The sequence below is a fragment of the Euleptes europaea genome, chromosome 17, assembly GCF_029931775.1.
Source record: "Euleptes europaea isolate rEulEur1 chromosome 17, rEulEur1.hap1, whole genome shotgun sequence".
Lineage (NCBI taxonomy): Eukaryota > Metazoa > Chordata > Lepidosauria > Squamata > Sphaerodactylidae > Euleptes > Euleptes europaea.
In genome coordinates, this window is record NC_079328.1 from 12,787,589 (window position 1) to 12,916,269 (window position 128,681).

Genomic DNA, 128,681 nt, shown 5'->3' on the forward strand with positions numbered 1-128,681 from the left:
GTGTAAAACTAATTGTCTCCACTCACAGCCTCTTTCTAGGCAAGTGATTTTCAAACATAGCGAAGCTCCTTAATGATGTGTCCTTCCCATTTTTAATTGGAGGTTTCTAAAGCTGAGGTACATGCATGTGGTATAAAAAGCAATTTCAAGAAACAGACATACGCTCCGAGTGCTTTCTTTAGCATGTTTGCTTGATTAAAAAAAGAATTGTACCAGCAAAGGAAAGAGAATGAATACAACACATTGTCTGGGTGGAAAATGAGGTTGAGGAATGGGTGTGGATGGATGGATGGAGTGCCCTTAGGGGTATCTTTGAGGGGTTTTCTTTCTCCACAGGGAGAGGATTATCCTGGAGGTGGGGGATCAATGGGGGGGGGGAGAGACCTAAGTTAGGAGAGACATAAATAGGGGAAGGTTCAGAGCTGGCTCCCTGGAGTATTCAGCACTGTTGCTATTTGGGAAGAGGGGATGGGTAACGCGAGAACCCAGGGGAGGAGTGGGGGGCATTTTCAATTGTTTTGGGGTTTGCAGTCTGGGATTTTGTAATATGCTGTGGTTTGGTCAGCCAGCAGCCTATAAGAAGAAGAGTTGATTTTATATGCTGACTTTCTCTACCTTTTTAGGAGAATCAAACCGGCTTACAATCTCCTTGCCTTCCTCTGACTGAGAGAGTTCAGAGAAAACTATGACTAGCCCGAGTTCACCCAGCTAGCTTCATGTGGAGGAGTGGGGAAACCAACCCGGTTCACCAGATTAGAGTCCTTGTTCATGTGGAGGAGTGGGGAATCAAACCCGCTTCTCCAGATTTGAGTCTGCCGCTCCTAACCACTATACCACACTGGCTCTCTAGGTTTCTAAATATTGTGTCATGTTTATGTGTTTGGTTGGGAGACTTTGTTTTTGGCGACTTGCTCTGAGGTTTCAGGAGGGGGTTAGATGGATAAACAGAAAACTAACTCCAAGGTTGAGGAGGGTTCATGGCTCAATGGCAGAGCATATGCCTTGCATGCAGAAGGGCCCAGGTTCAATTTTTGGCATCTCCAGCTAGAAGGATCAGGTGGGCCCTTGACTTCTGGTTCCAGCTCGATGGCCATTTCCACCTGGAGCTCCAATAAGGAGTCCTAATTTTATATTCTTTTTTCATCTTCCAACACTATCTCATCCTGTTTGGACAACTTTATCTGTTTGTTATAATTAAATAAGTGGCCAGCTGACATGGGAACAATAGAAGAATCAGGTGGTAGGTGATGTGAAAGACCTCTGCCTGAGACCCTCGAGACTCATTTCCTGTCTGGGTAGACAATTCTGACCTTGGTGCAAGGCAGCTGCATGTATTCATGAGTGTATGTGTTCAAGGTAGGGTTGCCAGCTCCGGGTTGGGAAAAATCTGGAGATTTTTTGGGGGGTGGAGCCTGAGGACGGCAAGGTTTGGAGAGGGGAAGGACTTCAATGCCATAGAGTCCAATTGCTGAAGTGGCCATTTTCTCCAGGGGAACTGATCTCTATCGCCTGGAGATCAGTTGCAATAGCAGGAGATCTCCAGCCACCACCTGGAGCAGTGATGGCGAACCTTTTAGAGACCGAGTGCCCAAACTGCAACCCAAAACCCACTTATTTATCGCTGAGTGCCAATGCGCCAATTTAACCTGAATACTGAGGTTTTAGTTTAGAAAAAACAACTCATACGTTAACATCTTTTGCCTTAAAAGAAAAACACAATAACAGAGCTTTCAATGATACAAACAACTTTTTATTGAAAGGTAAAAGTTTGCATTTGGCATGCTTTTGAACAATTAATGTGATTTTTGCTGTTGTGTGCATGCTGATAATTTGTCCACCCTTGGCTCATACTTTGTAAGTTTGAGAGCAACACATGCAGCACTCAGGTCATCTGTTAGTCTGTTTCTGGTGTCAGATTTGATATAATTCAAAGCTGAAAACAGCTGCTCACAAGCATAAGATGATCCAAACAAAGTAAGGAAAGCAATCCCAAGTGCTTTCATTGACTTAAAATTATTTGGCAGAGAATTCCACACTTTAAGGATTTCATTTTCATAACTAACTGTGCTATCCTTTGTCATCCCTTCTATCTTCTCAAGTGTTTCACGCAGGTCATAGAATTTATTTTTCCAGATAGAGCTTTCTTGAAATTCTATTAGCTCCATTTCCAGATTTTCTAAATCTAACCAGTGTAGGCAAGAAAGATCAAGTTCTTCAAATGGCTTTATCTGGAGAAGTAAGAAAAAACAGGGTTTTCTCCATCTTACGGAACTGTAAAAATCTGTTGCTAAAATTAACCTGTGCAGCTGCTACAATACTAGAAAATTCCTTGTAGATTTCCTGATGGCTTGTAGGATTGTCTGCAAATGCTGTAGAATTTTCTAAATGCATTTTTAGTTTTGGAAAATATTTCAGCTGCCCACTTTCAAGGTCTCTTTCAAAAACCTGCAGTTTTCTCTCAAATGTTTTGATATCACAAAACATCCTTTCTGCTGTTTTCCCTACGCCTTGTAGTTGTTTGTTCAGTACATTGAAGTGTTGTGTAAAATCAGTAAAAAACATGAGGTTGGTAAGCCAGGCCATATCAGTGAGCTGTGGATATTCCTGCCCTTTTTCATTCATAAACAGCCTAATTTCATCCAAGCAGGCTACAAATCTCTCCAGGACTCGTCCTCTGCTCAGCCACCGGACATTATTGTACATAAGTAGACAATTATACTGTGCCTGAACCTCCTCAAGAAGTGCTTGAAACTGTCGACAATTCAGAGCACGAGCCATGATGTAATTCACCATTTTTGTGACATCTTTGAGGACATCATCAAATTTTTTGCTGCTCTCCCTGGCACAAAGAGCTTCTTGATGTATAATGCAATGGAACTGAATGACTTGATGTTTTGTTTCTTTAACAAAGAATTGTATGAAACCAGATGTTGCCCCCACCATAGAAGGTGCCCCATCACTAGTAATTGAAACCCCTTTTTCTGGTCTTATGTCTTGTGACAAAAAAGCCTCCACCACAGCATTGTGGGATATCTATCCCTTGTGTTCTTTTAGGCAAAGACACCAGTTTCACCAGCTCTTCTCTCATGATGTCACCAACAGCATAACACAAAATTACTGCTAGCCTTGCATGATTATTTATATCTGTGCTTTCATCCAAGCACATGGAGTAACAGGCTGCATTTTGAAGATGGGGGCCCCAAACTGAAGACGGGCGGGGCCCCCAAACTGAAGACAGGCGGCCCCCAAACTGAAGTTGGGCGGGGCCCCGACAAACAGCTGAGCTGCAGCTCAGCTGAGAGGAGGGGGCGTGGCAAGGTGCTCGGCCACAGCCTCCCCATCCAAACTGAAGACAGGTGGGGCCCCAACAAACAGCTGAGCTGCGGCCGACAAACAGCTGAGCTGTGGCCTGCAGCTCAGCTGAGAGAGAGGGAGGGGCTTGCCCCGGTGCAAGGAGAGGGAGGGCGCCAGCGCAGGCTTGGGGAGAAGGAGCACTGCACCACGGCAACACAGCTGGCAGACTCGACGGCTCCGCGCATGCCCACAGAGAGGGCTCGTTCGCCAACACGGACCTGGAGGCTGGCAACCCTAGTTTAAGGTACAATTTTCTCCTTATAAGAAAGCAGCATAATCTTCTTCTTTCTCTGTGTAGCTCAAGGCATTTGCATTTCTTCCCTTGAGATCATCTGCCACAACTAAAGATCAGGGAGCTTTGACTAATGATGGAAAGATAACCTTTATAGGATCATTGGATCAATTTACTTTGACCTTGTTTTGTCTTTTTTTTATTTTAACAAAGAAATATCTGGTACAGAGAACATGTTTCTTTTAGGATAAAGACTACATCGCTGTGAAATCAAATTTGAATTACAGCAAACTCATATGACAACATTTACAACAGAACAATTATTCTTTTTTGAGGGCTATCCAGATCCCCAATTTAGATGTCTTGGTAAACCCAGATTATTCAGCTTTTCGAAAGACCAACAAAGGTTGGCATGTATGTCTAAAATATCTCTGTGTTTGAAGACCTCCCAGCGGGGAAGAGTATGATTAAAAATGTAACATCTTAGCCCTACAATCCATTTATTTTTATATCCCTACCCAAAGCAAGTGCTGAAATGCATTCCATCCGCACTTGCTCTTAGTAGTTGGGATATACAAAACTCATGAGGTTTCTCTGAAACATTGTCAAGACTAATGAAAATTAAATACAGAGTGATTTTGCAGTGCACATTTACTGGATAGCCTGCTTGAGAACACCAGATAGGACTACAGCCGACTGATACCCTCCTCCACACACAGCTCCAAAGGAGCACAAGCAGGCATGCCCCAATGTATCTCTGATGCCACTGCGACCTTCACATGTGGCACATGTCCCTCTTGCTGCACTGCATGTCACTTGAATCCTGTGATAAAAATGAACGTTCAGATGATGGTTATAAAGAGTTGCACTGGCGGCATCATTGGTTCAAAGTGCTTTGAGGATGCTACACAGGTGAGTCATTCCTGTCCTGTTTCTTCACATACCTATGTGGTATACTGGTTAGGAGTGGTGGACTCTAATCTGGAGAACTGGGTTTGATTCCCCACTCCTCCACATGCAGCCTGCTGGGTGACCTTGGGCCAGTCACAGTTCTCATAGTTCTAAGTCACAGTTCTCTCAGCCCCACCTACCTCACAAGATGTCTGTTGTGGGGAAGGGAAGGTGACTGTAAGTGGCTTTGAAACTCCTTTCAATAGAGAAAAGCAGGGTATCTTCTTCTTCTTCTTCGCCAGCATGATGCATGGTGTAGGGGTTAAGAGTGGTGTTTAGGAGCTGTGGACTCTAATCTGGAGAACCAGTTTTGATTCCCCCACTCCTCCACATGAGCGACGGACTCTAATCTGGAGAACTGGGATAGTTTCCCCACTCTTACACATGACGCCAGCTGGGTGACCTTGGGCTAGTCACAGTTAAATTCGAATTCTCTTAGGCCCACCTACCTCACAAGGTGTCTGTTGTGGGGAGAGGAAGGGAAGGAGATTGTAAGCCAGTTTGATTCTCCTTAAAAGGTAGAGAAAGTCAGCATATAAAAACCAACTCTTCTTCTTCTACTCCTCAAACATAACACCTGATTCTACCCTGGCTACGATACAGGAATAAAAGAGACCCATGTATGGAGCTGGAGAAGATCTTTGGTTGGATCATGACACCACGGCGCCTTGACCTTCAGTGAGAAATGTGGGTTATATAAAATATGCAAATAAATAAAAATAATGCAGGTTGTGCTGTTTTGTGAAAACTATTTATTTAAATCATATTTTTAGGCTGCCTTCCCACCCAATTTAGGTTCACCCAAGGTGATGATCAATCAAAAACATCAAAACAAATAAAAACACATATAAATATATACAAAACAATTAAAACAAACATAGACATATGAACAGAAAGGAGGGTCAATGAGAATCAGAAAAACAGAGAAGTCTGGCAGAAGACAATGATAGAAGGGGACAGTGAACTCTCCCTGGGGAGAGAATCACATAATTTCAATGCCAGTCACCCGTCTAGCCTCAGATGGTGGGGCACCCAAAGAAAAACCTGAGAAGATGACCACTGTAGTCAGATAGGGGGTCTTCAAGGTATGTTGGTGCCAAGCCATATAGGGCTTTAAAGGCCAATAACACCACCTTGAATGGAGCCTGAAAGCAAATTGTGAGCCAGTGTGGGTGGAACAAGACTGGAGTGATACGGTCCACATGACCTCTCCAGCCAGAATTCTGCACCAATTGTAGCTTCCAAACAGTCTTCAGGGGCAATCCCGCATGTATCACATTTCAGTGATCTAATCTCAATGTTACCAGGGCATGCACCACCATGGCTGGGAAGGCTACAACGGGCTCACCAGCTGAAGCAGGTGAATGGTGTTCCTGGCCACTTCTGCCTTCTATAGCCATTTGTCCCCCAGCCCAATATGCAGATATGCAGGTGAGTAGGCGTGTAGCAATGGCCTTTAAAGACTTTTTAATGGAGCCATTTCTCTTGATATGAGAGAAAATAACCCCCATGTACCTTGTTTCTGGAGCCATTTCTTGCTACATTGCTATACATTGTGCATTCGATGCTATAACATGAGAGGTGTGTTAGGATGGTGTATTCCTGTAGAGCTGTAGGCCAGTGCTTACTTTTACCCATCTGAGTACTCTCAGCTAAGACCATAAACAGGTCTAGAAGGCCAGATGCCAAAAAACTAACATCAAAGAGCTTCCCTCAAACATCGATATTCTAATGTCACAAAATATTATCTGTTCTCCTCTTCAAGAATACTGATCCTATCAGTCAGGCAAAGTATGAATAAAGATGTGAAGCTGAAATCAATACAAGATTTCCCCAGTTTCCAGCAGACTTTGCATGAAGTCAACCACCTGAAGACCACAACCGTGTCTGTCTTTAGTGCCCAGAGGCAGAAAGAACAGTCTCTTCCAATAATCTGCCTTTTTTTTAAAAAAAAAAACAGAGACCAAAAATCAGTTCCAAGTCATGTTTTTCTGTAGCTCGTGATTATTAGGCACCACAGTTTCCCCATCAAATAGGGATGCCAGCCTCCACGTAGGACCTGGGGATCCCCTGGAATTACAGCTCACCTCCAGAGATCAGTTCCCCTCGAGAACATGGATGCTCTGGAGGGTGGACTCTATGGCACTGTACCCCACTAAGGTCCCTGTCCTCCCCAGCCCCCCAGCCCCAAAATCTCCAGGAGTTTCCCAACCTGGATCTGGCAACCCTTCCCCCTCCCATCCCCTGTCGGTGGCCAGGGGCGACCTGGCAAACCTACCATTAAAACAGGATAAGGATTTAGGTGCATCCCCATAAATTAGGGTTGCCAATTTCCAGGTAGTAGCTGGAGATCTCCTGCTATTACAACTGATCTCCAGCCGATAGAGATCAGTTCCCCTGGAGAAAATGGCCGCTTTGGCAATTGGACTCTATGACATTGAAGTCCCTTTCCTCTCCAAACCCCACCTTCCTCAGGCTCTGCCCCAAAAACCTCCCACTGGTGTTGAAGAGGGACCTGGCAAGCCTACCATAAATCATTCTAAGAAACAGCCAGAAAATTGGATGCCTGCTCTGTCCCCCACTTTCTCCATATGATTCCAATCCAGTTTTTAGGCTGGTGCCAATAATTGTTTTTTTCCTGATAAGTTAGCCTTGGCCTTACATTTAATAACTGGGGGAGTGCAAGGGACAAGCGCCTCGCATTGCTCTCCCCCGCCTTCTCTTTTATTTTATGCTTGGCTGCAAATATCACATCCCACACTCTCTCAGAAGATAAAATGTGGAATGCAGCCTTTGTTGAGCAGATCTTATAACTCCCAGTTTGCCTATAATGTATTTTCAGTCTAAAGTGGTGGAAATGTCACAGGTTCCGTTTGCAGTGTTCACTCTGCTGGAATGAATGTTTCTTGTTAGTGATAATGTGAATTAATCAGCTTAATTATTGTGAGATGAAAGTAGACACCTTTGTGTATTGAATAACTTATGACATTTTTGTTCAAAGAGCACAAATGAAGCCCCAGAAAATAAATTAAACATGACCCTCCAGTGCAAGCTTCATTTTGCCTAATGACTCTTCTCCCATGAAATTCAATGATGTACAAATCTTACAGTTAAATAAATGATAGATTTTAAACATGCTTTAAACAATAGCTGCATCTTTATTGCAGCCTTCGGAATTCAAAGTGCTGCCCCCGTCTCAAGAAGCAGGGCAAATAAGTTCATGCTAAATGAATTGAAAAATAAAATATTTGTGCAGTCAGCCAGCAGAAATACATTCAAAGGGTCCGGAGGCATTGGTGATAAGGTACCCCCCCCTTTTTTAGTTCACTGCATAGAATGTCTCCAGCGGGTGAAAAAAACCCCCTACCCAAACGAAGAATGTGGAAAGGTCACCCAGGAAGTCTTCCGATCGTATCAGGTCTGCTCATTTTAATAACATCTACCGTGGGGAATATTCTGGAATGGTTGCAGCAGTTCTTTTATCATACATTTTACTTATTCATAAAATAAATGTTATATATATAGGAAAGATAAGGACAGAAAATCAAGAGAAGCAATTTTCAGCCGAGGGAAACATTCTAAGTGTTAGGAGCGGTTCTGTCAGGCTGCGCTGCCAAGGATGGATGAATGGTCGTCACATCTGAAAACACAAGAATTGGGGTTAAATTGGAGTTTGAACCTGAAGGAAATGATAGGCTGTCTGTATTTGCTGTGGCCCTCTACATTCTAGAAGAGTATTCAGAGTTCAAATATTTCACAGTCACCAAAACAATCGTTATTTACAGGAGGATTTTCTTCAGCCTTCTGAAGTCTGCATGAAATTCAGTTGCTGGCCTATGTCTTAAGAGTGCTACTAAATCTGTCTGCCTGAGTGCTCGTGATCTGAGATGCCTCCTGAAGATCTCACAGTAAGAGACAGCCATTCAATGGGATTGCAGACTCATTCCACTCTCCTGATGGAGTAATCAAGGAAGTGCATATAATTGCAACCTTTTTGTTGTCTCCTGGCTTTCCTTAGGCAAACAACTGATTGCCCAAATGCAAAAGCAAATTTGCCTTCACGGATCTGATTGCAAGGAGAAGACAGAAGGAATTGCTGTGTCCCACCCAGGCTGGTGGCTTTGATTGCCATTCGACTTAAGAATTCTGCGCTGAAGCTTTACCAGTGCTATCCAGCTCAGTTTAAGCTAATTGAATATCCATGCAATCCTATGCAAAGTTCCCTGTCTCAGGCCTCTGGTTTCAACAGGCTTAGAATGGAGCAACTGTGCATAGGATTGTGTTATCAGTCTTTTTTGGGTGTGTGTGTGTATTTTCTGTAAGTGTTTTGGTATTGTTTCCTAACAAACAACTTTCGGATTATTTCTTTAATTTATTTAATGTAAAGCATGTAAACCTAATTTTCTACCGTGAAAACCTCCAGGACTGGTCTTAGGAGAAACATAAAATCCATCTGTTTGTGTGTGTAAAGTGCCATCAAGTCACAGCCAACTTATGGAGACCCCAGCAACGGGCTTTCAAGGCAAGTGGGAAGCAGAGGTGGTTGCCATTGCCTTCCAATGCAGAGTCTTCCTTGGTGGTCTCCTGTCCAAGAACTGACCCTGCGTAGCTTCTGAGATCTGATGAGATCAGGCTATACCATGCCGCCTTCCCTTGGAAACCATCTTTACCTAGGCCAAAAAGGTACTCAAACTGGCATCATACATAGGTTTGCCAGCTCTCTCTCTCTCTCTCTCTCTCTCTCTCTCTCTCTCTTGTGTGTTCAGTGTCATCAAGTTGTTTCCAACTCATGATGACCCTATGAATCAATGTCCTCCAAAGTGTCCTATCCTTAACATCCTTGCTAGGATCTTGCAAACTGAGGGCTGTAGCTTCTTTTATAGAGTCAATCCATCTCTTGTTGGGTCTTCCTCTTTTCCTGCTGCCTTCAACTTTTCCTAGCATGATTGTCTTTTCCAGTGACTCTTGTCTTCTCATAATGTGACCAAAGCACGATAGCCTCAATTTAATCATTTTAGCTTCTAGGGTCAGTTCAGGGCCTTAGGAATGTAGGGTTTGGGGAGGAGAGGGACCTCCTCAGAGTACAATGACAGAGCCTCCCCTCCAAAGCAGCCATTTTCTCCAAGGGAACTGATCTTTGTAGTTTGGGGATCAGATACAATTCTGGGAGATCTCCAGGCCCACCTAATCTCTGGGGAGGGTATCCCATATATGTGACCTAGTAACAGAAAAGGGCCTGTCTCCAGTTACCGCTCACCTTAGGAGGCAAGGCACCCAAATAGGACTTCTGAAATAGATCTTAGAGAATTGTTTGGTTTTGTGGTGGAGTCTTACAGTACTTTTGTTCCTGGCTGGCATTCAAGGATTTTGGCCCTGTTTGTACTTGGAAACCCAGCTGAACACTTTATTTACAAGTACAAAGGCGAATCAGAGTGTAGAATTGAGTGGAAGAAAGGAAGCAAGAACCTATTTTAATAGGGTTGCCAACCTCCAGGTACTAGCTGGAGATCTCCTGCTATTACAACTGATCTCCAGCTGATAGAGATCAATTCACCTAGAGTAAATGGCTGCTTTGGCAATTGGACTCTATGGCATTGAAGTCCCTCCCCTCCCCAAACCCTGTCCTCCTCAGGCTCCGCCCCACAAACCTCCCGCCACTGGTGAAGGGGGACCTGGCAACCCTAATTCTAAACCAAAGGAAAGGGGCCAAATTTTCTCAGACTTTGTTGCCAGGCCATCGGGGCATTGCCTGTGTATTTGGATCTCTTATAAGTTAGTATACTTTTTGGATTTGTTAAATGGTAGGCAGGCAAATATCTCTGAACTGGATACATTTGCTCCATCACAGTTAGAATGGAACAATGCAATGCTATTGTTCGGATCAGGTCTTCATCTGGAACACAAACACACAGACTTCCTTGAGTCCACTCCCAATTCCAAACAAGAACCCGTCCATAAGGGGAGGGGAGGGTTATCAGATCCAGGTTGGGAAACTCCTGGAGATTTGGGGATGGAGCCTGGGGAGGACAGGGACCTCAGTGGTGAAGGAATCATTAGGTTAGCAGAGTGCTCAAGGCACATAGCACCACAGAGTCTATCTGGTTTGTGTGTGCTGCTAAGGAACAAAGTTACACACAGAGCCTCTTATCTTTGCAAAACTAATATGAGTATTTTACAGCTCATTCCTGAGCTTTACAGCAGCCAGGGACAGCATAGCCGAGGCGGCACTGCGGCACCTCAAAAAAATTCCCTGGCCGCCAAAGGCTAAAAAAAGTCTTGTTAAATTTAAAAAATAAAAAATGGGGAATTTCCCCCCATAGAGAATAGTGAGGCTGCGCCAGGAAAAACCTGGCGTGAGCACTTGTGCCAGCAGGATGCCGGTGGGAGACCGAGCCGACGTCTATGGGCCGCGCTGTCGCCCCAGTCCTGGGATGCCGCCACAAGTGGCACTACACTGGCATCCATGCCACTTTGCACGGTGTAAGGAGCATGGATGCCGGCATAGGGGGCTGGTCGCCTCCTAAGCCCGTTCGGCCCCCAGGCTCAGGAAGGAGCGGTTTGTGTAAAGAACTCCATTCTCAACAGCACAGAGATACAATTCTGATCTAGTCTAACTAGCTAAGATGGATAGAGATGCAGGATGCATGTCCTGCCCTCATGGTGCCAAGATGGAGAAGTGTGGGGAGAGAGAGTGTCAGCTGGAAGGAAGGAAGATGCCCTGAGAGTAGCAACCCACACATCAAAGGGATAGCATCTGAGCAGTAGAGAGGAAGGATGTTCAGAGTCCTGACCCATCTATCTCTCCAACTCTCTATAGACCCTCTCTGAAGACTGAAGCTAAGACATAGCACAAAGTCCTTCACTTCCAACAAGTGGGGTACAATGCAGTAGAGTCAACCCTCCAAAGCATCTGTTTTCTCCAGGAGAACTGATCTCTGTAGTCTGGAGATGAGCTGTAATTCTGGAGGATCCCCAGGTCCCACCTGGAGGCTGGGGTCCCTAGAGGAGGGGTGCCTTATTTGTAAAATGAACTTGAGGTCTTCTTGTTTTGTTAGGAGGCTCTTCCACCGCACTGCTTGATGTTGCAGCTTTGCCTTTCCAGCGCTTCTCTTTCTTCAGCGCATTAAATCTGTCACACTGCTGAACCCCAGCTATATCCATCTGTTTCACCTGGAACTACGCCTTTCTCTGGCCCTGCCTCATGATAGTAGTAAAATGTAAAGAGTAATGTCCATGTAAAACGTAAAGCTCTGCCCCCAAATCTGCAGGAATTTCCCAGTTCACAGTTGGCAACTCCAGTTTGAAGGAAGAAATAAGTCTCCTAGTCTTTGGGAGGTTGGCTATGCAGCAGGTCTAGGGTTACCAAAATTAGAAAACCATGCAAAAAAGAAGGCTCTGACATGATATGTCACAAACAATGCTGTTTATGATTAATAGGGTTGCCAAATCCAGGTAGTAGCTGGAGATCTCCTGCTATTACAACTGATCTCCAGCCAAGAGCAGTTCCCCTGGAGAAACTGGCCACTTTGGCAATTGGATTCTATGGCATTGAAGTCTCTCCTTTCCCCAAACCCCACCCTCCTCAGGCTCTGCCCCCAAAATCTCCAGGTATTTCCCAACCCAGAGCTGGCAACCCTAATATGTATGTATAATATGTGACTTTATTGTTATTAAATAATAAATCAAATAAACCTCTCTATCTGGAGATCAGCTGTAATTTTGGGAGTATGCCAGGCTCCTCCTGGAGGTTGGCAACCCTAAACCAAACCCTCACTGTAGGGATTTCACCCAGAAAAGAGTACATTCCTGTATAGTTTCAGCAAGCAGGGTTAAATTTACCACTGAACTTGGGTCAGTAAGTAAACACTTATACATAAATTGTACATTTATTCCATTGTTAAAGAACCATAATTTATGTGTGTTGTGTTTTAGTTAACCATTTATTTAACGTGTGATAAAACCATATGAATCAGTTCAGGCATCAGAGATAAAGTAATCCTGCTTTCCCCGAGGCCTTTATAATTCCTGTGAAGGAACAGAATGGTTTCTACTATTCTGAATTTGGTTTTTTTTCTTGTTTAAAGTTTAAAATGGTTGCCTTCAAGGAAGAAAACAACAATGTTGTTTTGATCAGTTTCAGGCAGAAGGTTCATAAGGTCAGACTAGGAAATTTCATAAAGTCAGGCCAGGAAATAGAAAATGAAAAAGAGGATCCCTTGAGGATAGAGAAACCAAACTCAAAAGGATAAAATTTTGAGAGCTGGAATTTAAGTAAGGTTGCCAACCTCCAGGCAGTAGCTGGCATTAGGGTTGCCAACCTCCAGGCACTGGCTGGAGATCTCTCGCTATTACAACTGATCTCTAGCCGATAGAGATCAGTTCACCTGGAGAAAATGGCCGCTTTGCCAATTGGACTCTATGGCATTGAAGTCCCTCCCCTCCCCAAACTCTGCCCTCTTCAGGTTCCACACCAAAAACCTCCCGCCAGTTTCAAAAAGGGACCTGGTAACGCTAAATTTAAGCACCCTTCCCATGACTGCTCCATGGGCTCTAAGCCTTGGTGGCTGGAGGGGCTGGGGCTTGTACACTTGTGTGGCGTAATGGTCAGAGTGTTGGAATGAGTCAAGGAGACTTGGGTTCGAATCCCCACACTGTTGTGGAAGCTTACTTTGTGACCTTGGGCCAGTCACAGACTCTCAGCCTAACCTACCTCACAGGGTTGTTGTGGGGATAAAAGGGAGGAGAGGAGAACCAGGTAAGCTGCACTGGGTCCCCCTTGGGGAGAAAGGCAGGGTATAAAGGAAGCAAGCAAGCAAATATATAAATAATGCGTCCTCCTGTGCTACTGACATTGAAGAAGAAGAGTCAGTTTTTATATGCCAACTTTCTCTGCCTTTTAAGGAGCATCAAACTGGTTTACAGTCTCCTTCCCTTCCTCTCCCCACAACAGATTTGTGAGGTAGGTGAGGCTGAGAGAGTTTGGAGAGAACTGTGACTAGCCTAAGGTCACCCGGCTGGCTTCATGTGGAGAGTGGGGAATCGAACCCGGTTCTCCAGATTAGAGTCTGCCATTCATGTGGAGGAGAGAGGAATCGAACTCGGCTCTCCAGATCAGAGTCTGCTGCTCATGTGGAGGAGAGAGGAATCGAACTCAGCTCTCCAGATCAGAGTCTGCCGCTCATGTGGAGGAGAGAGGAATCGAACTCAGCTCTCCAGATCAGAGCCTGCCGCTCATGTGGAGGAGAGAGGAATCGAACTCAGCTCTCCAGATCAGAGCCTGCCGCTCATGTGGAGGAGAGAGGAATCGAACTCAGCTCTCCAGATCAGAGTCTGCCGCTCATGTGGAGGAGAGAGGAATCGAACTCAGCTCTCCAGATCAGAGTCTGCCGCTCATGTGGAGGAGAGAGGAATCGAACTCAGCTCTCCAGATCAGAGCCTGCCGCTCATGTGGAGGAGAGAGGAATCGAACTCAGCTCTCCAGATCAGAGCCTGCCGCTCATGTGGAGGAGAGAGGAATCGAACTCAGCTCTCCAGATCAGAGCCTGCCGCTCATGTGGAGGAGTGGGGAAGCAAATCTGGTTCTCCGGATTAGAGCTCTACAGCATGCTGGCTCTGGGGCTCAGCTGCAGCTAAAGCCTATCTGGGAACCTGGCTGTGGCACATGCTGGGGGGGGGGGCACCATGCCCCTCTTGCTGGCTCCCAAGCCACCTGCAGCACCTCTGCGGTCCAGTTGGGGACCCAGGCAGCAGCAGCCCGAGGCAAGACGGTCGCTTCCTGCCTCACCATGCCAGCCCCCTGCCCGTCTGGTGCCCTGCTAAGCATCTGGGTGCTGGAACAATCTTGGTAGTGAGGAGAAAAGAGGTGAAAGGAGGCTGTCCGGGCAGCAAAGGAGAGAACAGAGGGGAAATCTTCACTGAAGAATTTGGCTGGGGCAACACGGGGAAGGAGCTGACCGGGCTGAGTTTAAAGGAACAAGTTCGGATGCCAGGAAGGAGAACAGCTCCGGCCATTGAATTTGCACTTGTTATTGTCTTGCCCTGAATGCCTGTAGGGTTTTTGTGTATGCTGCTTAGCAACCTTAAAAAAAAAAGAACTCCTCACTAAAAATATAGAAAGCTTTGTTTCCGGGCCATGGCTAAAGCCACCCTGCTCTGTCTGGTAGCTGTGAGCTGGGTGGGCCCTCTAAGAAACCGAAAAGACGGTCAAGAGCAGGCCGAGATGGAGGCGGCTGAGAGGAAAATAGACTTTTGCTGGTGGTGGAAGTAAAGGCTGAGGCAGAAGAGGAGCCCAAGTAGGCCTGCTGATGCTGTTTCAGCTCACCCTCCCTCCTTCTCAAGCCCCAGACAGTAAGTCCTGAATACACATCTGTTTTGTTTATTCATAGTTCAGAAACTTCTTATATTTCCCCTCCCATTTCTGTATGGATTCCTGTTAAGATAAGATCAGGAACTTCTTCTAGCTGTTCAGTAAATATTGTTGGAAGGCTTTCACGGTCAGAGTTCATTGGTTCTCGTAGGTGATCCGGGCTGTGTGACCGTGGTCTTGGTATTTTCTTTCCTGACGTTTCGCCCGCAGCTGTGGCAGGCAACTTCCGAGGAGTAACACTGAAGGACAGTGTCTCTCAGTGTCAAGTATGTAGGAAGAGTAATATGTAGTCAGAAGGGGGTTGGGTTTGAGCTGAGTCATTGTCCTGCAAAAAGTATCAAAATTAGCACATTACCGGGCTGTGTAACCGTGGTCTTGGTACACAGCTCGGATAACCTACAGGAACCAATGAACTCTGACCGTGAAAGCCTTCGACGATATTTAGCACATTACCTTTGATACTTTTTGCAGGACAATGATTCAGCTCAAACCCAATTCCTTTCTGACTATCTATTACTCTTCCTACACACTTGACACTGAGAGACACTGTCCTTCAGTGTTACTCCTCTGAAGATGCCTGCCACAGCTGCGGGTGAAATGTCAGGAAAGAAAATACCAAGACCACGGTCACACAGCCCGGATAACCTACAAGAACCAAAGGTAAAGTAAATTCTGTTGGGCCTAGCAAGGAGAGGCAGGTTATACACATCTAAATAAATCAGAGCTGACCGAAGACACTTTGGCTGGACCTCTCTGCATGGCCCGCAGGCTGCCCTTGTGCTCTCCACCCAGCATGCAGAGGAAGCATGTTTTCTCCCTGCTTTTTTGTGCCTGCATCCTCTCTCAGTCTGCGTTGGGAAGTTAGGGAGAACCGCTCTTCTCCAAATCAAAATATCACTAGAAAGAAGCAGCAGGGCAGTTACCCAATTTGATTGGCAGAACCTGCCCCCAATGCCATTCTGAATCCACCTGCACCAAAACAGCTCAACTGAGCCCCAGCAGCTGTGAAGCACGGGGAGGTTAGAGGATTCGCTCACTCTACCAAACTAAAACTGCATGCAGAAAACAATACAGTTGCACCGAGACGGTCCTTCATCTTGTTGGAGATAAAAGGGATAGAGTAGGATGGGGACCTGTGTGTCCAACAGAAACCAGCAGACCCCACAGGAGCACCATAAATAATGAAGCAAACCTGCAGGTGTGTACCATTCTTCTTTGCAGGGGTGGGAGGTGGGAAAAGGAGAGCCAGTGATGAAGGGCAGCTGCAGCACCTAAGGCTCCTCCTCTGAGGCAGTGGTGGTGTGTGCCCTACTGCCCTCGTACCAATCTATGGTGAGACCACACTTGGAATACTGCATACAGTTCTGGTCACCACACCTAAAAAAGAATATTGCAGAGCTTGAGAAGGCGCAGAAAAGAGCAACCAAAATGATCAGGGGACTACAGCAACCTCCCTATGAGGAGCAGTTAAAACTCTTAGGGCTGTTTAGCTTGAAAAGAAGGCAATTAAGGGGAGACATGATCGAGGTCTATAAAATTAGGCATGGTATGGAGAGAGTGGACAGGGAGAAGCTTTTCTCCCTCTCTCATAATACAAGAATGCAGGGTCATCTGCTGAAACTGGAGGGTGAGAGATTCAAAACAGATAAAAGGAAGTGTTTCTTCACACAACACCTAGTTAAATTGTGGAACTCCCTGCCCCAGGATGTGGTGATGACTACCAACATGGAAGGCTTTAAGAGGGGAGTGGACATGTTCATGGAGGAGAGGGCTATTCATGGCTACTAGTCAAAATGGATGCTAGTCATGATTCATAGCGATTCTCTCCAGGATCAGAGGAGCATGCCTATTATATGAGGTGCTGTGGAACACAGGCAGGATGCTGCTGCAGTCTTGTTTGTAGGCTTCCTAGTGGCACCTGGTTGGCCACTGTGTGAACAGACTGCTGGACTTGATGGACTTTGGTCTGATCCAGCAGGGCCTTTCTTATCTTCTTATGTGTGCAGACTGCTGAGAGAGGAAGATCAGGATGCACATGGAACCCCCTCCCTCTCACTTTCTGAGGCCTTCTTTGGGGAAATGATGGTATGTATGTTTGTCAGTGGACTGCCCTTGGTTCTTCTGGGATTGCAAAAGGGGCCTCTTGTGCCTAAGATTGTTCTCCTGGGCTTCTGTATATTACTGTAGGTTCTGCTGGGCTTGAAAAGCCCCCCCCCTACACTTAAGCTGGGTCTGCTAGGCTTCTGTGGATTGCCCTTGGTTCTAACCCCCCCCCCCCCCACAAATACCTAACCAGCATGGTGTAGGGGTTAAGAGTGGTGGTTAAGAGCAGTGGTTGAGCAGTGGTCTGGAGTGGTGGAGTCTGATCTGGAGAACCGGGTTTGATTCCCCACTCCTCCACATGAGTGACGGAGGCTAATCTGGTGAACGGGATTTGTTTCTCCACTCCTACACATGAAGCTAGCTGAGTGAACCTTGGGCAAGTTACAGCTCTGTTAGAGCTCTCTCAGCCCCACCTACCTCACAGGGTGTCTGTTCTGGGGAGGGGAAGGGAAGGTGATTGTAAGCCGGTTTGAGTCTCCCTTAAGTGGTAGAGAAAGTCGGCATGTAAAAAACCAACCTTCTTCTGCTGCCGCTGCTGGGATTCTGTAGTTGGATATTGGTTCTCTTGGACTTGCACTGCCACAGTGGCCCTGAGTTCTTTTGGGCTTCTCTGTTACACTCTGATTCTGTTAAGGTAAAGGTAGTTCCCTGTGCAAACACCGGGTCATTCCTGACCCATGGGGTGACGTCACATCCCGAAGTTTCCTAGGTAGACTCTGTTTACGGGGTGGTTTGCCAGTGCCTTCCCCAGTCATCTTCCCTTTATCCCCAGCAAGCTGGGTACTCATTTTACCGACCTTGGAAGGATGGAAGTCTGAGTCAACCTTGAGCCGGATACCTGAAACCGACTTCTGTCGGGATTGAACTCAGGTCGTGAGCAGAGCTTGGACTGCAGTACTGCAGCATACCACTCTGCACCACGGGACTCCCTGATTCTGTTGGCCTTGCAAAAATGACCCCCCCTCTAACTTGATTTTGTTCTGCTGAGATTTTCTGGTTTGATATTGGTTCTGTTGGGCTTGTCACTTGGGCTTGTGGTTCTGCTAGGATCTCTGGGCTCTGCTTTGGTTCTGTTGTGTTTGCTTCTTGGCATGGGAGGCATTGGCCAGTGGTTGCAGCAGGCATGCCTCTTTGCTTTCGCCCTGGAGAACAAAAGGCTGTTTTCCCCATTGGAAACAAGGGAGGATGGATGGGGGCACCTTCTCTGTGGGCCCAAAGAACTGGACCCCTTGACCCAATATTCTTGAAATGTGGGTGTTTTTTCCCCTGTGGACAGGCACCAGCAGCAATGCTACAAATATGGTGCTTCTGGCTTAAAAAACAGCCTCCCGACCCCTGGATAACTTCCCTATAGGATATAACGGAGCCAAAAAAATTCAGATTCCCAAATAAAACCTGAATCTAGATACCACACCGGTACTGGATATCGGGAATATCAATAATTTTTGGCTCCAATATACCCAAATAAAAAACAATTTTTTTGATGCACACCCCTCGTCAAGATTCCTATCAGTATAATTCATGGATACAACTAATCAACAGATAAATCTTCTGCAGTCCAAACCAACAGAAGAAAAGATTATCCAGGCAAGCCACACTTTTGCTGATGTTCATTTCAATGGCATTTGAGTGCCTTCTAGTGGCAAATAATTCTGCATACGGTTGACAGTTCCGGTGAATGCAACGACCACCATCAGACAATTGCTATTTTCTGCAAAACATGAACCGGTCGCCATTTTCACCGGCAGCAAAGATTGGCTTAGCCCCCATTCTCGGCTGTTTTGGGAGTGCTTCTGTTTTCTGTGCTGAGGAACGTGGGATGCCAGGACTGCAGGCGAGAAATTTGGACTGACTATAGCAATGAAAATAGGGTGAACTTTGGAAAGTGTGTGCTGTTGAGAGCTGATAAACTAGAGTATTAAATGACATTCAAAAGCCCAGGCAGGTCTCTTTAGTGCATGAAACAAGATTATGGAGGGGGGACTGTCCTTGCCATGAGGGGTAATGAACAACGGGTGACACTTCATTGTCCAGCTCAAAGACATTCCTGACTCAGACAAAATAACCTCCCCTCACAGTAACCCGCCCCTTCTTCCCTTCAGGCTTCCCAGAAGGGGCTCAGCACAGAGAAGGCATCTGATAAATGCCATCAATTACATTTTAGAAATATAACAAAGGAGGTAGAGTTGGGCAGCAGCTCAGGGCTCCTGACAATCTGGAGCTGGCCATTTCAGCTTTTGTTTTTTTGCTATTAATCTTTGCTTATACTCTGGATGATGACACACCTCACCTTTTAAGAGTCACCACAGCTGGAAGAGTCTTCACCAACAGTAGGATTGCCAGCTCCAGGTTGGGAAATACCTGGAGATTTTGGGGGTGGAGCCTGAGGAGGCTGGCATTTGGGAGGGGGAGGGAATTCAGTGGGGTATAATACCACAGAGTCTACCTTCCAAAGTGGCCTTTTTCTCCAGGTGAACTGATCTCTGTCACCCGGAGATCTCCAGCCACCACCTGGAGGCTGGCAACCCTAGCCAGCAGTGTCCTCCCGCTCTACAGCTTGCCTTAAATCCATACGTACCAGCAAGTTGAATAGGGCTGTTGATTCGGTTCGGCCCGAACGGAAAATCAGCCGAATTTCCCTTGATTCGGCGGTTTTTAGTTCGGGACGAACCGAACTCAAAACTGGCGGGCAACCGGGGAGCCGAATTCAGCGAGTTCGGGAGTTCACAAATAAATCCGGCAAATTCGGGGCGTCAGTAAGCAGCATAACCATCAGTAAGCAGCATTCTCCTCCCCCAGCCAATCGGTGGCCAAGCTGGGTCTCCTTCTGGCCAATCAGTCAGGATTGAATACTGGAGGAATCAGCTGATGTGCGGCCCAGCCGGGGAGAGAGAGAGGGAAATCCTCCTGTGTGTGTGTGTGTGTGGGTGCTTGTGCACATTCGCTCCTTTCCATGGCTGCAGGGGGTGCATTTTTGAGGGTGCAGACCCCAAACTTTCAGCGGAGATTCAGACAAGCCTTCTTAAGAGACCACCCAAGTTTTGTAAACATTGGGTCAGGGGGTCCCGAGATATGGGCTCCCCCCTTTTTTCTTTCCATGGCTGAAGGGGGCGCATTTTTGATGGTACAGACCCTAAACTTTCAACGGAGCTTCAGATGAGCCTTCTTAATAGACCCCCCAAGTTTTGTAAACATTGGGTCAGGGCCCCCCGAGATATGGGCTCCACCCCTTTTTCCTCTCCCCCTTTTCCATTTCTGTGGCTGCAGGGGGCGCTTTTTGGGGGGTGCAGCCCCAAAACTTTCAGCGGAGATTCAGACAAGCCTTCTTAAGAGACCACCCAAGTTTTGTAAAGATGGGTTCAGTAGGGGCAGAAATATCGGCTCCCCCCTTTTCTCTTTCCGTGGCTGCAGGGGGCGCATTTTTGGGTGTGACAACCCCAAACTTTCAGCGGAGCTTCAGACAAGGCTTCTTAAGAGACCACCCAAGTTTTGTAAACATTGGGTCAGGGCCCCCCGAGATATGGGCTTTCCCCTTTTCCCTATTGGGATGAATGAATCACCCTCGAGAGATGCATACATATGGATCTCATATTGGATACAAATGGAATCATATTGGATTACCCAGCCTCCCAGCCCCTCCTGATGGAACAGAAGACAGCCACAGTAAGACCCCTTTGGGGGCTTTAATCTATAATTTTTCCTTTCTCTGTGTGTGTGTGTGTGGGGGGGAAGCAGAGTCTGTGTGTGTGTGGGGAGGGAGCAGTTTCTTTGGGTGGGGGGGGAGCCAAAGGGGGCTTTTGCCGGTTCTGCCTGGGGTGTGTGTTCCCCCTCCAGACTCTCTCTCCCTGGTTTGAGGGGGGGCTTCAGTTTTGTGTCTTCAGGTTTTCCCTCATTCATAAGATCAGTTAGGTTATTTTGATGCTTGCTCAAAACTGGTTTTCAAATGGTGACTTAAAGAATGCATCTGCCTGGTCCCAAGCCCAATGCAAAAGGAGAAATTCCACCCCTTCCTGCTCATTATGCATAGCTAGCTGCCTCTGTCCCTTTCCATGGTTTGCAAACTCCCAGGTGTCAGGTGTTGCTTTGAACTGTTGCAAAGGTGTTGCATTGCGTGCTTGTGTTGCTTTGCAGTTGTATTGCTTTGCAAATTTTTTCACACCTGCCCCGCCCTTGCTCTCAGCTGTTTGTCGGGGCTGGGAGCTTTGTGCGTGGGCGGCAAACTCTACTCGGAGATACACATTAAGGGTGGGGGGACCCCTTTGGGGCCCATATCTCAGCCCCCCGACCCAATCTTTACAAAACTTGGGGAGGGGGTCTTTCAAGAAGCGTCCTTTGAAGCTCCTCTGAAAGTTTGGGACCTTTACCCCCAAAAATGCCCCCCCCCAGAGCCGTGGAAAGGCGCGGTTGTGTTTTTAATGGCTTTATTCGGCCGAAGTTTTTCCCCGAACTTTGAATTCCCGCTGAATTGCACGGACCCGAAGCAGGGGAGTTCGGACTTCGGCATATCCCGAATCTAAACGGGCCGAATTCAGCCAAATCCGAACTATACCGAATTTTTAAAAATTCAATAGCCCTAAAGTTGACCCCTGATGAAGCTGTCACTTCAGCAGAAGCTGAACTTCAGCAGAAGGGGCTGTGGCTCAGCGGTAGAGCATCCGCTTGGCATGCAGAAGGTCCCAGGTTCATCTCCAGTTAAAGGGACTAGGCAGGTGACTGATGTGAAAGACCCCTGCCTGAGAACCTGGAGAGCCACTGCCGGTCTGAGTAGACAGTACTGACCTTGATGGACCAAGGGTCTGATTCAGTATAAGGCAGCTTCGTGTGTTCATGGGTGGAATGACAGTTGTTATCCCGATCAAAGGCCCTCCTCCTGAATCGGACCATTCATTTCTCTGGCCCTGTACTTTTGGTTCTGACTGGTGGCAGCTTTCCTGAGTCTCAGTCAGAGGTCCCTTTCCCAGTCTTCCTTCCTGAGGTCCTTCCGCTTTAGAAGTGTGTGTGTGGGTTACCCATATTACGACCTCCTATCAGAAGCTCACGCCCATCGCCTGTGCCCTCTCTCTCTTTGGGGGGAAAAGTCTTCGGGCTCTCAGCAGTCCAAGCTAGGGGGTGGTCTGTTGAGCTGGCCCTCCTAGATGCCCCCCCCCGACTGGTTTTTAAAAAAATACCTGGAGATGAATGAAGTGAACATTGACACTTAGGCCTCTTTTGAGTTGACACTGTGTCAGTGTGTCCGACTTTGAGAGACTGCTAATGGGGAGGGGTTGCTCTTAACAGGGGGGAGCAGCAGGCTCTTCCCCTTCCAGGACCAGCATGTAGAGCCTTCCCCCATCCCCCCCTGACACACTTGGCCCCAGGGTAAGCCATGATTCACTAAGCTATTGAGGTCTTTTTTTTTTTTTTTTTAAAAGAGTGATTAGATTACCTCATGGAAGTCACTATCTGAGGCATATGGATTTTTTGCTTGGGTGTGGTTCCCTCATCTCTGGCGCCGTGCACTCCTCCTTCCAGTGAGCCAGCGTGGTGAAGTGCAGGGGTGTCCAAACTTTTTTCAAACAGAACCAGATTTGATGAAGTGAACATGCGTGAGGGCCGACCATTTTGCCTGACATTCTTAATTAAATTAATTAAATGCAAATTAACTATTTTATGCAAAGTTTATTGCAAATGGCATACTTATTATGCCCATAACCACAGACTGCACCACAAAAACCATGGCTACATTCCTTCCTTTCCCCAAAGCCCCTTTCAGTTCACCGGATGCCCCCCAGCTTCTAAATCTCCAACCTTCCTTCTGTAGGGAGGGAACAGGAACTCTTCCTCCCCCCCCCCACTCATGTGCCTCTCTGGGACTCTCTCCCTTCAACCATGCGGGGGGTATTCTGTCCTCCCCTCATCTGAGCCAGGAAATAAACTGGTTTTCATTCTCATGGAGTCCAAGATTCAAACACTCTGACATCTATCGTGCAGGGAGGAATGTGGAGTTTTTCTCCCCATGAGAGCCAGCATGGTATAATGGTTAAGAGTGGTGGAGTCTGATCTGGAGAACCGGGTCTGATTCCCCACTCCTCCACATGAGTGGAGGAAGCTAATCTGGTGAGCTGGATTTGTTTCTCCCGCTCCTACACACGAAGCCAGCTGGGTGACCTTGGGCTAGTCACAGCTCTCTCAGCCTTACCTACCTCACAGGGTATCTGTTGCGGGGAGGGGAAGGCGATTGTAAGCCACCCTTAAGTGGTAGAGAAAGTGGGCATATAAAAACCAACTCTTCTCTTCTTCTTTCCTTCTGACCTCTTTGCTCTCTGCTCGGGGCTTTGACCTCAGGAATGAACACGGGTGTCCTCTGCAGACTCGGCCCCGTCTGAACACACCTCGTTTCCAAACACGATACATGCCAGGAGTCATTTATTTCCCCCACCCCATCCCTTCTTTCGAAGCAGCCACTTGCCTTGGAGAGAACCTGCTGGGGGGTCTGACTCCAAACACTCCCTGCCCCCAAATCCAGCCCCCTCTCCCCCTGCCTTTCCTTGACTCACAATCCCCCCACCCAATACCCATCCAGTCTCTCCCCTCCTCCCTCCCACCCACCCTGCAAATCTGGATCCCTCGCGAGACCTCTGCAATGCAGGGAAGGGGCTGCATCTCCCCCACCCCACCCCACCCCAGCCTTCTGCAGAGAGGAAGGAGGAAAGAGGAGAGCCAGACGGAGCAGCCCCCCCACCCCCAGGCTTTTCGGTGTTTGTGTGTGTGTCTTTTCTCTCCCAGATTGGGGCCAGCCTCTGACCTCCTTTGCATTTCCCTTTCCCCCCCCGCCACCTTTCCCACCCTCGAGTCCCCCCCAACCCATCCTCAGGATCCCTCTTGACCCACTCGGGAGGAGCTGCTGCTGCTTTTCCACGCGTCAGAACAACAAGGCCGTGTCCCCACGCGCGGGCTCTGGGTAAGAAGGAAGTGGCCTCTCTAGGGTTGCAGACTCGCTGGCCTTCATTCCGGGAGGTGGGGCTGAGACAGCCAATCGAGGCGACCCTCCGCCCAAGTGTCGCCCCCTTGATCGGGGATGCAAAGCACAGGCGCAGCCCCAACGCGCCCCCTTTTCTCTCTCTGCAAAACGGGCTGGGGGGCCGTATTAAACCGCCCCAGGGGCCACAATTGGCCCCCGGGCCGGACTTTGGACATGACTGGTGTAGTGGATATGGACTCTAATCTGGAGGACCGGGTTTGATTCACCCCTCCTCCACATGAGCAGCTGACTCTAATTTGGTGAACTGAGTCCCTCCCCTCCCCAAACCCTGCCCTCGTCAGGCTCCACCCCAAAAACCTCCCGCTGGTGGTGAAGAGGGACCTGGCAGTCCTAGCCCACATCCTTGCTGGCTGGGCTAAAAGATAAGCCCCTGCAGCAATGAACAGAAAATCAGGCTTTTAATTTGAGCTGACTCACTGTGTTCTGTAATGCTGGTGTGTCAATAGGGTTGCCAGGAAATACCTGGCGAATTGGGGGATGGAGCCTGAGGAGGGCGGGGTTTGGGGAGGGGAGGGACTTCAATGGGGTATAATACCACAGAGTCCACCTTCCAAAGCAGGCATTTTCTCCAGGTGAACTGATCTCTGGCGCCTGGAGATCAGTTGTAATAGCAGGAGATCTCCAGTTACCAGCTGGAGGTTTGCAACCCTACATGTCAAACTCAAGCTGATTCCTATCAAACCCCCTGAAGCAAACTGGTCGAATGTTGTATCCAGTCTTTAGGAATCTCTCTTTCTGCCCTAAAAGAGCATGGGTCATCAGCAGCTTTCTTCCATCTTGAGCTGCTTGCAAAAACTGGATTCCGGAAGTACTACAATAAGAGCATATAGGGTGTGCTCACCTCTATACCTAGGCCTAAAATTGCCGCAATCCCTCCCAGTGTATTTTGATTTTCTGATAATCCCATGATACAGACGATTATTTATGTTGGCTAGACTGAATGCCACCCCATCAGGGGAGTTAATAGATCGTTTAAATAGGGAACTGTACTTTCAGAGAGTATGTCAATGTGGTTCTGGCCAAATACATACTCTTCAGCATTCCTTGTTTAGCTGTGACTAGCTCAATGAGGCTAGAGACAGATGGATAAAGTCTTTTATTTGGGAATCTGTCTCTAAACTGGATAATCTGAGGGTTCTTTTTAGCAAGAGTAGATTTTAATATTACATCGGCAGTCGCCAAATTTCTTTCCCAGTCAATTAAGATTAAAAAATATTAATTTCCTCATGGGCTATTTAGATAGTTCCTTTTTTCTTCCTTTTCATTTTGATCTCAGTGTGATATTGTTCAGGGCCGAATTGGCCATGTGAACAATATCATTAAAGTAAAGAGTTTTATGGCCTATCTCTTGCCCCTTCTAGAAGATGCCATACCTATAACTTTTGAAGGACTACCTATTCCCATATAAGCCTCTTTGTCACGTAAGACCTTCTACAAACGCCTTGCTATGTCTGTCTCCATCTTTAGTGGTAAAGGTTGTTGCCTACCAGAAATAGGAGGAGTGGCCCAAATCTAATGTTACTTTCCTCCAGAGGTTAGTCCAGCACCAGGTGAATTAAAAAATTTTTTCCAGGTGTTTGGTCATTTTTTTAAAAAGAACTTGATTTTAATTTTCTATTTTGCTTCTATGAGTTGAGAAGCTGTTTTTGTCTGCTGCCATTTTAATATGAAATCCAGTTATCGACTGCTATTAATAGATTTTTATGCTGATTTTTGTCTAACTTGTTGGGTTATGTTGTCAGTATCGTTTAACAAGACTGTTATGAGTTGCTTCAGACGTTTTTTGGGATGGAGAATGCAAATGATATACATTTTAAATAAATTATTAATCAAAACAAACATCTTCACTACATACTGACTCTGAAACCTGAATTTCATACCAAATGATCAGTTCTGCTTCAAGTCCACCATCTTGGTTCTCACCCAACAAATATCAGGCATCCAAATGGAAAAGTGAACATGCCCCTCACAAGATACCACCGATAATTATATGGACAAAAAGAACCCCAGGGTTGCAAGGTCCCTCTTCACCACCAGTGGGTGGTTTTGGGGGTGGAGCCTAAGGGTGGGGTTTGGGGAGGGGCTTCAATGAGTATAGTCCAATTGCCAAAGCGGCCACTTTCTCCAGGTGAACTGTTCTCTATTAGCTGGAGATCAGTTGTAATAGCAGGAGATCTCCAGCTAGTACCTGGAGGCTAGAAAATCTGCAACGGAGTCTCCAGTCCAAAAGTAGCAAAAAATTCTTATTGGTGCTTACACATATAACATCAACAATACAAGAGTGAAAGATACATATAAGAGCAATCAAAGTTATGTACAGTATGTACAATCTAAGTAAGGTGCAGTCTCTGTGCACCAGTTGCCATGTTCTTTCAAGTAAATGTTGTATTTTCTTCAAAATGTCCAAAAGTAGGTACTGTCCCAAAAGCACACTTTTTGGAAAAAGGTGGGGGACGGCCGTTTCAAATCTTTTCTTCAGCCCCAAACAGTAAACATATCCAAATCGTACCCAATAGTAAAATCTTTCACTCTGTTCTCAGTTCCCAGAGAACAGATTGTAAGCCGGTTAGGAAAAGTCAGCATATAAAAACCAAGTCGTCTTCGTCGTCGTCTTCTTCTTCTTCTTCTTCTTCTTCTTCTTCTTCTTCTTCTTCTTCTTCTTCTCCTCCTCCTCCACCTCCACCTCCACCTCCACCTCCACCTCCACCTCAGCCTGAGGTCCTGGAGAGCCACGTCCAGTCCAAATAGGCAGTAGCGACTCTGACTTGTACTGGGAAGATATTAACAAACCGTGTGCATGAACATACCACCAAATAGTGAGCGATTGGTTCATATTACATTCTTCTCTCATCTCAGTGGAATCCAATTGGCATGGCGTCTGGCTGCCAATTTGGCTGAGAAGTTCTTTTTAGCCTTGTTGTGATTGTGATGTTGCTATTCTGCTAGATTAGATGAATTCCAGGGTCCTCCCAACAGCAGTTTTATGACTGAGGGGCTGTTATCTGAGGAAACCCCTTTGTGTCTATCACTCATTTATTAGGCAGGAAGTACTCTCCTTAGGATCAATTCTAGTACATCTCGTCAAAGAAAGTTATTCAAATACAAATCTCATACCTTTACACATGGAGCATATATATGGGCAGCTGGGCCCAGGAGGACTATAACATCAACAGTATGCTTTAGGTGACAGTTTTGTTCTCTTATTACCAGCACAGGCAAACAGCTATTGCTGTAGCTATTTCTGCTATGCACACAAAACTGAAGCTTTGTATGCACAGAAAAATCCCTACCAGCAGACAGCACCATGCACAGTGGTAGGTGCAAATGCATGCAGCCTCTTGGTTGCTGAAGCTGTTTTGTGTTATAAATGAAGGAGCATTTATAATCATTGATGTAAGCAAGAGCCGCCCAATTATATAGCCTCGGAATTTGCAAAACTCCCTCTCGCTCTAGACGCTTTCACACATGCTGAATAATGGACTTTCAATCCCCTTTCATTCCACCTTGCAGCTGGATTGTACTGTGTGAAAAAGCAAGATCCACAAACAATCGCTAAAGTGTGTTAAAAGTGGATTGAAAGTGCATTATTCAGCATGTGTGAAAGCGCCCTCTTCTCTCTCTCTCTCTCTCTCTCTCTCTCTCTCTCTTGCTGATAAAAGCTTGCAACATAAATCTACACAGACACTAGATGTCATCCTTGTCTCACAAATCAAGACAAATCTACTTCTGGGCAAAGTGTCATGGCAGGAAGGAAAGCTTTGTGTTTATGCTTCTATAATCCTAAATCAGGGGTGGGGAACCTTTTTTCCGTCACGGGCCATTTGGATATTTATAACATCATTCGTGGGCCATACAAAATTATCAATTTAAAAATTAGCCGACCAAGCCCCAAGCAGGCAGCTGCCCCAGACCCCCACCTGCGCGGGTAAGCAGGCAGGCATCCAACCAGTTGCACACTTGCCCACTTGGTGGCACAGGATGGTCTGTTGCACCAGATGGGCATAGCCGTCCAGCCGCATGCCGGAGTTACTCCTGCTCTGTATGGTCAGGGTCGAATTCTACAGCCCGCTCCTGCTAAGAACCCGCCCCTGCCCATTCTGGCCCTGCCCCCTTTAACCCCTCCATTGTTGCCACTTCTGCCCCCAGCCCTCTTGTAGTACACAGGGAATACGTTTCTCCATGGCCCGGGTGGGAAAGGGTTAACACAGTTTCTTGGGCAGTCCTAGCAGCTCCATTGCTAACAACTCTTCTGCAAGGGGAAAAACGGGTTCCTTTTCTCAGCAAAACAAACTCACATCTGCCTTGAATAAAGGCTATTCCTGTCTGGGGGGTGGGGGGTGGATCGCCAGTCTTAGATCCTTCTGAGCTAGAGATCTGCCAAGACCCACGAAGGGCCAGACCAAATGATTTTGCGGGCCTTAAACGGCATCTGGGCCTGACGTTCCCCACCCCTGTTTTAAATGTACAGTCTATGGGAATAGGTTTCACTGAAGCCATTGTGGCTGACACATAAGCCTGTTTGGTCCTGGGGTGCTGGAGATCCCACAGAGGTTCTAGTGATGTTGATTAGACTACTCTAGTTGGAATAAGTCAAGCATTGCATTCAGATTGGATCTGCTAAATACAGGGAAGCTTTATTCTGGTCTACTGGAATGACAAATCTCCCCCCTTCCAAATAGCAGGTTCTTGAAGGTTCCTTACACTCTTCATCTGTCAAAAAGAATACAAGAGGAAAATGTCCTAGAAGCCACTTGATGGAGACCAACATTATATAGTCCTTACAATCTTTTTCAAATCAGAGTGAGAAACGACCGAGCATGAGAGGCAGTCATCATTTTAGCACTGCCTGGAGCGAGCATTTAATATTTTCTGGAAAAAGATGTTCATTTTTTCAGAACTTGAAAATGTCACAAACAAAAAGCACATGCAATCTCTGGACGGCAGAACTGGCTCTGGATTGCTCTGCCCATTTATTCCTGAACGTCAGCATTCCTGTAACACAGGCAGAGTTATTTGTTTAATTTTGTTCTAAATTACCACAGGTTGCAGAGAGAATCAAAATGTTAGTGGGAGAGAGTAAACCATGCCAGTTTTTCATTTTAAATGTTGTAAACAAAGCCATTCATTCAGATTGGTGTAAACGGGAAGAGCTTTTTCTTTTGGCGCTCCTCACTGGTACGGAGTACAAGCACCTTTTGGGGTGGCTCTTCCAAGTTCTTAGGGGGGAATTGGTGGAAATCAGTGTAACCTTATAAATGGTCCCAGCACTTTTGTTTTTTAATAAAAAACGACAGAGCGCTGGGAAAGGCATTCCTAGGATTCCTAAGTGAACTGAGACTGGGTGAGCTGCGATGGGTTAAAATGGAAACAAGAAATACGCTATTGGTTGTCTGGCTGAACTGCTTCTACTTAATTTTGATTCTGTCAGGTTTCTCTCACACTGGAAATGTGTGACTTACAGGTAGCACATTAGGATGTGAGAGACTTTGAACACTGCACATTGCAGAATGCATAGGTGGTGATAAGAAGCACCTAGCATCAAAAATGCAAACTCTCAATGGGCATCTGGCTGCAGGGTGCCACGAAGAAGCACAGCAAACAGCCAGCAAAATCATCTAAACTTCCTGGCTCCTCTATCCATCCCAAGACCATGGGCAGGGACCTAGCGGTGTGTGTGTGTGTGTGTGTGGGGGAAGAGAATATACTGCACTGTGCCCTGGGGTTACAGAACCAAGCAGTGAGTAGGGTTGCCAACTCTGGGTTGGGAAATTCCTGGAGATTTGGAGGTGGAGCCTGGGGAGGGCAGGGTTTGGGAAGGGTCTGTCTGCCTGCCTGTCTGCCTGTCTGCCTGTCTGTCTGTCTGTCTGTCTGTCTGTCCATCCATCCATCCATCCATCTATCCATCTATCCATCCATCTATCCATCTATCTATAAGTGTAGAGATACAGAGGGAGAGGGGAGTTGGGAATGTCTTTTGTGGCCCAAGTCTGGCCTGTTGTCTGCAGTCTGTCCTCTCTTTGGCTCAGTATCTTCACTCGTAGAAATATCTGGTGGTTCACGATTTTCAGCCACACTTCCATTTATGCCAATCACCTGCCTTGACTGGGGCAGTCTGGGACCAATCCCTCAAACTGTACGTCAAGTGAAGTTTTTCATTCTTTTTTTTTTAACTCAAAGAAGAGTGGGCAGGAAATGCCTGCTTCTGTCTACTTCTGCCCCCCCAGCCTGTAAGAGTAATAACTATGAGAAAGGTATGGGATCCCCCCCAACCCCATGAATGAAAAGGAGCTTTTGTTGTTGCTCCAGCAGCCTATTTGGCCTTGCTGGAGATAACAACTTTAGAAGAGTATTTACCCTTGCCGGTGTGCAGCACTTCCCTCCGCGGTGCTTGAAAGCAAATTCAAGGAGGTTCCGTACCTAAAAAGGTTGTGTTCATGCCCGTTACGTGAGGTAGAAACAATAGAACATATGCTGTTGAGATGTTCTTACTATAAGGCAGCTAGACTAAAAATTATTAATCCGCTATTAGTTAGGATTTCTGGTAAAACGGATAACATTAAAATTGCACTATTTGTTATCAGATAAAAACTCTCAGACATTATGCCAAGTTGCCAGATTTTGGGTTTTGGTAAGTAGGATCCAGAAAACTATAGTTGCAGCAGATTTTAAATAGTCTTAAATGGGTTTTAAAAGGTCACATTTTAAATTTATTCCCATCAGCTACGTTTTGTGCAATTTGGACTGATTTTTATTATTGTTTGTAATGCTGGTCAATGACCATAATAAAGATGATTGATTGATTGGAGCTTGGGGAGAGAGAGAAAGTTTGCGCTGAAGAGGACCGGAGGGGAAAGGGTTAAGTAGCCTTTCTCCATCCACTCTACTCAGATGAAGCCCGCTCCAGGCTGTTTTGGTGCAGATGCTGGTGAAATAGTGATGGAACTCCACGTTAGGTGAGGTGTCAACCTGCGCCAGACTGTCTCTTTCTTCTCCTGGCCTTTAGTTTGGGTCTAGCAGCATATCTCATGCCGTCTGCAAACTCCCTGGTGTGCTGGCTGCCTGGCATGGCTGGCCTGATAGGGGGGTCTCCCCACTTCATCCACTATACAGCCTCTTCCACCCCTTTATACAAAAGCACTTGTAGCGACTCAGGTCTACGATCTATCATTGGTTCTCCATTGCTACAAACCCACTAATATATTCGAGGAAGAATTTTTAAAACAAACCTTTGCAAGTTAAGTCTTTCATGCAAAACCAAAACTAAACTCTTCTTTTAAATGCATCGGCAACAACAGTAAACATGAATTTTGCAACGCTCCTTGTAGATGTAAAACATTAAGAAGACGCCAAGCCTTTCCCCAAAGCCAATTCCCCATGTGGGATTATTTTCCTGAGATAAAATAATTTACATAGCATCCCTCCGTGAAACATATTTGGTTTATTCAGTAGTAGAAATAAAAGCCTCGCAGGTACTCTGCTTCATTCTGCAGCGTGTGCACTAGATGGAAAAGCTCGCTCAGTTCGTTAATATTTAATATAATGGCAGTGAAAGCGGAGGCTTCTGCGAGCTACCTTGTGGTCTCCAGTTTCATTGTCCAGCTCAAAGACACCCCCAACGTGGAGGAATTAACCTTCCCTCATGCTAAACAGCCCCCTCTTCCCTCTGGGCCTCCCAGAAGTGGCTCGACAAAGTCTCTTTACTCATCCCCTCTCTGACCTCACCTTTGGAGTTTGCAAAGGAAGGTCTAATTATCAAGAAAGATGACAGTTTTCGTGACTAACTACTTTAATTTCCCTTTGTTTCTCTCCCCAGTAGGCAGCAGGGCTTTGGAAAAGTGTGCTGAAAAATGTCCTCACTGTCATTATTTTGCAACCCAATTAGATCAGCCTGGGTAATAATAACAAGCCACAGACAAATAAATTCAAAACTTTGTGAAGTTTGGGTTTTAAATGGCTGGAGGAGCGGAGCGGGTCTCCACCGTAAGACTGGTGTTTTTCTAGGATAGTGTTCCACTTCTGGTATAGCATGGTCTCTGGGCCACGCTGCCCTCTCCCTGTGTGTTTCCCAGTCATCCTAAAATGTTAATTGGCTAGCAGTGATGTCCTGATCCCCAGTTAAAAGGCTCCAGGGAAGGGCTAGAGCAGTGGTTTTTAACCTGGGGTACACTTATCCCCAGGGGTATGCACCAGGACATTTAGGGGTACATGAAAAAAATTGAATAATGGCAGGGGTAAGGCATTTGAAATATCAGGAACTATATTAATGACAAATATTTTGGTAATACGAGGGGTACAATTTATGGAAATGGGCTGCCAGTAGGGTAGCCAGGTGCCTCTTTGCAACCAGCGGGAGGTTTTTGGGGCGGAGCCTGAGAAGGGCAGGGTTTGGGGAAGGGAGGGACTCCAATGCCATAGAGTCTCTGCAGTGCTGTTCCTCTCTCTCCCCCCCCCTTCCCCGTTTTGCAGAGAATCGAAGAAAGGGTCAGATCTTCACCATCTGATAATGCAAGACGGGGAAAATGTGCTTTGCCTTTCGTTGAGAGAGCTGCAGGAGGAAGGTGCTAGCCTAGGCCTGAAGGTCATTCAGTCTTGCTTGCTAGGCATGCAGGAGGTCCCAGGTTCAATCCCCAGCAGCTCCAGTTAAAGGAACCAGGCGAGTAGGTGATGTGAAGGACCTCTGCCAGACACCCTGGAGAGCTGCTGCCGGTCTGAGTAGACAATACTGACTTGGATGGACCAAGGGTCTGATTCAGTATAAGGCAGCTTCATGTGTGTTCATGTGTTCACTTGGCAAAGCGGCCATTTTCTCCAGGTGGACATAAGAACATAAGAAAGGCCCTGCTGGATCAGACCAAGGCCCATCAAGTCCAGCAGTCTGTTCACACAGTGGCCAACCAGGTGCCTCTAGAAAGCCACAAACAAGTCGACTGCAGCAGCACTATCCTGCCTGTGTACCACCGCACCCAATATAATAGGCATGCTCCTCTGATACTAGAGAGAATAGGTATGCGGCATGATTAGTATCCATTCTAACTAATAGCCATGAATACCCCTCTCCTCCATGAATATGTCCACTCCCCTCTTAAAGCCCTCCAAGCTGGCAGCCATCACCACATCCTCGGGCAGGGAGTTCCACAATTTAACTATGCGTTGTGTGAAAAAAAAACTTCCTTTTATCTGTTTTGAATCTCTCACCATCCAGCTTCAGCAGATGACCCACATTCTAGTATCATGGTAGAGGGAGAAAAACTTCTCTCTGTCCTCTCTCTCCAAACCATGCATAATTTTAGAGGCCTCTATCATGTCTCCCCTTAGCTGCCTTCTTTCCAAGCTAAACAGTTCTAAGCGTCTTAACCGCTCCCCATAGGACAGTTGCTCTAGCCCCCTGATCATTTTGGTTGCTCTTTTCTGCACCTTCTCAAGCTCTGTAATATCCTTTTTTAGGTGTGGTGACCAGAACTGTACACAGTATTCCAAGTGTGGTCTCGTCTCACCATAGATTTGTACAAGGGCAGTATGATATCAGCAGTTTTATTCTCTATTCCCCGTCTAATTATGGCCAGCATGGAATTTGCCTTTTTTTACAGCAGCCACACACTGGGTTGAAATCTTCATGGAGCTATCCACTACAATCCCAAAATCCCTTTCTTGGTATGTCGCTGCCAGCACAGATCCCATCAGTGTCTATGTGAAGTTGGGATTTTTTGCCCCAATATGCATCACATATTGGACACATCTCTATCAGCTGGAGATCAGTTGAAATAGTAGAAGATCTCCAGCTTTATCTGGTGGTTGGCAACCCTAGCTGCCAAGGGGTACGCAAGTGAAAAATGGTTGGCAACTACTGTGCTAGAGCAAAACAGGGCATGGGGAAAGAAAGGCTAGATGCAGCAGTGGAAGGATGTAGATGAAGGAATGTGCAGAGTTGAAGGCTGCAAGGGAGGATGGAAGGCAGGCAATGTGCCCGCTGGGAAGGGACATTGTAGTCACAGCCTCATTTTCACTTGGTGGGTAAATCACAACTGCTGCTACACAAAGACCCAAGGGAAGAGAGAATGAATGTTCTGGATATAAGCAGCAGGGGATGTAAGTACGTTCATGGCCACTCATCTGGGAGATGGATAATTCAGTGGATGCTCCATCATGCAAGAGAGGTCTCTCCACACCTCTCTTGGCTTGTTTATGCCAGAAGCAGACTTGGTGGCTTTTGACTACGAGTACAGATGTGGGCTATAAACTGCATTCATATATTGTTTTCCTACAAAATCTTGCTCTGTATTTCCCAGCTCCCAATTCCAACATCTATTTTGCACATGGTTTATATATGATGGGAGACCACCAAGGAAGGCTGGGGTTGCTACGTAGAGGAATGGAGCAATGGCAAACCATCTCTGTTGTTTGCCTGGAATGCTCCATGGATGGAGTCGCCATGACTTGGTTGCAACTCAACAGCATGTTCTTCTTTTTCTTATATACGATCATGTGCATTATGTGTGAAACCATCATGCTTGGACTGGCATAAGAAGAAGAGCTGGTTTTTATATGTCGACTTTCTCTGCCACTTAAGGAAGTTACATTCACCTTCCCTTCCCCTCCCCACAACAGACACCCTGTGAGGTAGGTGGGGCTGAGAGAGCTCTAAGAGAGCTGTGACTAGCCTAAGGTCACCAGCAGGTTTCATGTGGAGGAGTGGGGAAAGCAACCCGGTTCACCAGATTAGTGACCGCCGCTCATGTGGAGGAGTGGGGAAATCAAACCCGGTTCTCCAGATTAGAGTCCACCACTCCAAACCACCGCTCTTAACCACTACACCACGCTGGTGCACTGTTCCTCTCTGCATCATTCCCTGATGCTCCATTGGTATGAGGGTAGTGGGAGACACCCCTGGTAAATGCTGTGCTCATTCTCTCCCCCCTCCTTTAACATTACACCGTCCAAATTATCCTTACTGCAGGTCAGCAATGTAGCACAGTGGTTCAATCCCTGCCACGGGCACCAAATGTCTGCCTGTAAAGAGTCTTGGGGGAGTTTTTGACTCGTCTTTCAGGGCTGTTGCCAAACATAGTTTGGCTGTGCTTTCTTTAACATAAGGCACAAAGCCCCACCTGAACACGAAGTGCCCTTTCTTCTAGCATGAAACTGTCCCCAGCTCCCGGCCAGCTCGGGAGGCCAGTTACACCCCTAATGACACCTGACCCAAATTCATAATTTCTTTCTCTTGTGCAACATGGTAATTGAGCTTCTGCCCTTCCACCCAGGAGCTCAGGGCAGAGTAGATGGATCTCCCTTCCTCCCAGCAACCCTGTGAGGTAGGTTATACTGAGAGGGAGTGTCAGGCCTAAAGTATTACATGGCGTTGTTTTTGGATTTTCCCTTGGACAAACAGGGCTTCCTGGCATTTCTGTCTACCTTGAAAATACACAAATTTAGTTGCTAAAAGAAAGGATTCTTCATCTGGAAATATGGCTTGGGAAAGGGCTGTCTTCAGTATTGGTACTATAAGGGAAGGTGGTAGGGTTGCCAGCTCTAGGTTGGGAAATACCTGCAGATTTTGGGGGTGGAGCCTGAGGAGGGTGGGAATTGAGGAGGGGAGGGACTTCAATGAGGTATATTGCCAAAGAGTCCACTATCCAAAGTGGCCATTTTCTCCAGGTGAATTGATCTCTGTTGCCTGGAGATCAGTTGTAATAGCAGGAGATCTCCAGCCACCCCCTGGAGGCTGTCAACCCTAGAAGGCGGCATGGTATAGCCTGATCTCGTCAGATCTTGGAAGCTAAGCAGGATCGGTACTTGGCAGGGAGACCTCCAGCGAAGGCCCTGCAGAGGAAAACAATGACAAACCTTCTCTGGTTCTTGTAGGTTATCCGGGCTGTGTAACCGGGGTCTTGGTATTTTCTTTCCTGACGTTTCGCCAGCAGCTGTGGCAGGCATCTTCAGAGCAAACCTTCCCTGCTTACCTTGAAAGCCCCTAGCTGGGGGTTGCCAGAAGTCAGCTGTGACTTGACGGCACTGTACACACATATCATTACTGTAAAGACTACTATGCATTTCTCTGCTGTCATCCTTTTAAGATCTTGTGCATTCCATTTATGGATAGAGATTTTATATCCTACTGGTTTATGTATTCACAATGGAGGCTATCATTTTTCTCACTGTCTTCTTCCCCCAAGGCCAAGGGTGCTTGAAACAAACGCTGCTTATCATTCTGACTCTCCAAAGAGAAGCTGAAAAAAAAAAAAGACCCCAAGAAGCTGAGCCTGAAATATCTCCTCCACTGTTTTAACATCCAGCCTAAAGAGAAGTGCCGGGGAACACTGCTTGAAGTCTCCTTGGTCCTAAGCCCAGCGTTCTAACCACTATGCCACACTGCCTCTCTCACTTCAGCAGCAGCTGTAGTGTAGTGCTGAGAGTGCAAATTGTGAGAACCAGGAAGCCCTAGTCTTAACCTTGCCTCCTCCATGAACTCAAGCATACAGTCTTTGCCAGGGGTTCCCAGCATGGTTCCCATGGGCACCATGGCACCCGTTGACATCTTTCCTGGTGCCCACCAAGTGTATTTAGAAAATGGGTGGAGCCAGGTTGAGCACTTGCCCAGCAAGGCTTCTGATTGGCCACTGGAGAGCCCATTAGCTGGGTAGATTAAAATAACGTTGTTTTAGTGGCTGCTGCCACCACAGTGTTGGTTTTATTCTCTCTCCCTCCTCTCTCCCTGCATATTCTTTAAATCACTCCCCTTTCCCTTGCACCTCAGCTGCCTCTGTTTTTTGTGGCTCCATCTCCCGTGGCAGCCATGCTGTGGTTGTGCCCACCACCACGTCAGAATTGCAAAGGTGCCCAAAGTAGGCTCAAAAAGGTTGGGGACCCCTGGTCTACACATACAACAGAATGAAACGTTTGAATCCTGAAGTTGCCAAGTGGATCAGCCTGCTGGTACAGACCGCCATTTTGAACAGCGATAAAAACTAGGACGGAATTCAACCTGTTATTTTAAACTGTTGAGTATGTGGAAACACTTGCCACCACACACTAGAGCACTTCTTCAGAAAGTGCATACTGCACTAACTTGGAAGGAACAAAAAGCATTACAAACAGTTATTCATCTAGGGTTGCCAACCTCCAGGTGGTAAGAAGATTGTACTATTTATAGACTGTACTATTCATAGACTGCATCAAACACGTTTTGTATATTTTGTATATATTGTTTATTGTCACTTGTTGTAGTCCATTGTACTTGTTGAAATGTTTTGAAACACAATACACATATTTTGTATCATTGTACTGATTTCTTCCCGTGCCAGTTTCCAAACCTAACGGTATTAGCACGGAGGTGCTCTCTTTTTTCTTGTTTTGCTAACCTCCAGGTGGTTGCTGGAGATCTCCTGCTATTACAACTGACCTCCAGCCGATAGAGATCAGTTCACTTGGAGGAAATGGCCGCTTTGGCAATTGGACTCTGTGGCATTGAAGTCCCTCCCCTCCCCAAACCCCACCCTCCTCAGGCTCCGGCCCCCAAAACCTCCCACTATACAAAACATAGACTGGAGTTGGGGGAGGATGTATGCGAGAAACAGAGAGGGCGAGATTGAGAGGGCTGATGGGAGGCATGAGGCAGAGGTAGGGTTGCCAGGTCCCTCTTCGCCACCGGCGGGAGGTTTTGGGGGCGGAGCTCCATTGGGTTTGGGGAGGGACTTCAGTGCCATAGAGTTCAATTGCCAAAGCGGCCATTTTTCTCCAGGTGATCTGATCTCTATTGGCTTGAGATCAGTTGAATTAGCAGGAGATCTCCTGCTACTACCTGGCAGTCACTACCTGCTACACTTTTTGTATCCCTTTGTGGAACTGGTTGACGTTGATCAAAAAATATTGCTGGCAGTCAAATTTGAAGTAAGAATAAGCTGTTTTTGGGGACTGAAGAAGAGATTAATATAAGAAATCGAAACGGCCGTATCCCCATCGGTCTGTGTCTTCACTTCATGGAAACCTTCGTGGGACCACTGTTGTTGTTTTTTAAACAAAATTTTTATTATTTTCTCATATATTACAACTAAATCATTTTCCATCATATAAATCTTATAAGGATAAACAAAGTAAAAACAAAAAAATTATCTATTACAAAGAAAAAGACTTCCCCTTTATTCTGTCTAGCATTTAATTTGTATATACTTTTGCCAATTTGTAATCCTCATTTGTAAATTTACATTACATTTATCTTATTTTATCAAATCCAGTTCATATAATATTCTAAAATATCTATAATAAGAAATTCAAATCTAGGATTATATCAAGGAATATCCTTTAAATTGACCTATTAAAAAACAATCTTCACAGTAAATTCTCCACGCCTCCCACTCCCCCAGGACCACTGTTGACTATATACATACACCTTTCAAGGGATTGCTGAACACTTACCTTTTGAAGGACTGTATACCTTTTGACTATATATGTTGGTCTTGGACTGCCTTTTGATGTTGCACATGTTTATGCTGTTTGTGGTATATCTGTTTGTATTACCTGTTGTGGTTTGTGTCATTGTGTAGCATTATAAAATTTTGCACTTTGTTTAATCTTTTCGCATCTATGCTGATTTCCAAACCCAGGTACTAGCATAGAGGTGCCCTTTTCCTACATACTACCTGGCAGTTGGCAACCCTAGGCAGAGGGCCAGAGACAAAGAGATATATTAAGATTAAGAGTACAACAGACAGAAGGAATGCTGGAGCAACTCCTCACTTAATTCTTTTGGTTTTTTTTTTTTTTTTAATAAAAACAGTTTTTAACATGTGGGGGAGGAAACACTTTTTAACACTTGAGAGGGTGAAGGAAAATAATGGAGGTGGGAAAGGACTCCCGCGCCGTGGAAACTATGAATTTACTGAAATACTTCATTCGATGTAAGGAAACTAGGGAGTTTCAACACCCCCACCGCTCACCAGGGAACCTAAAAAATGATCTTCTTCGCCGCCGAGTCAACAACTTCTTGTATTAAATGTTTTTTTTCTTTTTTTTCTTTCATGTTTTCTTTGTATGTTTTTCATTATGAAAAATGCAATAAAAATTTATATATATATATATATATATATATATATATATATATATATATATATATATATATATAAAAAACAACTTCTTTCATAGGATCCCAGCCAGTTTCGAGGGCAACAGTCCAGCTCCTAGGCCTCGGATCCCTGTTCTAGAGGACACGGGGTGGGGTGGCGGGCTCTCTGTGTGCAGGATATTGCTTTTTTGTTCTTGCGTAGTTTGTGCTTGGCTCCAGTCGGCCTCAGGATCTGGACGGCCCACAGAGACAGAAAAATAAGTTTGCATCAAGAGCTGCCTAGCAGGATCTTCTACCTGGGGGGAGTTTCATTTCCTCCTGACAAGGGGCTTGCAGCAGCTCAGCTCATTGCTCTCTCAGATCCCAGGCCCTGGCCAAGTGCTCCAGCCCCCCCCCACTTTAGGCTGCTCTGGCTCCCCCACCCCTCCAAGGATTGCAGAGAGAAAGAGTGAGTGAGCACAGCCCTGCATTGGAGAGCACAGCACAGACAACAGGTAAGGCCTGGGACTGCGAGTGTCCGAATGTGTGGGGTGAATGGGTCAAGCTGATGGGTAGAGTTGCCAGGTCCTTCTTCACCACTCGTGGGAGGTTTTTGGGGCAGAGCCTGAGGAGGGTGGGATTTGGGGAGGGGAGGGACTTCAATGCCATAGAGTCCAATGGCCATTTCCTCCAGGCGAACTGCTCTCTTTCGACTGGAGATCAGTTGTTAATAGCGGGAGGGCTCCAGCTATTACCTGGAGGTTGGCAACCCTAGTGGAGCTCGACAAGCCAGCCAGAGAAGGGTAGGGAAGGAAGGATGGAGTTGCTGTTCAAGTCAGGAGGTGGAGTAACTAACTGGCCGGCCTGCATGATGGTTCTGGCAATGGAAAAATCTGCTTTGGATAAAGTTAGAGACAAGGAGATGACTGAGCATTTTCACCCAACGTATTTTACAAGTTTATTTTGAAGAAATAAATGAATCATTTATGCTGGGTAATGTTTGGGTAAGGGCTCCTTGCTAAAAAAAAAAAAATTCTGAAAAGGTCAATAAAATCTAAGTAACAAAAAGAAATGGTGCTTTGTGATGGCAGTAAACCTTGTTTAATGTATTTCATGCAGCACAAAGAGTACTTCCCCTTTTCATTGCTCTCTCTCTCTCTCTCTCTCTCTCTCTCTCTCTCTCTCTCTCTCTCTCCAGGTTACCCATCAAAATATTTTAAATAAATGGAAACCATATTTCCTTCAAATTCCTTCCCAATGAAAAACTAAGTCATCAGAATTAAAGATATGCATTATTAGGTTTGGTAGCAGTGGGAAGGCAGTTCAGTAAAATGAGGGAGAGTCCTCAAATAAACTTGCCTGAGGAATAGAGACAGATTTAAAGAGGGGTGTGTGGGAAAGTTGGCTGGCTTCATTAATTGATTGGATTGATTTGATATATGGCTTAGAACGCTTCCTTGAACGTTCTGTTTTGGTTGGGTTTGAGTTGCCATGCATTCCCTAACTATCCTTTGGACTAGAAAGTCTCAGCCTCAGTATTACAACTCAGCTGTAAATGTTTTTTTCCAGAAGGTGTTCTAAATGTTTTTATACCTTAATCATCTGTTGTACCTAAGGGAAATATACATTTTTAAATGTGTAAATTGTGATGCACTGTTGAATGCATTATGCAGTTTTAGTTCTTGCTTTGTACATGTGACATGCATGGAATCTGTGTTTTGCCAAGCTGGTCTAGGTCAGCCTGGGATTGACTACTGGCAAGGGATGTAAGTAGGATTGCCAACCTCCAGGTACTAGCTGGAGATCTCCTGCTATTACAACTGATCTCCAGCTGATAGAGATCAGTTTCCCTGGAGAAAATGGCCGCTTTGGCCATTGGACTCTATGGCATTGAAGTCCCTCCCCTCCCCAAACCCCGCCCTCCTCAGGCTCTGCCCCAAAAACCTCCAGGTATTTCCCAACCCAGAGCTGGCAACCTTAGATGTAAGCTCCTGGAATAGATGTGAATCTTAGAGGAGCTGAGTATTTGCTATGGGTCTTTCACTTCTCGGCTTCACCCTTTTGCCTCTTGCCCTTTTACTGTTAGCACAGGTTCCATCTTGACTGCCACGCTGACTCTTCTGGGATCATCCCTATATAGTCTACCTAGATAACAAGATTCTGTCATTCAGAAGTTGGCAGCCCTATACAAGGTGTTAACTGCCTGAAGAAAAAGTCTCCTGCACCTTTAACAGAGATTTAATGGGATTTATTTACCAGGTCGCCTTGACCTGGATGGCCCAGGCTAGCCTGATCTTGTCAGATCTCAGAAGCTAAGTAGAGTTGGTCCTGGCTAGTACTTGGGTGGGAGACCACCAAGGAATACTAGGGTTATTATGCAGGGGAATCATGGTATCACAGAGCTGGAAGAGATCACCAGGGTCATCTAGTCCAACCCCCTGCAGAACGCAGGAATTTCACAATTACTTCCCCCACACACACCTCCAACGGTCCCTACTCCATGCCCAGAAGAGTCAACGGAAGGCAATGGCAAACCACCTCTGTTAGTCTCTTGTCTTGAAAACCCTACTGGGTTGCCATAAGTCAGCTGCAACTTGATGGCACTTTACACGCACGCATTTACCAGGTGATGTTATGGCAGGAAAAGTGTTGTTTGCCCATTTCTAAACATTAAGCCTCTATGAAATGGACATGACATTTTCTTCCAGGTCTGTTGGCCACTGTACAATTCTATAATTTTCTAATTTAGATTCTTTCTTCTGTTTGGAACACAGTAATTATACTATTTTACCTTGCAAGAATGTTATAAGGATTACAACAAGCTAATGTATTTGAAATACTTTAAAAATATTACCTACGTTGTTATTCTTTACATCCTTATCACTTTGATGTCCTAGTTGCCAGCATTCCCACACAATTTCAGTCTTATTTCATCGGCAGAATATTTTTCCTCAGCCTGACTTGGCCAAAACCATGCCCTTAGTTTAGTTCACCTCCATCAGTGGTCTAGATGGAGCCTGCACTTTTACAGATTCCTCGTTGGTCTTTCATTGCTGCTGTTTGCTAATTGTACTCATCTTTCGGAGTCATTACAATATGTTATGTTGGCTAAGATTAATGTTGTTTTTTTTTCCAAATCAACCTGACCTCGTTATTCATCATTATGAGCTAGAATAGCTGCTGTTCAGATTAAGATAATGGAATAAAATAATAAATTAGTGATTCTCTCTGCTATACAAATTTGAACAATCATTAACTATAATCCGTTTGCTGGAAAATGCCCGAGCAGCTGGCTGGTTATTAATAAAGTGCATGTAATCTGTAAAGGAGGGGAATCCTAGTGGGTGAAACTAAACCATCTGCTTCATCACAGTAATCCTAATGGTGCCTGGAATCTTTTGGCAGGGAGCATAAAATGATTAGGATTTAGGGTCCAGAGAGAACTGAGCTGCCAGGCAGCAAAGAGATCAAATTTATACGTAGGCCTAAAAAAAGAATTGTTCTATCTAGACTGTGCAATACTGGTTGACTGAGCATATAACAAGAGTTGATGTAAGCAGTGTAAGTATGTATAACTCAAGGGAACAGAACCCAAGATAACGTCTGCTCCTGAAGGGATCCATTAGCTTCTACTACTGAGTTACTTACTGTTTTATTTTAGCAGGCTGGCAAGTTTCCATGCTGCAAAATTTGGATGTTTGTAATGGGTTTAAGGAGCCATCTGGTGGCCATTCCCCCTCTGTACAGCTCACATCTAGAAAACAGAGCCGCCTCTATATGCGGTTTGCCAATCATAGCTTCCATCAATTTGGATTGGGTCTAGATTTAAGCAAACCTTATAGAATGAAAAATGATGTCACTCCCTTTTTAGATGCTTCTTAGGTGCCTTGAAGAGTTTGGGTAGAGGCAGAGGAGTAATTGAGTTAGTCTGCCGTAACTAAATAAAACGGAAGTGCTGTGGCAACTTAAAAGCTCTCACTCATGAAAGCTCATGCTGGAATAAATCTTGTTAGTCTTTAAGTTGATTTTGGAATTCTGGTGGAGGAAGGCATGGCTGTTGCCTCCCAGGGAAAAAAACTATTGTGCAAGGAATAGGATTGCCAACTAGGGTCGCCAACATCCAGGTACTAGCTGGAGGTCTCCCGCTATTACAACTGATCTCCAGCCAATAGCGATCAGTTCACCTGGAGAAAATGGCCACTTTGGACTCTACGGCATTGAAGGCTCTCCCCTCCCCAAACCCTGCCCTCCTCAGGCTCCCAAAAACCTCCTGCAGGTGGTGAAGAGGGACCTGGCAACCCTATTGCAAACCTCCAGGTGGGATAGGGTTGCCAACCTCCAGGTGGTGGCAGGAGATCCCCTGCTATTACAACTGATCTCCAGCCGATACAGATCAGTTCACCTGGAGAAAATGGCCTCTTTGGCAATTAGACTCTATACTAAGATCCCTCCTTTCTCCAAACCCCACATTCCCCAGACTCTACCCCCAAATCTCCAGGTATTTCCTAGCCCAGAGCTGGCAACTCTAGATTAAAGAATTTAGGAACTACATCCTATCTATCTATCTGCAGTGCTAGCAATAAGTAATTGTTTTATACTGGTGAAACAGCTGATACTAATGCCACTGGTAGCATTTTCTTTCTTTACAAATTCCATGCAGCCCACCAATAAAGACATGATGTTGCGGATAAACAGAAAAGGCTCACCTGGCATATAGTGGCAACGTTCTTATTTTAGACTGATGTTTCCAAACACAGTAGGGTTGCCAACTCCAGGTTGGGAAACTCTTGGAGATTTGGGGGTGCAGCCTGGGGAGGGCAGTGTTTGAGGAGGGGAGGGACCTTGGCAAGGTATAATGCCATCGAGTCAACCCTCCAAAGCAGCCATTTTCTCCAGGGGGACAGATCTCTGTAGTCTGGAGATCAGTTGCAAATCCAGGAGCTCTCCAGGCCCAACCTGGAGGTTGGCAACCCTAGGCTTTGTTGGCCTATCAGTAGTATCAGTTTGTACCAAGCTAAAAAGTTTAACAGTAGAACTGTAGAACAAAGTTGGACTAAATTTGAAAATGGTGCCAGCCATGTAAGCAAAACTCACCAGGTGCAGTAATTCTAGAGTGGAAGCCATGTTGTGGCAAAACCAAACAGGAATTTTATGTCATCTTAAAGTCAGGAGCTACAAGAGTCCTGTTTGTTTCTGCCATTTGTACCCTGTGTTCCTAGCACCTTGATATGATTAGGTCTCTTTCTCTTTTTCTGTGTATACAGCGCCAGCATGCCAGAGGACTGTGACGTGAATGCGGGGGGCATGCTACAGGTCTAGTGGCTGAAGCAAGGCACATGGAACAGCACATGGGTAAGTACATCTTGCACACTCATTGTCATTTTTAAATCAAGCCCAAATTCTTTGCACAACTCATCATTTCAACTTAGTGTAGAGAGCTGCTTGTGTAGGCAATTAAAAAGGGCATTAGTCCAGGCTAGAAATCTTTTAATTTTTCCTTTGCTCTAAAATATAGAGCAGAGACATTACCTCTCTTATTTAGAAGGTAATAGTAGACCTATCACTCTTTCAGTTGCAAATATTTATGCCCTTGTGATTGATTTTCGCAGCCATTCGGATGTAGACAGTCCTTCAGGTGGCTTGGTTGTGACTGGGCTCACTGTGACTGGGCTCACTCCGGGGCAGCAGCCGCTGCATGCTTGGCAGTGGCTGGTGCGGCCGTGTCAAAATCTTTCATATAGCTAGTTAATTTGAATGGAGTGCTCTGTTGGTATCTAACGTTTCTGTCTTTGGGTGGGAAATTTCAGTTCTATGGGTCTCCTTATACTATCGTCAATGCACTGGTCGTAGACCCACTGATGCCCAGAGCACCTTTCATAGCCACTAAAAATCCATAATCTGTTTAATTTAGCTTCTTTTAGAATGTCAGTGAATTTTACAAAGCTATTCCTTGTCAGTTGTTGATACTGTAACCAAATTGCAGAAGCTCTAGTCTTTTTAAAAATCATGTTTACATATACCTAAGGCACATTGTTGCCCTGACCTGGATGGCCCAGGCTAGCCTGATCTTGTCAGATCTCAGAAGCTAAGCAAGGTCAGCCCTGTTTAGTATTTGGATGGGAGACCACCAAGGAATACCAGGGTTGCTGTGCAGAGGAAGGCACTGGCAAACCACCTCATTCTCTTGCCATGAAAACCCCCAAAAGGGGTCGCCATAAGTTGGCTGCGACTTGACGGCACTTTACATGCACAAGGCACATTGTTGCATTGCCTGTTCTGGTAATACTTTAATTTGTAGATTAGGTATCCTACAGCCTCCAACTGTATCAATATATTTCTGTTTTTGTCACTTCTCTGTTTGGGATTTCATTTTGTATATTTTTTTGATAATTATGTGTAAAAATGCAATTTTCTTTGGGAGTTGTATACCTAAATATCTTATCAGTTTTTAAATTAGGCATACCTTATTCTTATTAACTGTCTTTTATTTTAATTTTGAAGATGCATACTTACAGCGCATTCCTGAAATTCGGCAGGGGGGAATGGCAGGGAAGAGGTGCCGCCGCACCCCCTCCTAAAGCCGTTCCCCACATGCCGAAAAACAAAACAAAGCCTTTGAATAGCTTTTTTTGGGTAAAACGGGGCCTTCTTGCCCCATAAAGAAAAGAGAGGCTGCGCCTGCTTAAAAGCAGGTGCAGCCTCGCTCTTCTCCGTGCCAGCGTTCACAGGGCAAAAGGAGACAGAAAGCTGCCTAACGGCAGCTCCTCCCCCTGCCCGCCTCGGGAACACCTTCCGGGACGCCGGAACACCTTCCGGGATGCCGGCGTGGCCTTCTACGCTGGTGGGATGCCGGCAGACGGCCCCTCTGACATTCTGTGTTGGTGCTGCCATGGCAGTGCCCAGTGACTGGCGTCCAGGCCTCCATGCCAGCGTTGGGCCCACTAACGCCGATGTAAGTAGCCTGGGCACTGGAGGGGGGAGTCTAATGCCAGCGCAGTGCCTTCCTAGCCTCCTAAGGGCTTTTGCCCTCGAGGCTCAGGAATGCACTGTAATTATCTCCACTTTTTCTTTCCTTTAAATCTGCTATTTGTCTACATTTTATTAATTTTAGTTCTAAACCTTTAATTGTCATTAAAGGTTGGTTAAAGTGAAGGCACTATCATCCATTATAGACAGTTTATATTGTTTACTCCTTTAATTATGTTTGTATCAAACAGGCTTTATAAGGAACTTCATTATGGGCATACTTGATTTCTTATTAAAGTTGTAATGGTTTAAAATGTTGCCATTTAAAGATGCCCTAGCTTTGGGCTCTTGATAAATACAATGAAGCTATGATCTCCTAAATTATTATAAATCATCCATGCTCTACTAGTTATTTCCTAAAATTAAAAATCTTTAAAACTTCATAAATGACCATTCAACATTGTTAAAAGCCTTTTCAGCATCCATGAATGTTATCACTGAGTTTAAACAATTATTTCCTTTGTGTTATTTACACTGATAATATGCCTTGAATGTTGTTTCTATTGCCTCAGCTCAAAATCTGGACTAATCTTTCTCAATATATTTTAAAGATTTTTGATCAAGTCATATCACTGATACATGAAATATATTCTAACCAGTGTATTCTAATCAATATGTTATAAGTAGGACATACTTCTCTCAATTTTTAACTGCACTCTGAACAAGAAAGGCATAAATTGGTAGCAGAAGTGATGATGTGATTGAGATGGAAATATCTTTTACTTAAAGTTCAGAATGCTAAGTTTTGTGATGACATATTCCAGTTTCTAAAAATGTTCAAATACTGTAGTTGTGAGAGGAAACATTGAGGAAGACTGGAGAGATATATCTGAATGGCAGTGGTTAGGAGTGCCTATCCATTTAAGCTTTTTTTTTTAGCTGCAGCTCTTGGAGACATTTGGCATGACCAGAGTGACATAAGCATTGACAAGATCTAGGCTAGACTATTGTAATGTGCTCTGTGTGGTGTCGTTTTGAAAAATTCTTGGAAACTTCAATTACATTTTTGATTTCTTAGTTTCATATGCCTGACATAATTCTCTTAAGCTCTGGTTTTCTATAAATTAATTTTTTAATGTGTATTTTCTGTAAAAAGATTTTGGGTATTTCTTTAATTAGTTTCCATTTGATTAAGCATGGTAAGTTATTTTTACATTAACTGAAATTATCTTTATATTTTATTCATTTTGTTCTTTAAACAACAAATACCAATGGGTGTGAAACTTAATTGTGTGTCGAAAGTACCGCCAAGTTGCAGCGGATTTATGGCGACCCCAGCAAGGGGTTATCAAGGCAAGTGAGAAGCAAAGGTGGTTTGCCATTGCCTTCCTCTGAAGAGTCTCTCTTGGTGGTCTCCCTTCTATGTACCGATGCTGCTTAGCTTCTGAGATCTGATGAGATTGGGCTATACCATGCTGCCTTTTCTTCCTGAAACTGTATTACAAAACCAATAAAACGCCCTGAAGGACATGGAATGAAGTGATCCACCCTATGTATTGGGTTAATAAAATGCCACAGCTTTATTAAGCTTACAACAAGGATCTGGAAGGGGGAAATCAAACTAGTTAATATCCTATTCTCTCATAAAAATGCAGGGAATGAAGTTCTTGGGGCTGAGTTGGAAGCAGGCCTTCTCTCCTCTGCCACAACTGCTCTTTGAGAAACTCCATACTGGCTTCTCAGCAGTAACAGATACTATTCAGGCGCCTCCTAGACAAACCTTCCTTTTGAGGGAGTCCTGCCCATATTCCCTTTTCCCTAGTCTCTAACAAAGGTCAGAGAACTGTAACTACCCGAATGGGGTTCTTGACCCAGTTCCCAGGCCCAGGTAGCTCTGAGTTGTTGATCTGAGAATGCTCCCATTGCCATCCAGTTGATGGATCTCCAGATTTCTCTAATCTATTTTGTATGACTTTACCCACACTTTTCTCGGCAACTATGAACAATCAAGAGACTATGGCCTGTCAGGGACATTCTCTCCACCAACACACAATGTAAAATGTGGTCAATTTAATCAGTTAATTTACTTACTTCTTATTTACTTCATTTAACCAGAATTGCTCCCCAGTGAGGATCTAGAGTGGTTTATAACATTCTCCCCTTCTCAAGTTTATCCTCACAACAACCCAGTTAAGTAGGCTAGGCTAAGAGTATGTGGTCCACCCAGCAATCTTCCATGGCAGAGTGGGGATTCAAACCTGGGAGATCTTAGCCTGACATTCTAACCTCTACACCATACTGGCTGTGTATTTGGATTAAAAGGGAGAAAACACAGGGAAGGGAAGCTGGAAGCTTTGGTGAGGTAGTGGTAGCGGTTGAACTGAAAGAGAGAAAGAAAAGCACCTCCAAGGGTTAAGAAAGCCGAGTGGGTGGCACATGTGCCAGGCAGGAGACCTTGGAGAGCAGCTGGTGCCCAGGTCTTCGTAGAGGGCAAGAGGAAGCAGGGTCTGCAGGTCAGAGAGGGCTATTCCACTGCAGGGCCCAACATGGCTCTCTTTTCTGAGTAAAGGTCCCCTTCTCCTCTATCTCCTTTCCACCGTCACCCTTTTCTAGAAGTTTGTTACATTTCTTTTCCTTCATTTGCCAATTAAGTTCTCATCTCTTAGAGTTCAGAATGTTCATTTTCTTTGAGATATTCATTTCCAATATTTTCTAAGGCATATCTTTAATTTTATTATTTCCTGTACTCATCTTTTAAAAAAATATTTTATTTGTCTGTTTATCTTTTCCATGTTCATTCATCTTAAAGTCTTTATAAACTTTTGAATTAAAATCCCTCATTAATTTCACAAATCGTTGTTCTTAAAATTTATGCCCATACTTCCTTAACTTCTGTCACACTTCTGTCTTTCTTTTTCTCTAAAGAGCTCAGAGCAGGAAACATGTTTCTTGCCCTCTTCGCAAGAACCCTGCAAAGTAGGTTAGGCAGAGAGAAAATGACTGCCCAAAGTCACCCCATGAGTTTCATGGCTGAATGGGTTGTTTAACTTGGGGCTTCTAGTCCTAATCCAAAGCTATAACCACTCTGCCCCACAGAGTCTTGCTGCCCTTTGTCTTGCTGCCTTTTGTTCGAAATGGCTTGCAAGTTTAAACTCATTAAAATGCAATAGTTTACTAAAATCTGAGTTTAAAAAGACAAATCCACAGACAAAATTCCTATTGCCCAATAATATGCTTAGTGAAAACTGAACTGTATGCATCCAAAAACCTGGAGAAATAGAGGGGTAGCATGTACAAAACAAAAATTAGTAACAGTAAAATTACCATATTATAGCAACATTCCTAGCTGCACCAGTTGCAAAACAAATAATTATGTATCACTGAAAATCTAATTTTTTGCCTTAGATACTCTTGGGAAGCAGACTCTCGAGAGTTAAGTATAGTTATAAAAGATGATGGTTGTAAACTGGTTATTAATAAAACCATGATAGAGATGTGTAAAAGTAATTTAAAATTATGGTGCTGGAATACGGGTATTTCTCATTTGCAGCAGCCTATACCCTGTAACATGTAAGCTATAGAAATAACAGCTGTGTATCGCCGTCTGCCAAATACGGAGCATAGTTGTGATCTAGACACTAGGTGCTGCTGTTGTCCATGACTGGAAAGGCATAACTACTGGTGCTAACAAAGCGAATTTTCCAAATGGCTCGGAATTCAGGAAGAAGAGTGTAGAAATTGTATTTCTGTAGCAAATTCAGCATTCCGACAATTTCTTTTTTCCCTGGGCAGTTGTGCTATTGAACCATGGATCCAACAGGAGGGAATTATTTTACTGTAAAATCTTTATTTTGTGGCTGCCATGAAGAAAACAAGCAACCGAAAATGGCGAGCTCAGGGCTGGCGAGTTCTGTTTTCATTTACCCAGAAAAACTGCTTGAGGAGCCAGAAGAGTTGGAACCTGGGGTGGTTGTTGCAGAGAATCTGAGGCCGAATGTCAGAAACCGTTCAGTTCACAGCCTTCCTATTGTTAAATTCAATCAAACATTTGGATTTGCAGCGTGGGGCATGCTTGTGAATGGAGGAGCTGCTTGGGCAGACAGTAAGTGACATATTTGAGCATCTGACAGAAAATCTTTTTGTGATGTGTTAGTGAGACCTAGATGTTCCCAGTGTTAATAACCATCTGCCAAGTTTACCAGTAGAGATGATTCTGCTTCTAGGATTTGAATTGCTGTTAGTGGATTGTGTGTTTCCAGATGTTCATATAAACCTTTTTGGCCCACATCGTGGAGATCCATGAATGACAATAAGATTGTTTAGCTTTTGAAAATCAAAAGACAGAATGAAACATTCCATTCCCAGTTTAAGACAAAAAGAAAATGATCTAGAGATACAAAGTACCAGAGGTTTACAAATAATTGTAGACGCTTAAAAAAATAGCCAAAAAGTGTATATGTATAATTCAAAAAATTACAAAATGTAATGGCAAATACAAAGGATTATCACTACAATGACAAAAGTACCAAGTAGCACCACAATATGTACACAATTCAAAATGGTAACAAATAGGACCACAGTCAAAGGTTTACAAGCCAAAGGTAGTTAATGATAATTTCAATAAAAATATCATATACAAGGTCAATACGACAGTTCCACAAAAAAGTTTACAAGCTGGAGAAGAGCACACAACAATGACAAAAGTACCAAGTAGCACCACAATATGTACACGATTCAAAATGGTAACAAATAGGACCACAGTCAAAGGTTTACAAGCCAAAGGTAGTTAATGACAATTTCAATAAAAATATCATATACAACGTCAATATGACAGTTCCACAAAAAAGTTTACAAGCTGGAGAAGAGCACACAACAAGACAAGATACCGGCTAAATTCCTGTTTTGATGTATGAATCCTCATCAGTCAGGAACGACCTTGCACTGGTTAATTTGGAAGCCAGAAAATCAAAAGCAAGTTCATAGTATGTAGTGCGGTATAACTTCAAAAGACAATCATCATGGCTCCTACCCAAAGGTCGATCTGTGTGTGTATTGTATATGAAGAAATCCTGCTGGTCTCTCTAGAGACCTGGAATGTTCAATTATTAGTATCATTGTACTGGATTCTTGTGATTGGAATATTTATATCATCATCTTGGGCCAAGGCACAAATATTAGTTATATGCAACATGAGAGATAGAAATGATTGGAATAGCAACAGTGCAAAAAGTGAACAGAAATTATTTGCCACAGACAAGAATGCTGGAGATGTAAAGCTTGAAGATGACCTGGATTTTGAAGAGTATAATTATTTCAGATGGAACCAGAAGCACATAGTGCAGGTCAGCTTCCATTAACATCCTTTGCACTGTGTGGTGAAACATGGTTGACATGGATGAGAAGGCTATGGGCATGTTAGTAAATCTGCTTTCTAACAAAATCTGAGGACTGTCACTCTGTTGGGATAATCAGACTGAAAGACTGGGAAGAGTGGCAAGATGAGATTCCACAGTTCTGAAGACACAGAGTTTTTAATGATGACACTGGATGAAAAATCTCCATGGAAGCATCCCTTCCTCACTACTGTACTACCTTCACATCTCTGAAAAAAACTATGGTTGATCCCAGCCTCAGATTCAAGCCCCTGCTGGGCCATGGAGCTTCAGTATTCCCACCTGTTGATTTATATAGTTGTTGGTGTTGCTGGTCAAGCATTTCTAATGAAGTCCCAAAGTGAATTAATGAAAGCGGAACACCGGTCTTGTGTAACACCCATGAAGGAAAAGCAAGTTAGGAAAGAGCTTGGATTAACTGTGAGCCTAGATGGGACTGGCCTTTTGCTGTTTTATTTTCTGTTGGGTTTTTTTTATCTGCTCTACATTGGAAGGTTTTCAGTGCAAGGTTTCATTCATTGCTAGGGAATTTGTGACAGAAGCACTTCGGGCTGCCACAGAAGAAGTTGGCCTCTACTGCCTTCCAGTTCTTCCTGCATACAAAAGGGAAGTCATGTCTGCAACAGTGGCTGTCCAGCATTGACCAAGAACTCAAAGAAAGTGAAGGCCATGCGGAAGAAGAAGAAAAGTTAGTTTTTATACCCCACTTTTACTCTACCTTTAAGGAGTCTCAAAGCGGCTTAAAATAGCCTTCCCCCCCTCCCCACAGCAGGCACCTTGTGAGGTGAGTGGGGCTGAGAGAGTTCTGAGAGAACTGTGACTGGCCCAAGGTCACCCAGCAGTAAGCATGTGGAGGAGTGGGGACTCAAACCCAGTTCTCCAGATTAGAGTCCACCTCTCTTAACCACTACACCACACTGGCTCACCAGGTTCAGAGTCACATTGAAGATGTCCTTAAGCAGGCTCTGCAAGTATATGGCACTGGGTCTCGTGGCTGGTGCCTTCCCTTTCTATGTGTGCACCAAGCTCAGGTTCACTGATGTCAAGTGCTAAAAAGTGATGAGTCACCTTGATTCTTTCCCATAGCACAGCAGGATATGCCTTGACTCTCACAGCATGTAAACATCTTATGTGCATCACTCTATATAGAACAAGCTGAATTGTGTGGGATGTGACCAGCTGGAAGGAGAGTGACTGTTGATAGCAGTTGTTGCAGTGGAAATATTGTATATGGCCACCCATGTGCCCATCTGTAACTGAACATAAGATGATCTTCTCCTGCAATGGATGAGCTCTTGAGTGTGGTCATTTTGATCAATGATTAAGAAGTGCAAGGAGGACATTCTTCTCAGTGAGCAAATCCCACATCCTGCTCCAACTTGGAAACCAAAAATGCCCAACGTCCACTGTAGTAATCATTGAAAAATTGTGCTGAGATTGGCATCCTTCAACTCTCTTCTGCCATTTCAGGACAGAGATGGATTTTCATCTATTCCTCACATGCAGATCCAAAGCAGCCCAGGGTTGGGGTGAGCCTGGTCGACAAAGACACGTATCCTACTTAATTTGTTATTATGATGATTTCTTGGTATTGGACGACAATTGAATACATGAATTAGCACTGTCGAGAAACATTGTGGCTGAAGTAATGTGAAATGATTGGCTCATCCTGTTCTTGATACTTGATCTGTCATGGTTCATTCATATGTGCTGGTGCTACAATGAGCAACCAACTCAGTGTGTGCAAAACAAATCTATCAAAGTCTGTCCACTTCTGTCACACAATGCGAGGCACATTAAAAATAATTTGTCAGAACGATTCTCAGATTGTGAAATGTTATTTGTGTTATCTTTTCAGTTGATATTCTCTTTTTTGGCTTGGATGAGAGTCCCTTTTCTTATTGGAAAGGAAAACAAACAAAGCAGCAGGATGATGACACCAAAGAGTTTGTCTAAGAATAGGCTTCCTTATTGTGTAGTATAGTGTCTTCAGATGAAATCAGATAGTGGTAACACTTCAGAAGAGGAATTTATAGGGAAACAATAAAGCAAAGTTCTTTTCTAGGATCATCAGTTAAGGATGCTTATGTTCAAAGAAGCCAATTGTACAGTCCCAAAGCATATCAAGGAAATAATACTACATTTGCTTAAGTCATCTCTGTGTTCTGATTCTGGCATCCCGATGGCTATATGGGACAAACAGACCTCTGACACATGTGACCATCTTGGACTAGAGAGGTTTCATGTTCCATGATCCCTTCAATTATGAATAACTTTATAAGTTATGAAGTCAAATATTAGTTTTCTGTTGGAGCAACCACCAAGGATTTCATTTATTTTACAAGCCACGAAAACCTCCCCAGTCATTTGGTTGAGTTGAGACAATTCTTGGGGGGCAAAACACCGGGCGACAAAGAGAACAGACTTAAAGTAGCACAAAAATATATTGTGTATACTTCAACCACACAGTGTTGCTCTTCATTCAAGTATGAACATTTATGAGATGGGAGAGAATTCCTCCAAAGGCAAGACCTTGAAAGACAGAAGCATATAGTGATCCTGGATAAAATATTAGACTACAGGTGTTAGAGGCATTTTTTACCTTGTTCTTTTTAAAATTTGCTTTGCTATAAGAGATCTGCATTAATTATGACAGTTCAGCATTAAGATTCTGCATCGAGACTGCCGTAGCTGGTTTTGTTCCACACAACTTGGGAAATGGGCCAGCTCCATTATTCTGTTCAGGAGGAATCCCAGAATAGCACTTTTGTGGGCCACATTGCCCAGGATCTGGGACTGGAGGTGAGTGAGCTGGTGCCTCAGATATTTCATCTGGCATACCAAGGTGGTGGTGGAAAGTGCCATCAAGTCACAGCAGATTTATGGCGACCCCATAGGGTTTTTAAGGCAAGAGGTGTTCAGAGGTGGTTTGCCATTGCCTGCCTCTGCATAGGCTGAGAGAGTTCTGAGAGAATTGTGACTGGTCCAAGGTCACCAAGCTTCATGTGGAGGACTAGGGAATCGAACCTGGTTCTTCAGATTAGAGTCCGCCGCTCTTAACCACTACATCATGCTGGCATACCAAGGTGATGGGGACTATTTTGATGTGTGTAGAATAGAATTATGTTTGTTAATTCCCAGATAGACAGGGAGGAGGTTTGTGCCAAGAACCCTGTTTGTGCTATTCATCTAGAGGTGATCATGGATAAACTTCTGAAGATTTTCCATGTGGAAGTAGAGATTGCAGACATAAACGACAATGTTCCCGTATTCCCTGGAAATTAATTAAAAATATAAGTTGCAGAATCCATATTGCCTGGCTTTCACTTACCTTTGGCACGAGCTTCAGATCAAGACATAGGTACCAATGCTGTAATATTTTACCAGCTTAATTCAAATGGCTATTTCATGCTAGATGTGCAGAGGAAAAACAACCAGCTCCCTTCAGTGGATATTGTTTTAAAGAATCTATTAGACAGAGAGGAGTCACCCACTCACCATTTGTTACTCTTGGCCACTGATGGGGGTAAAATCCAGAGCTCACTGGCACAGTTGAACTGCTTATCACTGTGCTGGATGCAAATGAAAATTGTCTTTAAACAATCTTTGTAGGAAGTAGGGCTCCTAGAAAATGCAGCATATGAGACCCTGGTCTTGAAATTAAATGCTACAGACTTGGATGAAAGAATCAAGAAAGCAATTTTGTATTCTGTTGTTCAAGTTCCATCCAGTGGGAAAGATGTGTTTACAGTAGATTCAGTGTTATGAACAAGCACACAAATAGACTAACATATTGCTAATCCGGTCAATTAAACCAAAGGCCTCACTTTGATCACCAGTAATGCTCATGGATCTTAGAGGGTTTAGATCCTTTACATATGCTGATTGACTGGGAGAAATGAACAAATTGTGTGAGCAAATAGTGGGCTGCTTATTCATTGTGAGATAATTCTCAGATTCACAGAGAAATTTGAGGAGCAGAGGAGCACTGTGGGACCTTGGTGTGAGAAGAGCAGGGATTTCATAATAAGAGGAAAACAAGGGAATTGCAGATTAGTTAATACATTTGGAGAGGTGAATGCTTAACAGACAATACAAACACATTCTACCTAGTACTTACAGTTACATCCTTAGCTTTGGTTTTATCAAAATAGTTCAGAGGAGGTTAGCAAAATGATCATAGGACATAGAGGAGATTAGCTGGTCGGTATTTGCTGATGAATCATGTACTTCATCAGAAATATGCTTTTGCATTCTGTAAGAGCTAACTGAAGAAATCTTAGCAGGACTAGGAGTAATCTTTCAGAAGTGCAGGCATTGATATGAGTTTCTGTGAGGAGGGTGCAGTTTTTAGGCACCAAAGATTTACATAATTAAATGTGGGGAGCTGAATGCAACTGGACACCCAACTGGGTGCATGATTACTTCAAAATAAGTTTCAGTAGGTTCCTTAGGGCTTACTCCCAAATAAGTGCACATAGAATTGCAACCTGAATATTCATGTACTTATTCACCCTGTTTAGAAATAATTTTCAATAAAGTTAGAAATGAGAGTTTTAATAAGTAAATAGGAGGAAAAAGCCTGAGCAGGTAAGTTCTCTTCCCAGTATTTATGCAGCACTCATCTTTTCTCATTTGCCAAGAATGGGAATTTCATTTGTGAAAAAATATCCTAAAAGCCCTTAAGTACATGGTCATGGCATTGTGGGCTAGAGACAAACTGCTGTTCCAAATGATACCAGTGTCCATGTTCTCTAAAAATACATGTATCTGCATACGATATTCATTCTAGATATTATGGCACCTTTTAGAGTTTATATGAAAAGTGCTATCATGGTATTCTCTTGAATAGTCAGGATAGCCCCATGCTCAGAAAGAAGAGCAGCATGAAATCAGCCATAGCAAATATAACAAGGAGGATAGGAATAAAGTGAATTCCCTGGAGCTTCTCCCCACATCTCAGTCATTACTGAATTAAACATTTCTCAACTTTTTTTGAACCATGCTAGATTTTCCCCTTTTGCTTTGATATAATGTTTCTTTTCATGATCAATAGGAATGTGTATATATTGAAGAATGAATTGCAGATTTCTACATAAAATAAATATACTTTTTTGGTCTGAGTTTGTTTGGTGAATTCAATGATTTCCCACTGAACAAAAGAAGTTATGAGAACATCCCTCATTCAGAATCTCAAAATTGAAATTTGGAGAGGAAGCATGTCTGGAATGCAAGGCAATTCATGTGATGTCCCTTTCAATGCCAGCTATAGGCGATATTCGAAATATTGTAAATATTGTGCCATAATTCTTGGTAAATATCGTACAAAAGGTTGTTGTTTAAAAAGCTGCTTTATAACTAGGATGTTGCTGAACAACAATTTAAATTCCTAACGGAGTGAAGCTTGAAAAAATGATGTATTAATAACAACATTAATAATAATGGAATAAACATCAAAGGAACAAATATTCTTTCATATGTCATACCAACCTTATAGGTGGAAATGTCAGTGGTGAATATACTTTATTGATCATGATGGGAAAATGGAGACAATGCACATTAAATGCACATTAGAAAATATTCCTGAAGGAAAAAATTATGCTGGCTATTCTGTCTGTAAAAAGTCATAATCTCAAGCAGAATGTGAAACCTTACAGAGTATGTAATTTATCCATTTAGTCGCATGATGTCGCTCTCTGCTCAGATATCTTGTTGAGAATAACGGGCACAAAGGGCTTCTCCTCTGCTTTGTCATTAGAGATCATTTGGTTGTTCTAACTAGAGGAGCAAGAGGAATGTTACCAGGGTGGATTGACTTTTAAAATTTACTTTACAAAGATATAATACAAAAACGGAGGAATGGAAAGGAATATTTTTGAGATGGGTATACCAAGAAGAGGCTTCTTGGTGAGGAGGCAGCTGCTGCAGCTGGTTCTGTTTCATGCTGTTTCATGGGAAATGGGGAGCGGCCTGCTCCATTATTCCGTGCTGGAAGAATCCCAGCACGGCACCTTTGTGGGTCGTATTGCCCAGGATCTGGGATTGGAGGTGGATGAGCTGATGCATCGGATGTTCCGGATGGAATCCCAAGGCCGTGGGAACTATTTTGAGGTAAATCTCCAGAATGGAATCTTGTTTGTTAATTCCCGGATAGACAGGGAGGAGTTATGTGTCAAGAATGCTGACTGTGCCGTTCACCTGGAGGTGATTATGGACAAACCCTTGAGGATCTTCCATGCAGAGGTGGAAATTAAGGATATAAATGACAATCCTCCTATATTTTCAGCAGGAAAACAAACTCTAACCGTTGCAGAATCAATGCTTCCTGGGGCACATTTCCCTCTGCAGGCAGCCACTGATGCAGACATTGGTTCTAACTCCCAGCGGAAATACAAGCTTAATTCCACAGAATTTTTTGCTGTTGAAGAAAAGGTTAATGACCAGCACAGTATATCGTTGGTACTTGTTTTAAACAAACCTCTGGACAGAGAAAAAATAGCTGTGCATCATTTATTACTTACAGCCACTGATGGGGGTCAGCCAGAACTCACAGGCAGGGTCCATCTTGAGATCACCGTGATAGATGCAAATGATAATGCGCCAGTGTTTAATCAGCCTGTTTACAAGGTGAAATTATTTGAAAATGTACCAGATGGGACACTGGTTATTCATCCCAATTCAACAGACTTAGATGAGGGAATTAATCAGGAAATCTCTTACTCCTTCACTAATAATGATCCTTCTAATATATTTACTATTGATTCTGATACTGGTGAGATAAAAGTGAAAGGAAAAGTAGATTTTGAGGAGAATAGTGTTTATAGTATTGAAATCGAGGCAAAAGATAAGGGAAGTCCTCCTTTATCTGGACATTGCACTATCCTTATTGAAATTTTAGATGTAAATGACAATGCCCCTGAGATGTTGTTGAAGTCCATGATGGTGCCACTTCCAGAGGACTCCCCACCTGGGACGGTGGTGGCCTTGATCAGCATCTCGGACAAGGATTCTGGGGCCAATGGGCAAGTGAGCTGTTCTTTGTGGCCCCCTGGACTACCATTCAAACTTGTGTCCACTTTCAGGAATTACCACTCGCTGGTGCTGGCTGAGCCTCTGGATCGAGAACAAGTAGCAGAGTTTGGACTTGTGGTGATAGCCCAAGACCAAGGGGATCCATCACTGTCAGCAAGTAGCAGCTTGGTTCTTCCCATCAGTGATATAAATGACAATGCACCTATTTTCTCCCAGCCATCGTACACAGTCTTTGTAAAGGAGAACAACCCACCTGGTGCTCATATCTTCACAGTGTCTGCCTCAGACCCAGATGTGGCTGAGAATGCCTTGGTCTCCTACTGGCTGGATGAGAAGCTCTGGCCGTTATCAAGCTACATCTCAATACACTCAGAAAGTGGGCGGGTCTATGCTTTGCAGCCTTTGGACTATGAAGAATTGAAGATGCTGGAGTTCTATGTGAGGGCTAAGGATGCTGGACTGCCCTCCTTGTGCAGCAATGTCACAGTGCAGGTCTTTGTGGTGGATGAGAATGACAATGCCCCATCAGTGTTAGGGCCAAAGGGGGGGCCCATCCCACTGATGGTTCCCATAATGGCGGGGCAAATAGTGGGCAAGATCCATGCCCTTGATGCTGACTCAGCCTACAATGCATGGCTGCACTATGAGCTGCATGAATTGTCCAGTGGGCCTTGGCAGGTAGGGCGCTACAGTGGTGAGATCAGCACCACACGTGCCCTGGATAAGGCAGAGGGCAGCAGCACCTATGACCTGCTGGTGCTGGTGAAGGATCATGGCAAACAGCCACAGTCAGCAACAGCCACTTTAAGTGTCTCACTGATGTTCACCTTACAGATGATCCATGTTGATGCCCATCTTCCTGGGATGGGAGGTAATCCTGGAGCACTGGTCGACAATGGCAATGTGTATCTAATCATATCCATATGTGCAGTGTCTAGCTTATTCCTGCTGGCAGTCATAATATATGTGGCACTGCGATGCCAGAGCCAGGCCAAGGAAGCAATGGTGTATGGCCCTGGTACAGCCACGCTGGTGTGTGCCAGTGAAGTGGGCAGCTGGTCGTATTCCAATCGCCACAGCCACATCCTGGCGGGGGTGAGTGGGGAGGCTTGTGCCAAAAATGACCTCATGGTCTTCAGCCCCAACATACCCATTTTTGCAGAGAATGGAGAACTGAGGAATGGAAAGCAACTACTTCCAGATCCATCTGGAGAGGTGAGTTCCAAGGGCTTTCCTTAGACTTATTTCTCTATGGTATTTTAGTTTGTCATGTGGCATGTCCGTCTTCAGAGTACTGGAAATGTTTTGAACACTCACTGTGGGAAAATCGCTCATAATTTCAAATTTAAAAAAAATGTTTCAGCTTGAGATTTTTTGGTTTTGCTTTCCAGTAGTAGTGCCTTTTTCCAGACATGTCAGTTCTAACCATGTGCTGTTCTGCTGGCTCTCCCAGTGTGCCCCTGTCTCGTGCTTCCCACTTGGGATACTTCAAATCCTCATTCCATTTCTGATTCATCCCCATATTTTCTTTCTTTTTTTGTTTTTTAGTTTGTTTTTTTAATTTTTATTAAAAAATACAAAAGTAATATTACATTCAGCATTGCTGCAAGTATAATTGACATATATAAATTCAGTTAGGAGGAAATTAAAAAAAAATAAAACCTGGGTAGTAGCCAGTCCTAGTATACTGCTAATGCCCCAACAAGTCTTCCAGAAGCAGGGTTGGGTATATCATTTCTTTGATGGGAGGTAGAATCATAGAATCATAGAGTTGGAAGGGACCACCAGGGCCATCAAGTCCAACCCCCTGCACAATGCAGGAAATTCACAACTACCTCCCCCTCCACACCCCTAGTGACCAGAAGATGGCCAGGATGCCCTCCCTCTCATCATCTGCCTAAGGTCACAAAATCAGCATTGCTGACAGATGGCCATCTAACCTCTTCTTAAAAACCTCCAGGGAAGGAGAGCTTACCACCTCCCGAGGAAGCCTGTTCCACCGAGGAACCGCTCTAACTGATAGAAAATTCTTCCTAATGTATAGACGGAAAATCTTTTGATTTAATTTCAACCCGTTGGTTCTGGTCTGACCTTCTTGAGCAACAGAAAACAACTCGGCACCCTCCTCTATATGACAGCCCTTCAAGTACTTGAACATGGTTATCATATCCCCTCTCAGTCTTCTCTCAGGTGTCCATTCTCAGAAGTGTTCATGAACTCCTTGGTTGCCATATTTTCTTGAACCCCGGGAATTCAAAATACAGAAGTAAAACATATAATGTATTCAGCCATGTCTTGGAGAAACAGAATGCAGGTAGCACCTCTCCTTGTGCTGAAGAATCCTCCAGACAGCACAGGACTTTGCACTGCATATCAGCCGCGTTCCATTTCGTAGGCTCTGGGGAGATGTGGAAAAGATACTCCTGTGGCAAAACACCTAAATTTTGTATGGAAAGTTATCAAATGTACATGAATAGTGTGAATAATAATATCTTTTAAAATAATATGCTCTTTTAGGAGCCCCGTGGCGCAGAGTGGTAAGCTGCAGTACTGCAGTCAAAAGCTCTGCTCATGACTGCAGTCAAAAACTCTGCTCACGACCTGAGTTCGATCCCAACGGAAGTTGGTTTCAGGTAGCCGGCTCAAGGTTGACTCAGCCTTCCATCCTTCCGAGGTCGGTCAAATGAGTACCCAGCTTGCTGGGGGTAAAGGGAAGATGACTGGGGAAGGCACTGGCAAACCACCCCGTAAACAAAGTCTGCCTAGGAAACGTCGGGATGTGTCGTCACCCCATGGGTCAGGTATGACCCGGTGCTTGCACAGGGGACCTTTACTTTTACCTTTTTAAAAGATCATGTTTAATATTAAGAGATTTAAAAATTATGAAGCAAATGTGAGGTGATTTTGCTTCTGTGAGGGAAGTACAACTAGGCCTAGGGGCAGTCTGCTAAGTTGAGGAGATGATACCTAGTTACGGTTTTCTCTCTGAGGTATTCAGTGAGTCTCATATTAATATAAGATACAAGGATTCAAAATGCTTCACTTCTGACTGGTCAAGCTTTTTATCACTAAGATATTTTATCGTTTTTCTACATAAGATAGTAAGTATGGCAACAAACTCCCTGTAACCCTATCACCCACCCTCCCTCCACCCTCTTCCCCAACATAGCCCATCCCTCTTCCCCAACAACACCAACACCAACAACACATACCTACCTACCCGTCTTTGCAGAGAACGGAGAACTGAGGAATGGAAAGGAGCTACTTCCAGATCCATCTGGAAGTCAACATACATACATCATCTACAAAAAAAGAGCATACACTCTGGCAGCTAAGAGCAGAGATTAAGAAAAGAAAAAAGAGAGGAAAGAGAGGGGAGCATGAGAATGGGGTGGAGGGGAGGTAAGAGGCGGTAATATGGATCCAGCTAAACAAAGAGTAGAGACGTTTAGGCATCACTGCTCTAAGGGATACAGGAAATCTTGCCGGACAGAAGTCAAGGCTTCAGAGGCTTCTTTTCTATTGTATGCGATTTTCTCCCTTGTACATAAATCTAATATATAATTCACCCCGACTGGTCAAGCTTGTCTCTCGTCAATTAGTGGATATTTTAACCGCTTTAATTGACCTTTGGTTTAGAACCAATGAGATGAGAGCCTGAGACATAGGGAGCTTTAATTGGGTGAAGAGTCTGGTGGGAGAGAATAAAAGGCTGGCTGCAGCCTGGTCAGGGACAATTTGAGAAGAACGGATCAGAGCGTGAATCACTAAAGGTGTGTGAAGAGTCAGAGGATGCTGGGGGAGGCAACCAAAAGAGCTGAAGAAGGTAGCAGAGGAATTGCTTTCTGAAGAAAGAAGCCCGTGGTCTGGCAGGGGGAGCTGAGAAGATGGCAGAGGGTGGAGGGAAGAGGAGCTACAGAGGGTAAGTGGCAGAAAAGGTGGAGTTTTCTAGGTACAGTATTCTTATTCCAGCCTCTTCAGTGATCTGCCCTTACCAGTGGGAAATCACTAGCATCATGTATGTGCCAATAGTGTTTTCAAGATGAAGAACAAGTGGCGGAAGAGCCTGATCAGGAAGAAGACTTCAGAGCAACAAAAGCAAAGCGCTGTGAATACTGGCATGGAGTGAAGGCTAAAGAAAGGGGAACAGGCTATTGAACTTACTGGGAGGAGAAAGAGCGAAGAAATTGCCACCTTTCTTAGTTACAGTAATGCTGAAGAAAACAGTACAAATGGGCAGAAGTGGGTGAAAGAGGATTTGCTCAAGAGTCAGATCATCTAAGGGTCAGTGTGTCCTGAGGTTCATCTCTATCTTAAATGCTCCCAAGAACCAGCTGCAGTCTGGTAGGTCTGCCAATTCATAAATACTGCTTTCAGCAGATGTCCATCCTTTGCTGAGCAATTCACACATGTGCATAACTAATTACATAAAATGAGCAGCATTTAAATACTTAAAAGATATAATTAGTTTCATAAGACGAGTGAATCATAAGGCGAAAGTGGTATATTAACAAGGCTTATAGTATCAGCAGACCTTCTGGAGAATTGGGTTCCAAAAATACATACAGAGATAATTGTGAGCATTCTGAAGGCCACTACGATGTCGCTTGAAATTTTTTAGAAGAATAAACATTTGCAACATTTCTAGATCTAGCAGGAAATGTCAAAATAGGAGAAACATTGACACTTTGGGAAGTGAGAAAAACCAGGTAACACTAGAGAATACAAGAGGTCTCCTTTTGCTCCACCATTCATTAGAACACCCTGGATCATTGCAGACAGCAATATTGTGCAGCCTCATGGGTTTTGAGTTAATGCATTTTGTTTATTTGATCAAATAAGGGATTGGATTCACCAAGTACTGAAAAGCTATAATGTGAATTTCTGTGATTTCATTTGTGTCTTTTCTTTTTCCCTTTAATTATCTTTGTGTCTGTAGCATGACCCTACTACAGGTTTTGCACCAGAGAATGAACTGTTCAGTGGAGTTTGTCCTGCTCACCATAGCCAAGCAAATATATCAGATTTCATCCAATTCAAGGAGCTCAAAGTGACATTCATGGAAAGGGTTATATCAGCATTTTTTTGCACGACAACCTTATGAGTAGGTTAGGATAGGAGAGTGATTGACCAAGATCATCCAGTGAATTTAGTGACCCAGGCCAGAATTCCAATCCAGGTTTCCTTGGTCCATGCCCAGCACTACAACATACTAGCACTCACATATGTATGGATGAATGGTAGGGAAATAACATAAGTAAATCTATGGTTTGGATCAGTATTGTCTGTCCAGGACATTCAATCCACTCATGAGTTCCCTCGTGAAAGCATCACTGGAGTACTGGAGAATTGTGTCTTTAATGAACAGGAGTCTTGTGACACCATAATGAGCAACACATATTATTCCAGAATAAACCTTTGTGAACTACATGCAATGAATGGGTCCTCACTCATTTACTTCTAAGCTCAGTACTTTGCAGGGTATTTAGTACACTTGTAAATCCATAACAAAAATGCATCAGTCACAGTATTATCTGAAACATGAATTTACTTTCTGTGACAGCTACTGTGCATCTGCCTTTGTCTTCCTCATTCACCTTTTTTACTGTTATTTTTGTTCTCCCTCTTTGCTTCTTCTGAAATTGAGTTGTTTTTAATTGATAAGCATGAAAAATGTTCATGCTTGTATTATAAGGGTGGAAGTTTTCAAAGTTAGGGCAGAAATGAGGAATAACTGATACCACATAGAAGTTATTGCACATTTTAATATATTTAAACATTTTCATTTGTGTTGAGGAATTACAAAGGCAAACAAGAATATTTCTGTATACACCTGAGGAAACATGGCATAAGGCGGAATATAGGCCTCGCAAGATATTGAGAGAATTGCACTTACAAATCTCTTCGCTTGGTGTCGCTCTTTACTTTTAAATATCTTGTACTGACGCGAAAAAACAGTCCCTCCTTTTCATTGTCTTCAGAAAAACCCAGACAGTGCCTGAATCTGAAGGAGCACAAAGGACACCAGCAAGACAGATCAACATCTTTTCCCAAGGATATAGCACCATACAGGGGGATTAAATGGAATGTTTCTGAGATGGTTGTTCCTCGGAGAGGCATCTCAGTTCGGAGGCGGCTGCTGCAGCTGGTTCTGCTCCACACAGCCTGGGAAGTGGGAAGCAGCCAGCTCCATTATTCAGTGTTGGAGGAATCCCAGCACGGCACCTTTGTGGGCCGCATCGCCCAGGATCTGGGACTGCAGGTGAGCGAGCTGGTGCCTCGGATGTTCCGGGTAGTTTCCAAAGGCCATGGAGATTACTTTGAGGTAAACTTACAGAATGGGGTCTTGTTTGTGAATTCACAGATAGACAGGGAAGAGCTATGTGCCAAGAGCCCTGTTTGTGCCATTCACCTGGAGGTGATTGTGGATAAACCCTTGAGGGTCTTCCATGTGGAAGTGGAGATTGCAGACATAAATGACAATGCTCCATTTTTCACAGCAAAGGAGGAAAGCCTGTTCATTCTAGAATCAAGAACTGTAGGGTCCTTTTTCCCTCTGGAGGGAGCCTTAGATGCTGATGTTGGTATAAATGCTCAGTTAAATTATCAGCTCAGCCCTAATGAACATTTCATGTTAGATTTCCAAAAGAGTGGAGATAATTCTTTAGGTTTTATAATAAAAAAGTCTTTGGACAGAGAAGATATTCCTGTGCATCGCTTACTGCTCACAGCCTTTGATGGTGGTCAGCCAGTGCAAACAGGAACCGTTCATCTGGTGATTACAGTCCTTGATGTGAATGACAACCCTCCCGTCTTTAGCCAGCCAGTATACAAGATCCAGATGTTAGAAAATGCCTCCAATGGAACATTAGTGGCAAAGATCAATGCCACTGATTTGGATGAAGGTATTAATAAAGAGATTTCATATTCCATTCGTAGTGTAACTCCACCTAAATTAAGTACCATTTTTAAGATAGATCCAAGTACTGGGCAGATCAGGCTGAATGGAGAATTAGACTATGAAGACACTAATTCATACGAAATTCGAGCAGAAGCCACAGATAAAGGTGGTTACCCCTTGTCTGGACATTGCAAAGTTTTAATTGATATTCTGGACATGAATGATAATGTTCCAGAGATGTTGGTGACTTTTCTTTTGGTGCCGGTGCCAGAGGACTCTTCACTGGGAATGGAGGTGGCCTTAATCAGTATCTCAGACAAGGACTCTGGAGCGAATGGGCAAGTGAACTGTTCTCTGTGGCCACCCAGGCTCCCTTTCAAGCTGGTATCTACCTTTAAGAATTACTTCTCACTGACACTAGTTGAGCCCTTGGATCGGGAGCAGGTGGCAGAATACAGGATGGTAGTGATGGTTCGAGATGAAGGGACTCCACCACTTTCAGCCAGCAGCACCCTGGTAGTGCCCATTGGTGACGTGAATGACAATGCACCCATTTTTGCACAGCCTATTTACACAGTCTTTGTGAAAGAGAACAACCCTCCTGGTGCTCACATCTTCACAGTGTCTGCCTCAGACCCAGATGTGGCCGAAAATGCCTTGGTCAGTTATTGGCTGGATGAGAAGCTCTGGCCCCTGTCGAGCTACATCTCGGTGCATTCGGAGAGTGGGAAGCTGTATGCCCTGCAGCCCTTGGATTATGAGGAGCTGAAGCTGCTGGAGTTCCAGGTGAGGGCCAAGGATGCTGGGCTGCCCTCCTTGTGTGGCAACGTGACCATCCAAGTCTTTGTCTTGGATGAGAATGACAATGTGCCTGCAGTGTCTGGTCTAGCAGAGGATACCCCCATTTTACTAAAGGTCCCAGTGGCAGCTGGGCATGTAGTGGGCAAGATCTATGCTCTGGATGCCGACTCAGGGTATAATGCCTGGCTGCGCTATGAGTTGCATGATGCATCCAGCGGCTCATGGAGGGTGGGACTTTACAGTGGTGAGATCAGTGCCACGCGTGCTCTGGAGGAGGCAGAGGGCAGCAACATCCAGAGTCTGCTGGTTCTGGTGAAGGATCATGGCAAGCCAGTACTGTCAACCACAGCCACCTTCAGCGTGTCTCTGGTGCCCAGTGCCCAGGCTGCCCAGAGTGATGCCCGCCTCTCTAGAACAGGAGGGAGCATAAAGCCCCTAGCAGACACTGCCAATCTCTACCTGATCATCGCCATCTGCTCGGTGTCCAGCTTGTTCCTGCTGGTGATCCTCGTGTACGTGGCGCTGCGGTGCCAGAGCCAGGCCAAGGAGGCAATGGTGTATGGCCCTGGCACAGCCACGCTGGTGTGTGCCAGTGAAGTGGGCAGCTGGTCGTATTCCAATCGCCACAGCCACATCCTGGCAGGGGTGAGTGGGGAAGCTGGTGCCAAAAATGACCTCATGGTTTTCAGCCCCAGCATTCCTGTATCTGTGGAGAATGGGAAGCAACAGGATCTGCTCTGTGTTACGGTTAGTGATACTGTTTTAAAGCTCCTATTGTGATATTTTGTGTTTGCTTAATATGCTTTGCCTTCATTTTATATTCATTTCCTTTCATAGCCTGAACCACTATTTTCTGTTAAATATTTTAGACTGCGTTTTCACAGAGATTTTTAAAAGGAAGCTTAGTGCTTCTTTTGTGGTTTTCTGAATAATCTTTTGGGCTGTAGGGGTTATGCCGTATGGTTCTTGGGTGACATAAAAATGGGCTTGAAATAGCATGAGGCTTCTTTTATGAGTGCTTCACAAGCCTACTAGTCAGTTACAAATATGTTATCTTTTAACATTTTATGCAACTGTTTCAGAAAGCTTTTTATGAGGCTAGTATGAACCCCATAGTATGATCCCTTTGCACTCATATTGATGTTTTTCAGTGCATGAGCACCTTAAGGAGTTCCCAGTGAAAAGTCCTTCTAAAACAGTGGTAGTGAGAGTTCTGAAAAGGCACTTGGACAAAGAATGAATGTGTTGAGGAAAGAGGATGGTGGGTGATGGATGTCACACAAAGTGTGAACTTCTGAACTGATTACATTTAAATCAATGCCATTCTTAAAATCAGTTCAGTTCAGTTTTATTGCGTATGGCCAAAGGCCGTTACAAAAAATAAAACACTATAAATCCAACTGACAATCCTTAATAAAAGTTACATGTTAGTAACCAATTAAATGTTTTATGGGTATGTTTCTCTAACCCACCCAATCTTATCAAAATACATCACATAAAACATTATTAAATATTTAACATTCAGAGTTATCTTGGGCTTATCTAACATGAAATAAACAACAATTGGCTGATGTGAAGCCGGTTTTCCTAATTACAATTGTGAACTCTACCTGGCATTCTCTTATTGCAGGGGACTAAAACCATATTGGGCTTGCGATCTCATTTTTTTGGGTTTCTCTCATTTTACAGAGTCGATTTTTGGCTTCAGTGGCTTTGCCATTCTTAAAATGTGTGTCTGTGAAAGTAATCTAATCTCCTTTTAAAAAATGTAAACCCGAAGCATGGTGTCTTACTTTCCAGGATCAAATGTTTTATAGTTTCATTCAAGGTTATAATACAAAATTGTCCCGTCCTGGTGGATCAGAATTCACAGGGCAGGTTTGAATCCAATGAACAGAAGACAGTAGGTAAAGGAAGCCTACCCCTTAGATGGTATCTGAGTCATTGCTGAAGGCCTCATGGCACCAGCAGAATTTAGAAGTGTCAAAAATGCTGAGTGCTGATCTGCTCCCCAGCATTGAGTAGTCAGGCGTGAGTGGCCTTCATCACAAGAAAAGGGGCAGATCATAGGACAAAGCAACATTATGACAATTGGCAGGCAACCAATGCTTTGTATGGTGGTGTAGATTTTTCCCTTGCTCAGTTGAGGCACATTTGCCCACTTTTCTTTCATTCTCACATTCCTCTTGGGGATGTAGAAGTGTATAAACATTTACTTCAAGTCCATTTTCCACTTGGCCTTTATTCTTAAATATTTTTCCCCACAGTGTTGTAGAGGTAGGCACAGTATCTCAAAGAGCAATCTCTTACTAAACCATTCCAATCTGTGATACTCATCTCTGTAAATAACAGGTGGTAGGAGTCAATGTACAAAGCTTTCTGTGATCCCGTATCCTCTCACTTGGCCTTTATTCATATTACAAGCTTCTTCCTACTATGACTGCTTAGTTTTACTAAATAATAGTGATGAAAATAATTTTTATTTTAATATTATGTGGCATTTTATACTGTTCAAAGAACATCTTATGCATTATCTTGTTGCAGTCCTTATCACAACAACCTTCTAAGGGTTCCTATCCCCACACTGCAGATATGGGGTTGGGGGGGCAAAAGAGGGAGAAGGCGTTGCATAAGGTACCTAGGGTGATCACATTAGAGGTGACATTCGAACTCAGGACTTCAGTCTCTTACAAAGCTGTCCTAAGCAGAATTACACCTTTCTAAGCCAGTTGACTTCAGTGGATTTAGAAAGGTGTAACTCTGCCTAGGGGAAGCACTGTTAGATACTATACTACATCTGGTCTTATGAACACTGTACATGTTCTTTTTAATGTTCAAAGCATTTCCCATTATCTCATCCCAAGTTTTACAACAACTTTATAAAATAGGTCAGAACAAATATTCCTTCCTGAACTAGGACCACATATGTAGCCTATTCGTTTGTTGCACAACAAAATATCCATCACAGTTTTACAAATAGGCTTGACAAGATTATGATGGTAGGAAGCTTCAATCCATGTATGAAGACAACATCAATCATGTACTAAATCTTATTTGTAAGGGTTAACTAGGCTGCTAGGAACTGAAAAAGCCTTTGATTGGCTGGAATGGTAATTGGAAGACAAAAGAATTACTATACATCTGCAGTTTTAAAGGGAATGAACAAATTGCACTGAAAGTGGAAGTAGTGTAAATGTTGCATCTTACAAACATGTTCAGTCATGAGAAGCTCTAATCAAAGCAATCCTCTAGCACCTTTATTTTTCAGTATAGCCACTGAGCCAATTGGCAGAACATGACTATCCAAGTCTTTGTGTTGGACGGAAACGACAATGCACCTGCAGAGTCTGGGCAAGCAGAGGAGATTCCCCTCCTGCTCACGATGCCTGTGGGGGCTGGACATGCGATTGGCAAGATCCATGCCTTGGATGGTGACTCAGGTTATAACGCATGGCTGCGCTGTGAGCTGCTTGAGGCTACCAGGGGCCCTTGGCAGGTGGGACTGTATAGCGGTGAGATCAGCACCACATGTCACTTGGATGAGACAGACAGTGGAAACAGTCAGAGAGTGCTGGTTGTGGTGAGGGACCATGGCAAACCAATTCTGTCAACTACAACCACACTGAGTGTATCGTTACTGCCAAGTGCCCAGGCTGTTCACGCTGATGATCACCTTTCCAGGATGGGAGGGAGCCCAAAGCCTCCGAGGGATAATACCAACATGTACCTGATCATCACCATCTGCTCAGTGTCTAGTGTGCTCTTGCTGACAATCTTGTTATATATGGCCCTACGATGCTGGTGCCAGACAAAAGTCGTGGTGTATGGTCCGGGCACAGCCACATTGGTATGTGCCAGTGAGGTAGGAAGTTGGTCATATTCAAATTGTTATAGTCACATCCTAGGGTGTGTGGCAGGAGAGGCTGGCATCAAAAGCCAGGGACTGCAGATCACGGTTAAAAGATGAGTTCATGATATAAAGAAAATTCCATTTTGATTTTGATTATGCAATACTAATCAGCTTGTACTATAATCTCCCCATGCATCATATAAATAATTTTTGACCATCATCTGGGCGCACCAATGCTTTCCTAGCAAACCAGATGGAGGCTGTTTGGGGATCAAGCCATTGGATGCTCTTCAGTGAAGTACTTTGCTTACTATGAATGGTTGCTTATGCTGCAGCTCACCTAGCACACCAGTAGCTCACTTGTTTGGAGCCGGCACAGAGGCAGAAGGGGAGACCCTTCACACACCCTACTCTCCGGGGCTGCATCTTGTCTTATATATGCACTGTAACCATGGACAGCATTATTACTTTTCCTCTGCCAGTTAGGTTTCATTCTAGATTACAATGCCTGGCTGTGTCACCCTTGATGAAGGATGCTTCAAAAAAGAGGCATATTTACAAAACTTGGCACACATCACCACATCCTGGGGCAGGGAGTTCTACAATTGAACTATGTGTTGTGTGAAGAAAAACTTCCTTTTATCTGTTTTGAATCTCTCACCCTCCTGCTTCAGCAGATGACCCCACTTTCTAGTATTATGAGAGAAGGAGAAAATGTTTCCCTATTAGTGCTTCTGAATACAGACACATGATGTCGCTCTTGTCTGCAAAATCTCTTTTGGAAACCCAAGTGAAAATATCACCCCACCCTCAGATGAAAAGCAAAGCCCTTGATGAGAGGACACAGGGAAAGCCACGGAACACAATTTGTGCAGCTCAGCTTCATTCCTGTGACGAAGGGGATTCCTCTGTTTTCATAGCACTGCTCCTTAACGAAAGGATGAATTCATAACATAAGGGAACAAAATATTTTTGCCATTGTTCTTATGAAACTTGACTTGATGGGGAGAAGGCAGCTGCTGCAGCTAGCTCTGCTCTACACAGCTTGGTTGACGGGGAGCGGCCAGCTCCATTATTCGGTGCTGGAGGAATCCCAGCATGGCACTTTTGTAGGCCGCATCGCCCAGGACCTGGGACTGGAGGTGAGTGAGCTGGTGCCTCGGATGTTCCGGTTGGTTTCCAAAGACCACAAGGATTATTTAGAGGTAAATGTGCAGAATGGGATTTTGTTTGTGAATTCCCGGATAGACAGGGAAGAGCTGTGTGCCCAGAGCCCTGTTTGTGTCATCCACCTAGACGTGATTGTGGATAAACCTCTTACGATTTTCCATGCAGAGGTGGACATCAGGGATATAAATGACAATGCTCCCATTTTTCCAGTAAATGATCATAAGCTGTTTATTTTAGAATCTAGGCTGCCTGGCTCATATTTCCCACTAGAGGGAGCTTCGGATGCAGATATTGGTTCCAATAGTCTGCTTACCTATAAACTTAGTTCCAATGACTATTTTCAGCTACGTGAAGAAAAACACAGTGACCGTAGTAAATCTCTAGCACTTGTGTTACAGAATGCCCTGGACCGAGAAAAACATTCTGAACACCATTTATTACTCCTAGCCACTGACGGTGGCCAGCCAGAACTCAGTGGCGCAGTACAGCTGGAGATTATTGTACTAGATGTAAATGATAATGTACCTTTCTTCAACCAGTCTGTATATGAAGTTCTTCTGCTAGAGAACATCACAAAGGGAACCTCTGTCTTTACAGTAACTGCTTATGATTTGGATGAAGGAACTAACAAAGAGATATTGTATTCATTTAGCAATATGATGCCTTCCCAATTAAGACACAGTTTCTCTATAGACTCAAAGACAGGGGAAATTACTGTGAAAGGAGAAATAGATTTTGAAGATATTAATTTGTTTGAACTACAAGTTGAAGCAGCTGATCAAAGCCCATATCCCCTGGTTGGGCACTGCAAAGTACTGATCCAGGTTTTAGATGTGAATGACAATATCCCCGAGTTGTCAGTGACATCTCTGTCTGTTCCAGTGCCTGAGGACTCATCAGTGAGGACAGTGGTAGCCCTGATCAGTGTCTTTGACAGAGACTCTGGTGTCAATGCACAAATAAACTGCTCCCTCTGGCCATCAAGGCTCCCCTTCAAGCTGACATCTACCTTCAAGAATTACTACTCACTCGTACTGGCTGAGCCACTGGACCGGGAGCAGGTAGCCGAGTATAGTTTGGTGGTGATAGCCCAAGACCAAGGGGACCCCCCACTGTCAGCCAGCAGCAGCCTGTTGGTACCAATCAGTGATGTGAATGACAACGCACCCACTTTTGCACAGCCTATTTACACAGTCTTTGTGAAAGAGAACAACCCTCCTGGAGCTCAAATCTTCACAGTGTCTGCCTCAGACCCAGATGTGGCAGAGAACGCCTTGGTCAGCTACTGGCTGGATGAGAAGCTGTGGCCTTTGTCGAGCTACATCTCGGTGCATTCGGAGAGTGGGAAGCTGTATGCCCTGCAGCCCTTGGATTACGAGGAGCTGAAGCTGCTGGAGTTCCAGGTGAGGGCCAAGGATGCTGGGCTGCCCTCCTTGTGTGGCAACGTGACCATCCAAGTTTTTGTGTTGGATGAGAATGACAACGCACCTGTAGTGTCTAGTCCAGCTGGGGATACTGTCACTCTGCTGAAAGTCCCAGTGGCAGCTGGGCATGTAGTGGGCAAGATCCACGCTCTAGACACTGACTCAGGCTACAATGCCTGGCTTCGCTATGAGTTGCATGACTCATCCAGCAGCTCATGGCAAGTGGGGCTTTACAGTGGTGAGATCAGTACCATGCAAGCTCTGGAGGAGGCAGAGGGCAGCAACATCCAGAGTCTGCTGGTTCTGGTGAAGGATCATGGCAAGCCAGTACTGTCAACCACAGCCACCTTCAGTGTGTCACTTGTGGCCAGCGCCCAGGCTGCCCAGAGTGATGCCCGCCTCTCTGGGATGGGAGGGAGTACAAAGCCCCTGGCAGACACTGCCAATCTCTACCTGATCATTGCCATCTGCTCGGTGTCCAGCTTGTTCCTGCTGGTGATCCTCATGTACGTGGCACTGCAATGCCAGAGCCAGGGCAAGGAAGCAATGGTGTACGGCCCTGGCACAGCCACGCTGGTGTGTGCCAGTGAAGTGGGCAGCTGGTCATATTCCAATCGCCACAGCCACATCCTGGCAGGGGTGAGTGGGGAGGCTGGTGCCAAAAGTGACTTCATGGTTTTCAGCCCCAACATTCCTGTCTTTGCTGTGAATGGAGAGGCAGGAAATGCGAAGGACCTTGTTTCCCTTTCCCCTGGAGAGGTGAGTAATGTAGAGTCCTTATGATCCCTGAAACTGATGCTTTATTTTTTCCTTGTGGTGTAGAAAAATTAAATCATTTTTCTGGAGCACGGGGCAGCTACTGCACATCGAGGGGGTCTTGTACCTCTGTACTCTTCTTAATATCTGACTGATCTCCCATTTATTGCATTTCAATTTTATGTTTTGGTCCAGGTCCAAGAGATGATAATGTTGCTTAAATTAAAACAAAAGCACTACTACTCTCATTACTTACTCTGATCTTGGATGAACCCCCACTGAGTGCAGAGGTGTGGGAGGGCGAGGACATGGGATTGCATTGTTCTTGGAGAAATGAAGAAAGCCTCATGAGCTATTTAAGTTATGCTCTTGTCTAACAGGTATTCTGTGATGAAAATCTTCGAAATGCTTTAGGGAACCTTACAGATGTAGTTTACTGGAATTCTCATAGGGCAGCAGCTGATGCTCTGTGATTTGTCCCAGACTCTGAACATTGCTGACATGGATGGTTTGGTTTTTCAATTGTACATTAGTATAAGTTGGGAGAAGTCTGTATTTCGTTGACCTGTGTTCAAGTTTCAGTTAATATTCTGATCTTGGTGGTGTAGTGGTTAAGAGTGTGGTATAGTGGTTAAGAGCGTGGTGTAGTGGTTAAGAGTAGTGGACTCTTATCTGGAGAACCAGGTTTGATTCCCCACTCCTCCACATGAGCGGTGGACTCTAATCTGGTGAACCGGGTTGGTTTCCCCACTCCTGCACATGAAGCCTGCTGGGTGACTTTGGGCTATTCATAGTTCTCTCTGTACTCTCTCAGCACCACCTACCTCACAAGTTGTCTGTTGTGGGGAGAGGAAGGGAATGTCATATTTCAGATGCTTCCATTAAGACTGACTTATGTTTATGAAAATACTTTAACAATGGCCAAACCCACAATGTTCTGAGGTATTAGGACTTCTAAAGGGATCAATAATCTGAGGGAGTAAAGCAGGACAGGTTGTAAAAGAAGGTTGGATATATTTAAGAATGGATACTGTATTTAAGAAGGATATTTTACTGTGTTAATTTTTATGCCTTGTCATTTCTAACCTGTATAGTCCAGTCTAGCTTTGTAAGACTGAAAGTACTTTGATATAAATTTATTACCATTTACATTGAAAAAATATTATTTTACTCTTTGAAGTTAATAGGCATTCCACCTAACCTGTTGATTGGCTATTGTCTTTTAAAACAGGATGAAAGTATCTGTTTAAGACTTGTAGGTAAACTTTGCAAGGAATTACATTGACATATAATATCTGCAAACTGCATGTGAATTCTAGAATGCAATTATTAAATAAATCTAAGGGAGGAAAATGTGGATGGCATTTATACCAATTGTCACAAGATGTCGCTACCCACTTAAAAGTGAAATGCTCTTCTGAGACAAAGATCAAAGCCCCTCCCAGCTGTACAGTAAGAATAGACACCATCAGACAACAGGATGGATACAATGGTTTAGTTACTGGGTTTTCCTCATCATTTAATTCCAACATTTCAGAGGGGATTGAATTTTTAGAAACAGGAATGAAACTTACCGCTGTTACGGTGATCTTGCTCCGATGCTGCTTGGTGAGGAGGTGGCTGCTGCAGCTGATTTTTCTCTGCCTGGCTTGGAAGATGGGGAATAACCAGCTCCATTATTCGGTGCCAGAAGAATCCCAGCACGGCACCTTTGTGGGCCGCATTGCCCAGGATCTAGGGCTGGAGGTGAGTGAGCTGATACCTCGGATGTTCCGGATGGAATCTCAAGGTGGTGGGGACTATTTAGAGGTAAATGTCCAGAATGGGATTTTGTTTGTGAATTCCAGGATAGACAGGGAGGAGCTGTGTGTCAAAAACCCTGTTTGTGCCATTCACCTGGAGGTGATTGTGGATAAACCTCTGAAGGTCTTCCATATAGAGGTAGAGATCAAGGATATAAATGATAATGCTCCTGCATTCCCTCAAAAGGAACAGAAAGTCTTTGTGTCTGAAATGAGAACACCTGGCTCATTTTTCCCTCTGGAGAGAGCATCTGATGCAGATATTGGTCCAAACTCTCTCCTCTCCTATGCAATCAGCCCTAATGACTGCTTTACTCTTGATGTTCAGAGAAAACATGATGAAAGCCAATTATTAGGACTCCTTTTAAAGACCTCTCTAGATAGGGAAGTCAAAACTATGCATCGTTTTCTGCTTACAGCCACTGATGGAGGCAAACCCGAGCTCAGTGGCACCGTTCAGCTGGTGATTGTTGTACTTGACGAGAATGACAATGCACCGGCCTTTAATCAATCTGTTTACAAAGTCCAAATGACAGAGGATGTTCCAAGTGGGTCATTAGTGGTTAAATTAAATGCCACAGACCTAGATGAAGGAATAAATAAGGATATTACATATTCTTTTCAGAATCATGTACCTGTTAGCTTAAAAAATATATTTACTTTAGATTCTGTTAATGGAGAAATAAGGACAAAAGAAAAAATAGATTTTGAAGAGAATCATCAATATGAAATTCAGGTCCAAGCAAGTGATAAAGGGAGCAATCCAATGACAGGGTACTGCAGAGTTGTGATTGAAGTGCTGGATGTCAACGACAATGCCCCTGAGATGTCACTGAAGTCCCTGACAGTGCCAGTGCCAGAGGATTCCCCTCCAGGAATGGTGGTGGCCCTGATCAGTGTCTCAGATAGGGATTCTGGGGCCAACGGGCAAGTGACCTGTTCCCTGCAGCCCCCTGGGCTTCCTTTCAAGCTGGTGTCCACCTTCAGGAATTACTACTCAATGGTGGTTGCGGAGTCCCTGGATCGGGAGCAGGTGGCAGAATACAGGATCGTTGTGATGGCTCGAGATGAAGGGACTCCACCACTTTCAGCCAGCAGCAGCCTCGTGGTACCCATTGGTGATGTGAACGACAATGCACCCACCTTTGCACAGCCCACTTACATAGTCTTTGTGAAAGAGAACAACCCTCCTGGTGCTAACATCTTCACAGTGTCCGCCTCAGACCCAGATGTGGCCGAGAACGCCTTGGTCAGCTACTGGCTGGATGAGAAGCTGTGGCCTCTGTCAAGCTACATCTCGGTGCATTCAGAGAGTGGGAAGCTGTATGCCCTGCAGCCCTTGGATTACGAGGAGCTGAAGCTGCTGGAGTTCCAGGTGAGAGCCAAGGATGCTGGGCTGCCCTCCTTGTGTGGCAACGTGACCATCCAAGTTTTTGTGTTGGATGAGAATGACAACGCGCCTGCAGTGTCTGGTCCAGCTGAGGATACCCCCATTCTGGTGAAGGTCCCAGTGGCAGCTGGGTATGTGGTGGGCAAGGTTCATGCCCTGGATGCAGACTCAGGCTACAATGCATGGCTGCGCTATGAACTTCATGATGCAACCAATGGCTTGTGGCGAGTGGGACTGTACAGCGGTGAAATCAGCACCACACGTGCCCTTGATGAGGCAGAAGGTAATTTTATTCACCAAAACCTAGTGGTGATGGTGAAGGACCATGGGAAGCCAGTGTTGTCAGCTACAGCTACCGTAAGTGTGTCACTGGTGACGGGTACCCAAGCTATGCACAGTGATGCTCGTCTTCTCAACCTGGGAGGGAGCCCAAAGTTGCTGGTGAACAATGCCAACATCTACCTCATCATTGCTATCTGCTCGGTATCTAGCTTGTTCCTGTTGGTGGTCATAGTCTATCTGGTCCTGAGATGCCAGTGCCAGCCCAAGGAGGCAATGACGTATGGCCCTGGCACGGCCACACTAGTATGTGCCAGTGAAGTGGGCAGCTGGTCATATTCCAATCGCCACAGCCACATCTTGGCAGGTGTAAGTGGGGAACCTGGAGCCAAGACTGACCTCATGGTTTTCAGCCCCAACATTCCTCCTCCTCCAGGAAGTGAGAAACAGGAGCAAATTCTTTATGACTCATCACTACAGGTGAGTCATATATTTTGAGGAAATTTTTGGTATTTGTATATCTCATTGTAGCAATTGTATATTAAATTTCTGTGCTTATTGAGAATGATTTCAGTGGGGCAGTGAGGCAAGGACTTTTAATCTGTTGACGTCTTCAGTGTTTATCACAGAAACGACTGAGGTTATCATCATCCCTTCTTGCCACAGCTCAGACAATGGTTTAACTTTCAACATAATTAAAATATATATGTCTCAGCAGTAACAACTATGTTTCACTAATTTGTTGTATAAATTTGTTTGCTACTTTATTTCAAAGATATTCCTTATTAAAAAATTTCATTAGCACTGCAGAGAGCATTACGAGTTCAGCAATTCAACTTGCTGGTTTCATTAAGTTCTTCCTATTTGTTACCTTGTTTTGTATCTGAAAATATGGGTTTTGTAAGACAGATCCACAAACAATTCATGTTTATTGGATCCAACCCATCAGTAGTCATACTTCATTGCTTATGAGTAGTGATCTCCAGTGGGGTGGCTTCTCTGCAACTCCTTCAGATGCATCTGTTGAACATAGTGGCAATCTGATGAGCGTTTGAAAAGGTAGCCATATCCTGGTACGAACTACTGAAGTTTCATGTTCAGACCTCCTTTACTGGATGATCTTAATCCAGAGTTGTTAAAGTAGTCCTACATGAAAATAAGTATTCAAAATGTAAATCCATTTTCCAGAGTTTTTTTTCCCTTAAAGGCATTACATCCACTGAGTAATTAATTGCTGAGGGCTGCTTTACACGATTGAGAGCCCCATATGGGCAAACTCTAGCTGGGCAGTCCCACTTCAGACTTCTGCTTAGGGTTGCCAGCTGGTGGCTGGCACCAAGCAGAAGACTGGGGCAGTGGGGACATGGGGGGCATTGTCAGAGTGACGGCATGATGTCACTTCCAGGTTTGTGACATCATGCCAACACTCATTGTGTTGATGTGATGCTCTAGAATTCACCAGAAACTCTATGATCAGGTCATTGCTCTGATGGTGATTTTTGAAGCATTTTTTTGGTGGTGGTGGTCAGACCTGGCAGCCCTTCTACTGCTTTTGCATTGAGTGTTCAAATGCTTCCTTTGATCCAGCATGTACAAAACTAGTATGTTGGATAAAATGCTCCAGGCTAGCACATTTCCTGTCATGGTAGTTCTGAATATGAGGGTTTTTTTAAACATAAAAAGGATTTGAGCATTTGATTCCTTCCCAGTCCAAAGTGGTACATGCATCCGACGCTGCTTATCTTCTCTTTTGCATTTGACTTGTAGTCATGTTTTGGTTTTAGCCTTTTTCTGAGATGTACCCATACATTTGTCAGTAACTTTCAATCCGGCCCTGCCTCTGAGATGGGGTAGTGGTGGCTGGATGGGGGGAAGCATTGAGAGCAAGGCCTCCTGACTGGCCTTGTACTGCACAGCCATTCTGGCAAGCCATTTGGACTGAAAGGAAGATTGCTTCAGAAGTCGTCTAGAAAGAATGAATTGAGAATAACAGATCTCCCTTCATAAGCCAGTTTTGATGGAATGGGGCAATTACCTGCAAGGCAATTATTGTTTCCCCTATTGCCATTTGGTAGCTTATTGTGCAAGTGGGAGGCAGTTCCCATCGTGCAAGAGGAGAATGGGTTTGCACAATTTCTGTTGATTTTATCCTCAAGCAGCAGCCTTTCACACCGTTTCCCATGATGCTGTCCAATTCTCAGGAGCAACTTTTCTGGGGATATGTGTACAGGGCACTGCAGCAGGAAGGGGGAGGGGAGGACCATCGGTTTTATGAATTGAGAGGGATGCATTGTAAAGGTTTTTTTACATGGATATTTAATTTAAAATGTGACAACTTAAATTTTGTCACAGTCATATATTAAAACTAGTTAAACACGGGAGTTAGTTTCATGTAGTTGCATGGTAGTATTTGTGATTAGTGAAATGCCTAGATGAACGTCAAACTAGAAAACTAGGTTGCTTGCAAACTTTGGCAGAATAAATAAAGGTGAATTCTATACCTCCCTTCTACTAAGTTGGATACTATTACCTCGCTTCTTTTGGAGTAAGGTTCCTCATTTACTGAAAAAGAATTGTAAGATCTACCTGAGAGTATATCTGAGATTGGATTTATGAGGTTCACTTTGAACAGTATGTGTATGCGTGTGTGTGCACATGATTGCATAACTATTAATTTAGGACAATTATGAGAGTACAATAATGATTATATTTTGGTTCTTATATACTCTGTATATTCATGTATTGATAATGATTTTAATATGGAGTTTGGGGGATTTATGCTTAATTCAAAAATTGTGAACATTATACTAGCAACAAAAACTGGAACTGCACTAAATTATTATTTTTAAAAGATTGTGGAATCCTAAAATGCTAAATGTTAGATAAAGATTTCAGTCAGATTTTTCTCTCTTCCTTTTTTCTTATGATAGAACAATATGTGACCATTAGCTTCTTTCATTGTTATGTTTTTAATAGCTTGATGAAGAGAAGAAAAATTGCAACTGCAATTTTAAAAAATGGGCAGATAATTTTATCCTGGAAACATAAAAATGTCAGCTGAATAACTTCAAACAGTTATTAAAGGATTGTATATATGTATCTTGTACAGCTGAGTGTAATGACATTTTAATTGAAATAAAGGATTTAGTGAACTGGGCAACACAATACTCTATTACAAAATGCGAAGTTTTGAAATAAAATCATAAATAAAACCATATGGTTTTGTATAGGATGCTAATCTTTATTGGAGACCAAGTAATAAGCTATAGCACCCATTTAAACAAAGAAAAGCACAAGAAACAGAACAAGTTGTGCAATCAACTGAAGAAAATTATACATGTACTTGATGTAGATGAACATATAAGCGATTATACATAGCCATAAAGAATAATGTTAGCAAAATAAACCAAGAAAAGACTGTGGAAAAAATAATAAAAATTTTTTGGGGGAAATAATTCTGGTAAATTATTTATATGGAATCTGGTAAAATGGCAGCAGGTCACTGATTTCAAAATGAAGGGCCACAGTTATAACTATTTTAATCAAACAGAAGAAATAGTATGACCATTTTATTTGTTTTATAAAGATTTAAACAGATTTAAACAAGAAAATATTAGAAGCTTTAAAAGTAGCTTTTTAAACAAACCTAAAATTAGGCAAAATATTGTCGAAGGCTTTCACGGTCAGAGTTCATTGGTTCTTGTAGGTTATCCGGGCTGTGTAACCGTGGTCTTGGTATTTTCTTTCCTGACGTTTCGCCAGCAGCTGTGGCAGGCATCTTCAGAGGAGTAACACTGAAGGACTGTCCTTCAGTGTTACTCCTCTGAAGATGCCTGCCACAGCTGCTGGCGAAACGTCAGGAAAGAAAATACCAAGACCACGGTTACACAGCTCGGATAACCTACAAGAACCTAAAATTAGGCAGTTACAAAGGGAGCAAGTAAACAGAATGATAGCGCCAAAAAAGATAGAATATGCTATTGAAGCATTGCAAATTAATAAATCACCTTCATCAGTACTAATTGCCAGCATTCTAGAAACCAATTAATCAATTGAGGGGTACAATTAAATTTGGATATTGATATTTATAGAGAAATTACGGAATGTAAGGAAGGGGTTTGGTTTCTGAAGAGTAGAGAAGAGTTAAAAATTGGTTTATGTATTATAAATTAAGGGATATATTTAACAAAGATAATTTGAGGGGATTTAATCAAAATAAATCTAAATTAGAAATTATATTAAATAAGGGAAACAAAGGATTGATAGGAAGAATTTATAAGTTATTAATTGAAGTGAACTTAGAACAAAAAAGGAGAAAACCAGTGATGGTGAAATGGATGAAGGAGTTAGGTTATAATATTGATTTGGAAATATGGGAAAATTTATGGAAGAGGGAATATAAATTTACAATTACTAATGAAATAAGAGAAAATTTATACAAGATGTTTTATAGATGGTACATAACCCCGGTACTGTTAAGCAAAATGAAGAAAGATGATATGGCTTTATGTTGGAAGTGTGGAACTAAAAAAGGCACGTTTATGCATGCATGGTGATTTTGTAAAAAAATTAAGAGATTTTGGAAATTAATATTAAATGAAACTAATAATTTGATTAATGTGAAAGTAAAAAAAGATCCTGCTTTTTGTTTATTGGGAATTCCCAAAGACAATATGGATAGATGTGATAGAGTTATATGTCAATATAACTTTGCGGCAGCAAGAATTTTAATAGCAAAAAACTGGAAGCAAATAAATATACCTTCAATCAAGGACTGGAGAGAGAAAATGTGGATGTATATGCGGATGGCCAAACTTACAGATTCTTTGCATGGTAAAGATGTGGAAGAATTAAAAAAAAATATGGCTAAAGGCCATAGCCTTTTGTGATAAACTGGCAAAAATGAATTTTACAAGTATAGTTAATGAATTATAGACAAAATGTAATGTTTTTTATAGTAATAATAGTATAAGATGATTTCAAATACTGTCAAAACACTTCTCCGGAAGTCTATTGGTGGTGGGACACACTGTTAAGGTGGGTGGTGGGTATTAGAGCACTGTGTATTTTATAATTCATATGGTATGGGGTAATTTTGAATGATGTATAAGTGCTCTTTTTGTATTTTTTATGTTATTGTTTTCTTTGTTTTTTATTTGTTTTGTTTTTTCTTATAAAAATAATAAAAATTTATATATATATATAAAACAATAAATCAGGTCAACATAAACATGCCAAGACATAAAAGCATTATCTAAAATGATACAGTCCTCAGGTTGAGACCAGATCATAAAACATCTAAAAAAAACCGGATTCTCTTAGTTAAAAGCCTGCATAAGGAGAAATGTTTTGGCCTGATGCCTAAAGGAAAGTAAGGTAGTTGTCAGGCAAGCCTCAAGAGGGTTGGGGTGGAATTCCAAAGGTTTTATGATGTCACTGTTTTGATTTTATTGTATGGTGTTTACTTTGTGAGCCATTTCATGCAGCATATAAATTTTCTAAACAAATAAATAATGACTAAAAAATGACGGCACTTTACACACACACACACAAACATAGTCCCCTGTGCAAGCACCGGGTTATTACTGACTATTACTGACCCATGGCTATTACTGACCCATGGGGGTGACATCACATCATGACATTTACTAGGCAGACTATGTTTATGGGGTGGTTTGTCATTGCCTTCCCCAGTCATCTACACTTTACCCCCAGCAAGCTGGGTACTCATTTCACTGACCTTGGAAGAAATGGACGACTGAGTCAACCTTGAGCCAGCTACCTGTCGGGATCAAACTCAGGTTGTGAGCAGAGCTTTGCCTGCAGTATATCAGCCCAGAATAAGTGGAGTTTAGTAAAGGCAATAATTTATTTCATAATATTAAAAGAATTGCCAATGTTATTGTAAAGCTAAACCAAGAAACAGAGTCATCCATTTTGAGACTCCTCAGTGTTCCTAAGGCATTTGATAGATTAGAATGGTCATTTTTAGCTGGAACTTTGAAAGAACCTTGTTCTAGTACATAACAATTGTGTAGAGAATAATGTACCATTAACCCATATGCCAGGATTATGGTAAATGGACATTGTAATATTAAGCCATAGTGAGAAATAGAGTAAATGTGGAGAAATCTGAAATATTAGCAACACATGCCTCCATCGCTGTCAGCCACTAGGAGCTTGGTGGTGCCCATTGGTGATGTAAATGACAACTTGCCCACTTTTGCACAATCCTCCTATACAATCTTTGTAAAGGAGAACAACCCACCTGGTGCTCACATTTTCACTATGTCTGCTTCAGACCCAGATCTGGCTGAGAATGCCCTGGTCAGCTATTGGTTGGATGAGAAGCTGTGGCCACTCTCAAGCTATATCTCGGTGCATTCAGAGAGTGGGAAGGTTTATGCCCTGCAGCCATTCGACTATGAAGAACAGAAGTTACTGGAGTTCCAGGTGAGCGCCAAGGATGTGTTGGCATTTTAGACTAGAAAGTAATCAGATTGTGGTGATCTAGGAGACAGCTAGTTGACAGCTGAGATCACATGACAAAGTGATGACTAATGCCAGCTCATCATGACTCTGCAGGAAAACTGGACAGAACAGGTTTTACTTGGGAGCTGGGCAGCTATCAGTGGATTGGCTGATAGACTGGGTCAGTATTGTATATAACTGTATGATACCTGTACAAAGGTGTGGGGTGTATGGAGAAAGATACTGGCGAAGCACTTTGATTCACTGTATAATAAATAGCACTAATTTAAACTGTGCTGGACTCTGCTGTATTCACTTGGATTGGGTGGCTAACAAAACTAACAAACGCCATCAGGATGCTGGGCTGCCCTCCCTATGCAGCAATGTGACCGTTCAAGTCTTTGTGTTGGATGAGAATGACAACGCACCTGCCATTTCTGGACAAGAGGAGGCCCCCACCTTAGTAGTGGTACCTGTGATGGCTGGCCATGTGGTTGGCAAGATCCGGGCCTTGGATGCTGACTCGGGCTACAATGCATGGCTGCGCTATGAGCTGTTTGAGGCAAACCATGGCCCTTGGCGAGTGGGACTGTACAGCGGTGAGATCAGCACCACACATGCTTTGGATGAGTCATGGGGTGAAGGTAGCAGGCAGAGTCTGTTGGTGCTGGTGAAGTACTGCAGTACTGCAGCTTACCACTCCGCGCCACGGGGCTCATCAGCCCCACTTAGAACATAGCATTGATACCATTATTTTATGAAGATGAAAAAGATTTAATGCTTGCTAATTCCTGCAGACCACTATAATTATTAGACTTGGAGTATACAATCTTCTACTTTCCTGCTAAAGAATGCCCTTTTACGAAAGAGTGGCTACCCATATATATCCTTTGTAGCCAAACCCCAAGAGAGCCAGGCAAAGGCAGATGAAGGGAGTTGGCCTCAAGGTGAGTTTCTGGATGAAGGATATGGACCTGGAGGTCTCACTAGAGATGTGTAGGATCAGCTTTGGACTATTTAGGCTAACCAGGAGAATGAAGCCAGGGAAGCGATACCTGGAAGTAAAGCTGCAAATTGGTGGCACATCCCAGGGGAGGAGGAGGAGGACAAGGATGCCATTTAAGAAGAGGTCCAGAGGCTCACATCACCATTAACAAAGTCTGTCCACATTACCTGCTATCTACTACTTTGCCCTATCTATTTCCAGATCTTGAACGTTTAACAATGTCTGTATTTGCATCAATTTGCATCATGATCAACCCAGTGGATGTAATTTCTTGTAGAATGAACGCGTTGGCAGGCTTTAGCATCTATCTGAAGAATTTATGTGGGAGGCAGCCACCTCCAGAGTTTGGTGGTTTAGTAGACAGGGTAGAACTATTTAATTTTAAAAAATAAAATTGAAAAATGAAGCTAGATCCTTTGCTGTATCAGCAGGAAGGCTGTCTGTTGAATCAACTAGATATACAATACAGGGGTCAAAGATACTGGCACCCTGCAGTGTCTTTATAATGCTAGTTCAAAGCCACACAGTGTACTGATCTGAAGTGAGAGAACAATTCTTACTGACTTCTTCATGTGCCCCTGGATGTTCTGTAGGGTGCATACATGATCTGTCACCTGGCAAATATCCATCACCCTATGTGATGTCAGCTTCATGGCACTTTTCATGTGCTTTCTGGATAAATATCTATTTTTCACATACTAAACTAAACGTTACACAGGAGATGCATGAATAGCCCCAAATGCTTTTTTTTAAGTTTGAAAAGGAGACAAAGGAGGCAGTCAGTTTGAGCAGAGTAACCCACAGGTTTCTCCCTTTTCCCTCCTATGTTCATTTGCTCAATATTGCTCACCACAAGCTACCCATGATAAGACATCACGACATTGCTATATGTTGTATCACATGAAGTAACTATCCAGGGAGTTAGTTCACACATTCTGATTCAAGTTGTCAAATGCACAATAATCTAGTGTTGTGCATGGGTGAACCACAGCACAAGAAAAACATGTGGGTACTAATTCATGTGAAAATCAAAGTTTATGAAATCAAATGTATAAGCAAAGGGTCATAAGAAACTGGTCACTAAAATGTGAGCAGTTTGATCTTCAATTTCCAAATTCAGTCACAAGGGGTCACTGCTGCCTAAGAAAATATTTAAGGAAGACTGAAAATCCAGAGCTCCTCCCTGAAAATTCTGCCTGTCACCATCACAATAGGGATCACGGACACTGAATACAACACTCCTGGAATCTATTCAAAGGATTTAATAAACACCACTTTTGAGGAGATCACTGGATTCTTTACTCCTTTAAAGAAAGGGATTTATATGTTGGGGTATTTTTTTTGAAGGACTCTTGTTGGATTGATGTTTGAATTTGGCATGGTTGTTTGGACGGCAGATTGTGTGATGAAGCGGCTGCTGCAGCTGGTTTTATTCCACACAGCCTGGGAAATGGGGAGCGGCCAGCTCCATTATTCCGTGCCGGAGGAATCTCAGCATGGCACTTTTGTGGGCCGCATCGCCCAGGATTTGGGGCTGGAGGTGAGTGAGCTGGTGCCTCGGATGTTCCGGATGATTTCCAAAGACCACAAGGATTATTTGGAGGTAAATGTGCAGAATGGGATTTTGTTTGTTAATTCCAGGATAGACAGGGAGGAGCTGTGTGCCAAGAGCTCTGTTTGTGCCATTCACTTGGAGGTAATTGTGGATAAACCCCTGAGGATCTTCCATGTAGAGGTGGAGATCAGGGATATAAATGACAATGCTCCCATTTTCTCTGCAAGTGAGCAAATCCTGAGCATAGCAGAATTTATAACTCCACCTGGTACTCAATTCCCATTAGAAGGAGCCTCTGATTCTGACATTGGCACTAATGCTCAGTTGACTTACAAGCTCAGTTCCAATGAATATTTCACAGCAGAGCAGAAAACAGATGAACACAACAAACCTTTAGCATTAGTTTTAAAGAAGCCGTTGGACAGGGAGACGACCTCTGTGCATCGATTATTACTCACAGCTACTGATGGGGGCCAGCGACAGCTCACTGGCACAGTCCAGCTGGTCATCAATGTCTTGGATGCCAATGACAACCCCCCTGTCTTTAACCAGTCAGTTTACAGGGTGAAACTGCTGGAAAATGCATCTGCTGGAACTCTGGTTATTGCACTCAATGCTACTGATTTAGATGAAGGAATTAATAAGGACATCTTTTACTCATTTAGTAACCATGTTCCACCAAATTTTCGAAAGGTTTTTAGCATAAACTCCAACACAGGGGAAGTAACAGTGAATGGCAACGTGGATTTCGAAGATATTAATATATTTGATCTACAGATTGTGGCTGAAGATAAAGGCAACCTTCCATTGTCTGGGCATTGCCAAGTGGTCATTGAGGTGCTGGATGTGAATGACAATGCGCCAGAGGTGTCCGTGTCATCCTTGTCCGTGCCAGTTCCAGAGGATGCTCCACCCGGGACAGTGGTGGCTTTGATCAGTGTCTCGGATAGAGACTCTGGAGCCAATGGGAAAATAAATTGCTCCTTGTGGCCCCCCAAGTTCCCATTTAAGCTGACGTCCACCTTCAAGAATTATTATTCTCTGGTACTCTCTGAGCCCTTAGATCGTGAGCAGGTAGCCGAGTATGGGTTGATTGTGAGGGTCCAAGACCAAGGGGACCCCCCACTGTCCGCCAGCAGCAGCCTGTTGGTGCCAATCAGTGACGTGAATGACAACACACCCACTTTTGCACAGCCCTCCTACACCGTCTTCGTGAGGGAGAACAACCCACCTGGGGCTCATATCTTCACAGTGTCCGCCTCAGACCCAGATGTGGCCGAGAACGCCTTGGTCAGCTACTGGCTGGATGAGAAGCTGTGGCCGCTGTCAAGCTATATCTCAGTGCATTCGGAGAGTGGGAAACTGTATGCCCTGCAGCCCTTGGATTATGAGGAGGTGAAGCTGCTGGAGTTCCAGGTGAGAGCCAAGGATGCCGGACTGCCCTCCTTGTGTGGCAATGTGACTGTACAAGTGTTTGTGGTGGACGAGAACGACAATGCACCTGTAGTGTCACAGCCAGTGGAGGAGCCTCCTGCTTTGTTAGTAATCCCTGCACCTTCTGGACACATGTTGGGCAAGATCCGTGCCCTGGATGCTGACTCAGGATACAATGCCTGGCTTCGCTATGAGCTGCATGAATCAAACAGTGGTCCTTGGCGAGTGGGCCTGTACAGCGGTGAAATCAGCACCACGCGCATCCTGGATGAGGTAGAGGGTGGGAGCAGCCAAAATCTGCTGGTTGTGGTGAAGGACCATGGCAAGCCTCCACTCTCAGCCACGGCCACTCTGAGTGTGTCTTTGGTGGCAAATACCCAGGCCATCAAAAGTGATGCCCGACTTCCCAGGACAGCAGGAAACGCAAAGCCCCTGGCAGATACTGCCAATCTCTACCTGATCATCGCCATCTGCTCAGTGTCCAGCTTGTTCCTGCTGGTGATCCTTGTCTACGTGGCGCTGCGGTGCCAGAGCCAGGCCAAGGAAGCAATGGTGTACGGCCCTGGCACAGCCACGCTGGTGTGTGCCAGTGAAGTGGGCAGCTGGTCATATTCCAATCGCCACAGCCACATCCTGGCAGGGGTGAGTGGAGAGGCTGGAGGCAAAAGTGACCTCATGGTCTTCAGCCCCAACATTCCTGCTTGTGCTGAGAATGGAAAACAGCAGGACTTGCTCTGCACAACGGTTAGTAATTAATTACGATTTACTCCTGGCAGGCATTATGCAATATCTGTGACTCTGAAGAAGAACTTGTTTTAGTAGTTAAGTAGTGGATTTGAAAACATTTTAGCCAAGTTTAGTGTTAATAATTATCCATTTGGAGTACTGAGATTAGCATGTAAGCCTCATTTTGGAGAAGTAATGGGGTGGATCTTATCATTTTGTTCCATTGGTGCCCCCCCCCCCCATTCCTCTGTTGCAGGACCCATTTAACTGCTGTAAGAAGCTATTCTTTCAGTCTATTGAATCATCTTCACACCATAGGAATATGCAGGCATTGACTCAACAGAACAGTAGGGTCCAACCCTTTCCTCAGTTCCCCGTTCACACATGTCATATCTTCCTGTAGCTGAGACGGAATTGTGCTTGGTTATGGTGGGGGTTGCGAGTGGTCAGTAAGACAATGTTGACAAATAACTGTGCTGGACTACCTGCTGCTAGTACAGAAGAAGGCTCAGGAGGTAGAATAGGAATCGGAGGTAATTTGAATTGCTTTCCCTCTCCCCTTCTGGAGTGATTCACAACATACACAAAAAGTTTATTGTCTCTTCTTCAGAAGGGCTTATACTTAATGGTTGGACAGATAAGTCAAGGAATGGAACAAGGTGAGAGCAGAAGCTGTGCTCTAGGAAAGTTACAATTTCACACATGGCTTTACAGAAATGACCTTGGAACTTCTCACTAACCCCAAGAATCTCAGAATCTTGACCCAGTGCTAGCTTGTTTCTTGGGATGTTTCCCTCAGATCCCTCATGCCATTAACCCACTATTTCCCTGAGGTCACACAGGATACTTGCTCTATTCCTGCCTCTCTATAGGCCCCTAAACCCTATGTATCTAAACTATAGATGTCTGAGATACTTTTCTTCCCCTGGTGAACTATTCTGCTGGTAGTTCCCCCTGTTTCTTTGTTGCTTCCCCAAGCCCTGTCTGAGGTGATGACAGACTTTTCCTCCATCTAATTTTCCTCCTCCCACATCCAACAGCTTCTTGTTGGCTGATGCTGCTGAGTATCTGCTTACGTCCCCCGTAGGTAGGGATTTGTTGTGATGCCTGGAAGGCTGAACTAGAGGCCTTCCATCACACAAACCCAATTTACATTTCCCCCATTTAGTTTGTAATTATACACTAGTACTTTTACAGTATTTTCCCTTGAGGAACATTAGCATGATTCAGGACATTTTTACAGCACAAAATGTATATAACTGGCAAAATTCTTCCAAGAATCCTTGGAACTGGATTCTTAGTGAAGATGCGGACAAGTCTCTGTTGGAGTTCCTTAATAGTCCCTACACAGTATTACACTTCCAAGGGTCTCCATGGAAAGAAATAATGATAAGCCAATATAGTGTAACTATAAGCTTGATTACACTAACTGGAATGTGGATGAAAACAGGTGAACATGTTAACTTTCTTCTAATATAAAATATCATTTCAATTGTAAGTTTGTTAGGTTGAGTCCCTAGTCATTGCTAGGAATAAGTCACCAGTGTGACTTAGTTAGGAATGAATATGCTTGGGATTGGGCTGCATGTTTTGTATAATGATCAGCAATTTCTGAAATGATAACATCTTTATTTATGGTAGTGGTAGTTGTATCCTGTAGACCAGGGGTGTCAAACATAAGGCCCACGGGCCGGATCCTATCCCTTGAGAGCTCTTATTTGGCCTGCAAGCCAGCTGAAGCAGCCACCCCCTCTGCTCTCAACCTGGGCTGGCAAGGCATGGTTTAGCCCCCACCAAGTGACATTTATGTCATATCCGGCCCTTGTAACAAATGAGTTCGACACCCCTGCTGAAGACCCTTCGGAGTTAATGGGTTGTGCTCTCAAATGAGAATTTGTCTAGGAATAGGACCTTACTGTCATCTTTGTAATGCTTCAGTGAGTTAACCCTGAGTCTCACCACATGTATTTAGAGGTCCTCTTTGATTTTTATTCAGAGCTGATATTGTATCAAAATAAAACTTGATTGATTGACTGAGGTCCTGCAAATGTCAGGGGAACTTATGTCCAAGTAAATTTGTTTGGTATTGGGGTAGCAGATAGCAAAACTTTCTGAGTAGTTATTTAGTACTTCTCTAATTCTACATATCAAGCTAGTTGTATTCCAATCGCCGCAGCCACATACTGGCAGAAGTAAGCGGGAATGCTGGAGCCAAAAGTTACCTTGTGGTTTTTAGCCCCAATGTTCCTGTCTTTTCATCAAATGAGGAAGTGGGAAATGTGAAGGAGCTGGAGAGGTGAGTCACATTCTGAAACAGTTAAAATCAATACTGTTATTCCTTTTGGCATGAAAATACTGAGGCAAATTATGCTATTGGTTCCAGGGATGTCTGTTGAGTAGCATGGAGTTTGATAATGAAGCTTCTGATGTATAGGCACTTCCTAATTTAATTTATTCTTATGATATTTGGTGGACCTCCAGTGAGAATATTTACATCTTTCTTGTCTCCTGCATTTTATTCTCACAACAGCCGTGTGAGATAGGTTAGGCTGTGTGACTGGCCTAAGGTTACCCAGGAGAGTAGGGATTTGAACTTGGATCTCCCAGATTTTGGTCCCACAGTCTAGCCACTATGTGTGTGTGTTAAGTGACGTCAAGTCGCTTCCAACTCATGGCGACCCTATGAATGAAAGTCCTCCAAAATGTCCTATCTTTGACAGCCTTGCTCAGATCTTGCAAATTGAAGTTTGCAATGACTATACCACACTGGCTAATATTTTATGTGGGTGAATCACTGTAGACCCTTACTTTCACACATGCGGAATACCGCATTTTCAATCCATTTTGCAACTGGATTTTACTGTGTTGCCATTTTCAGTGTAGGTAGGAGGAACAGTGTAGGTAACCAGTCTCCCATTGTTGTTTGATGTGGAGATTGTGAATGATATTCTTCTGAAGAGAGAGTATGGCATCAAGTGACTGATGAACTAGATGCTGGTTTTACCTACACCAAATGGATACAATATGAACTACATATTGAATGATGTTGCAGTTCATTAGAAGGAGAAGATAATGGTTGTCCACTGGGCACCCTGAAGCAAACCGCCAGTATGAAGGGGAAAAGCAACCTGAAGAAAAAGCAAGTACAATGGAGAGAGGTGTCTGTGCTGCTGGAGACAGCACACTGTATGACAGAGCTGATCTAATTAATACTTTATGCTCTTCTCTGATAATGGTGGAACCTTCCTTTGGCACGAGGAGCCTTCCTCCAGTGCAGTTAACCTTGCTGTAGTGGAAGAACTGGGTTCCGCAGGCAGAAGGTTTCTTGCATTGACAGAAGACTTTGTTGCTAGTGGAATAGAATTTAAGAATCCAATCCATGGTACCAAGAAATAATTGATGCAGAAAAAGCATTTGATGAGCTAGAGTGGAAATTTTCCATAATTCTCTTAATCATCATATTCTTTCAGGAACACATATATTAGGTGGGTTGATGCTGTTTATTGGTATCCATTCAGGCAGGGGGACCATCAGACTCAAACTAATTTAAAGCACATCAAGTAAAATATTCAACGTCAGCAGGCAAAAACAAATACCTATATCCAGTCCATGATAAAACATAGGAACAGCTCCTGCACACAAACGAAAACAACAAAAACTCAGAGGAGCTACTAAAGTAAAATAAATAAAATAAAATTCCATGACCTAAAGCAGATAATTACATTAAAAGCAATAAAATACCAACGACCTTAATAAGCATCTAGGGTCCAGAAATAAGAAACTCCCATTAAAATCTTAATAACAAGATAGATTATAAAAATGTTTGACAGGATAACATTTTTTTGGGTTGGGACATAAAATACTGTTAAGTTTTGGCACCAGGCAAGTATTTGTGGGGCATGAGCGCCAAAGTCTGGATGTCACAGCAATGTCAACACTCTTAGCCACGGTCATGAAGAGCAGGGAAGAACAAATATCAGAGAGTTGCAGAGATGGCAAATTGGCTGGACACATTCATATCAAAGAGGAGAAATTAAAACCAGAGTCATTTTAGAGGTTCTAGCAAACTTTTGCTAATTGCATAAAGCCTAGATACTACATGACCATGATTACAGACAAGATCATTTATAGTAGTGTGGCTTGTTTGATATTTCTTATCATTTCATGTCATTTATATATTTGTTATATACTTTTAAAAAAATACACAGCACGAACTGGGGAGATGATATAGCAGAGACGTTAACAGGAGAAAATGATCCTTCAAGTAGCTGCTTGCAGACTGTGTATGGCTTGAGATAGTAATCAGCACTTGAAATTCTGCTTGGAAGTAAATTGGCTGTCACTTTAGATGATCCCTTTAGCTTATGGTTGGCAGCACCCTTGGAACCATATTTTAAATCAGTTGAAGCTTCTGAACAGTCTTCAAAAGGCAGCCCCATGTATAGTGCATTACAGTAGTCCATCATGTACAGGTAACTGTAACCAAGCCTTGGCTCTCAAGTAAGGGCCACAGCAAATATACCAGCCGGAGCTGGTTAAACCTGCTATTATTTGTTGAGTTGACTTTTATCCTACCATTCCTCTATGGAGCGAAGTGGCATACGTGGTTCTCACTGTCCATTTTATCTTCAAGACAACCTTGGGAGGTAGGTTATGTTGAGCAAGAACGACTGGTCCAAGTAAGTTTCATGGTGAGCAGGAATGTGAACCTGCATCTCCCCTGGCCTAGTCCAGCAATCTGACTGACACCACACTGGCTACATGGCAAGAGATCTGCACTTCTATCTGTCCCTGGATCAAATAGTTTCCAGAAGGTTTGAACCTGCTATTTACTAATGTGGAGTGCAATCCTATTAAGAACAGCCTGATGTGACAAAAATCATCCTTTTAAACAGAATTTTTGTGAGGACAGCATGTTGTATATTGATCAGACAAGTACCCATTTGTTGATGCTTATTAAATATCATGGAAGCATTTTGGTTTATAAGGTTAAGTTAGAGAAAACAGAGATAATTACATTTAATATAAAGTAAGAGCTTTTAATGAAGCCAATTTTCTGCATCAGTACCTATTGTGTAAAATATCCATGGGTCTCTTTAACAAAAGAGAATAAGGAGTTGGATCCAAGATGGTGTCCGTATTACCAAACTGATTATAAATCTTTAGTCCTTAACAGGCAAACAGGTATCACCTTTGCAGACATATCATCTTTAAGCAACAGGCAGATTCCTTGGTTCCAGTATGCACAGATTAAAAGTTTATTACAAAATGTTGCTGAGTAAAGAGGAAACAAGAACCCAACTGACAGGCTTTGAAAAATCAACTTCAACCAGTGAATGTACTCTCTAAGATTTATAATTATCTATTGGAGGGTGATGGTAAATGGCAGAATTTTTTTTTGCAATCCTCTGGAGAAAAGATCTGAAAGCCCCAGTAAGTCCAGAGGTTTGGATATTCACTTTAAGAAGTAATTTAACATTTTCTATAAACATCTCTGCCAAAGAAAATTTAATAAAAGTGCTATAACAGTGGCACCTGTCACCCTCTAAATTGGCAAAAATTTACCAAGGGGCTAAAGGTGATTGTTGAATATGTGAAGCAGCTAATGCAAATTTTATACATTTATGATGGGAATGCAGCAGAGCAGTAGTATATTGGAATATGATTGTCATGATGACCTCTCAAGGTATAAGGAAAGAGTAACCATTATCCCCTCAGGTTTTCTTGTTGAATTATGTGGATTTCCTTCTGAAAGAAATCCATGAATTTGTGCAAAGTTAATACTTGCCCAAAATTGGAAGAAAAATATAATCCCAAAGAAGGAGGAGTGGTTGGAGAAGCTGGCAGAGTGCATTCGCCTGAGTAAACTAACCTGTCTATTACATGGGACAAAAGTCAGAAAAGTTTGAAAAATTGATATTTTTTGTCCAGAATGTGCAGTTAGTTTGAACTTGTATATTTTGTTGTCAATGTATTTAGCAATTTCAGTTTTAGAACCATGTTTTTATTTGGTTTGATTTAATAAAGGTTTTTTCAAAATTGTTGTTGGAAGATTAGCATAGATGCAAATAAACCCTTCAATACAAGAATGATTCTCAAAGGAATGGATAAGAAGAATAGTTAAATTAACAGAATGCCATGCATCCAGTGCAGAATATGTAAAGCTGTGTAGTTTGGTCCTGAACGTTGACATTTATTAGATTTTTGTTCTTTTAAATTCTAATTTGATGTGGATAGATTTCTGAATTTATATACTTAAATGATTCTAGTTTTCGAAAGTAGTATATTTATGCTCCTATATTAGTAATTGTATATAATAAAAATGAAGAGAAAGTAAAATAAAGTTTTTTACCTTAAATATTAAGGAACAAAATTTGTGCTGATGGAAGGGAGAGGAGGAGTAGCTTAGTTAAAAACCAAGAAGGTTGACATACCCATTTAAACTGGAAAGCTGTATGTGAGGTACTGGGTAGGATTAACAATGAGCCAAATATATGCACTGAGCACAAACAAGAGAGCCAGTGTAGAGAAGTGGTTAGAGGGTCAGACTAAGAGCTGTGAGACTCAGGTTCAAATCCCCATCTCTGCCATGGAAACTTGCTGGGTATCACATGCTTAAATGTTAAAATGGAGGAGAGGAGAATGATGTAAACTGCTTTGGGTCCCCACTGGGGAGAAAGGTGAGGTATAAATGAAGTAAATAAATGTGCATTAAATATAATGTTATATATACATATAAATAAAATAGAACTTGCAACTCATCCAAGATGATGTGGAAGTTTGCATAAATGGGAGATTAATTTTATTTATTTATTTATACACACCCTTCTTTTCTCTCCAAAGTGGGATCCCCAAGTAGCTCACAACATCATTCTCCTCTTCACCTTTTTATCCTCACAACAACAATCCTGAATGGCACAAACAGCTCTTGCCTATTTAAGGCTAACCAGGAGCAGGAAGCCAGGGAAGAAATACCTGGAGGTAAAGCTGCAAAGTGGTGGTACATCACAGGAGGAGAAGAAGAAGGATGCCATTTACGAAAGGGTTCGGATGCATCGCCATTAACAAAGTCTGTCCACATTACCTGTTATCTGCTACTGTGCCCCATCTATTTCCAGATCCTGAACATTTAGCAATGTCTGTATTCACATCAGTTTGTATTGTGATCAACCCAGCAGATGTAATTTCTTATAGAATGATCCCCCTGGCAGGTTTTAGCATATATTTGAATAATTTTTCTGCGAGGCAGCCACCTCCAGAGTTTGGCAGCTTAGCAGGCAGAATAGAACTATTTAATTTAAAAATGAACGTAGATTCTTTGCCATATCAGCCTGAAGGCTCACTGATGAATCAACCAGATATAAAATACTGGGGTCAAAGATACTGGCACCCTGTGATGTCTTTATAATGCTGGTTCATCACCACACAGTGTATGGATCTGAAGTGAGAAGACAATTCTTGCTGACTTCTTCAAGTGCCCCTGGATGTTCTGTAGGGCGCATACATGACCTGGCAAATATCCACCACCCCAAGTGATGTCAGCGTCAATTTCCATGCGTTTTCTGCATAAAAATTTATTTTTCAAATAATAAACATTACACAGGAGATACAGGAGATACATGTACAGCCCCAAATGCTTTCTTTAAAAAACTGAAAAACACCCACAGGAGGCAGTCACTTTGAGCCTCCTGTGTTTGTTTGCTCAATAACTCCACAAGCTACTTTGCCAGCCATGGAGACAAGATATGGGGAGTATCTGTTTCCTCTTGTCTGAGAAGGAAGCTAAGGAGGAGTTTTTAGTGGACAGATAGTTGGAGAAGACAGTGTTAAGCAGCTTCTCCTAATTACAAACACAAAGGTTACTGGACTGCTGAGCAATCAACTAAAACTATCATTATGAAGCACTATTTGTTTAATTTATGACAGTTTTGTTGTGGAATTCATGGCTGGGATGGTATTTGAAACTAGATTAATTTCTGCTCAGTGCATTGGTTCCTGTGCATAGTGTTTGTCACTCCCCCCTTGCCCCTCCTTCTGACCGTTGAGTTAAATGATAAGACATCAGGACATGGCTACGTGTTGCACCCCATGCAACAATTTTCCAGAAAGTTAGTTCGTAAATTCAGACTCAAGTTGCTGAGTGCACAATAGCCAGTGTTGTACATGGATGAAGCACCCCATGAGCAAAAAACAGTGGGTGCTAAGAACTTCACTTGAAAATCAAAGTTTATAAAATCAAATGGACAAGCAAAGGGTTATAGGAAAGTGGTCACTAAAATGTGAGCAGTTTGATCTTCAGTTTCCAAATTCAGTCACAAGGGGTCACTGCTGCCTAAGAAAATATTTAAGGAAGACTGAAAATCCAGAGCTCCTCCCTGAAAATTCTGCCTGTCGCAGTCACAATAGGGATCACAGACACCGAATACAAGACTCCTGGAACCTATTCAAAGGATTTAATAAACACCACTTTTGAGGAGATCAGTGGATTCTTTAATTCTTTAAAGAAAAGGATTTATATGTTGGGTTTTTTTAAGGACTCTGGTTGGATTGAGTTTGGCATGGCTGCTTGGAAGGCAGATTGCTTGATGAGGCGGCTGCTGCAGTTGGTTTTATTCCACACAGCCTGGGAAATGGGGAGCGGCCAGCTCCATTATTCCGTGCCGGAGGAATCCCAGCATGGCACTTTTGTGGGCCGCATCGCCCAGGATCTGGGGCTGGAGGTGAGCGAGCTGGTGCCTCGGATGTTCCGGATGGTTTCCAAAGACCACAAGGATTATTTGGAGGTAAATGTGCAGAATGGGATTTTGTTTGTTGATTCCAGGATAGACAGGGAGGAGCTGTGTGCCAAGAGCCTTATTTGTACAATTCATTTGGAGGTAATTGTGGATAAACCTCTGAGGATCTTCCATGTAGAGGTGGAGATCAGGGACATAAATGACAATGCTCCCATTTTCTCTACAAGTGAGCAAATCCTGAACATAACAGAATTTATAACAGCATCTGGTACTCAGTTCCCATTAGAAGGAGCCTCCGATTCGGACATTGGCACTAATGCTTTGCTGACCTACCAGCTCAGTTCCAATGAATATTTCACAATAGAGCAGAAATCAGATGAACGCAACAAACCTTTAGCACTTGTTTTAAAGAAGCCTTTGGACAGGGAGACGACCTCTGTGCATCGATTATTACTCACAGCCACTGATGGGGGCCAGCGACAGCTCACTGGCACAGTCCAGCTGGTGATCAATGTTTTGGATGCCAATGACAACCCTCCTGTCTTTAACCAGTCAGTTTACAGGGTGAAACTGCTGGAAAATGCATCTGCTGGAACTCTGGTTATTACACTCAATGCCACTGATTTAGATGAAGGAATTAATAAGGAGATCTCATACTCATTTAGTAACCATGTTCCACCAAATTTCCGAAAGATTTTTAGCATAAACTCCAACACGGGGGAATTAAAAGTGAATGGAAATGTGGATTTCGAAGATATTAATATATTTGATCTCCAGATTGTGGCTGAAAATAAAGGCAACCTTCCATTGTTTGGACATTGCCAAGTGGTCATTGAGGTGCTGGATGTGAATGACAATGCGCCAGAGGTGTCCGTGTCATCCTTGTCTGTGCCAGTTCCAGAGGATGCTCCACCCGGGACAGTGGTAGCTTTGATCAGTGTGTCAGATAGAGACTCTGGAGCCAATGGAAAAATACATTGCTCCTTGTGGCCCCCCAAGTTCCCATTCAAGCTGACGTCCACCTTCAAGAATTATTACTCGCTGGTACTTTCTGAGCCCTTAGATCGTGAGCAGGTAGCTGAGTATGGGTTGATTGTGAAGGTCCAAGACCAAGGGGACCCCCCACTGTCCGCCAGCAGCAGCCTGTTGGTGCCAATCAGTGATGTGAATGACAACACACCCGCCTTTGCACAGCCCTCCTACACCGTCTTTGTGAGAGAGAACAACCCACCTGGGGCTCATATCTTCACAGTGTCCGCCTCAGACCCAGATGTGGCCGAGAACGCTTTGGTCAGCTACTGGCTGGATGAGAAGCTCTGGCCGCTGTCAAGCTACATCTCAGTGCATTCGGAGAGTGGGAAGCTGTATGCCCTGCAGCCCTTGGATTATGAGGAGGTGAAGCTGCTGGAGTTCCAGGTGAGGGCCAAGGATGCCGGACTGCCCTCCTTGTGTGGCAATGTGACAGTGCAAGTGTTTGTGGTGGACGAGAACGACAACGCACCTGTAGTGTCACAGCCAGTGGAGGAGCCTCCTGCTTTGTTAGTAATCCCTGCACCTTCTGGACACATGTTGGGCAAGATCCATGCCCTGGATGCTGACTCAGGATACAATGCGTGGCTTCGCTATGAGCTGCATGAATCAAACAGTGGTCCTTGGCGAGTGGGCCTGTACAGCGGTGAAATCAGCACTACGCGCATCCTGGATGAGGTAGAGGGTGGGAGCAGCCTGAATCTGCTGGTTGTAGTGAGGGATCATGGCAAGCCTCCACTCTCAGCCACGGCCACTCTGAGTGTGTCTTTGGTGGCAAATACCCAGGCCATCAAAAGTGATGCCCGACTTCCCAGGACAGCAGGAAACGCAAAGCCCCTGGCAGACACTGCCAATCTCTACCTGATCATCGCCATCTGCTCAGTGTCCAGCTTATTCCTGCTGGTGATCCTCGTGTATGTGGCGCTACGATGCCAGAGCCAGGCCAAGGAGGCAATGGTGTATGGCCCTGGCACAGCCACACTGGTGTGTGCCAGTGAAGTGGGCAGCTGGTCGTATTCCAATCGCCACAGCCACATCCTGGCGGGAGTGAGTGGGGAGGCTGGAGGCAAAAGCGACCTCATGGTCTTCAGCCCCAACATTCCTGCTTGTGCTGAGAATGGAAAACAGCAGGACTTGCTCTGCACAACGGTTAGTAATTAATTGTGAATTACTCCTGTTAGGCATTATGCAATATCTGTGACTCTGAATAAGAACTTGTTTTAGTAAATAACTACTGAATTAGAAAGTATTCCTCTGTTGCAAGACCCATTCCTCTGATGTAAGAAGCTGTTCTTTCCATCAATGGAAGCATATTTACACAACAGGAATATGCAGGTGCTGTTTCAACAATATGGTAGGATCCAACTGGTACATTTTCCTCAGTTCCCTGTTCAAACATCAAATTGTATTTGGTTATGGCGTGGGTTGCAAGTGGTCAGTCAAGCAACGTTAACAAATTACTGTGCTGGACTACTTGCTGCTATTACAGAGGAATCCGGGGAGGTAGAATAGGAATCTGATGTAATTTGTTTTACGTCTGAAGTGATTCGTACCAACAACTACTTTTCACAACACACACACACAAGTTTATTGTCTCTTTGCGAGAAGGAGTTATGCTTAATGGTTGAACGGTTAAGTCAAGGAATGTTACAAGGGGAGAGTAGATGTTCTGCTCCAGTAAAGTTATAATTTCAAATATGGGATTACATAAATTATGCACTGTTCTTGTGGGTGATTGGGGAAGAAGGCTTTTTGTTGGAACTTCTCACTAAACCGAAGAATCTCAGAATCTTGACACAGTATTAGCTTGTTTCTTGGGATGTTTCCTTCAAATCCTTCACATCATTAACCGATTATTTCCCTGAAGAAACACAGGATATTTGTTCTGTTCCTGGCTGTCTATAGGCCCCTGAGCCCTATGTACCTAAATTATAGATGTCTTAGGTCTTCCCCAAGCCCTGTCTGAGGCTGTGACACTTTCCCTCCAGCCAACTCTCCTCCCTCCTTCCACAGCCCCTTGTTGGCTGATGCTGCTGAGTATCTTCTTATTCCCTCTGTAGATAGGGGTTGTGATGCTTGGAAGGCTGAACTAGGAGCGGTCTTTCACACCAACCCAATATATGTTTCCATTATACAATAGTAATTTTACACAGTGTTTTCACTTCAGTATTAGCACGATTCAGGGCATTCTGACAGTACAAATGTTTAGAATTGGCAAAATTCTTCCAAGAATCCTTGGAACTGGAGTTTAGTGAAGATGCTGACAAGTCTTTGTTGGAGGTCCTTCATTGGTGGACTCTAACCTGAAGAACTGGGTTTGATTCCCCACTCCTCCATATGAGCGGCGGACTCTAACCTGGAGAACCAGGTTTGTTTCCCCATTCCTACACATGAAGCCAGCTGGGTGACCTTGGGTTAGTCACAGTTCTCTCTGAAGTCTCTCAGCTCCACCTACCTCACAAGGTGTCTGTTGTGGGGAGAGAAAGGGAATGAGATTGTAAGAGGTTTGATTGTCCTTAAAAGGTAGTGAAAGTCAGCATATAAAAACCAATTCTTCTTCTTCTCAGTCCCTACACAATATTACACTTCCTAGGGCCTCCATGGGAAGGGATAACTGATCGGTCACTGTAGTATAACTATAAGCTTGCTTACACTAACTGGAATGTGGACAAAAACAGTGGTGAACACGTTAACTCCCTTTTATTATAAAATATCATTTCATTGTCAATTTCTTAGGTTGAATCCCAAGTCTCCATTGCTAGGAATAAATCACAAGTGTGACTTAGTTAGGAGTAAATATGCTTGGGATTAGACTGCATGTTTTGTAAAATGATAAGCACTTTATGAAGTGATACCATCTTTATTTATGGCAGTGGTACTTGTATACCATAGACCCTTTTGAATTAATGGGTTCTGGTCTCATATGAGGATTTCTCTAGGATTAGGACCTCCCTGTCATCTTTGTAATGCTTCAGAGAGTTATCCCTGAGTCTCAACACATTTATTTGGAAGTCCTGCTAATGTCGGGGAACTTACGCCCAAGTAAATGTGTTTGGCATTGGGGTAGCAGGTAGCAAAACTCTCTGAGATGTTATTTAGTAGTGCTGTAATTCCACACATCAGGAGAAAAGTGAAGTGGGCAGCTAGTCGTATTCCAATCGCCACAGCTACATCCTGGCAGAAGTGAGTGGGAATGCTGGAGTCAAAAGTGACCTTGTGGTTCTCAGTCCAATGTTCCTGTCTTTTCATCAAATGAGGGAAATGGAAGGATCAGGTTCCAAATTCATGTGGAGAGGTGAGTCACATCCTGGAACAGTTAAAATCAATACAGTTATTCCTTTTGATGTGAAAATACTGAAGCAAATTATGCTATAAGTTCTGGAAATGTCTACTGAGTAGCATGGGGTTTGATAATGAAGTCTCTGCATTTCTCAAAATCTGATCTATCTCTGGTTGATGGCTGATGTATAGGTACTTAAATTAGGAAGTTTAATTTATTCTTATGATATTTGGTGGACCTCCAGTGAGAATATTTCAGAGGTGTAGGACTGGGGCCGAGGGAAAGGAGTTAGGGTTACCGTATATCCTGTCTTTCTTCCCAGTGGCGACCCACAGTGTCTTACATTGTTCTCCTCTCTTGTATTTTATTCTCACAACAACCCTGTGAGGTAGGATAGGCTGGCCCAAAGTTACCCAGGAGAGTTGGGATTTGAACTTTAGTCTTCCAGATTTTGGTCCCACAGTTTAACCACTATACCACACTGGCTAATATTTTATGTGAGTGAATCACTGTAAATACAGACTTTCACACATGCTGAATAATGTACTTTCAATCCAGTTTGCAACTGGATTTTACTTTGTGAAATGGCAAAACCCATTTGCAACCAATCGTCAAAGTGGACTGAAAGGGCATTGTTCAGTGTGTGTGTAAGTACTTGATATTTTTGTGAAGGTGATATTTTATCTGTGTAAATTTTTGAGTTGCTTAGGGTTTTGTAGAACAAATGGAACCATACTCCTAGTCTTCTGTTCCCTTGGAACACTGTTCTTGCCTTCATCTGTGATCCTAAAGTCTAAATTCCAGAAGATGTTTGTATTAGTGGATCTTCTTTCTAAATAAGTATGTTTAGGACCGAGGCATCAAAGATGGCTCACTGAAAATAAATGTAGGCTCCTCTCCAAGAATTTCTGTAGTGTGCTGTAAGTGATCCTCATCTAACAAGACAGGAAGCCAGAAGTGTGCAGATTATCAGGTGATGTGTATGTGCAGAGACTGGATGCAGCACCAATGCATTCCCCCCAAATGACGTTTTCCTTCTTTCTTTAAATGGCATTGTGTGTGCAGTACAGACCCACCTTTAGGACCAGATAGGAATTGTGCACCCAACTCCCTTTTGCGCATGCAGTATTTCATGATGCTATAGAAGCATCTTTTGAATTTTAAAAGAGAATTTTAATTATATGGATACATATAAATTTTTAACTTTTTAATATATTATAGAAGTGTACAGTTGCTAGAAACACTTGCCTGTTTAATAACGTGTTATCATTAAATACATTAGAACTTGTCCTATTATTAACATTCTTGCTCAGGTCCTGCAAACGAAATGTTATGGCTTCCGTTAATGAGTCAATTCATCTAATGTGAGGTTTTCCTCTTTTCCTACTGTCTTCAACTTTTCCTAGCATTATTGTCTTTTCCATTGAGTCTTGGCTTCTGATGATTTGATCAAGGTACATTTGCCTTCATTTTAGCTTCTACTGAGAATTCAGGCTTGATTTGATCTTGAACCGATTTATTTCTCTTTTTGGTGGTCCACAGTATACGTCAAACTCTCCTCCAACAGAACAATTCATGGCTGGCCTCCCAAGTCTCATTCTCGTGATTTCTTAGTTGCAGTCTCCCTTTTGTTGATGATTGAGCCAAGGAATAGAAAATCTTGAACAATTACTTTCAGTTACTTCATAGTCACTCTTAAAGTTGTGTAATTTCTCAGTAGTCACTAATTGTGTCTTCTTGGTATTCACCTGTAATCCTGTTTGGCAGTTTTTCCTTTAGACTTCATCAGTAGTAGTTTCAAGTCTTTGCTATTTTCTGCTAGATGGTATGATGTGCATATCTCAATTTTTTTATGTTCCTTTCACCAATTTCACTCCACTTTCATCTAAATCTAATCCAGTTTTCCGTATGATATGTTCTGCATATAGACTGAACAGATAGGGAGAAAAATATATCCTTGTTCAACATCTTTGCCAATTAGAAACTGATCTGTTCCTTCATATTTTGTCCTTACAGTAGCTTCTTGTCCAGAGTACAGGTTGTGCATTCAAGCAATCACATGTTGTGCCATGACCATTTCTTTTAAAACCATTCATAGCATTTCATGATCCACAGAGTTGAAAGCTTTACTGTAATCTATAAAACACACTGACATTATCATTATTATTTAAAATATTTATTAGTTGTCTTTCTCCCTTGCAGAACTGAAGGCAGCCTGCAATATAAATAAAATATTATCAAAATAAAAACAATATAAATGAAACCACAATGATAAAAAAACTTAACAGGTCTCTCGTACACAACATAAAAACACAAAGGTCACATAAATGGTCACATTTTGAAATTGTTTGGAATGTTCCAATTACCAATTTTAATGTGCAATATGATCTCTTGTTACTCTTCCTTTTCTGATTCCAGCTGGGGCATCTGTCATTGCTTGTTCCATGTAATCGTCTTTGTTGTAAAATTTGTTTATACAGGCTAACATATGCAACCAGTGACAGAGCGCTCTGAAAAAGGTTTCCCTCAAATCCCTTGGCATTAGTCCAAAAAATACTTCTTCCTGTAACTAGGTTCATTCATCATTTGTTATAGGACAATTTATCTCTTTCTCCTACTTCCTTATGCACGCCAAGGGTATTCATCCAAATTCAGCAACAAAAGCTTTAAATCTCACATATGATTTGTCAAATTATGTGACTGCAGCTAACTGATACCTCAAATAATGACCTGGTTTCCAGGAGTACTACATCAGACAGTTGCTCATTGCAGGAAATCAATGTTAAAGAGCTCAAAAGTTGCATCACTTCACCAATTGATGGTTTAGTTCAAGTGAGCATAATATCATCTGCATAAAGACAAACTTTAGATGTATATTTTCCATGCTGAACTCCATGAACATTAGTGTTATGTTAGATAGCTATTGCCAATGGTTCAGTAATAACAGAAAATAAATGAGAATATAGGCAGCCTTGATGGTTGCCCCATGCCCCATGATAGATAAAATGCATCTGAGAAGTGACTCTTTATGGATACCCCAGTTATCAGGCTGTCATACATTGAAGAGATCCAGTTTTTACATTGACCTTCCAAATAGAAGTATTCCAATACTTTGTTCAACTATCCACATTCAGCTCTGTCAACCGCCTTTTCAGCACATAGCAGCATATTTTTTTCTTTAATTTTCTGTCCAAGTAATTTAGTTGATCCTGCCTTTCTGTCATAAAGGCATTCAAAGCATCTCACAACAATAACCACAACAATTTCTATAAAAACACAGAACAAAACACAGTTTAAAATGGATGTGACAATCCAGCAACATAAAAGGATATTAAAAGCAGTGATTACTCATAACCTATAAAGCCTTGGTGTTAGTTATCAACTGTTGTGACAGCTGGAATTCCCCGCACATTATGTGTGTTAATTAATTTAGCACAACTAGTGAGCGGTTTTCTTGGTTAGTATGAATTTTACTTACTTACATTTCAACCTATGCTTCCTGCACATACTGGCCTCTTGATCCATCTGCTTTTAAGAAATACATCCTGTATAACCTGTCTGCATAGTGAGGATCCATTTATTACAACCGAAGAAATGGGAATGTTGTGTTCATCCAGCACTACAGTGTCCCAAAAGTCTAATCCAGCATCATTGTTGGCACCATTCTTTTATAAACAAAGAAGACATCCAGTTTTTACATTGTCCTTCCAAACAGAAGTATTCCAATACTTTGTTCACAAGTTGGGCAAGGTAGAAGATCTAAGAGAAATCCTACCAACAAAATGAGAGAAAGAAGAAAACACTTGGACATCAAGCCCATAATCAAAACCAGTGTTTCTCTGTTGAACACGCATGTTCTGCCAGAGATGGACATGGAGTCACATTATTTCAGTTGAATCAGCTAATGCAATATACAAGCCTGCAAAGAATGTAGGATTGAATTAACAAATTGATATAAAAAATGTAGTAGCTGCTGAGGATGTTTCCATTTTCAATTCAAATAGGAGGAACAATGTAAGTAACCAGATTCCTCTTGCTGTTTGATGTGGAGATTATGTAAAATATTCTTCTGAAGAGAGAGTATGGCATCAAGTGAGTGATGAGCTAGATGCTAGTTTTACATGCACCAAATGGGTACAGTTTGAACTACATATTGAATGATGTTGCAGTTCATTTGGAGGTGAAGATAATGATTGACCACTGGCCTCAGTGAGGCAAACAGCAAGTATGAAGGGGGAAAGCAACTTGAAGAAAAAGGAAGTACAATGGAGAGAGGTGTCCATGCTGCTGGGGACAGAGTTGATCCAATTAAGACTGCATGGTCTTTTCAGATAATGGTGGTGTCTTCCACTGGCACAAGCAGCATTCCTCCAGTACTGGAAACTTTGTTGTAGAGGAAGAACTGTGTTCCATAGGCAGAAGGTTTCTTGCATTGACAGAAGACTTTGCTGCTGGTGTAATGGAGTTTTAGGATCCAACCCAAGGAACCAAACAATATTTTTTTGATGCAGAAAAAGCGTTTGATGAGCATGTGTGGAAATTTTCCATAATTATTATAATCAGCACATTCTTTTAGGAATACATATGTTAGGCGAATGAATGCTGTTTATTCATATTCATTCAGGCAATGAGACCAGCAGACTCAAACCAGTTTAAAGCACATCAAGCAAAAATATTCAACATCAGCAGGCAAAAACAAATCCAGACCATGATAAAACATGAATAGCTCCTGCACCCAAACAAATACAACAAAAACTCAGAGCAGATAATAAAGTAAAATAGCAGCAATAGCATACCAAAATCCAAAGCAGATAATGACCTCAATCTAGCCCTGGATCAAGTAGTTTCCTGAAGCTGAGAACCTTCTGTTTATGGTGGAGGGCAGTCCTATTAAGAACAGACTGACATGACAAAAATCATCATTTTAAGCAGAATTTATGTGAGGATGATGTTGTTGTATATTGATCAGCCAAGGATCCATTTAGAATCAAAGAATCATAGTGTTGGAAGGGACCACCAACCCCCTGCACAATGCAGGAAATTCACAACTACCTCCCCACCCCCACATGCCTAGTGACCCCTACTCCAGGCCCAGAAGATGGCCAAGATGCCTTCCCTCTCATGATCTGCTTAAGGTCATAGAATCAGCATTGCTGACAAATGGTCATATAACCTTTTCTTAAAAACCTCCAGGGAAGGAGAGCTTACCACCTCCCGAGGAACCTTGTTCCATTGAGGAACCCCTCTAACTGTTAGCAAATTCTTCCTAATGCCTAGGTGGAAGCTCTTTTGATTTAATTTCAACCCATTGGTTCTGGTCTGACCTTCTTGGGCAACAGAAAACAACTCGCCACCATCCTCTCTATATGACAGCCCTTCAAGTACTTGAAGGCTTCACACAAGGAAACATAGAAAAATGTTTATTCAGAAGGAAAATGGATGATTGATGGGAATACTTTCTGACATTTGTGGACGACATTGTTATATGTTGTGATACTGAAACAGCTGCAAAGCAAATTGCAGACAAACTGAATGAAACAGTAGAAGTGAAACTACTTGGACAAGTAAAGAATTATCTTGGAGTGGAGATTGAAAGAAACCAAGACAATGGATTTTCAATCAGTCAAAGGAACAAAACACTGGAATTTCTACAATTCTTGAACCTGAAGGAGTGCAAAACCAAGAACACTCCACTCGACCCTTCATATGTGGATCTAGACGGAGGTGAACTATTGCCTAACAATCACAAATACAGGGAAGCTATTGGAAAACTTCTATACTTGAGCAATGTTAGTAGACCGGACATAAGTGCAGCAGTTGGAATCCTAAGCAGAAGGACCAGCACACCTGTAGAACATGATTGGAATGCAATTAAACATCTCACACAATACTTAAAGAAAACTATCGATTTGAAGTTGAAGATAACTCCAAATGCTGAACTGAAACTGGCAGGATACATGGATGCTAATTTAGGTGGTGACAGAACAGACAGCAAATCTACAAGCGATACTTGTTCTACTTTGGAGAAAACCTGATCTCCTGGACCAGCCAAAAACAGCAAATTGTAGCAACATCTTCAACGGAAGCTGAATGCATAGCAGCCAAAAACGCATGTATAGAACTAGAAGAGAACTGCTACGCGACTTTGGAATAGATGGACTAACACCTGCTACAATGTTTGAGGACAATCAAGCATGCATAGCGCTACTGAGAGGCGAGAACTCTAAGAAAGGAAGAAAACTTCTTCGACTCAAGATGGACTCAGTGAAGGACAGACAAGAAAGAGGACTTGTAAAGGTGAAGTACTGTGAAAGTAAAGAGATGGTGGCTGACATTCTGACAAAGCCACTGCCTAGACAACAGTTTGAATATTTACGTGATGCATTGTGTTTGCATGTCTGAATGTAACAGAACCTCGAAAAGGGGATTGTTGGGTATTAAGTGGCGAGCTTTTGTTGCATGTCAGACAGTCAAGGGTTAATGTTAATTAACCAGTGGTCAGCAGAGTATCCATTGCGGACGTGTTTGCTTGTCACGTACACAAACAATCTGCATATTTACTGCTCTTACATCCTTTGTTTGGAAGTGAAAGCAGTATCCAGTTCGAGTTTCGATGCCAGCCTAGAAGGATGGAGAGGCAATCTTGTCCTTTAAGAATGCCTACTCAAGTGTAAGCTTAGCACCTGCCAGAGGCTTCTGGTAAGGTTAGGAAACTTAGAATGTAGAAAGGATTATTTGTTTTATTCCCAGTGAAACCCCACCCTCTTGAGTTTAGACAGTAAAGATTGTTTTTACTAAGACAAATGACTTTGCTTCTTTTGTGCGTGTGTGTGACTCACTTTATTTTCAATAAGCCATAATCAACGATCCTATCCCTCTAAATCACTGGTTCCCAACCAGGGGTCAGTGGACCCCCAGGGGTCCGCGAGAACTAAATTAAGGTCCACGAAACAAAGTTATAAACCCATAATAAATTAATATTTTCAATTAAAGTTCTCTATTATAAAATATATATATTCAAATATTATTCTAAGCTTAATGTTTAACTAACAGTTATGATTAAAGTTTATTTTCAAATTCTCGGAATTTTTATTTTGAACCTTGGGGTCCCTGCACTGAACAAAAAAGTCCTAGTGGTCCCTGGTCAAAAAAAGGTTGGGAACCACTGCTCTAAATAGTAGCAGTATTAATTAATAAGTCAGTTCCAGAACTTATCAGGTTTGATTCCTCACTCTACCACATGAAGCCTGCTGGGTGACCTTGGGCCAGTCAAAGTTCTCTCAGAACTCTCAGCCCAGGCAGAGGCAGGCAATGGCAAACCACCACCTCCAAATGTTTCTTGCCTTGAAAACCCTATGGGGTCTCCATGAGGCAGCTGTGGCTTGACAGCACTTTCCACCACATCCTGCTTTTCTCCCCACAGTGGAAGCCCAAAGTGACTTACAACATCTTTCTCCTCTTCCCCTTTTTATCCTTGCAACAACAATCCTGTGAGGTAGGTTAGGCTGGGAGAGAATGATTGGACTAAGGTCACCCAGTAACCTTCGAGTGGGGATTTGAAACTGGGGCTGCCAGATACTAGTCAAACTCTCTAACCACTACACCAGGGGGTATAGTCAGCCCAGATGGAGAAAGTCAAAGGGACTTAATTATATATAAAAGTAACATTGGCCTTTGTGTGCACTTTGAAATGTTATATTATTCTTTTCTGATAGTTATCAACAGTTGTTGTGGACTTTATGGTAGGCTCAGCCATAGATCAGACAAGCAAGCGAACAACCGTGATATTATAATCATACAGCTTTCCAAAAGGAACCAGTAGAATGCTAGAGGTTTTTTCATGCTAGTATTAGTACTTGGTTAAAGAATTAAAACAAAATCCTTTGCCATATCAGCATGAAGGCTGTCTGTTGAATTAACTAGTTATAAAAAACAGGGTTCAAAGATATTTGCGCATCTTTATAATGCTAGTTCAAAGCCACTCCGTGTACTGATCCGAAGCGAGAGGACAATTCTTGCTGACTTCTTCATGTGCCCCTGGATGTTCTGTAAGTGTGCAGACATTATCTGTCCCCTGGCAAATATCCATCACCCCAAGTGATGTCAGCTTCATGGTACTTTTCGTGTGTTTTCTGCATAAATACTTATTTCCCAAGTACTAAACTACACATTTCACGGGAGATGCATGGAGAGCCCTAAATGCTTATTTTTTTAAAAATGAAAAAGCTGCCACTGGATGTAGTGAGTTTGAGCAGAGGGACCCACAGGGTGGGTGCGTCAGATTTTCCCTTTGCCTACAGATGCGGCATAAAGAGAGCTGACTCATCAGTTGGTTAATAAAATGGGCCGAGTTTATTCTGTTATTTATTCTCATTGATCAAAGGGGATCTGTGATGGCCACAGGCCAAACTCCATTCCAAACCCATTTGCAGTACGGGCAAATGGAGACATGCAGAAGAGTCAGGCCCCATCTTGTGTGCGCTTCCCTGAATTTATGGTCGAGGCCACCCTGGCTCCATTCCTTGAGTTGGCACATACATAAGGCTCAAGTTCCTCCTTGCCAAGCCTTCATGATGCTTGAGGGAGGTGTGCCACTTCCTCTGCCCCTAGCCACAGAGTCTGTGGGCTAAGGGTAAGGATACCTCTCTAAGGCTTCTTGAAGGGTTAACCCTTCACCATCCTTAAACAATTGAAAAGAAGCCACAGGAGGCAGTAACTTTGAGCAGAGGGGCACACAGGGTGTGTGTGTCAGATTTTCACTTTTGCCTCCTGTGTTTGTTTGTGCAATGCTGCTCTCCACAAGCTACTTTGTCACCCCTGGAGAAAAGATATGGGGAGTATCTGTTTCCTCATGTATGGGAAGGCAACTAAGGAGCAATTTTTAGTGGATAGACAGCTGGAGAAGACAATATTAAGCAGCTTCTCCTAGTTACAAAGGTTACTGGACTGCTAAGAGAGAGAGAGAGACAGAGACAGAGAGACACATACAGAGAGAGGACATTCACTGAAGGGGATGGAATAAGTCCAAGCAGATACAGTATCTATCTGATCCCAGGGCTTCCGGAGCCAGTGAACACTTCTTTCCCACACATTCGCTGCAACTGAAGGGCCATATTTATTTCAATCTGAAGAATTTAAAATGCACTCATCTTCCCACAGTAACACTGCAAAAAATACCACTACGAAGCACTGTTTGTCTGATTGGCCATCAGTTTGTTGTGGAATTCATGGCAGGGAAGGTATTTGAAACTAGATTAATTTCTGCTCAGTATAAGGAGTGCGTCTGTGCCTGTGCATAATGTCTGTCACTCACCCTTCCCCCTCCTTGTGACCATTGAATTAAATGATAAGACATCAGGACATGGCTACGTGTTGCACCCCATGCAACAATTTTCCAGAACATTAGTTCATAAATTCAGACTCAAGTTGCTGAGTGCATAATAGCCAGTGTTGTACATGGATGAAGCACCCCATGAGCAAAAAACAGTGGGTGCTAAGAACTTCACTTGACAATCAAAGTTTATAAAATCAAATGGACAAGCAAAGGGTTATAGGAATGTGGTCAGTAAAATGTGAGCAGTTTGATCTTCAGTTTCCAAATTCAGTCACAAGGGGTCACTGCTGCCTAAGGAAATATTTAAGGAAGACTGAAAATCCAGAGCTCCTCCCTGAAAATTCTGCCTGTCGCAGTCACAATAGGGATCACAGACACTGAATACAAGATTCCTGGAACCAATCAAAGGATTTAATAAACACCATTTCGGAGGACTTCACTGGATTCTTTACACCTTTAAAGAAAGGGATTTATATTTTATTGAATGGACTCTGGTTGGTTTCATGTTTACGTTTGGCATGGTTGCTTGGAAGGCAGATTGCTTGATGAGGCGGCTGCTGCAGCTGGTTTTATTCCACACAGCCTGGGAAATGGGGAGCGGCCAGCTCCATTATTCCGTGCCGGAGGAATCCCAGCATGGCACTTTTGTGGGCCGCATCGCCCAGGATCTGGGGCTGGAGGTGAGCGAGCTGGTGCCTCGGATGTTCCGGATGGTTTCCAAAGACCACAAGGATTATTTGGAGGTAAATGTGCAGAATGGGATTCTGTTTGTTAATTCCAGGATAGACAGGGAGGAGCTGTGTGCCAAGAACCTTATTTGTACAATTCACTTGGAGGTGATTGTGGATAAACCTCTGAGGATCTTCCATGTAGAGGTGGAGATCAGGGACATAAATGACAATGCTCCCATTTTCTCTGCAAGTGAGCAAACCCTGAGCATAGCAGAACTGATAACTGTACCTGGTACTCAATTCCCATTAGAAGGAGCCTCCGATTTGGACATTGGCACTAATGCTTTGCTGACCTACAAGCTCAGTTCCAATGAATACTTCACTGTAGAGCACAAAACAGATGAACGCAACAAACCTTTAGCATTAGTTTTAAAGAAGCCATTGGATAGGGAGATGACCTCTGTGCATCGATTATTACTCACAGCTACTGATGGGGGCCAGCGACAGCTCACTGGCACAGTCCAGCTGGTCATCAATGTGCTGGATACGAATGACAACCCCCCTGTCTTTAACCAGTCAGTTTACATGGTGAAATTGGTAGAAAATGCATCTGCTGGAACTCTGGTTATTGCACTCAATGCTACTGATTTAGATGAAGGAATTAATAAAGACATCTCTTATTCTTTTAGTATCCACGTACCAACAAATTTTCAAAAGATTTTTAGCATAAATTCCAACACCGGGGAAATCAAAGTAAATGGCAATGTGGATTTTGAAGATATTAATGTATTTGATCTACAGATTGTAGCAAAAGATAAAGGCAACCCTTCATTGTCTGGGCATTGCCAAGTGGTCATTGAGGTGCTGGATGTGAATGACAATGTGCCAGAGGTGTCCATGTCATCCTTGTCTGTGCCAGTTCCAGAGGACGCTTCACCTGGCACAGTGGTGGCCTTGATCAGTGTCTCAGATAGAGACTCTGGAGCCAATGGGAAAATAAATTGCTCTTTGTGGCCCCCCAAGTTCCCATTCAAGCTGACGGCCACCTTCAAGAATTATTACTCGCTGGTACTCTCCGAGCCCTTAGATCGTGAGCAGGTAGCTGAGTATGGGCTGATTGTGAAGGTCCAAGACCAAGGGGACCCCCCACTGTCCGCTAGCAGCAGCCTGTTGGTGCCAATCAGTGATGTGAACGACAACACACCCACTTTTGCACAGCCCTCCTACACTGTCTTCGTGAAGGAGAACAACCCACCTGGGGCTCACATCTTCACAGTGTCTGCCTCGGACCCAGATGTGGCCGAGAACGCCTTGGTCAGCTATTGGCTGGATGAGAAACTGTGGCCGCTGTCGAGCTACATCTCGGTGCATTCAGAGAGTGGGAAGCTGTATGCCCTGCAGCCCTTGGATTATGAGGAGGTGAAGCTGCTGGAGTTCCAGGTGAGGGCCAAGGATGCCGGACTGCCCTCCTTGTGTGGCAACGTGACAGTGCAAGTGTTTGTGGTGGATGAGAATGACAACGCACCTGTAGTGTCACAGCCAGTGGAGGAGCCTCCTGCTTTGCTAGTAATCCCCGCACCTTCTGGACACATGTTGGGCAAGATCCGTGCCCTGGATGCTGACTCAGGATACAATGCCTGGCTTCGCTATGAACTGCATGAAGCAAACAGTGGTCCTTGGCGAGTAGGACTGTACAGCGGTGAAATCAGCACCACGCGCATCCTGGATGAGGTCGAGGGTGGGAGCAGCCAGAATCTGCTAGTTCTGGTGAGGGACCATGGCAAGCCTCCACTCTCAGCCACGGCCACTCTGAGTGTGTCTTTGGTGGCAAATACCCAGGCCATCAAAAGTGATGCCCGACTTCCCAGGACAGCAGGAAACGCAAAGCCCCTGGCTGACACCGCCAATCTCTACCTGATCATCGCCATCTGCTCAGTGTCCAGCTTATTCCTGCTGGTGATCCTCGTGTATGTGGCGCTACGATGCCAGAGCCAGGCCAAGGAAGCAATGGTGTACGGCCCTGGCACAGCCACGCTGGTGTGTGCCAGTGAAGTGGGCAGCTGGTCGTATTCCAATCGCCACAGCCACATCCTGGCAGGGGTGAGTGGGGAGCCTGGAGGCAAAAGCGACCTCATGGTCTTCAGCCCCAACATTCCTGCTTGTGCTGAGAATGGAAAACAGCAGGACTTGCTCTGCACAACGGTTAGTAATTAATTACGATTTACTCCTGGCAGGCATTATGCAATATCTGTGACTCTGAATAAGAACTTCTTTTAGTAAATAACTACTGAACTAGAAAGTATTTTAGTTAGGCTTAGTGTCAGTAATTATCCATTTTGAGTAAATAGAGTAGCAAGTAATGTGATGGATCTTACCATTTTGTTTCATTGATGCCCACACATTCCTCTGTTGCAAGACCCATTCCTCTGAGGTAAAAAGCTGTTCTTTCCGTCAATGGAAGCATATTTACACAATAGGAATATGCAGGTTTGATTCAACAAAATGGTAGGGTCCAACTGTGACACTTTCCTCAGTTCGCTGTTCACACATCAAATTGTATTTGGTTATGGCGTGGGTTGCAAGTGGTCAGTAAGGCAATGGTAACAAATAACTGCTGGACTACTTGCTGGTATTACAGAAATCTGGGGAGATAGAATAGGAATCTGAGGTAATTTGTTTTACTTCTGAAGTGATTCATACCAACAACTACTTTTCACAACACACACACAATTTATTGTCTCTTTGTGAGAAGGTCTTATACTTAATGGTTGAACGGATAAGTCAAGGAATGTTACAAGGTGAGCGTAGATGTTCTGCTCCAGTAAAGTTATAATTTCACACATGGGTTTACATAAATTATGCACTGTTCTTGTGGGTGACTGGGGAAGAAGGCTTTTTGTTGGAACTTCTCACTAAACCGAAGAATCTCAGAATCTTGACACAGTATTAGCTTGTTTCTTTGAATGTTTCCCTCAAATCCTTCATATCACTAACCCATTATTTCCCTGAGGAAACACAGGATATTTGTTCTGTTCCTGGCTCTCTATAGGCCCCTGAGCCCTATGTACCTAAATTATAGATGTCTGAGGTCTTCCCCAAGCCCTGTCTGAGGCTGTGACACTTTCCTTCCAGCCAACTCTCCTCCCTCCTTCCACAGCCTCTTGTTGGCTGATGCTGCTGAGTATCTTCTTATTCCCTCTGTAGAGAGGGATTTGTTGTGACACCTGGAAGGCTGAACTAGAGGCGGTCTTTCACACCAACCCAATGTACGTTTCCATTATAAAACAGTAAATTTACACAGTGTTTTCACTTGAAGAGTATTACCACGATTCAAGGGATTCTTTCAATACAAATGTATATATCTGGTAAAATTCTTCCAAGAATCCTTGGAACTGGAGTTTAGTGAAAATGCTGGCAAGTCTTTGTTGGAGATCCTCTGTTGGTGGACTCTAATCTGGAGGACCAGGTTTGATTCCCCACTCCTCCATATGAGCGGCGGACTCTAGTCTGGAGAACCAGGTTTGATTTCCCACTCTAATCTGGTGAACTGGGTTGTTTTCCCCATACCTACACATGAAGTCAGCTGGGTAACCTTGGGCTAGTCACAGTTCTCTCTGAACTCTTTCAGTTCCGCCTATCTCACAAGGTGTCTGTTGTGGGGAGAGGAAGGAAAGGAGATTGTAAGCCGGTTTGATTCTTCTTAAAAGGTAGCGAATGTCAGCATGTAAAAACCAACTCTTCTTCCCAGGGTCTCCCCTGGGTCTCCATGGGAAGGTATAACTGATCGGTCACTATAGTGTAACTATAAGCTTGCTTACATTAACTGGAATGTGGACAATAACAGAGGTGAACATGTTAAGTTCCTTCTATTATAAAGTATCATTTCAATTGTAAATTTCTAGTCTCCATTGCTAGGAAGAAATCCCAAGTGTGACTTAGTTAGGAGTGAATATACTTAGGATTAGACTGCATGTTTTTTAATATGATAAGCAATTTCTGAAATTATACCATCTTTTTTTATGGCAGTGGTACTTGTATACCGTAGACCGTTCTGAGTTAATGGGTTCTGTTCTCATATGAGGATTTCTCTGGGATAAGGACCTTCCTGTCATCTTTGTAATGCTTCAGAGCGTTATCCTTGAGTCTCAACACATTTATTTGGAAGTCCTGCTAATGTTGGGGAACTTACGTCCAAATAAATGAGTTTGGTATTGGGGTAGCAGATAGCAAAACTCTCTGAGAAGTTATTTAGTACTGCTCTAATTCCACATATCAGGAGAAAAGTGAAGAGGGCAGCTAGTCGTATTCCAATCGCCACAGCTACATCCTGGCAGAAGTGAGTGGGAATGCTGGAGTCAAAAGTGACCTTGTGGTTCTCAGTCCAATGTTCCTGTCTTTTCATCAAATGAGGGAAATGGAAGGATCAGGTTCCAAATTCATGTGGAGAGGTGAGTCACATCCTGAAACAGTTAAAATCAATACTGTTATTCCTTTTGGCATGAAAATACTGAGGCAAATTATGCTATTGGTTCCGGAAATGTGTATTGAGTAGCATGGGGTTTGATAATGAAATCTCTGCATTTCTCAAAATCTAATCTATCTCTGGTTGATGGCTGATGTATAGGTGCTTAAATTAAGAAGTTAAATATATTCTTATGATACTTGGTGGACCTCCAGTGAGAATATTTTAGAGGTGTAGGACTGGGGCCGAGGGAAAGGAGTTAGGGTTATATCCTGTCTTTCTTCCCAGTGGCGACCCACAGTGTCTTACATTGTTCTCCTCTCTTGTATTTTATTCTCACAACAACCCTGTGAGGTAGGATAGGCTGGCCCAAAGTTACCCAGGAGAGTTGGGATTTGAACTTTAGTCTTCCAGATTTTGGTCCCACAGTTTAACCACTATACCACACTGGCTAATATTTTATGTGAGTGAATCACTGTAAATACAGACTTTCACACATGCTGAATAATGTACTTTCAATCCAGTTTGCAACTGGATTTTACTTTGTGAAATGGCAAAACCCATTTGCAACCAATCGTCAAAGTGGACTGAAAGGGCATTGTTCAGTGTGTGTGTAAGTACTTGATATTTTTGTGAAGGTGATATTTTATCTGTGTAAATTTTTGAGTTGCTTAGGGTTTTGTAGAACAAATGGAACCATACTCCTAGTCTTCTGTTCCCTTGGAACACTGTTCTTGCCTTCATCTGTGATCCTAAAGTCTAAATTCCAGAAGATGTTTGTATTAGTGGATCTTCTTTCTAAATAAGTATGTTTAGGACCGAGGCATCAAAGATGGCTCACTGAAAATAAATGTAGGCTCCTCTCCAAGAATTTCTGTAGTGTGCTGTAAGTGATCCTCATCTAACAAGACAGGAAGCCAGAAGTGTGCAGATTATCAGGTGATGTGTATGTGCAGAGACTGGATGCAGCACCAATGCATTCCCCCCAAATGACGTTTTCCTTCTTTCTTTAAATGGCATTGTGTGTGCAGTACAGACCCACCTTTAGGACCAGATAGGAATTGTGCACCCAACTCCCTTTTGCGCATGCAGTATTTCATGATGCTATAGAAGCATCTTTTGAATTTTAAAAGAGAATTTTAATTATATGGATACATATAAATTTTTAACTTTTTAATATATTATAGAAGTGTACAGTTGCTAGAAACACTTGCCTGTTTAATAACGTGTTATCATTAAATACATTAGAACTTGTCCTATTATTAACATTCTTGCTCAGGTCCTGCAAACGAAATGTTATGGCTTCCGTTAATGAGTCAATTCATCTAATGTGAGGTTTTCCTCTTTTCCTACTGTCTTCAACTTTTCCTAGCATTATTGTCTTTTCCATTGAGTCTTGGCTTCTGATGATTTGATCAAGGTACATTTGCCTTCATTTTAGCTTCTACTGAGAATTCAGGCTTGATTTGATCTTGAACCGATTTATTTCTCTTTTTGGTGGTCCACAGTATACGTCAAACTCTCCTCCAACAGAACAATTCATGGCTGGCCTCCCAAGTCTCATTCTCGTGATTTCTTAGTTGCAGTCTCCCTTTTGTTGATGATTGAGCCAAGGAATAGAAAATCTTGAACAATTACTTTCAGTTACTTCATAGTCACTCTTAAAGTTGTGTAATTTCTCAGTAGTCACTAATTGTGTCTTCTTGGTATTCACCTGTAATCCTGTTTGGCAGTTTTTCCTTTAGACTTCATCAGTAGTAGTTTCAAGTCTTTGCTATTTTCTGCTAGATGGTATGATGTGCATATCTCAATTTTTTTATGTTCCTTTCACCAATTTCACTCCACTTTCATCTAAATCTAATCCAGTTTTCCGTATGATATGTTCTGCATATAGACTGAACAGATAGGGAGAAAAATATATCCTTGTTCAACATCTTTGCCAATTAGAAACTGATCTGTTCCTTCATATTTTGTCCTTACAGTAGCTTCTTGTCCAGAGTACAGGTTGTGCATTCAAGCAATCACATGTTGTGCCATGACCATTTCTTTTAAAACCATTCATAGCATTTCATGATCCACAGAGTTGAAAGCTTTACTGTAATCTATAAAACACACTGACATTATCATTATTATTTAAAATATTTATTAGTTGTCTTTCTCCCTTGCAGAACTGAAGGCAGCCTGCAATATAAATAAAATATTATCAAAATAAAAACAATATAAATGAAACCACAATGATAAAAAAACTTAACAGGTCTCTCGTACACAACATAAAAACACAAAGGTCACATAAATGGTCACATTTTGAAATTGTTTGGAATGTTCCAATTACCAATTTTAATGTGCAATATGATCTCTTGTTACTCTTCCTTTTCTGATTCCAGCTGGGGCATCTGTCATTGCTTGTTCCATGTAATCGTCTTTGTTGTAAAATTTGTTTATACAGGCTAACATATGCAACCAGTGACAGAGCGCTCTGAAAAAGGTTTCCCTCAAATCCCTTGGCATTAGTCCAAAAAATACTTCTTCCTGTAACTAGGTTCATTCATCATTTGTTATAGGACAATTTATCTCTTTCTCCTACTTCCTTATGCACGCCAAGGGTATTCATCCAAATTCAGCAACAAAAGCTTTAAATCTCACATATGATTTGTCAAATTATGTGACTGCAGCTAACTGATACCTCAAATAATGACCTGGTTTCCAGGAGTACTACATCAGACAGTTGCTCATTGCAGGAAATCAATGTTAAAGAGCTCAAAAGTTGCATCACTTCACCAATTGATGGTTTAGTTCAAGTGAGCATAATATCATCTGCATAAAGACAAACTTTAGATGTATATTTTCCATGCTGAACTCCATGAACATTAGTGTTATGTTAGATAGCTATTGCCAATGGTTCAGTAATAACAGAAAATAAATGAGAATATAGGCAGCCTTGATGGTTGCCCCATGCCCCATGATAGATAAAATGCATCTGAGAAGTGACTCTTTATGGATACCCCAGTTATCAGGCTGTCATACATTGAAGAGATCCAGTTTTTACATTGACCTTCCAAATAGAAGTATTCCAATACTTTGTTCAACTATCCACATTCAGCTCTGTCAACCGCCTTTTCAGCACATAGCAGCATATTTTTTTCTTTAATTTTCTGTCCAAGTAATTTAGTTGATCCTGCCTTTCTGTCATAAAGGCATTCAAAGCATCTCACAACAATAACCACAACAATTTCTATAAAAACACAGAACAAAACACAGTTTAAAATGGATGTGACAATCCAGCAACATAAAAGGATATTAAAAGCAGTGATTACTCATAACCTATAAAGCCTTGGTGTTAGTTATCAACTGTTGTGACAGCTGGAATTCCCCGCACATTATGTGTGTTAATTAATTTAGCACAACTAGTGAGCGGTTTTCTTGGTTAGTATGAATTTTACTTACTTACATTTCAACCTATGCTTCCTGCACATACTGGCCTCTTGATCCATCTGCTTTTAAGAAATACATCCTGTATAACCTGTCTGCATAGTGAGGATCCATTTATTACAACCGAAGAAATGGGAATGTTGTGTTCATCCAGCACTACAGTGTCCCAAAAGTCTAATCCAGCATCATTGTTGGCACCATTCTTTTATAAACAAAGAAGACATCCAGTTTTTACATTGTCCTTCCAAACAGAAGTATTCCAATACTTTGTTCACAAGTTGGGCAAGGTAGAAGATCTAAGAGAAATCCTACCAACAAAATGAGAGAAAGAAGAAAACACTTGGACATCAAGCCCATAATCAAAACCAGTGTTTCTCTGTTGAACACGCATGTTCTGCCAGAGATGGACATGGAGTCACATTATTTCAGTTGAATCAGCTAATGCAATATACAAGCCTGCAAAGAATGTAGGATTGAATTAACAAATTGATATAAAAAATGTAGTAGCTGCTGAGGATGTTTCCATTTTCAATTCAAATAGGAGGAACAATGTAAGTAACCAGATTCCTCTTGCTGTTTGATGTGGAGATTATGTAAAATATTCTTCTGAAGAGAGAGTATGGCATCAAGTGAGTGATGAGCTAGATGCTAGTTTTACATGCACCAAATGGGTACAGTTTGAACTACATATTGAATGATGTTGCAGTTCATTTGGAGGTGAAGATAATGATTGACCACTGGCCTCAGTGAGGCAAACAGCAAGTATGAAGGGGGAAAGCAACTTGAAGAAAAAGGAAGTACAATGGAGAGAGGTGTCCATGCTGCTGGGGACAGAGTTGATCCAATTAAGACTGCATGGTCTTTTCAGATAATGGTGGTGTCTTCCACTGGCACAAGCAGCATTCCTCCAGTACTGGAAACTTTGTTGTAGAGGAAGAACTGTGTTCCATAGGCAGAAGGTTTCTTGCATTGACAGAAGACTTTGCTGCTGGTGTAATGGAGTTTTAGGATCCAACCCAAGGAACCAAACAATATTTTTTTGATGCAGAAAAAGCGTTTGATGAGCATGTGTGGAAATTTTCCATAATTATTATAATCAGCACATTCTTTTAGGAATACATATGTTAGGCGAATGAATGCTGTTTATTCATATTCATTCAGGCAATGAGACCAGCAGACTCAAACCAGTTTAAAGCACATCAAGCAAAAATATTCAACATCAGCAGGCAAAAACAAATCCAGACCATGATAAAACATGAATAGCTCCTGCACCCAAACAAATACAACAAAAACTCAGAGCAGATAATAAAGTAAAATAGCAGCAATAGCATACCAAAATCCAAAGCAGATAATGACCTCAATCTAGCCCTGGATCAAGTAGTTTCCTGAAGCTGAGAACCTTCTGTTTATGGTGGAGGGCAGTCCTATTAAGAACAGACTGACATGACAAAAATCATCATTTTAAGCAGAATTTATGTGAGGATGATGTTGTTGTATATTGATCAGCCAAGGATCCATTTAGAATCAAAGAATCATAGTGTTGGAAGGGACCACCAACCCCCTGCACAATGCAGGAAATTCACAACTACCTCCCCACCCCCACATGCCTAGTGACCCCTACTCCAGGCCCAGAAGATGGCCAAGATGCCTTCCCTCTCATGATCTGCTTAAGGTCATAGAATCAGCATTGCTGACAAATGGTCATATAACCTTTTCTTAAAAACCTCCAGGGAAGGAGAGCTTACCACCTCCCGAGGAACCTTGTTCCATTGAGGAACCCCTCTAACTGTTAGCAAATTCTTCCTAATGCCTAGGTGGAAGCTCTTTTGATTTAATTTCAACCCATTGGTTCTGGTCTGACCTTCTTGGGCAACAGAAAACAACTCGCCACCATCCTCTCTATATGACAGCCCTTCAAGTACTTGAAGGCTTCACACAAGGAAACATAGAAAAATGTTTATTCAGAAGGAAAATGGATGATTGATGGGAATACTTTCTGACATTTGTGGACGACATTGTTATATGTTGTGATACTGAAACAGCTGCAAAGCAAATTGCAGACAAACTGAATGAAACAGTAGAAGTGAAACTACTTGGACAAGTAAAGAATTATCTTGGAGTGGAGATTGAAAGAAACCAAGACAATGGATTTTCAATCAGTCAAAGGAACAAAACACTGGAATTTCTACAATTCTTGAACCTGAAGGAGTGCAAAACCAAGAACACTCCACTCGACCCTTCATATGTGGATCTAGACGGAGGTGAACTATTGCCTAACAATCACAAATACAGGGAAGCTATTGGAAAACTTCTATACTTGAGCAATGTTAGTAGACCGGACATAAGTGCAGCAGTTGGAATCCTAAGCAGAAGGACCAGCACACCTGTAGAACATGATTGGAATGCAATTAAACATCTCACACAATACTTAAAGAAAACTATCGATTTGAAGTTGAAGATAACTCCAAATGCTGAACTGAAACTGGCAGGATACATGGATGCTAATTTAGGTGGTGACAGAACAGACAGCAAATCTACAAGCGATACTTGTTCTACTTTGGAGAAAACCTGATCTCCTGGACCAGCCAAAAACAGCAAATTGTAGCAACATCTTCAACGGAAGCTGAATGCATAGCAGCCAAAAACGCATGTATAGAACTAGAAGAGAACTGCTACGCGACTTTGGAATAGATGGACTAACACCTGCTACAATGTTTGAGGACAATCAAGCATGCATAGCGCTACTGAGAGGCGAGAACTCTAAGAAAGGAAGAAAACTTCTTCGACTCAAGATGGACTCAGTGAAGGACAGACAAGAAAGAGGACTTGTAAAGGTGAAGTACTGTGAAAGTAAAGAGATGGTGGCTGACATTCTGACAAAGCCACTGCCTAGACAACAGTTTGAATATTTACGTGATGCATTGTGTTTGCATGTCTGAATGTAACAGAACCTCGAAAAGGGGATTGTTGGGTATTAAGTGGCGAGCTTTTGTTGCATGTCAGACAGTCAAGGGTTAATGTTAATTAACCAGTGGTCAGCAGAGTATCCATTGCGGACGTGTTTGCTTGTCACGTACACAAACAATCTGCATATTTACTGCTCTTACATCCTTTGTTTGGAAGTGAAAGCAGTATCCAGTTCGAGTTTCGATGCCAGCCTAGAAGGATGGAGAGGCAATCTTGTCCTTTAAGAATGCCTACTCAAGTGTAAGCTTAGCACCTGCCAGAGGCTTCTGGTAAGGTTAGGAAACTTAGAATGTAGAAAGGATTATTTGTTTTATTCCCAGTGAAACCCCACCCTCTTGAGTTTAGACAGTAAAGATTGTTTTTACTAAGACAAATGACTTTGCTTCTTTTGTGCGTGTGTGTGACTCACTTTATTTTCAATAAGCCATAATCAACGATCCTATCCCTCTAAATCACTGGTTCCCAACCAGGGGTCAGTGGACCCCCAGGGGTCCGCGAGAACTAAATTAAGGTCCACGAAACAAAGTTATAAACCCATAATAAATTAATATTTTCAATTAAAGTTCTCTATTATAAAATATATATATTCAAATATTATTCTAAGCTTAATGTTTAACTAACAGTTATGATTAAAGTTTATTTTCAAATTCTCGGAATTTTTATTTTGAACCTTGGGGTCCCTGCACTGAACAAAAAAGTCCTAGTGGTCCCTGGTCAAAAAAAGGTTGGGAACCACTGCTCTAAATAGTAGCAGTATTAATTAATAAGTCAGTTCCAGAACTTATCAGGTTTGATTCCTCACTCTACCACATGAAGCCTGCTGGGTGACCTTGGGCCAGTCAAAGTTCTCTCAGAACTCTCAGCCCAGGCAGAGGCAGGCAATGGCAAACCACCACCTCCAAATGTTTCTTGCCTTGAAAACCCTATGGGGTCTCCATGAGGCAGCTGTGGCTTGACAGCACTTTCCACCACATCCTGCTTTTCTCCCCACAGTGGAAGCCCAAAGTGACTTACAACATCTTTCTCCTCTTCCCCTTTTTATCCTTGCAACAACAATCCTGTGAGGTAGGTTAGGCTGGGAGAGAATGATTGGACTAAGGTCACCCAGTAACCTTCGAGTGGGGATTTGAAACTGGGGCTGCCAGATACTAGTCAAACTCTCTAACCACTACACCAGGGGGTATAGTCAGCCCAGATGGAGAAAGTCAAAGGGACTTAATTATATATAAAAGTAACATTGGCCTTTGTGTGCACTTTGAAATGTTATATTATTCTTTTCTGATAGTTATCAACAGTTGTTGTGGACTTTATGGTAGGCTCAGCCATAGATCAGACAAGCAAGCGAACAACCGTGATATTATAATCATACAGCTTTCCAAAAGGAACCAGTAGAATGCTAGAGGTTTTTTCATGCTAGTATTAGTACTTGGTTAAAGAATTAAAACAAAATCCTTTGCCATATCAGCATGAAGGCTGTCTGTTGAATTAACTAGTTATAAAAAACAGGGTTCAAAGATATTTGCGCATCTTTATAATGCTAGTTCAAAGCCACTCCGTGTACTGATCCGAAGCGAGAGGACAATTCTTGCTGACTTCTTCATGTGCCCCTGGATGTTCTGTAAGTGTGCAGACATTATCTGTCCCCTGGCAAATATCCATCACCCCAAGTGATGTCAGCTTCATGGTACTTTTCGTGTGTTTTCTGCATAAATACTTATTTCCCAAGTACTAAACTACACATTTCACGGGAGATGCATGGAGAGCCCTAAATGCTTATTTTTTAAAAAATGAAAAAGCTGCCACTGGATGTAGTGAGTTTGAGCAGAGGGACCCACAGGGTGGGTGCGTCAGATTTTCCCTTTGCCTACAGATGCGGCATAAAGAGAGCTGACTCATCAGTTGGTTAATAAAATGGGCCGAGTTTATTCTGTTATTTATTCTCATTGATCAAAGGGGATCTGTGATGGCCACAGGCCAAACTCCATTCCAAACCCATTTGCAGTACGGGCAAATGGAGACATGCAGAAGAGTCAGGCCCCATCTTGTGTGCGCTTCCCTGAATTTATGGTCGAGGCCACCCTGGCTCCATTCCTTGAGTTGGCACATACATAAGGCTCAAGTTCCTCCTTGCCAAGCCTTCATGATGCTTGAGGGAGGTGTGCCACTTCCTCTGCCCCTAGCCACAGAGTCTGTGGGCTAAGGGTAAGGATACCTCTCTAAGGCTTCTTGAAGGGTTAACCCTTCACCATCCTTAAACAATTGAAAAGAAGCCACAGGAGGCAGTAACTTTGAGCAGAGGGGCACACAGGGTGTGTGTGTCAGATTTTCACTTTTGCCTCCTGTGTTTGTTTGTGCAATGCTGCTCTCCACAAGCTACTTTGTCACCCCTGGAGAAAAGATATGGGGAGTATCTGTTTCCTCATGTATGGGAAGGCAACTAAGGAGCAATTTTTAGTGGATAGACAGCTGGAGAAGACAATATTAAGCAGCTTCTCCTAGTTACAAAGGTTACTGGACTGCTAAGAGAGAGAGAGAGACAGAGACAGAGAGACACATACAGAGAGAGGACATTCACTGAAGGGGATGGAATAAGTCCAAGCAGATACAGTATCTATCTGATCCCAGGGCTTCCGGAGCCAGTGAACACTTCTTTCCCACACATTCGCTGCAACTGAAGGGCCATATTTATTTCAATCTGAAGAATTTAAAATGCACTCATCTTCCCACAGTAACACTGCAAAAAATACCACTACGAAGCACTGTTTGTCTGATTGGCCATCAGTTTGTTGTGGAATTCATGGCAGGGAAGGTATTTGAAACTAGATTAATTTCTGCTCAGTATAAGGAGTGCGTCTGTGCCTGTGCATAATGTCTGTCACTCACCCTTCCCCCTCCTTGTGACCATTGAATTAAATGATAAGACATCAGGACATGGCTACGTGTTGCACCCCATGCAACAATTTTCCAGAACATTAGTTCATAAATTCAGACTCAAGTTGCTGAGTGCATAATAGCCAGTGTTGTACATGGATGAAGCACCCCATGAGCAAAAAACAGTGGGTGCTAAGAACTTCACTTGACAATCAAAGTTTATAAAATCAAATGGACAAGCAAAGGGTTATAGGAATGTGGTCAGTAAAATGTGAGCAGTTTGATCTTCAGTTTCCAAATTCAGTCACAAGGGGTCACTGCTGCCTAAGGAAATATTTAAGGAAGACTGAAAATCCAGAGCTCCTCCCTGAAAATTCTGCCTGTCGCAGTCACAATAGGGATCACAGACACTGAATACAAGATTCCTGGAACCAATCAAAGGATTTAATAAACACCATTTCGGAGGACTTCACTGGATTCTTTACACCTTTAAAGAAAGGGATTTATATTTTATTGAATGGACTCTGGTTGGTTTCATGTTTACGTTTGGCATGGTTGCTTGGAAGGCAGATTGCTTGATGAGGCGGCTGCTGCAGCTGGTTTTATTCCACACAGCCTGGGAAATGGGGAGCGGCCAGCTCCATTATTCCGTGCCGGAGGAATCCCAGCATGGCACTTTTGTGGGCCGCATCGCCCAGGATCTGGGGCTGGAGGTGAGCGAGCTGGTGCCTCGGATGTTCCGGATGGTTTCCAAAGACCACAAGGATTATTTGGAGGTAAATGTGCAGAATGGGATTCTGTTTGTTAATTCCAGGATAGACAGGGAGGAGCTGTGTGCCAAGAACCTTATTTGTACAATTCACTTGGAGGTGATTGTGGATAAACCTCTGAGGATCTTCCATGTAGAGGTGGAGATCAGGGACATAAATGACAATGCTCCCATTTTCTCTGCAAGTGAGCAAACCCTGAGCATAGCAGAACTGATAACTGTACCTGGTACTCAATTCCCATTAGAAGGAGCCTCCGATTTGGACATTGGCACTAATGCTTTGCTGACCTACAAGCTCAGTTCCAATGAATACTTCACTGTAGAGCACAAAACAGATGAACGCAACAAACCTTTAGCATTAGTTTTAAAGAAGCCATTGGATAGGGAGATGACCTCTGTGCATCGATTATTACTCACAGCTACTGATGGGGGCCAGCGACAGCTCACTGGCACAGTCCAGCTGGTCATCAATGTGCTGGATACGAATGACAACCCCCCTGTCTTTAACCAGTCAGTTTACATGGTGAAATTGGTAGAAAATGCATCTGCTGGAACTCTGGTTATTGCACTCAATGCTACTGATTTAGATGAAGGAATTAATAAAGACATCTCTTATTCTTTTAGTATCCACGTACCAACAAATTTTCAAAAGATTTTTAGCATAAATTCCAACACCGGGGAAATCAAAGTAAATGGCAATGTGGATTTTGAAGATATTAATGTATTTGATCTACAGATTGTAGCAAAAGATAAAGGCAACCCTTCATTGTCTGGGCATTGCCAAGTGGTCATTGAGGTGCTGGATGTGAATGACAATGTGCCAGAGGTGTCCATGTCATCCTTGTCTGTGCCAGTTCCAGAGGACGCTTCACCTGGCACAGTGGTGGCCTTGATCAGTGTCTCAGATAGAGACTCTGGAGCCAATGGGAAAATAAATTGCTCTTTGTGGCCCCCCAAGTTCCCATTCAAGCTGACGGCCACCTTCAAGAATTATTACTCGCTGGTACTCTCCGAGCCCTTAGATCGTGAGCAGGTAGCTGAGTATGGGCTGATTGTGAAGGTCCAAGACCAAGGGGACCCCCCACTGTCCGCTAGCAGCAGCCTGTTGGTGCCAATCAGTGATGTGAACGACAACACACCCACTTTTGCACAGCCCTCCTACACTGTCTTCGTGAAGGAGAACAACCCACCTGGGGCTCACATCTTCACAGTGTCTGCCTCGGACCCAGATGTGGCCGAGAACGCCTTGGTCAGCTATTGGCTGGATGAGAAACTGTGGCCGCTGTCGAGCTACATCTCGGTGCATTCAGAGAGTGGGAAGCTGTATGCCCTGCAGCCCTTGGATTATGAGGAGGTGAAGCTGCTGGAGTTCCAGGTGAGGGCCAAGGATGCCGGACTGCCCTCCTTGTGTGGCAACGTGACAGTGCAAGTGTTTGTGGTGGATGAGAATGACAACGCACCTGTAGTGTCACAGCCAGTGGAGGAGCCTCCTGCTTTGCTAGTAATCCCCGCACCTTCTGGACACATGTTGGGCAAGATCCGTGCCCTGGATGCTGACTCAGGATACAATGCCTGGCTTCGCTATGAACTGCATGAAGCAAACAGTGGTCCTTGGCGAGTAGGACTGTACAGCGGTGAAATCAGCACCACGCGCATCCTGGATGAGGTCGAGGGTGGGAGCAGCCAGAATCTGCTAGTTCTGGTGAGGGACCATGGCAAGCCTCCACTCTCAGCCACGGCCACTCTGAGTGTGTCTTTGGTGGCAAATACCCAGGCCATCAAAAGTGATGCCCGACTTCCCAGGACAGCAGGAAACGCAAAGCCCCTGGCTGACACCGCCAATCTCTACCTGATCATCGCCATCTGCTCAGTGTCCAGCTTATTCCTGCTGGTGATCCTCGTGTATGTGGCGCTACGATGCCAGAGCCAGGCCAAGGAAGCAATGGTGTACGGCCCTGGCACAGCCACGCTGGTGTGTGCCAGTGAAGTGGGCAGCTGGTCGTATTCCAATCGCCACAGCCACATCCTGGCAGGGGTGAGTGGGGAGCCTGGAGGCAAAAGCGACCTCATGGTCTTCAGCCCCAACATTCCTGCTTGTGCTGAGAATGGAAAACAGCAGGACTTGCTCTGCACAACGGTTAGTAATTAATTACGATTTACTCCTGGCAGGCATTATGCAATATCTGTGACTCTGAATAAGAACTTCTTTTAGTAAATAACTACTGAACTAGAAAGTATTTTAGTTAGGCTTAGTGTCAGTAATTATCCATTTTGAGTAAATAGAGTAGCAAGTAATGTGATGGATCTTACCATTTTGTTTCATTGATGCCCACACATTCCTCTGTTGCAAGACCCATTCCTCTGAGGTAAAAAGCTGTTCTTTCCGTCAATGGAAGCATATTTACACAATAGGAATATGCAGGTTTGATTCAACAAAATGGTAGGGTCCAACTGTGACACTTTCCTCAGTTCGCTGTTCACACATCAAATTGTATTTGGTTATGGCGTGGGTTGCAAGTGGTCAGTAAGGCAATGGTAACAAATAACTGCTGGACTACTTGCTGGTATTACAGAAATCTGGGGAGATAGAATAGGAATCTGAGGTAATTTGTTTTACTTCTGAAGTGATTCATACCAACAACTACTTTTCACAACACACACACAATTTATTGTCTCTTTGTGAGAAGGTCTTATACTTAATGGTTGAACGGATAAGTCAAGGAATGTTACAAGGTGAGCGTAGATGTTCTGCTCCAGTAAAGTTATAATTTCACACATGGGTTTACATAAATTATGCACTGTTCTTGTGGGTGACTGGGGAAGAAGGCTTTTTGTTGGAACTTCTCACTAAACCGAAGAATCTCAGAATCTTGACACAGTATTAGCTTGTTTCTTTGAATGTTTCCCTCAAATCCTTCATATCACTAACCCATTATTTCCCTGAGGAAACACAGGATATTTGTTCTGTTCCTGGCTCTCTATAGGCCCCTGAGCCCTATGTACCTAAATTATAGATGTCTGAGGTCTTCCCCAAGCCCTGTCTGAGGCTGTGACACTTTCCTTCCAGCCAACTCTCCTCCCTCCTTCCACAGCCTCTTGTTGGCTGATGCTGCTGAG

The 128,681-nt window shown here is 43.3% G+C and overlaps 8 protein-coding genes and 1 pseudogene across 8 annotated transcripts; all 9 read left to right on the forward strand.

Moving 5' to 3' along the window:
* Positions 1-54,138: 54,138 nt before the first annotated feature.
* Positions 54,139-55,019, forward strand: LOC130488652 (protocadherin alpha-8-like; annotated as a pseudogene).
* A 2,263-nt stretch (positions 55,020-57,282) lies between these two features.
* LOC130488653 (protocadherin alpha-3-like) lies at positions 57,283-59,691 on the forward strand. Its single transcript, XM_056862294.1, has one exon. The coding sequence runs from the start codon at positions 57,301-57,303 to the stop codon at positions 59,689-59,691; it is 2,391 nt and encodes a 796-aa protein (XP_056718272.1). The 5' UTR covers positions 57,283-57,300.
* A 4,843-nt stretch (positions 59,692-64,534) lies between these two features.
* LOC130488654 (protocadherin alpha-5-like) lies at positions 64,535-66,934 on the forward strand. Its single transcript, XM_056862295.1, has one exon. It carries the CDS (start codon positions 64,550-64,552, stop codon positions 66,932-66,934), a length of 2,385 nt encoding a protein of 794 aa, XP_056718273.1. The 5' UTR covers positions 64,535-64,549.
* Positions 66,935-69,449: 2,515 nt separating this feature from the next.
* Positions 69,450-73,827, forward strand: LOC130488655 (protocadherin alpha-6-like). Its single transcript, XM_056862296.1, has 3 exons — positions 69,450-69,976; positions 70,963-73,357; positions 73,735-73,827. Exons 1-3 carry the CDS (start codon positions 69,450-69,452, stop codon positions 73,825-73,827), a joined length of 3,015 nt encoding a protein of 1,004 aa, XP_056718274.1.
* Positions 73,828-74,828: 1,001 nt separating this feature from the next.
* Positions 74,829-84,584, forward strand: LOC130488656 (protocadherin alpha-3-like). Its single transcript, XM_056862297.1, has 4 exons — positions 74,829-77,305; positions 83,081-83,278; positions 83,712-83,895; positions 84,580-84,584. The coding sequence occupies exons 1-4, from the start codon at positions 74,918-74,920 to the stop codon at positions 84,582-84,584; spliced, it is 2,775 nt and encodes a 924-aa protein (XP_056718275.1). The 5' UTR covers positions 74,829-74,917.
* A 1,061-nt stretch (positions 84,585-85,645) lies between these two features.
* Positions 85,646-88,047, forward strand: LOC130488871 (protocadherin alpha-5-like). The gene has a single exon (XM_056862545.1). It carries the CDS (start codon positions 85,666-85,668, stop codon positions 88,045-88,047), a length of 2,382 nt encoding a protein of 793 aa, XP_056718523.1. The 5' UTR covers positions 85,646-85,665.
* An 8,528-nt stretch (positions 88,048-96,575) lies between these two features.
* Positions 96,576-98,942, forward strand: LOC130488874 (protocadherin alpha-5-like). Its single transcript, XM_056862548.1, has one exon. It carries the CDS (start codon positions 96,576-96,578, stop codon positions 98,940-98,942), a length of 2,367 nt encoding a protein of 788 aa, XP_056718526.1.
* An 11,971-nt stretch (positions 98,943-110,913) lies between these two features.
* LOC130488873 (protocadherin alpha-5-like) lies at positions 110,914-118,722 on the forward strand. The gene is made up of 2 exons (XM_056862547.1): positions 110,914-113,268; positions 118,690-118,722. Exons 1-2 carry the CDS (start codon positions 110,914-110,916, stop codon positions 118,690-118,692), a joined length of 2,358 nt encoding a protein of 785 aa, XP_056718525.1. The 3' UTR covers positions 118,693-118,722.
* A 6,624-nt stretch (positions 118,723-125,346) lies between these two features.
* Positions 125,347-127,713, forward strand: LOC130488872 (protocadherin alpha-5-like). Its single transcript, XM_056862546.1, has one exon. It carries the CDS (start codon positions 125,347-125,349, stop codon positions 127,711-127,713), a length of 2,367 nt encoding a protein of 788 aa, XP_056718524.1.
* The last annotated feature ends 968 nt before the right edge of the window (positions 127,714-128,681 follow it).

What these genes read in the sequence shown, in the direction of transcription:
- LOC130488874 (XM_056862548.1), top strand. Translation starts at nt 96,576, where the DNA reads ATGGCTGCTTGGAAGGCAGATTGCTTGATGAGGCGGCTGCTGCAGTTG.
- LOC130488873 (XM_056862547.1), top strand. Translation starts at nt 110,914, where the DNA reads ATGGTTGCTTGGAAGGCAGATTGCTTGATGAGGCGGCTGCTGCAGCTG.
- LOC130488655 (XM_056862296.1), top strand. Translation starts at nt 69,450, where the DNA reads ATGACTATCCAAGTCTTTGTGTTGGACGGAAACGACAATGCACCTGCA. An exon ending in TGCCAGACAAAAGTCGTGGT is followed by an intron (nt 69,977 to 70,962) that starts GTATGGTCCGGG and finishes TCATAACATAAG; the next exon opens with GGAACAAAATATTTTTGCCA. An exon ending in TTTCCCTTTCCCCTGGAGAG is followed by an intron (nt 73,358 to 73,734) that starts GTGAGTAATGTA and finishes CTTGTCTAACAG; the next exon opens with GTATTCTGTGATGAAAATCT.
- LOC130488653 (XM_056862294.1), top strand. Translation starts at nt 57,301, where the DNA reads ATGGGTATACCAAGAAGAGGCTTCTTGGTGAGGAGGCAGCTGCTGCAG.
- LOC130488656 (XM_056862297.1), top strand. Translation starts at nt 74,918, where the DNA reads ATGAAACTTACCGCTGTTACGGTGATCTTGCTCCGATGCTGCTTGGTG. An exon ending in TTTATGACTCATCACTACAG is followed by an intron (nt 77,306 to 83,080) that starts GTGAGTCATATA and finishes ATCTTTGTAAAG; the next exon opens with GAGAACAACCCACCTGGTGC. An exon ending in AGAAGTTACTGGAGTTCCAG is followed by an intron (nt 83,279 to 83,711) that starts GTGAGCGCCAAG and finishes GTGTTGGATGAG; the next exon opens with AATGACAACGCACCTGCCAT.
- LOC130488872 (XM_056862546.1), top strand. Translation starts at nt 125,347, where the DNA reads ATGGTTGCTTGGAAGGCAGATTGCTTGATGAGGCGGCTGCTGCAGCTG.
- LOC130488654 (XM_056862295.1), top strand. Translation starts at nt 64,550, where the DNA reads ATGGTTGTTCCTCGGAGAGGCATCTCAGTTCGGAGGCGGCTGCTGCAG.
- LOC130488871 (XM_056862545.1), top strand. Translation starts at nt 85,666, where the DNA reads ATGTTTGAATTTGGCATGGTTGTTTGGACGGCAGATTGTGTGATGAAG.